Genomic DNA, 144,179 nt, shown 5'->3' with positions numbered 1-144,179 from the left:
TAGGGTTGCATGTACACTTAGGAAGTGTTAGATTGCTCAAAACCCATCATATGCCACCTTCCTTATAGTAAAATCACCATGAGGTTGTGTTGTAGTCCTTCCACATATGCCACCTTCCTTATAGTAAAATCACCATTAGTTATCATTCCGTATCCCTTTATGGTGCCGAAAGAATTGTTTCCAAACTTGACGTTGCCACCATTTGAAAGAGACCTGTATTCCCTGAGCTCTTCTTTCCTCCCTGTCATGTGACGTGAGCAGCCACTATCGATGTACCATTCTTCGTCGAACTGCTCGTCACTTATAACCTGCAAAAGTTAAGCAGATTTAGGAACCCAAAGTTTCTTGGGTCCACGTGAGCTTTTCATAGGAACAGGAATAGTAAGAGAGATGTCAACAAGATATGTTCGTTTTATAAGTGTTGTTTCATCTTTCTTTTTGATGGTAAAAACTTTTATTTTATTAGGATTAGGTGCGTTCAGTTTAGACTCTGGTTTGGATGCATTAACCTTCGGTTTGCCTTTTTGTTCAGCTGACGAATGAGATTTTTGAGAACGAACAGAATGAGCTTTAGAGCAAGATGGAGATGAATTGGAAGAATTAGAAGAATTAGATGAATGAAAAGGAGTGGGCTTAGATTGAGATGACTTCTTGGCTGGAGACTCTAGGTGACCCTTTTGCTTTTGATCATTGGTGGGACTGACCTTAGAGTTTTGATCTCTTTTGACTTCAGAACGGAACCTTTGCTTTCGGTTGGAGCAGTTCTCTGAACTGAACCTATGCTTTCGGTTGGAGTCATTCTCAGAACCGAACCTTTTCTTTCGGTTGGTATCCTCTTCTGAACCGAACCTTGGCTTTCGGTTGTTGTGGCTCTCGTGTTTTTTAACAGGATTATTCTCAACTTTTAGATTCTTGTCTTGATGTGAGAAATATGCATTCTGGGATTGCCAGAATTGTTTCCTTTCAGAGAGATTCTTCCTGTATCTCTAGTTCCTTTCATGTTTCTGATTCCTCATCTGCTTCGGTTGATGATGGATATTGGCTTTCATTTTCGGTTTCTCCTTAGCTGGTTCACTTTGAACTGTGGGAGTTTCACTTTGAACTGAGGAACTAGAAGGCATGTCTTCTTTTCCCGAACTTCCATTTTCCTGAGGAATATGTTTCGTACCACTGGTGCTTGGCTCATTGAAATTATCTGGCTTATTCAAGGGTTCTGGTATGTATCTACCTTTACTCATCCATGAGGTTCTTTCTGATAAGCCTACCGTTTCGTTTGCATTATCTATTGGAGCTGACCAGAAGTACTCATCGCAGCCATCAGCATTGTCTTCGTTTACAATAGCTGTGAGTTCAGCGGTCTGATGTTCGGTTACTCTAGTGACCTTGTACACTTGATTTGAAGTGGTCCTGACCTTTTGATATACAACCGCTTTCTCGGCTAAGATCGGGGACTTTTGTTGGGACAATCGAGCGAACTCCACTGAATTTTCAGAAATTAGATTCTTGTGGTGTTCAGGTTCGCTTTTTACAAATTCTGAGCAGTCAACCGTGTCCTCTACAGAAATTTCACTCATGTTGTCGTCCTCATTAAGCTCAGATGCATTTTCAACATCATTTTGTTTTCTGAGCTCAAGTTGGCGTTTAAAGAGTCAAATTTTTGTATGGTTTCGGTTCTCAGTTTAAGTCTATCATTTTCATCCAAAAGGTTTTTAAGCATGTCCTTGTGGTCCTTGGATTTAATGAAAGATTCTATTTTGTCCAGTCCATACATGTAGGTCGGATTAATGTCATCAGATGATATCACACTCTCGCAATTATAAGCTTCAGCATCGATTTCATCCTCCTTAAACTCAAGGAAGGGCAAAATCATGCGATGGATCTTTTGGCCTATTTCACAGTCCAAGTGAAGCTGAGTAATATTAGAATAAAGACGTTTTGCAATTAAACAAAAAACATTCCGCGGTTTTAACAACTTTAAATTGTCTCTTTGTAAATAAATGTTTTCGTCTTTTATTTTAACTAATTCAGACTCCTTCAACTCGATCCACATGCGCCGCTCCTCACTCTTCGAAGACACCCTGCTTAATTGATCAGTTAGGTTAGAATTGGTGACTCGAGTTTGAGTTAAACTACTATCTAGATGAGAAATTCTTGTATTAACATTTTTTAGTTCTTTCTCATATGAGGATTGTGGTACTTTAAATGAAACGAAAATCGATTGTACCTTCTTGATCAGTTCATCGAGCTCGTTGAACTGCACGCTGAGCGGTTTGGCCGTAAAGCACATATCCTGTTGCTCCTTCGGTTCATTGCTTCCACCATCAGTGTTGTATCCCCTCATCTGAGATACATCGGACACCATGAAGCACCTTCCTCCACTGCTCTCCTCCTTTGCCACACAAGCCTTTCGATGAGAAGGCTTCCTCACTTCATCGTCTTCAGAGTCGGTTGACCAAACTTCCACTCCACCGAACTCGTCATCAGCAACCGAACCCTGCACAATAAGAGCATTCATGGAAGGGTTAGCGGTAGATTTTTTCTTCCTCATCTCATCAAGCTTTTTCTGTAGCAAAGCTTCCTCATCCTTTTCCTCATCTTTTTCAACCATCTTTTTGAGGACACAATCCTTAGCATAGTGATTTTTCCCTCCACAGTAGTAACAGCTTACTCCAGAATCACCATCTGCTTTCGGTTCCTTCTTGGGCTCTTCAACCTTCGGTTCATTATTAACCTTTTCTGAACTATAACTCCCCTGCCAGTTTCGGTTTTTGTTGCTGGGGAATCTCTTCTTAATGAACCTCTTGGGGTTAGACACCATCATAGCATAATCCTCAGATGTGAGGTCATACTCATCCAAGTTGAGGTCTTCATCCTCCATCACAGCTTTACTTTTTGACAGGAGGGCCAGCGAACCTAGGCTTGAAACAACATTCTTTTCCTGCAGCACAATCTTCTCCTGAGACTTGAGAATACCCACCAGTTTCGCCAAAGAGTATGATTTAAACTGCTCATGGGCTTTAACTGTTGACACCACTGCTCTCCATTCTGACCTTAGACCATTTAAGAACGTAACCTTCTGCTCGATAAGCTTCCTTTCGATGTCATGTTTGATCATCCTGCTGAGAAGATGATTGAAGCGATCGAACGTCTGGGTCACAGTTTCTTCGGCTCCTTGCCTGAATTCTCCAAACTCAGATAAGAGCAAGGTTTGGATAGAATGTTCAAGATCCTCGTCTGTAGAGTACAGTTCGCGAAGTCTATCCCAAACTTCCTTTGTCGTCGTGCATGAGCTGACCAACCTGAAGGTGTCGGACTGAAGGGCGAATCTTATCAATCTTAACGCCTTGATATTACACTGGAATTTATCCTTTTCATCTTGCGCAATATCTTTGACATCCTTCAGCAGATCATTATACTCCTTTTGAGTTTTAATAATTCTTGACGTTGCAGAATGAGAAAAAGGTCCATTAATGATTGCTTCCCATATGAGGTATCCATTATCCTCAGATCCTATAACGTAGTCTTCGAAGTGATGCGCCCAGACTTCATAATCATGGGTATATAGGATTGGAATCTTCATGGTTGAACCGATGCTGTTGGAAATATTGATGGGATTTGATTGCGACTCGTCCATTATGATCGAAAAACCTGTTCAAAGATCAGACTTGTAATAAATCAGATTAGGGCAAAGCAATAAATATCAAGATACGTCAATAATGAGATGACGGCTCAATAAATATCAGTAATTGCGGAAAAACCCTAATTGAAACCTTATCACAGAAAAGAAGTGTATCGATTACACAGCCTCCTGCTCTGATACCAATTGATGAGATTAAAACTTAATCTTGAAGATCGATTAGATCTCAAACAGGTAATTAATGATTAAACAGTTAGAACACGAAAATAAAGAACAAGTCAAGAATGAATCAAACGTGTCGAATGATTATAAAATAACCCTCAGAAGAGCTCGATCAAGAACATGAACTGTAGAGGGTTGGAGGTTTACAAGAACGATAAAAGAAATCTGTAATACTATCGTAATAATCGTTATTCTCTAGATCGATACCTAATATGCATGCAAGCATATACTTATATAATAAACCTAGCAAGCTCACGGTTGGACAAGCCCAAAACCGGAGTACAAAATAAATGGACTAACAGCCGAGCCCAATGACGCAATCTTCAAACGAATCTTCAACCCAACACATACTTATACAAACTTTTCTTCAAACATTTAGAGGTCTTTCCCTTACAATTTTTACAAGACAAAGACACATAAATACTTATGAATTCACCAGCTTTTTGGCTGATACTCGCTTCCAAAATAACTTGTATTCTCAGGTCACAAATAGACAGGTACGACGACCATGTTTTGTGAAGACAGAGCAGTCGAGACTCGTCTTTTATTTTGAACAATCATTTGTTGTTTGTGATATGTAAGAGCACACTTGAAATAAAAATTTTACTATTAATGTAATGGATGATGTTGTTGCTTGTTTACTACTTTGCATTGTTGTGATACTTGACATGATGTCCTCCGCCCCAGAACGTTTCCATCGTTCTTGGTTTTGGGGTGTGACAAATTCGGACGTTACACAATATAAACAAATTATTTTAATAAAAACCTAAATGTCATTATTTGAAAAGAAATCACACACTTGAAATTAAACTAACACACAACACCAGTAGAAATTGGAACACACAATCCACTAGAAATTAGAAGACAACGAGCTTAACTTTGATGTCATTTGGGGGACTGCCTCACAATTTCCTAAAACTCAACATGCCGACAAGGTTTATTAGTTTCTTTAAGAAAGGTATCGAGAGCATTCACAAAAAAAGTATTTTCATTTTCACCTTGTTCTGCTTCACTTATCACCGTATGAACCACATTGTTAAACTGAATTGAAACTATGCTTGTATGTCACTATTTGGAGAAGACTTGATCTTTACATTGAGTTAGAGTGGCTTTTTGGTTGAATCTTTTGGTGAATCAACTCAACAAACTAGTTGCATTGACGTTAACGTTGACTATTTCCTCTATTACATTAATCGATCATCAGGCCAATATGATCTCTACATCAGTTGACCAAACACGAACCATTTTTTAGCAATGAGGTTATTGAGATGTAAAATAAGACAGTTAGGAGAATTGAATTAAGAAGATTTGAATGTGGTAAAGCATGAAGAAGGATGGCGGTATTTATAGTTGAGGATTGGAGATTAAAATTTGAAATTTCCGAAAAAAAAAACGGTTTTTGAAAATATGTTATTTTTATTTAAAATGAAATATTGATTAAATGGCAAAGGACAAGAAAAATGTAAATGCATAATTTGCTTTCTCTCTCATCGGCATAACTTCACTGAATAGGGTTGCCGAGCTGAGGTCGTCAAGGACCTGCCCATGCGTGGACTGAGTTCTGCCAAGGAGTGTCGAACCCCACTTCGTTGAGCCTTAAAAGCATAACCATGATTTACTTAACTTCTAAATGAGTCTCAGCTACAATCTGAATCTTATTAATTTTACTCTATTTGTTAACATCTCCTTAATGTTGAATCATGAAAAGTGAACCTCTAGCAATCCCAAGCAATCATGTTATGATGTCAACTGAATCCGAGATATGGTGAAGTTCTAAATATAAATAAAGTCAAAGATCAAGATGTTCGGATATCCAAAGTATGTACATGCATTAAATGCATTTTGTCTTTTCTTTGATGTTACATTTCATAGGACTTATTCGTGTGTATCTTTTAGATGTCAGTTTGTCAAACACTGATCATTATTCAGCCCTTAGAATGCTTTAGGGTTTGTATTATGTTCCTCCTTCACTATTTAAGGAGTGAATGTTTCAACAATTTTAGATGGGAACGATTCAAAGTATTAATCCACGAATAGCAATTATTGTCTTCACATCACTTTTGTCTTTCCTTCAAGTCTAAGTTCTTTCATACCATTCTTCCTGTTCTTGAAATATGTTTGCATTGATTATACTCAAGTTTACTTTATTTGTTACTTGAATACTTTGTTGAATATTTATCTTCAAGTCCTAACTAGTTTACCAAATTCGACTGGAACCTTATGTTAAGAGCAAAATTTGATCTTAAAGATTAACTCAAGGTTTGAGTTATCAAACCTTGTCCTTGCGCATTTATTATCGTACTCATAATTGGTATCAAAGCTTGAGTGGTTGTCCTTTGAATCCATGAGAACATATTTTAGTTTATTTGAGATTACCCTGGTATTTCAATCATTGCTATGTTCAGGACAAAAGTTCTTATATATACCGCTTCTGCTCTATTATCTTAACATCAATGGCTGCTCCTAATTCTCAAAAAATGTATTCAATGCAAACAGCAGATAGCGTGGGTTGCGTTTTTCGTGCCCCACTGCTAGTTGTTGAAGAGTATGGTCACTGGAAAGTCATAACGAAAATATTCTTACTTGGTACGGAAAAAGGTGAAGAAATATGGAGATCTGTGAAAGATGGTCCACATGCTCTATTCATACAAACGGTGAGAGATGCCATTGATACTCTCATGGGCCATGAGGAACAACTCATAACACCTATCATTGCTACAAACATCGAGAGAATGCATGCAGATCAAGCTGCATTTTCTGAGATGGTGTTCGATGTCACACCCCCAAACCAGAACGGCGGAAACGTTTGGGGGCGGAGGACGTCATATTCAGTATCATAATAGTTCATAGAAAGGAAAGTACACACCACCATATATATTAAAGTTTCCAAAATGTTTACATAATCGTATTCGTTACTTGTTCAAAAGATAAATACATAAACATCCTTCAAAAGAAGTAATTAACGTCAGCACGTTAATCCCTAAAAGTTGATTTTCAAATCTGCTTAGTGGTTCCCTGAGAATACAAGTTATTTCAAAGAAAAAGTGTCAACAATTAAGTTGGTGAGTTCATAAGTAGTGTTTTGAGAAAATGTACGCCATTCGAAAGTTCGTGTATGTTTTCCAGAAAACACAGTATTTCAATTGTAAAGAGTTATGATTCGTTGTGTTGAAAATGAATGTATTAGATCCAGAAAATCCCATATTTTCCTTAATAGTTGAGATATGATTTGTTGTGTTTCCCAAGAAAAACCCTTATTTTCTTATAAAAGTATGAAATGCATATGAATGTTTGTGTTATAAGTTGTAACTAATTGTACCAGGAAAATCCCTTATTTTCCTATTAGTTGTTTGGTTTGTATACAGGAAAAACCCTTATTTTCCTAACATAACTGGCAATCTCTAAGACTGAAAATTGCAAGCAACCGACGTGCTTAAAAGTTGTGGCATTGTTTTATATGATAAAGCTATACGAAGATCGCACTGGTTAGATGAAGAATAGTTTTAATAGCTACTCATTCATAAAAGCATAATACCATAATAATTGTATATCCGGTGAGTTTTATAACCATACTAAACATAATATGCCTGTAGCGACGTTCTTCAGGCGTCGTAGCGTTATAACAAACTGTCACCCCAAAGTACGGACTGTAACTAACAGTCAGGGCGCGGGATCATGACTTCTCGTATAGATCTATACACATTTGACATGTTCTCCGAACGGGAGACTCTGGTTGTAGACAGGACTTGTAGCGATACCTCCTAGCAAAAAGGCAGTGTTTGAAGATGTACTTGTCTCACAGATTCACAACTAAGTCTGTATTAAAGTAATAGTTTTGTATGCAAAGATCATCCTTTCTCACAAAGTTTTGACAATGCATAAATCATAAGTTTTTAAAATGTATTAAAATGGTTTAAAAACAAAGGATACTTTGGAATTTCTAAATACTTTGTATAAATCTAGTGCATGCAAAGTATGACAAGAGTTTTCACATAGTAGTAATAAATCACAAGTGATTCATTTGATAAAAACGAGTAAAGTGAAATTTTTGATGTAGAAGACAAGTTTGTAAACAAAACATATATATGTATAAGTTTTAAAAGATGATTTGGTATATTTCGTAATTGTTGTTCATATTCTTACGTTTTTATTAGAAACTTTGCATGAAATAACCCTTAAGTTTGATACTAAAGACCTTTTTGTACTTATCACTTTTGTAAAAATGGTAATTAAACATATTTAAATGATTGTGTTTTAACTTCCTTAATGTATAAACATTGCTCAAAAATGTTAGAAGGTGTTAATAAATCTATAAACCACTTTTGACCGTTATACCCTTTACTGTCCCTATTTTTAGAAAACTCATAGAAAAATCATCGTAAGTCAAAAACTGAATCCGTCACCTCTGAGAGTTTATAAAATGAGTCTACTTTGTTCCTAATTTTTATTATGATTTTTAGTGGTCTCAAACTAGTGTGAAAATGAACATCTTCACAGACTGGTCCAAAATCACTTCTGAAATGACAGACAGTTTTATAAAAATCGCCATAAATTGTAGAAAAATCGTATGAACGCGTGTGAGTAGTCATTAGAAAGGTATAAACTTGAGATATTTGCATGTTGTACATTTTTGAAAGATATTAAGTTTAAGATGGTCAAAACAGTCCGTGAACAGGACTCAACTTTTCTGTAGAAAGCTGTCATTTAAATTTAAGTTATGTTTAGTGTTCTAACTTGTATTCCCCCCCCCCCCTTAAAACTTGAATAAAACATGAAAATGTAGGGGTATGAACTCACCTTATGTGAATACTTGAAGAATGGAAGGTTGAAGATGAACTTTTGGTTGTTGGTTTGATGCTCCAAAACAGCCACTCTTTTGATTATGTTGCTGTCACAAAATTTCACAGCCAAAAGAGCAAGAAAAGGGTAGTTTGCTCACTGTTTTGAATCAATAATTTTGAGTATAATAACAAGTAACTTCTAGGGGTATTTGGTGGTAAAAATGTGAAGCAAAAGGAAGGTTTAGATGGGTGAAATGGTGGCTGAAACACAAAAGGGACAGCAGCCCTTTAGTTCATGGTTTTGATGGCTTTGGAAGGAAGTTCTTGTGCTTGAAAATGAGATGAAGGTTGAGAGTAATTCCCTGGAGTATTTGCTGGTCAAATGAGGGTAAAATAAAGAGGAAATTTCGTGGATATGAAGGAGGAAAGAGTAGAAGAGGATAAGGGGACAAAACCTAGACTAGCTTGTGATGGGATGTTAGTTTAAGTGATGTGATCTTGTCTAGCCACTTGCTTGGGTGGTTGCTTAGAGATAGAGTTAGTTAACTAACTAACTACTAGTTATTTAGTTATTTAGGAGTTCTAGTTAAGGAGAGGGAAGGTCTTAATCTCGAAAATTAGAAGAGGGATTAATAAGCATTCTTAGTAAAATGTCTCAAGTGATTAAGCACTTATTAGTTAAGTTGGCACTTATCTCCACCAATTCTCTTATCTTAATTGATTTAGACATCATAAAACTTACATGAAATCACTTTAATTCATGACCCATAACTAGTCATTCACTAGATAATAATACATATATACAAATACATACATGTATACTTAGTATAAAATAACAATGTAGTTTTTGTGTATTTGAACTTTAATGTTTATGTTTTATTCTTTTTATTCAAAAACACTTAAATACATTTTAATTATACCTTATAATAATTCATTTTATATTTTAATTTATTTAAATATAAAATTTATTGACCAATGTATAATTTCGTGACATTTAACCGATTAACCATATCGTTAAACACGTTTTGTCACTTTGGTTCGTATATTTGTCAAATTTAGATCCTCCACAACTATTAAGCACACGTTTTACATAGAACCTAACTTAATTATCAACTAGATATATGTTGATACAAAAATTAAGTTTGTTGCGTTCAAATGATGTTATATGCTAATTTTCACAAACCGGTGATGGTTCGTAGTCATACATCATAACGAAATTATCATTAGTTACTTGTTTTATATTTCACAAGAACTTATTTAAATAAAGAGGTTAAATTCCTTCAACCATTTTTTGATAAAATACTCATATTGCTTAATAATCAAAACATATCATCGTACGATCATTCCTATTTTTACCAATTGTTATATTCTCCCCCCGTTAAAACAATTTCGCCCCGAAATTCAACTTGTAGACGGGATATCACTAAACAATTGGGGATGTTTCTTTTTTTTTCATTTGATTCTCGCATTCCCTAGTGAAATCAGGTCCTCGCTTGGCGCTTCAACGGGCCTTCACTATGGGTATGAGACTTTGTTTCGTCCTTTTTACCTCCTGATCCATGATTTCCACCGGTTCTTCGATGAAGTTTAGACTCTCGTTGTCTTCAATTTCGTCAAGTAGAATAACAAGAGTCTCATCAGACAAGCTCTTCTTCCGATTCTGGGATGCCTTCAATTATTCATGGGTTTGAACAATCTTCTCTATAGTTTCTCGTATGATCTGGGGGTTGGTGAGAGTGTTGTTAGGAACTTGTCCCTTAGCGAGTTGTGTATTACCTACCTCAGCCCAGCACAGAGGTGATCTACACTTGCTTCTGTAGAGAGCTTCGAATGACGCGACTTTGATGTTAATGTAATAGTTGTTGTATAAGGATTAGATGAATGGTTCTTCCGTTTTGTCTGTCAGTTTGAGGGTGATATTAAGGACTTCTTTAATGACTATTGAAAACACGAGGCGAATCGCCTGTCCCTTATCCAAAATGATAGATAGTGGTATACTATGTAGTCTCGCAATCTTCTTGTGATATGCTCCTATCAGCTTTTCTATTTTTCTTTGTAGCCTTGGTTGGTAGAAAGTGGTGGGTTTGTTTGATTTGTCTATGCTCGCTCAAGTGGTAGCGTGTCCATCCGCTGTCTTGGGTAACTTGTCATGGAGTTCATGGTATGACTCATAACTGATTCATCTATCATCTCTTTGTGTTTATAAGTCATATATAATTAAGAATGAAAAGACAGTCGAATCGGTGATTCTATTCTAAGCCCACATCCAAACAAGGAAAAGGATTTAAAGCGAATTTACCAACCCTAAGTTCGTAGAATCTTAATTATATAGGGCTCCAATATACTCACTTAGTAATCATAGATTCACTAGTATGGGTCCATAGTCTCTACTTGAGTGGGGTGATTAACTTGGGTGAGATGGCATTTACAACAACCCTTTTCCACAACTACTGCACTTAGGTTGATTTTTGAACTCGGGTTGCCGTACGGATGGTATTCCCATGAGATCTTCTCAGAATATATCGAGAAGGTTACGTGCTTTTCCAACATCCATGATGTCTTTATCTTCTTGTTTCTTATCCACTACACGGGCTAGGACGGCGTGGTACCTCTTGTGTAGGTACTTCTGAGTCTTGTTGTAAAAGGTGAGTCGGGGTTTGTGTCCGGTTTGTCTCCATAGACAACGAGGGTTCTATTACTCGATGGGTTTAGGCGAACGGACTTTTCATAATATATGATATCGGTATGTTGAGGAAACTAACTAATACGTTGTTAAAATGAAAATGTCGTAAAGTTTTATTGTGACTGGTTTTAGGATGATTTGAACGAATTGCTTGATTTAGTGTTAGAGTGCACCCTATGTACACGCCTCTAGTGCTTTTGATTATTCCAATTCTACTATAAATATTTCGTTTAAGTTTTTGAGGTTTTTGGTTGAGAAATTGATTAAATCTACGACTCACAATACTCCTCTCCGCGTTGCTATTATATAGTATCCATGCATATGTGCTATCGGGAATGAACGTACCGGAATCTCAGCGGGGTCTATTACTGCTTTCCCACACTCTGTTGCTAAAACACTTCCGACGCTCCTGACATCTTTGTTTTTAGTCTCCGAGAACTCCTTTATGAAATGCCCTACTTCTCCACATCTGTAGCAAGTCCGAATCATCCCAGCTTTTGTGTTTTGGGCGGTTGAGCCGGCACCCTACAGAAATTTGTGGTATGCCCCTTTTCATTACAGTTCTTGTAGTGCATTTCCCTGCACTTTCCTTTGTGATGAAAGCTACCGTTGGTGCATTTTGGTAGGTTTCCAACATATGGTCTTGTCGGCACTGAGGTAGTAGGGATGGTGGTGGTATGGAATGTCACTATTTGTTGTCTTTTTGGTAGGTCCTTGATTTGGGGCGTTGTTGCACGAACATACTCGGGGTGTCCCTGGTTGTTATTACGATTGGAACTTTCGGCGCCGTTCCCACTTTTGTTTGTGTTGTTAGCGCCGAGGTGTGCCATGACTGCTGTCACGGCGGCTGTTACTGCAATTTGAAATGTTGTAGGGTCTATTTAGAGAACAAGTGTTGCACCAGTATGCTGATTAACTTCATGTGTCAGCATGATTCTATTTTGCGAGTGGCCTCCTCTGCTCTTAGTTTTGTGATGACTGTCCAGGTTGTAGCTTTAAGGGTTCTTTGTCCTATAACGACTATCTCCTTTTCTAAGGAGTGTAGGTGATCCATATTGTTCTTTTGATCTGCTTGTCGGTCTATGGGTGCTATGGCCCGAAGTACGGTGCAGTGAGTTTATGTCGGTTGTGGATCATCGGTTGTCTTCTCCAGTCTATATGTGTGGCTAGGTAGTTAATTGCGGGTTGCTTCCTGAAATGAGAAGTGGAGGTTCTCACACTCCTCTTGATAGGGTAAGGTTTATTGATGGTATCTCCCGAACTTCTTTCTCCATCTGGTCCCTTCTCGGAAATCTTCTTCCTTGTATTTCATCTATTGGTACTCTTCGAAATCTTCTTCTGGATCCTTCTTGATCCATCTATTGGATTCGGTAGCAGGATAGTAGGGGTCTATGTGGAGATGAAGTCTAGCTGATATGCCTATGCGAGAATAGGGGTAAGAAGCATATGAAGAATCTAAGTGTGTGGTTCTATTGTAACGCAAAATAATCCTATAGTATTTTAAATTTGTATGTTAAAGTTCTCTTTGTATGGTTTGTTGGTATGTTTTAAATTTGTTGTCCACTGCAGACACTCCTCGGCACACGTTAGTCGGCTCTCGGAAAAATATAGTTGATCAAGCTATATCCTTCCCAGTTCCGATTACATGTCCCAAGGCGTACCTACACTGCACAACTTATTTACAATACTTCTAAAATGGTCCGATGTGAAACTATTATTAGTACGAAATGAATGCATGCTTACTTTACAAAAACTAAATAAATCTAATTTCAAAAGTATGATTCTTCTCAGAGTGTTTTTGCCCATTTGAGTTTATAGTTGTATACCAAAAATGGTTTTGATATACTTAATTCACTATAAACGATGCTCTAATACCAATCTGTCACACCCCCAAACCAGAACGGCGGAAACGTTCGGGGGCGGAGGACGTCATATTCAATATCATAACAGTTCATAGAAAGGAAAGTACACACCACCATATATATTAAAGTTTCCAAAATGTTTACATAATCGTATTCGTTACTTATTCAAAAGATAAATACATAAACATCCTTCAAAAGAAGTAATTAACGTCAGCACGCTAATCCCCAAAAGTTGATTTCCAAATCTGCTTAGCGGTTCCCTGAGAATACAAGTTATTTCAAAGAAAAAGTGTCAACAATTAAGTTGGTGAGTTCATAAGTAGTGTTTTGAGAAAATGTACGCCATTCAAAAGTTCGTGTATGTTTTCCAGAAAACACAGTATTTCAATTGTAAAGAGTTATGATTCGTTGTGTTGAAAATGAATGTATTAGATCCAGAAAATCCCATATTTTCCCTAATAGTTGAGATATGATTTGTTGTGTTTTCCAAGAAAAACCCTTATTTTCTTATATAAGTATGAAATGCATATGAATGTTCGTGTTATAAGTTGTAACTAATTGTACCAGGAAAATCCCTTATTTTCCTATTAGTTGTTTGGTTTGTATACAGGAAAAACCCTTATTTTCCTAACATAACTGGCAGTCTCTAAGACCGAAAATCGCTGTGATAACTCGAAATTTCTGTTCTAAATCAAACCATTTCAATCCAATAGAAGTAGAGCAGTTATAGTGAAAATTCAGACTTATGGAATAAGTTTGGTAGTTTTAGGGTTTTACACCGAAGGAGTTATTAGGAGAGTGGATGCACTAGGATTTTGTGCAACACTGAAATTCCATTACTCTAGGTCATTAGAATCCATTCCGAGAATAGAAATATTTTCTGCCAAAAATCTCAGGACTATAAATAGAATTCTGAACCAAATTGGTTCATTATTTGATTTCCAATTAGAGAAAAGCCAAATACTCTCTCACGGATCTTCGGGTTTTCATCCCAGATTGTGAGTCTACTTTCATAGATGTGTTTTAATACTTGTTATATGCTTAATAACATTATTTACATGTCCGAAGTACAAGATCCGGGAGTTTACCGCCCAAGAACGTTCTTGGGGAGTAAACTCCAAAATCAAGCCTAAAGGCCACCTAGTCCCATTTCCGTGTTAGGCATCTAACTAAGGGCTTTATGTATGATCATTAGAGGCTAGAAGCAAATCAAAACCAAGTAGTTTGAGGAGTTTACGGCCAAGGAACCACCTCTTGGGCCGTAAACTCCAAGTAAAAGGCACAAATGAGTTCCTAGTGTACCTTTAGCCTTAGAACAAGAACCTAGAAGCCTTAAACTCATGTTTTAGACCAACAAAACAATTAGAAACCAACTTTGGAAGGGAGTTTACGGCCAAGATGCTCCTTAGGCCGTAAACTCCAAGATTAAGTGCCAAAATCCCTTCAAACTCTTCCTAAGGCTTAGTCTTCATTTTTGGCAAGTACCTTAATGTGTTTAGGACCTAGAAAACTCATGAAAAGCATAAGTGTTGAAGAGTTTTCGGCCAAGAGTATTTCTTGGGCCGTAAACTCCTTTAAAGGGGTCAAAGGACACCCTAGACACTTCCTTAGGCCAAGAGACTTTTAGGGCAAGTACCTAGATGAGTTTTGGGCTAGTCAAAATTCTTAGAACCTCATGTGTGAGGGAGTTTATGTTGGATTAATGTCTAAGTCCATAACTATATTTGGTAAGACTTGACCCGACCCGGAATGGTCCATTTGGGTTGCATACCATCATGCACTTGAATGAGAGAAATAAGACACTTATGGTTATTAATATATTATAAGTTCTAGTATATTAATAATAAGAATAATAAGATTATTTAATTAGTATTGATCAAGAATTAATCTAGGATTAATTAAGTGTTCAAAAGAAGACTAATTAAATATATGGGTTGATTGTGTAAATCATCCATACTTGTATAGTGGGCTAATGCTCCATGGATAATCAAGTTGGGCTAAAACCCATAGGATGGTCCATGGATGCTCCATGGTGTATTTGTACCCATGGATCATGGAAATGAAAGGCCATGTCAATTAGGGTTTACATGGTGTAACCCTAACTATATAAGCATCTTATTATTGAGGAAAAATCGGCCACTAGTATTATTCTAGAGAGGGCTAGCCGATTTCATGAGTTGTAAGAATTCTCTCAAGTTATTCTAAGTGTTTTGATGATTGTGATTCCATTTGAGGTGTCACACTTGGGGCACTAGGCACTCAAGCTTCATGAAGACATTCTACACCAAAGAGGTATGTATTATATCTTGCTATAGTCATTGTTTTGTATGCTAGATTAGGATAATACCTTGGAAGTTCTTATTTGCATGTATAATAGAGAAAACATAGATCCAAGGTATTTAGGGTTGCATGTACACTTAGGAGTGTTTGGATGCTCAAAACCCAACAGTTTACGGCCCAAAGAGTTCTACGGCCGTAAACTCCATCAAATGATTCCATTTAGTGCCTTAAACCTTCCTTGAGCCAAGTGTTGAAGCCTAGACTTGTTCCTAGAATTGTTGGAGACTTGAAAGAATAATAAGAACCCTCCCAAGGGAGTTTACGGCCGTAAAATCCAAGGGAAAAGGGTCTTTGGGCCGTAAACTCCCCAAAGGAGTCAATGTGGTGCCCAAACACTTGTATAGCCTTGAAACAATTCCCCTCTAAGGTTGTAGTACTTCAAAACTCCATTCCATGGCTTGGTTGAGAGTTTACGGCTAGGAGCTTACTCCCCTGGGCCGTAAACTCCAATGAATATGGTCTTTTGACCTTAAACTTCCATTAGGGGCATTGCACTCCTTTGTTGCAACCCATTTGCCTCCTAGCACTTGACCAAAAGTGCTTTCTTCGCGTCTAAATGTTTATACTTGTATAATTAGTGATTTAATCCCTAATTATTTATATACATATGTTTTCATATGTAATTAGGATCTTTGTGTGTGTCTAAGTCTTCACTTGACACCAAGCTCTTGCCCGATCCTTCCGTACGATAACAGTCCGTTCAATTCCGGTCACTTACTGCAGGTGAGTTCATACCCCTAATCAATGTTTCAAATGATTTTAAATGCTTTAATGGGGGGGGGGGGGGAATACGAGTAGAAACAAACATGTTATTAAATCATTGATATGTATTTTATAACTGTATTTGTCGTTTAACAGATTTCACATGCTACAAAATGTGATGCATAAAATGGTTTTACATCCTAAAAGCACATTGTTACCAAACGTGTTACTTTTGAAATGTTTATTCAAATGACATCAAGTCATTGTTATTTATTTTTCAAAACCCATAAGATGTCTTACAAAACCATTTTACATTCTTGAACTAAACTATGCATATATACTTATATTCTTATATATGTACTGACGTTATAGTTTGCATCTTTCCTTTAGTTTCTCACACCCTTGAGTAGTAAGAGTGTGTAAACTTGCATGATCAACTAGTTATATTACAGTAGATTATCATAGGGATAATGGGAAGATATCAAACATTACATCTATTACAAGGAGTCACACAAGAGTCAGTTCATTCATGAGTCTATACTAGTACCTTACCTGATACATGAGTACTTACAGATGTTTACTTGATACATGAATATGTTTACATATACTTACCTGTTACATGGACACACATACATGAATACCTTACAGGACCACTTTTACATAGGTGCATTATCCTATATTCACTTACCTGGATACATGTACTTAGAACTACGAAGATGATTTATTAGTACTTACTGTGTAAATTGTCTTTCCTATCTCGGGTCCAGGGGATAGCTAGACGGGACTTACCATTCCGAACCCCACTGTTTAGCACCAGTGGTCGATGACCATCTTCGGAGGTCGAAGGTTACTACTTATATTAGGAAATCGATTTCGGACTAACCCTTCCACCCACTTGCTGCTGCTACAGAGGACAATTGGACAATCTTCGGATGTTCATTAGGTTGTACATTTCGCTTAATGCGATGTCGTGTTGGTCCTAGTACCCAGTGACAACACTTACAATATTACATTTTTCCTGTTTACTTTATTTTGTGACACATTCACATAAACGATGAGTTAGACTAAGCACTTTTAGTACTAGTCAACATAAAGGAAAAACTATCATTTTGCATACAAAACATTCGGGTCTTGGTAGAAGACTACACTTCATACATACAGAACATTCGGTTCTTGGTAGAAGACTACATTTCATACATATAGAAAATAAGGGTTTTCTAGGGATTTCATACTTACCTCAACATTTTCACTTAAAGGTTTTTCATGGCATTCATAGCAGATTTTCACAAACAAGGCAATGAAACTTATATACTTATGGACTCACCAGCTTTAAAGCTGATACTCGCTTTCAAAATAACTTGTATTCTCAGGTCATCAGTAGACAGGTATGGAGGCCAGGTTTTGAGAAGACGGAGCAGACAAGTCTCGTCTTTTATTTTGATTGTATATTTTTGGTGTCTTATTACAATGAAAGAACACACATGTATAAAACTTTACTTATAATGCAATGGATGATGTTGTTGCTTGTTTATTATATTACACTGTTGTGATACTATACATGACGTCCTACACCCCTGAACGTTTCCGCCGTTCGTGGTTTTGGGGTGTGACAATCGCAAGCAACCGACGTGCTTAAAAGTTGTGGCATAGTTTTATATAATAAAGCTATACAAAGATCACACTGGTTAGATGAAGAATAGTTTTAATAGCTACTCATTCATAAAAGCGTAATACCATAATAATTATATATCCGGTGAGTTTTATAACCATACTAAACATAATATGCCTGTAGCGACGTTCTTCAAGCGTCGTAGCGTTATGACAAACTGTCACCCCAAAGGACGGACTGTAGCTAACAGTCAGGGCGCGGGATCATGACTTCTGGTATAGATCTATGCACATTTGACACGTTCTCCGAACGGGAGACTCTGGTTATAAACAGGACTTGTAGCGATACCTCCTAGCAAAAAGGCAGTGTTTGAAGATGTACTTGTCTCACGGATTCTCAACTAAGTCTATATTAAAGTAATAGTTTTGTATGCAAAGACCTTCAACCATTTTTTGATAAAATACTCATATTGCTTAATAATCAAAACATATCATCGTACGATCGTTCCTATTTTTACCAATTGTTACATTCGATGTCCCTCCTTCTCTCTTTGAGCACATTAAGTTGTGAAAATATGCTAAATACATTTGGGATACTCTACAAGATCTTTTCGGGGGATCAAAAAACATGAAAGATAAGTGTCTGACTTTGGTTTTCAATGAGTTCGATACTTCCACCACTACTCCCGGTGAATCAGTTGCCTCGGCCACTAATAGGTACTGAATCATCATCGACAACATGACTACTTATGGGATTGTCCGAACTCTGATAGGATACAATCTCAAGTTCATCAATAGTCTTGGTAAAGGATGGGGAAACATAAAATCATGTCTTGAGAGTAATGGATCTCTAAAGAAGCTAAAGTTTTACTAGTTTTTGATGAGCTGCAAGGACATGAATCAAATGTTGCACAAACGTTGAGAGAACTCTCCTGAGGTCCTCTTGCTCTTGTTAGCTCTTTCAATCCACAAGTCTCATACCCCTCCGTTTCAGACCCTTTCAAAGTTGTTATCCCATCCATTCCATCTGTTCAACCTAATCCACCAGCTTTACCTATTCTTACTAATTCCAACTATCATTTTGATGGAGACATCGATCCTGAAGTTATAGACTTTGAACTTCGATTCCAACAAGAGTTTGCTTTACTCTCAATGAAATATAAGTGTCCATGGAATCCCACTCACAAACAATATCATAAACATTTGCAAGTCCCTCACTAGAATAACACTCAACCATTTCCTAAACCGTCAGAGAACCCAACTGCTTACAAACCCAAAATGTCATCATCTAGCCATCCCTCAGAATCCCACGATAATCCGAAATTAGACAAACCCAAGATAGTTTGTCACAAATGTGGTCATCGCAATCATTTTTCCAAAGATTGTATGGATAAAGCCACATAGAAACCAAAGATCAAGGAATCTGCATACTATGCCCGCAGAGGCCAAGAAATGGCTGCAAGTGAGAAAACGTTCGTTACTACTGTGACTAGAGATGTCAAAGGGTACTAGTCTTCAGGAGACGAGGACAATATGAGCACTGGAAGAAACATCTGTCTTATAGCTAGACAACCGATCAAATATGATGAAGTCTACTGGTCATTAGGTTAAGAAGGGGATGATGAACATGTTTAGCCAAACTTTTGCTACATGGCAACGAATTATCCACCATGCAGAAGTATCGTTTAGCAGGTAAAATCTATGATTAATGATAATAACTTTGATTTATCTCTTTGTGAACCATATCTAACCCATATCCAATCAGATATGACAATCATCGATAAAGCCTATGAGTCTGCCATAGAAGTGAGTGAGAAACGGAAAGTGAACTGACTCGTCTTAGACTACGTTTCGAAGATAGGAAGCTTAAGATAGAATCAGTAGAACGAGAGCTTGTAATGTCTCAAGATGAATGTATCATTTTAAAAGACAAAGGTGAAATCACATATTCTGAAAGGAATGTTTTAATTTCTTATAACAAATGTCTGAATTCGAAAATTGATGCTTTACATCATGCCATATATATTCTTGAAGCAACTGAACGGATGAATCATAATTTTCCACATCCTTGGTCCAAAGCACCTGGTCTCGGAAGCGAGTTTCTGAAACCTATTTCTCGTCCCTAGAAGGAGTTATAAAATCTAACTTTTATAGAAGAAATTTTGAACTGCAAACATTCGGATACCCCTGTCTCACCATTTTCACCCCTTCCTAAGACCTTGGACCACTTTAAATCTCTGATTCCTGAGTTTCAACCCATAGTTGTCAAATGTACTGATTCCACGTCTCTTCTGCCACTGGTACACATCGACCTGAATCAAACCTCGAAAGCATTCCCTAGCATCACCCATACTATAGTTCATATTCTGAACATCAGTCCTCCTAACAATTGTATTGTTGAGGAAATAACTCTAGAGACAACTATACTTGACTCTGATAGATCCAATTTTGTTTGGGCATCTTTAGATAGTGACGTTGAAGAAGAAATATTAGGTGATTATTCATCCAACTCGTGTGTTTCTAAATCTCAATTGATTTAAAAAACAATCCTAGTGCCAATAAAGCCTAAGTTTAACAACCCATCAGCTGGCCAAACTTCCCAGTCATCATCTGACCCTTAGAGGAAACCTTCGTTATGTAGGAAAGATGTTGTCGATCCAAATATAGAAGAAAAAAAATGCCCTTAAAAAGGAAATTACGTCAAGACATGATTCCAGCTTCATCGAGATTTCCAAAAAGAAAGTATCTCAGACTGTTAGCCCATCCACTAGGAACCACAACATATTTATGCATGTTAAGATTCTTAAAAGGCTATCAAATGCTCCTAGTTTGGTAGCCCAAAACAAGGATGTCAGTCCTATTCCATAGAATACCGTTGATACTCATCTCACCATAATTAACTCTTGTCAAACAATTTCCTATGTATTCATTGCTAAATCTGATGGTACAATTTTCAAACCACAACAACTTTTAGAACCTAACATGGCATCAAAAGTAGCAAACAAAGAGCGAGTTGCTAAGAACAGTCTTACTAAAAAAATTTCAAATGTTTCAAAGCAAACATTTGAGTAGAAAGTCAAAAGTGTTGAAGAAGAAAATGGAACTTCAAGTGACATTATGATTCCTACAACTCCAAAAATTGTTTGTCCGAGAAAATTGTTCCTAAACAACCTGTTGTTGAATATCATTTATGGATCAATGAAAAGACCATGGATTTTTCCTTCTTTCCAAAAGTATCTCGGAACAAACCCTCCGATACATCCATTGCTTAAAAGTCACAACCCAATTCCAAAGTCCGTTCTAAAGTCCCAAAACCTAAGTCGGAGCCTAAAAACTCCAAAATTCACTAATTTTGCAGGCACTCTATACTTTGGAACAAGATACAATATGGTATATTGATAGTGCTTGTTCCATGCACATGACGGGGCAGAAAAACTTTCTTCGTGATCTCTATCTGTCTCTAAATTTTGGCTATGTGATGTATGGCAACAACTCCAATTCTCAAATCAGAGGTTATGGTATCCTTACAAATGACAATTTCTCTGTCTTAAATGTGGCATATGTAGCTAACTTGAAGCACAATCTGATTTGTGTAGCTCAATTCACTGACTCTAACCGAAGAGTTGATTTCTACAAAGAAAACGTAGCTACGTCATAACAGAAGATCGGAAAGAATGTCTAATCAAATCAAATCAAAAAAAATAATATGTATCCTCTAGACATCAACATGATCATCGGAAAGACTCAACTTTGCCTACTCTCAAAGGCCATTCCTGATGTCAGTTGGTTATGGCATCGAAGGCTTACTAATCTAAACTTCCGCTATATGAATGATCTTGTTTCTGTTGAAATGGACAGAGGTCTGCCATTCCTCAAGTTCGAAAATGATCACTTGTGTAATGCATGTGAATGTGGGAAGCAATCCAAGAAATGTCATCCTGTTATTGTAGAAAAATCAATTTTGGAACCATTAGAACTTCTGCATATTGATCTTTGTGGACCCTCCACTATAGAAAGTCTGCATCACAAAAAGTACATTCTTGTGATTGTTGATGATTTTACAAGGTTCACCTGGGTCTTCTTTCTTAGGTTAAAATCCGAGACACCTTCAGATTTTATCAACATTATCAAACGAATTAAAGTTCTCGTCAAACTACTTATAAGACGAACCCGAAGTGATAATGGCTCGGTATTCACCAATCTCACCATTGAGAAACTCCTCTTCGACAAAGGCATTGACCATTATTTCTCTGCTCCATACACTCCTCAACCTAACAGTGTTGTTGATAGAAGAAACAAAGCTCTCATTGAAGCTTCATGATCGATGCTCAACTTTGCAAATCTTCCACTTCGTCTTGAGGCTGAAGCTGTATCCACTGCCTGCTTCACTCAAAATTGAAGTATCATAAATCGACACCTCAATATGACACTGTATGAAGCCACGAATGGTCTCAAGCCGAGTATCTCATTCCTACATGTCTTTAGTTGTAGGTTCTTTATCAAAAACAACCATGATCAATTCATGAAGTTTCAAACTAAAGTCGATGAAGCAATCTTCTTGGGATACTCAGTAAAATCGAAAAGCATACCGAGTTCTGAATCATCGAACTCATGCTCCTGAAGAACGCTATCATGTCACCTTCGATGACAACTATGTTCGGAATTCAGGACCAACACACATCATGGTGTCCGATGCTCCACCTCCAAGATGTCCAAATTATCAAATTATCCTTGAAGTTGACTTTGAAATCCTGACTGGACCATCAAAAACAAATCATGATTCGGTATATCGATCAAGAGCATCCTCATCAACCGCAACTACAATTTCCCAAAATGTTTATGGTCCAACCCCCGCTTTTCCTCCATTTGATTCTAATCCGATTCAAGCTTCTCAGGATGAGGGTGTTGGGTTTTGAGAATTCTAACCCAACTAAGTTTACATGCAACCCTAAATACCTTGGATCTATATTTTCTCTATTATACATGAAAATATGAACTTTCCAAGGTATTCGTCCTAACTAGCATAATAACATTGATTCATATGAATATATCAAGTTAGAATTACAAACCTCTTTGATGTAGAATGTCTTCATGAAGCTTGATTGCCTAATGCCCCAAGTGTGACACCTCAAATGGTTCACACAACACCAAATACACATGGAATGACTTGAGAGAAAAGGAACACTTCAAGAAAATCGGCTAGCCCTTTTTCTCTCACATAGTGGCCAATTTTCTCCAAGAATAAGATCATTATATACTTAGGGTTACACCATGTAAACCCTAATTGTCACGGCCTTTCATTTCCATGATCCATGGGTACAAATACACCATGGAGCATCCATGGAGCATCTTATGGGTTTTAGCCCAACTTGACAATCCATGGAGCATTTGCCCACTATATAAGTATGGATGATTTACACAATCAACCCATATATTTAATTAGTTTTCTTTTGATCACTTAATTAATCCTAGATTAATTCTTGATCAATACTAATTAAATAATCTTATTAATATATTAGAACCTATAATATATTAACAAACCTTAAGTGTTATTTCTCTCGTTATAGTCTATCCAAATGCATGATGCCATGCAACCCAAATGGACCATGTCGGGTTGGGTCAAGTCTTACCAATTATAGTTATGGACTTAGACATTAATCCAACATTGTCCCACTTGGATAAGTCTAAAACTATTATTGCGTATGACTTTAGAAACCGATCAGCAATCGTAGCTCTCAAAAGCTTCTGTCAAACTCTGACCTTGTCGATGAACTCTGACCTTTGTTAATGACTTGTCCATTAGATAAGTGATCATATATTCCTCCATTATGGATATCGAATAGACTGAGACATGGATTATCAATCATTCTCTCTGTCTATTTGTTGTTTCCCGATTTTCGATTCATGATGACTGACTGATTAAACAAATCAAATCAGTCCTGGCTTGGCCAAGCACTCACATGTGTCATCATTAAATCATTGAGGGGCCCACAGATATCGTTTTTATGCCGAAGGTAAAAGGAATGGATACACTTCGACTCATATGGCTTGTTCTGCTAATTGTTGAATCATACACAAAGGCACATTTTATAACATCGAGTTACCGAATGCGTTTTCATGCAATCAATGTATAATCAACTCATAGTAACAACTCATATCTCTAGGTTTGAAGAATATAAGATATTATCGTCTCATGATCACTCGTGATAAAATCCATGAAGTGATTCCAATGAGCACTGGTTGAATCCAATACTTAGAACTTATGTGTCACACCCCAAAACCAAGAACGGCGGAAACGTTCTGGGGCGGAGGACGTCATGTATAATATCAACAACAATGTAAAGTAGTAAACAAGCAACAACATCATCCATTGCATTAATAAAATAATTATTATACAATTGTATTCTGTTAAATTTTGATAAACACTAAAGCATAAATCAAAATGAAAGATAAGTCTTGAATAAGCTCCATCTTCCTAACTCCCTGCATCGGTACCTGTCTATGATGACCTGAGGATACAAGAAATTTTGAAAGCGAGTATCAGCTATAAAGCTGGTGAGATCATAAGTATTAATGTGTCTTAATTTGTAAAAACTTATAATTTTTAAGACTTGACATTGCTTTGAAAGAAAGCTCGTATAAGTATGAAAATGTTTGTAGCTCAACTGTAAATGTTTGAAAATCCCTAGAAATCCCTATGATTCCTATTAGTAACAAAAGGAGTCTTCTACCAAGACTTAACTGTGCTCATTGTAGTCTTCTACCAAGACCTAATTGTGTTACTATTATTATCATTATAAGAAATTGTATCCTTTGGAAATAGGATACCTAAATATAATTTTACCTCATTGGTTATGTGAATGAGTCACAAAATATAGGTAATAATATAACTAACCTTAATCATACCCTTTGGTACTAGGGTAACTGTTAACGTTAACTTTAAGCCATCCGTAGACGTACTCTTACCTCTGTTGCTAACAGCTGGGTATAGGAATAGTTAATCCCTTAATTGTGTAACTGTAATGGTACCAACCATTTGACATCCGTGGATGTGCTTTTACCTCTGTAGCTAACAGAGATTTTAGGAATGGTCAATCCCCCAACCGTATCCTCTGGTACTAGGATAATAATCCATTCTATCTCGTCGATTATGTGATTTTATCACAAGGTAAAGGTAAGAACACGGATTTGATAACAGAGTCGATACGTATAAAATGTAATAGGACTCCTCCTGATATATCTATGCACAAGTACTCCTATAAGTATAATAATGTAATTATTATAGTAGAGTACGGTAAGGTTCTACGTGTGCTAGCTGTAATGTGTGTTCTCCCTATCTAGCAAGTATAGTAATTGTACTGTAATGCTCAACGTGTGCTAGCTGTAATGTGTGTTCTCTCTATCTAGCAAGTATAGTAATTGTACTGTAATGTTCAACGTGTGCTAGCTGTAATGTGTATTCTCTCTATCTAGCAAGTATAGTAATGTAAATGTTCTAGTATAGATGTATATGTTCTCGTCCTAGTATAGTTGTACATGTAATGTACAGTAATGTTCTAGAAAGTATTGACTCATGAATGAACTGACTCATTGTATGATATCTCGTTCTAGTAATGGTTCTAGTATCTTCCTGAACTACCCATGTGGTAGCTTACTAGTAATCTAAGTGGTACGTATGGACGTAGATGTATACCCTTGCTACCCAAGGGCATAGGATGAAACTAGAAAGACCTTTTATGACTTTATATGTACACATGATATATAACTAATATTTAAACGACCTTCGGACGAGTATCCGATATCCCACCAGACCACATCTCAAGCGCGAAAAGGAAATAGGGTGGATAGCCTTCCTAAGTCTTTTAAACATTTCTTATATAACTATACATATAGAGGCATGCAATTTATAATATAAAAGCATAAATAAATTTTGTAAGACATTTGAAATATAAGTATTATTTTTAAGAAAAGATCGACTTGATGTCAATCTATAAAACAATTTAAAGGCATAAGTATGATAAAACAGTTTTGAGTATATGGAAAACATCGTTTGAAACACAGTTGTAAATAAGTTTGAAAGGCAATGTACAGAGTAAGATGTACAGTGTAATAAGTAGTTTAAAACATATAAAATGTTTATAAAAATCATTTGACGGAAACTATTTGGTAAAACGGCTAATGAGTAGCCAAATCTTTTGAATGATGTATATTAATCACATGTGATTGATGTAATAAGTAATAATATCGTACTTACTAATCACATGTGATTGACATAATAAGTAGCATGATTCTACTTGTATCCCCCCCCCCCATAAAACATTTAAAATAGTTTAAAACATTAGTTAAGGGGTATGAACTCACCTGCAGTATGTGTCTGGAATTGAACGGGCTGTTATCGTACGGAAGGATCGGACAAGTGCTTGGTGTCAAGTGATGACTTAGACACAGACAATGATCCTAATTACATATGAAGACATATGTATATAAATAATTAGAGATTTAATCACTAACTATACAAGTATAACATTTAAGCGCGAGGACAACACTTTTGGTCAAGTGCTAGGAGGCTAATGGGTTGCAACAAAGGAGTGCAATGCCCCTAATGGAAGTTTAAGGTCAAAAGACCATATTCATTGGAGTTTATGGCCGAGGGAAATAAGCTCCTGGCCGTAAACTCTCAACCAAGTCATGAAATGGAGCTTAGAAATACTACAACCTTAGAGGGGAATTGTTTCTAGGCTTAACAAGAGTTTAAGGTACCATATTGACTCCTAAGGGGAGTTTACGGCCCAAAGACCCTTTTCCCTTGGAGTTTACGGTCGTAAACTCCCTTGGGAGGGTTCTTATTGTTCTTTCAAGTCTCCAACCATTCTAGGAACAAGTCTAGGCTTCAACACTTGGCTTAAGGAAGGTTTAAGGCACTAAATGGAACCATTTGATGGAGTTTACGGCCATAGAACTCTTTGGGCCGTAAAATCCCTCACACATGAGGTTCTAAGAATTTTAACTAGCCCAAAACTCATCTAGGTACTCGCCCTAAAAGTCTCTTGGCCTAAGGAAGTGTCTAGGGTGTCCTTTGACCCCATTAAAGGAGTTTATGGCCCAAGAAATACTCTTGGCCATAAACTCTTCAACAATTATGCTTTTCATGAGTTTTCTAGGTCCTAAACACATTAAGGTACTTGCCAAAAATGAAGACTAAGCCTTAGGAAGAGTTTGAAGGGATTTTGGCCCTAAATCTTGGAGTTTACAGCCTAAGGAGCATCTTGGCCGTAAACTCCCTTCAAAAGTTGGTTTCTAATTGTTTTGTTGGTCTAAGATATGAATTTAAGGCTTCTAGGTTCTTGTTCTAAGGCTAAAGGATCACAAGGCACTCATTTGTGCCCTTTACTTGGAGTTTACGGCCCAAGAGGTGGTTCCTTGGCCGTAAACTCCTCAAACTACTTGGTTTTGATTTGCTTCTAGCCTCTAATGATCATTCATAAAGTCCTTAGTTAGATGCCTAACACGGAAATGGGACTAGGTGGCCTTTAGGCTTGATTTTGGAGTTTACTCCCCAAGAACGTTCTTGGGCGGTAAACTCCCGGATCTTGTACTTTGGACATGTAAATAATGTTATTAAGCATATAAAAAGTATTAAAACACATCTATGAAAGTAGACTCACAATCTGGGATGAAAACCCGAAGATCCGTGAGAGAGTATTTGGCTTTTCTCTAATTGGAAATCAAATAATGAACCAATTTGGCTCAGAATTCTATTTATAGTCCTGAGATTTTTGGCAGAAAACATTTCTATTCTCGGAATGGATTCTAATGACCTAGAGTAATGGAATTACAGTGTTGTACAAAATCCTAGTGCATCCACTCTCCTAATAACTCCTTAGGTGTAAAACCCTAAAACTGCCAAACTTATTCCATAAGTCTGAATTTTCACTGCAACTGCTCTACTTCTATTGGATTGAAGTGGTTTGATTTAGAACATAAATTTCGGGTTGTCACATCATCCCCCTGTTAAAGGGAATTTCGTCCCGAAATTAGAATTTAGGCAAGGAAGTATGCACGAATGATCGAGACGTGAGGAGGAAACTTCCTAATTGATTGGTTCTAGTGCACCTAAGTGAAATCGGGCTCTCGGTTGGTATCCCAACGAACCTACACTAACTGGCGACGGCGTTGCTTCGTCCGCTTGACCTCTCGGTCGAGGGTCACTACGGTTCTGATACGAAGGCAAGGATCTCGACGAGTGGACTTGTAAGAGTCCAACCGGAAACGTATGGTTTCACGATCGAGATGCGAAGAGTAGAAAGTACGTTACTGAGTTCGCGGAGTAGGTCTAGTTTGCGCGAGGCACAGAACCGATTCTTATAAGAATCTCGGAGGTCCTGTCTAACTTGGATTTAGCTTTCCACGCTTTACGAAGCGTATTAAGCCATTCTCAGAGTGAGTTATCCTAAAGAACTTGGTCACTCACTCGGAATCTTAAAGGTTCCTTTTCTTGCATAACTTCCCAGTCAAAGGCCACCCCTTGCTGGGTCAAAGTCGTACGAGTTTCTGTAGCTTGCGAGGAGTTCTAAATGAACTAAGGCGGTAGGTCGGTAAGACCTAGAATTTGGCGAAAGCTGTCGGCTTCTCTGGTGTCGATGAATGCTCAAATGTTTTGGCAAATTGAAAGAGTACTCAAAATTTCCCACATTACTAACAGTGTGTCCTAGAAATTTGACTCTTCAATTTCCAAATCTCGTGCCTAGAGAACTTTGCTAAAAGTTCCTTTGTAGGAAATGTTTTCATGGGTTTTCTTCTTACTACGAGGGTAGATAAGTAAGTCATTTCATGGAGAAATGACGAATCGATCCAAGTAAGAAAGACGTAACCCTAGTCATTTATCTCATGAAAACCATGGGCGTATTGGTCCTATCCGAAAGGTGTCACTACGAACTCGAAGTGTCCGTATCGAGTTCAGGAGATAGTCTTTCGGACATCCTTCCCTAACACTCGAACTGGTGATATTTGTATTTCAGATCCATTCCTGGAAGTAGTTTCTTTCCTTACGTTTGCTCAACCATTTTGTCTATGCGAGGAAGAGATCACGATTTCTATAAAAATCTTGACGGAGTCCTCGATATCCGAGGCACATACGATGCGATCCATCGATCTCTGGAAGAATCTGACCGGGGTTCTCTAGGGTGAGAAGCCAAGTCTTCTAATTCTATTTTTTGTGTAGATCGTTAAGTTGTTTGTACTGTTATTGTATCTCCGTTGGTGTTTAAACTATAGGGTGATCTGTTTTCGGGAGTCGTACTGGGTTCTAAGTTTGTTCACATGACGATGTGATTACTCGTATACTTAGGCAGTTTCTTCGTCCTGAAGTCCATTTTAGAATTCATACAGGGCTTCACGATCACCATTTCGTGTATACGTGTCGTATATAATTACGATTGAAAAGGTAGTCGAATAACTGATTCTTCCTTACCCTCACATCCCAAGGAGGAAAGAGTTAAGGCGGAATCATTAATTCTAAACCTGTAGAACCTTGATTATATAACACTCTTATGTATACCTTCCTCAGTGATAGATCATCCGCATGAATTCCTGGATTGAACTTGACGTACTGTACGAGTGGTACTTCGGGGATTTCTTCGGAAAGAAAATATCTAAGAGGTACTCCTGGAATGAGTACTTCGACGTTCTGATATGATGGCTTCGCTGGAAAAGTGATCTAGAAGATAGGGATGTACGTATGAAGCTGTTTTCGCGAGGATCAAATTTAATCGAGTCGTATGATAATGTCGGGATCATATTGAAATTTAAAGACATTAGGTTTGAACATAAGACGTTTACAGACAAGAGACAACCGTGCAACTATGAACAGAGTTACAGTACTTTAGATTTACCACAAGACTATTGCTGCGAATAAGATATACTACAAAAGGCAAGTATACGCAGCACGAGAATTCCTATACAGACAGGATCTCGCAAAAGGTAAGACTCTAGTTGCACTAGTCCTAAATAGTTTATAAGTCTGTTACAACGAAACGCCTTAATTACATTAACGTGGTTCCTGAGCAGGCTCTCCTGCAGCTGTGATCCTGAGAATCTTCCCATCTGCGCCAGAATTCTGCGTTATCGGGCAATCTCTCTTGAAGTTCCCTGTCTCACCACATTGGTGGCATGACCGGCTAGTACTAGCTTTGGTGACGGGATTACGGTGCTTAGCTAGTGTTATGTGGACACGAGTGCCTTCCTCGTTACTCCACCTCAAAAATTGCTTCTTGAATCGTTCTGCGCTATAACTCGTCTTGTGCGCAGGGTTAGTGTCGATGAAAGGGACTTGAGTGACGGGTCGTTTCGGTGCTCCACAGTCACGAGCATGATGCCCTATGTTTAGGCAATTGCAACATTGCATCTCATGGAAAGCCCCATGATGATGGAAACTACACTTATCACACTTCGGGAGTTTTCCCTCATATGACCTGCGCGGTACGGGAAAGGCAGGGGTTTCCACTTGCTGTTGTTGTATAGCCAGCTTTTGGGCTCTCTTGCGTTCCTTCCAGGCTTGACGCTTTCGTTTCTTATTCTCCGCTTTCTGGCTTTGCGAGCCTGTGACTGTTACTGTTTGGTGACTTCCTGGAAGGATATCACGATTGGGAACTTCATTCCCATCAGCAGTATCGATTGTGCTGATTGCGCTACGGTGCGCAATGACCACGGTTACGGCAGCCACTACAGCAGGTGTAAATGCCGTTTGAAAGGTAGCGGCGTCCATAGTAAAAGTAGAGGGCTCGTTGCTTGGCTGGTTGTTTCCGGACGACGACATGATTCTGTAACACGAAAGAGTATAGATTTGTGAGCGATTCTGGTTGACCCTGATGTACTTAGATTGTTCATGAAAAGAGTAAGAGTATGACTCGAAAGTTTAACCTACATCCCTATGATGCAGTCCTGGTAAAGAATGAAAGTATGTTCGCTAAGGTTTGACCTACATCCCTATGATGCAGTCCTAGTACGGGATGGGAGTATGTTCGTAGAATGGTCTCAAGACGTTTGTCGTTCGAGCTGAGGTATCGTGGGTTGGTGAATAACAAGATCCAACCACTGAAAGAGATTTGGAAGTGTCTCTTGGAATAAATCACCATAGTCCAATGACTTGACTAAAGTATGATTCAGATAGACTCCAATGAAAGTAAGATAAAAGTACTTGGATGAAGAATGACACAGAAGTTAGCCGGCTGTCAATATCTTTGATATTCACGATGTAAAGATTTGGGAAGATGACCTTGTAAAGGTCTTACATCATATCCACAGAAGATAGTTCCTGACAGCATAAAGACCTAACTAAAGTACTTATGGTAAAAGATAATTTCATAGAAAATACCATATCGGGCATAGACAGAAAACACGATTTCTTTTTATAAGGGAAATGAAGTAAAGCGTCTACTACTGGCGACGGTCATCCCTCTGGTGAACTCTTAGTTCAACCAATTGACGTTCCATTGTCAAGTAGGTGTCTTTCGCACACCATCTGGCGTACTCGGAGCTCTTATGACTTCGGCTCGTGATTCAGCCAGTGCTTGCAACAGGGTTTCATGGTTTCTTTCTGATCTCTCGTGAGTATATGCTAGATGAATGGTGTGGAGGGTATGCACTCTAGCATAGGCGACTACTTCCGTAATCTGACGTAAGGCTGTCCTGCCTTGAATCTCATTTTGGGCCCTTCTGCGGACCAAGATTGGCAAGACTCTATCTGCTGAGCCCCCATTGCTCAAGTCGTAAAAGCTTCGGTCGCTATTAAATGGCATAGGCTGATCTTATGCTTGGCTCCATGTTTCCAAGCATTCCACTCACTCAGGGTCGGGCCATGAAAAGCCGGAAGAGGGTTAGGAATTGAAACGGGAGCTGCTCGGGGTAGGTTCTCAACCTCTGGTTCGGGGTTAGCATCATACGAAAGGTCTTCGTCATGGTGATCATTCAAGGGGATAGGATGATCATTCTCTGGTTCTTCTCCAAACCAACCAGCTATGACTTCATTCGGAAGATACTGGTTGTCAAGGGGATGGAGTCCAGCTATGAGTTCTATGCGAGAATTTAGGGTAAAAGGATAATTATTAGACGAACTATCTAGATAATTATTTAGAAAACCTTCATTAGTTACATCGCTATTTGTGAAGTGCATGCCAGCTATGTGTAATCTAAACAGGATAGACCTTCAAATAAGTGACCTTAACTCCTTATTCACACAGAATAGGGGCAAGGCAAAATTATCACAGATTCTGAGTCTATAACATCCTAATTACATGTAGCCTCAGTGTATCCACTTAGCAACTATTCAACTTAATAATGAAGATCCCGTTTTAATTCTCAAGTATATAGTACTTATAGTAACACCAAAATACACCTATAGTATTTTAAATTTATTGTTATGTTCTATTGTTCTCATTGTGGTAGGGTTGGTAAGATTTTAGCATTGTTGCAACCACACACTTAAACTTAGGCACATGCTAGTCAACCCTCAGATAATATAGGCGATCATGCTATATATTCCCAGTTTTGACCATATGTCTCTAAGCCCACTTGTGTTGTCCAACAATCGTAATTCTTTTGTACTGTCCTAATGACATTGATTTTAGTATGAATGCAGCACGTATACTTACATAAATATTTTACTATTTAAAGTATAAACTCTTGGTCAGAGTATTTTTAATCCCTTATGTATTTATAGTTAGTATATCTTTTATGGGTTGATATACTTAATACACTATAAACAATGCTCTGATACCAATCTGTCACACCCCAAAACCAAGAACGGCGGAAACGTTCTGGGGCGGAGGACGTCATGTATAATATCAACAACAATGTAAAGTAGTAAACAAGCAACAACATCATCCATTGCATTAATAAAATAATTATTATACAATTGTATTCTATCAAATTTTGATAAACACTAAAGCATAAATCAAAATGAAAGATAAGTCTTGAATAAGCTCCATCTTCCTTTCTCCCTGCATCGGTACCTGTCTATGATGACCTGAGGATACAAGAAATTTTGAAAGCGAGTATCAGCTATAAAGCTGGTGAGATCATAAGTATTAATGTGTCTTAATTTGTAAAAACTTATAATTTTTAAGACTTGACATTGCTTTGAAAGAAAGCTCGTATAAGTATGAAAATGTTTGTAGCTCAACTGTAAATGTTTGAAAATCTTTAGAAATCCCTATGATTCCTATTAGTAACAAAAGGAGTCTTCTACCAAGACCTAATTGTGTTACTATTATTATCATTATAAGAAATTGTATCCTTTGGAAATAGGATACCTAAATATAATTTTACCTCATTGGTTATGTGAATGAGTCACAAAATATAGGTAATAATATAACTAACCTGAATCATACCCTTTGGTACTAGGGTAGCTGTTAACGTTAACTTTAAGCCATCCGTAGACATACTCTTACCTCTGTTGCTAACAGCTGGGTAAAGGAATAGTTAATCCCTTAATTGTGTACCTGTAATGGTACCAACCGTTTGACATCCGTGGATGTGCTTTTACCTCTGTAGCTAACAGAGATTTTAGGAATGGTCAATCCCCCAACCGTATCCTCTGGTACTAGGATAATAATCCATTCTATCTCGTCGATTATGTGATTTTATCACAAGGTAAAGGTAAGAACACGGATTTGATAACAGTGTCGATACATATAAAATGTAATAGGACTCCTCCTGATATATCTATGCACAAGTACTCCTATAAGTATAATAATGTAATTATTATAGTAGAGTACGGTAAGGTTCTACGTGTGCTAGCTGTAATGTGTGTTCTCCTTATTTAGCAAGTATAGTAATTGTACTGTAATGCTCAACGTGTGCTAGCTGTAATGTGTGTTCTCTCTATCTAGCAAGTATAGTAATTGTACTGTAATGTTCAACATGTGCTAGCTGTAATGTGTGTTCTCTCTATCTAGCAAGTATAGTAATTGTACTGTAATGTTCAACTTGTGCTAGCTGTAATGTGTGTTCTCTCTATCTAGCAAGTATAGTAATGTAAACGTTCTAGTATAGATGTATATGTTCTCGTCCTAGTATAGTTGTACATGTAATGTACAGTAATGTTCTAGAAAGTATTGACTCATGAATGAACTGACTCATTGTATGATATCTCGTTCTAGTAATGGTTCTAGTATCTTCCTGAACTACCCATGTGGTAGCTTACTAGTAATCTAGGTGGTACGTATGGACGTGGATGTATACCCTTGCTACCCAAGGGCATAGGATGAAACTAGAAAGACCTTTTATGACTTTATATGTACACATGATATATAACTAATATTTAAACGACCTTCGGACGAGTATCCGATATCCCACCAGACCACATCTCAAGCGCGAAAAGGAAATAGGGTGGATAGCCTTCCTAAGTCTTTTAAACATTTCTTATATAACTATACATATAGAGGCATGCAATTTATAATATAAAAGCATAAATAAATTTTGTAAGACATTTGAAATATAAGTATTATTTTTAAGAAAAGATCGACTTGATGTCAATCTATAAAACAATTTAAAGGCATAAGTATGATAAAACAGTTTTGAGTATAAGGAAAACATCGTTTGACACACAGTTGTAAATAAGTTTGAAAGGCAATGTACAAAGTAAGATGTACAGTGTAATAAGTAGTTTAAAACAAATAAAATGTTTATAAAAATCATTTGAAGGAAACTATTTGGTAAAACGGGTAATGAGTAGCCAAATCTTTTGAATGTTGTATATTAATCACATGTGATTGATGTAATAAGTAATAATATCCTACTTACTAATAACATGTGATTGACATAATAAGTAGCATGATTCTACTTGTATCCCCCCCATAAAACATTTAAAATAGCTTAAAACATTATTTATGGGGTATGAACTCACCTGCAGTATGTGACTGGAATTGAACGGGTTGTTATCGTACGAAAGGATCGGACAAGTGCTTGGTGTCAAGTGATGACTTAGACACACACATTGATCCTAGTTACATATGAAGACATATGTATATAAATAATTAGAGATTTAATCACTAACTATACAAGTATAACATTTAAGCGCGAGGACAACACTTTTGGTCAAGTGCTAGGAGGCTAATGGGTTGCAACAAAGGAGTGCAATGCCCCTAATGGAAGTTTAAGGTCAAATGACCATATTCATTGGAGTTTACGGCCCAGGGAAGTAAGCTCCTGGCCGTAAACTCTCAACCAAGTCATGAAATGGAGCTTAGAAATACTACAACCTTAGAGGGGAATTGTTTCTAGGCTTAACAAGAGTTTAAGCTACCATATTGACTCCTAAGGGGAGTTTACAGCCCAAAGACCCTTTTCCCTTGGAGTTTACGGCTGTAAACTCCCTAGGGAGGGTTCTTATTGTTCTTTCAAGTCTCCAACCATTCTAGGAACAAGTCTAGGCTTCAACACTTGGCTTAAGGAAGGTTTAAGGCACTAAATGGAACCATTTGATGGAGTTTACGGCCATAGAACTCTTTGGGCCGTAAACTCCCTCACACATGAGGTTCTAAGAATTTTAACTAGCCTAAAACTCATCTAGGTACTTGCCCTAAAAGTCTCTTGGCCTAAGGAAGTGTCTAGGGTGTCCTTTGACCCCATTAAAGGAGTTTACGGCCCAAGAAATACTCTTGGCCATAAACTCTTCAACAATTATGCTTTTCATGAGTTTTCTAGGTCCTAAACACATTAAGGTACTTGCCAAAAAAGAAGACTAAGCCTTAGGAAGAGTTTGAAGGGATTTTGGCCCTAAATCTTGGAGTTTACGGCCTAAGGAGCATCTTGGCCGTAAACTCCCTTCCAAAGTTGGTTTCTAATTGTTTTGTTGGTCTAAGATATGAATTTAAGGCTTCTAGGTTCTTGTTCTAAGGCTAAAGGATCACTAGGCACTCATTTGTGCCCTTTACTTGGAGTTTACGGCCCAAGAGGTGGTTCCTTGGCCGTAAACTCCTCAAACTACTTGGTTTTGATTTGCTTCTAGCCTCTAATGATCATTCATAAAGTCCTTAGTTAGATGCCTAACACGGAAATGGGACTAGGTGGCCTTTAGGCTTGATTTTGGAGTTTACTCCCCAAGAACGTTCTTGGGCGGTAAACTCCCGGATCTTGTACTTTGGACATGTAAATAATGTTATTAAGCATATAACAAGTATTAAAACACATCTATGAAAGTAGACTCACAATCTGGGATGAAAACCCGAAGATCCGTGAGAGAGTATTTGGCTTTTCTCTAATTGGAAATCAAATAATGAACCAATTTGGTTCAGAATTCTATTTATAGTCCTGAGATTTTTGGCAGAAAATATTTCTATTCTCGGAATGGATTCTAATGACCTAGAGTAATGGAATTACAGTGTTGTACAAAATCCTAGTGCATCCACTCTCCTAATAACTCCTTAGGTGTAAAACCCTAAAACTGCCAAACTTATTCCATAAGTCTGAATTTTCACTGCAACTGCTCTACTTCTATTGGATTGAAGTGGTTTGATTTAGAACAGAAATTTCGGGTTGTCACATCATCCCCCTGTTAAAGGGAATTTCGTCCCGAAATTAGAATTTAGGCAAGGAAGTATGCACGAATGATCGAGACGTGAGGAGGAAACTTCCTAATTGATTGGTTCTAGTGCACCTAAGTGAAATCGGGCTCTCGGTTAGTATCCCAACGAACCTACACTAACTGGCGACGGTGTTGCTTCGTCCGCTTGACCTCTCGGTCGAGGGTCACTACGGTTCTGATACGAAGGCAAGGATCTCGACGAGTGGACTTGTAAGAGTCCAACCGGAAAGGTATGGTTTCACGATCGAGATGCGAAGAGTAGAAAGTACGTTACTGAGTTCGCGGAGTAGGTCTAGTTTGCGCGAGGCACAGAACCGATTCTTATAAGAATCTCGGAGGTCCTGTCTAACTTGGATTTAGCTTTCCACGCTTTACGAAGCGTATTAAGCCATTCTCAGAGTGAGTTATCCTAAAGAACTTGGTCACTCACTCGGAATCTTAAAGGTTCCTTTTCTTGCGTAACTTCCCAGTCAAAGGCCACCCCTTGCTGGGTCAAAGTCGTACGAGTTTCTGTAGCTTGCGAGGAGTTCTAAATGAACTAAGGCGGTAGGTCGGTAAGACCTAGAATTTGGCGAAAGCTGTCGGCTTCTCTGGTGTCGATGAATGCTCAAATGTTTTGGCAAATTGAAAGAGTACTCAAAATTTCCCACATTACTAACAGTGTGTCCTAGAAATTTGACTCTTCAATTTCCAAATCTCGTGCCTAGAGAACTTTGCTAAAAGTTCCTTTGTAGGAAATGTTTTCATGGGTTTTTTTCTTACTACGAGGGTAGATAAGTAAGTCATTTCATGGAGAAATGACGAATCGATCCAAGTAAGAAAGACGTAACCCTAGTCATTTATCTCATGAAAACCATGGGCGTATTGGTCCTATCCGAAAGGTGTCACTACGAACTCGAAGTGTCCGTATCGAGTTCAGGAGATAGTCTTTCGGACATCCTTCCCTAACACTCGAACTGGTGATATTTGTATTTCAGATCCATTCCTGGAAGTAGTTTCTTTCCTTACGTTTGCTCAACCATTTTGTCTATGCGAGGAAGAGATCACGATTTCTATAAAAATCTTGACAGAGTCCTCGATATCCGAGGCACATACGATGCGATCCATCGATCTCTGGAAGAATCTGACCGGGGTTCTCTAGGGTGAGAAGCCTAGTCTTCTAATTCTATTTTTTGTGTAGATCGTTAAGTTGTTTGTACTGTTCTTGTATCTCCGTGGGTGTTTAAACTATAGGGTGATCTGTTTTCGGGAGTCGTACTGGGTTCTAAGTTTGTTCACATGACGATGTGATTACTCGTATACTTAGGCAGTTTCTTCGTCCTGAAGTCCATTTTAGAATTCATACAGGGCTTCACGATCACCATTTCGTGTATACGAGTCGTATATAATTACGATTGAAAAGGTAGTCGAATAACTGATTCTTCCTTACCCTCACATCCCAAGGAGGAAAGAGTTAAGGCGGAATCATTAATTCAAAACCTGTAGAACCTTGATTATATAACACTCTTATGTATACCTTCCTCAGTGATAGATCATCCGCATGAATTCCTGGATTGAACTTGACGTACTGTACGAGTGGTACTTCGGGGATTTCTTCGGAAAGAAAATATCTAAGAGGTACTCCTGGAATGAGTACTTCGACGTTCTGATATGATGGCTTCGCTGGAAAAGTGATCTAGAAGATAGGGATGTACGTATGAAGCTGTTTTCGCGAGGATCAAATTTAATCGAGTCGTATGATAATGTCGGGATCATATTGAAATTTAAAGACATTAGGTTTGAACATAAGACGTTTACAGACAAGAGACAACCGTGCAACTATGAACAGAGTTACAGTACTTTAGATTTACCACAAGACTATTGCTGCGAATAAGATATACTACAAAAGGCAAGTATACGCAGCACGAGAATTCCTATACAGACAAGATCTCGCAAAAGGTAAGACTCTAGTTGCACTAGTCCTAAATAGTTTATAAGTCTGTTACAACAAAACGCCTTAATTACATTAACGTGGTTCCTGAGCAGGCTCTCCTGCAGCTGTGATCCTGAGAATCTTCCCATCTGCGCCAGAATTCTGCGTTATCGGGCAATCTCTCTTGAAGTGCCCTGTCTCACCACATTGGTGGCATGACTGGCTAGTACTAGCTTTGGTGACGGGATTACGGTGCTTAGCTAGTGTTATGTGGACACGAGTGCCTTCCTCGTTACTCCACCTCAAAAATTGCTTCTTGAATCGTTCTGCGCTATAACTCGTCTTGTGCGCAGGGTTAGTGTCGATGAAAGGGACTTGAGTGACGGGTCGTTTCGGTGCTCCACAGTCACGAGCATGATGCCCTATGTTTAGGCAATTGCAACATTGCATCTCATGGCAAGCCCCATGATGATGGAAACTACACTTATCACACTTCGGGAGTTTTCCCTCATATGACCTGCGCGGTACGGGAAAGGCAGGGGTTTCCACTTGCAGCTGTTGTATAGCCAGCTTTTGGGCTCTCTTGCATTCCTTCCGGGCTTGACGCTTTCGTTTCTTATTCTCCGCTTTCTGGCTTTGCGAGCCTGTGACTGTTACTGTTTGGTGACTTCCTGGAAGGATATCACGATTGGGAACTTCATTCCCATCAGCAGTATCGATTGTGCTGATTGCGCTATGGTGCGCAATGACCGCGGTTACGGCAGCCACTACAGCAGCTGTAAATGCCGTTTGAAAGGTAGCGGCGTCCATAGTAAAAGTAGAGGGCTCGTTGCTTGGCTGGTTGTTTCCGGACGACGACATGATTCTGTAACATGAAAGAGTAAAGATTTGTGAGCGATTCTGGTTGACCCTGATGTACTTAGATTGTTCATGAAAAGAGTAAGAGTATGACTCGAAAGTTTGACCTACATCCCTATGATGCAGTCCTGGTAAAGAATGAAAGTATGTTCGCTAAGGTTTGACCTACATCCCTATGATGCAGTCCTAGTACGGGATGGGAGTATGTTCGTAGAATGGTCTCAAGACGTTTGTCGTTCGAGCTGAGGTATCGTGGGTTGGTGAATAACAAGATCCAACCACTGAAAGAGACTTGGAAGTGTCTCTTGGAATATCCACAGAAGATAAAATTACTTGGATGAAGAATGACACAGAAGTTAGCCGGCTGTCAGTATCTTTGATATTCACGATGTAAAGATTTGGGAAAATGACCTTGTAAAGGTCTTACATCATATCCACAGAAGATAGTTCCTGACAGCATAAAGACCTAACTAAAGTACTTACGGTAAAAGATAATTTCATAGAAAATACCATATCGGGCATAGACAGAAAACACGATTTCTTTTTATAAGGGAAATGAAGTAAAGCGTCTACTACTGGCGACGGTCATCCCTCTGGTGAACTCTTAGTTCAACCAATTGACGTTCCATTGTCAAGTAGGTGTCTTTCGCACACCATCTGGCGTACTCGGAGCTCTTATGACTTCGGCTCGTGATTCAGCCAGTGCTTGCAACAGGGTTTCATGGTTTCTCTCTGATCTCTCGTGAGTATATGCTAGATGAATGGTGTGGAGGGTATGCACTCTAGCATAGGCGACTACTTCCGTAATCTGACGTAAGGCTGTCCTGCCTTGAATCTCATTTTGGGCCCTTCTGCGGACCAAGATTGGCAAGACTCTATCTGCTGAGCCCCCATTGCTCAAGTCGTAAAAGCTTCGGTCGCTATTAAATGGCATAGGCTGATCTTGTGCTTGGCTCCATGTTTCCAAGCATTCCACTCACTCAGGGTCGGGCCATGAAAAGCCGGAAGAGGGTTAGGAATTGAAACGGGAGCTGCTCGGGGTAGGTTCTCAACCTCTGGTTCGGGGTTAGCATCATACGAAAGGTCTTCGTCATGGTGATCATTCAAGGGGATAGGATGATCATTCTCTGGTTCTTCTCCAAACCAACCAGCTATGACTTCATTCGGAAGATACTGGTTGTCAAGGGGATGGAGTCCAGCTATGATTTCTATGCGAGAATTTAGGGTAAAAGGATAATTATTAGACGAACTATCTAGATAATTATTTAGAAAACCTTCATTAGTTACATCGCTATTTGTGAAGTGCATGCCAGCTATGTGTAATCTAAACAGGATAGACCTTCGAATAAGTGACCTTAACTCCTTATTCACACAGAATAGGGGCAAGGCAAAATTATCACAGTTTCTGAGTCTATAACATCCTAATTACATGTAGCCTCAGTGTATCCACTTAGCAACTATTCAACTTAATAATGAAGATCCCGTTTTAATTCTCAAGTATATAGTACTTATAGTAACACCAAAATACACCTATAGTATTTTAAATTTATTGTTATGTTCTATTGTTCTCATTGTGGTAGGGTTGGTAAGATTTTAGCATTGTTGCAACCACACACTTAAACTTAGGCACATGCTAGTCAACCCTCAGATAATATAGGCGATCATGCTATATATTCCCAGTTTTGACCATATGTCTCTAAGCCCACTTGTGTTGTCCAACAATCGTAATTCTTTTGTACTGTCCTAATGACATTGATTTTAGTATGAATGCAGCACGTATACTTACATAAATATTTTACTATTTAAAGTATAAACTCTTGGTCAGAGTATTTTTAATCCCTTATGTATTTATAGTTAGTATATCTTTTATGGGTTGATATACTTAATACACTATAAACAATGCTCTGATACCAATCTGTCACACCCCAAAACCAAGAACGGCGGAAACGTTCTGGGGCGGAGGACGTCATGTATAATATCAACAACAATGTAAAGTAGTAAACAAGCAACAACATCATCCATTGCATTAATAAAATAATTATTATACAATTGTATTCTGTCAAATTTTGATAAACACTAAAGCATAAATCAAAATGAAAGATAAGTCTTGAATAAGCTCCATCTTCCTTTCTCCCTGCATCGGTACCTGTCTATGATGACCTGAGGATACAAGAAATTTTGAAAGCGAGTATCAGCTATAAAGCTGGTGAGATCATAAGTTAATGTGTCTTAATTTGTAAAAACTTATAATTTTTAAGACTTGACATTGCTTTGAAAGAAAGCTCGTATAAGTATGAAAATGTTTGTAGCTCAACTGTAAATGTTTGAAAATCCCTAGAAATCCCTATGATTCCTATTAGTAACAAAAGGAGTCTTCTACCAAGACCGAACGGGCTGTTATCGTACGGAAGGATCAGACAAGTGCTTGGTGTCAAGTGATGACCTAGACACACACATTGTTCCTAATTACATATGAAGACATATGTATATAAATAATTAGAGATTTAATCACTAACTATACAAGTATAACATTTAAGCGCGAGGACAACACTTTTGGTCAAGTGCTAGGAGGCTAATGGGTTGCAACAAAGGAGTGCAATGCCCCTAATGGAAGTTTAAGGTCAAAAGACCATATTCATTGGAGTTTACGGCCCAGGGAAGTAAGCTCCTGGCCGTAAACTCTCAACCAAGTCATGAAATGGAGCTTAGAAATACTACAACCTTAGAGGGGAATTGTTTCTAGGCTTAACAAGAGTTTAAGCTACCATATTGACTCCTAAGGGGAGTTTACAGCCCAAAGACCCTTTTCCCTTGGAGTTTACAGCCGTAAACTCCCTTGGGAGGGTTCTTATTGTTCTTTCAAGTCTCCAACCATTCTAGGAACAAGTCTAGGCTTCAACACTTGGCTTAAGGAAGGTTTAAGGCACTAAATGGAACCATTTGATGGAGTTTACGACCCAAGAAATACTCTTGGCCATAAACTCTTCAACAATTATGCTTTTTATGAGTTTTCTAGGTCCTAAACACATTAAGGTACTTGCCAAAAATGAATACTAAGCCTTAGGAAGAGTTTGAAGGGATTTTGGCCCTAAATCTTGGAGTTTACGGCCTAAGGAGCATCTTCGCCGTAAACTCCCTTCCAAAGTTGGTTTCTAATTGTTTTTTTGGTCTAAGATATGAGTTTAAGGCTTCTAGGTTCTTGTTCTAAGGCTAAAGGATCACTAGGCACTCATTTGTGCCCTTTACTTGGAGTTTACGGCCCAAGAGGTGGTTCCTTGGCCGTAAACTCCTCAAACTACTTGGTTTTGATTTTCTTCTAGCCTCTAATGATCATTCATAAAGTCCTTAGTTAGATGCCTAACACGGAAATGGGACTAGGTGGCCTTTAGGCTTGATTTTGGAGTTTACTCCCCAAGAACGTTCTTGGGCGGTAAACTCCCGGATCTTGTACTTTGGACATGTAAATAATGTTATTAAGCATATAACAAGTATTAAAACACATCTATGAAAGTAGACTCACAATCTGGGATGAAAACCCGAAGATCCGTGAGAGAGTATTTGGCTTTTCTCTAATTGGAAATCAAATAATGAACCAATTTGGTTCAGAATTCTATTTATAGTCCTGAGATTTTTGGCAGAAAATATTTCTATTCTCGGAATGGATTCTAATGACCTAGAGTAATGGAATTACAGTGTTGTACAAAATCCTAGTGCATCCACTCTCCTAATAACTCCTTAGGTGTAAAACCCTAAAACTGCCAAACTTATTCCATAAGTCTGAATTTTCACTGCAACTGCTCTACTTCTATTGGATTGAAGTGGTTTGATTTAGAACAGAAATTTCGGGTTGTCACATTATGTGCACTCATGAGTGTTGTAGCCCTTTGTCTAACATCTTAGACCTCTACAAGCCAACCCATGACAGTCTTGATTCACATCTACTTCCATCATATGACCGACTGTGGATGGTTTGAATAACTTAGTCATCCAGAACAATGAGCTAGTTATTTTGGAAGTTAAAACATGCAAAGTGAAACACAATAATAATTGAATCCAATATAGTATCAAAACCTATGAACATAAATAAAACACATTTTATTTATCACCATATGATTACACATTATTCTTTGTATACTGTTTCAGCTATCAACTTTATTCTTGAATTAAAACACTAGTTGTCCCATGCTCCGAGCATATACACTATGTTTTCTTAAGCACTAGTCATGCCATACACCAAGTATGCATACTATGTTTGTCTATGATCTTTACTTTGTGAAATAGATCCTTTGAACATAACTCCAATGACCCTCTTTTCACAGTCCCAAATCCTTACTACAAATGCAAGAATTCCAAATTCATGCCATTTACTAAAATCTGTTAGATTGTAAACTTATATGCATGCATAGATCCTCTTGTAATGATTATGCACAAACTCACAAAGACTTGGCAACAATCATTACAGAGTATTCCAAAGGAGATTAACTCCTTGCAAACATCCTTCTTTCATTAAGTTTCCTAATCTTACATAAATTGAATAATTTCTAACTTTGAAACATTTCCACATTCAATTTTGACTATCAATTCTGAATAAGAGTTGCCTCCTTATAGATTATGTCAATATGGTCCTTCCAACAATTAACACTATACTTCCAACTGTCCCTGAGCAACCAATATTTGGTAAACCTTAGATTGTCCTCAACAATTGCTTAATCCTTTTATTCATATCCAATTCTAGAACTTTTCCCATCTTAATGCCCCTTGCATTTGGAAAGCTTTAGAAAGGATAAATATTATAGCACATGCAATCGATCTTGTACCCAAAGCAAATGGGACACGATTCATGATGTTTCACATAAAGACTAAACCAGTATTTTGCTATAATATTTTGTCACAACTGGAAATTTTGTGTCATGTAATCTATACACTCAAGTTAATGTGAATCAAAAACTTAAGAGCATGTGTGATACCTATTGTTATGACATCAAAAACTTCAATCAAATACATCATACAAATACTACAAATAGTCATCAAACAATTGGAAACCCTAGAAGTTCTTGTTTAGGTCCACCTTGGACTAGAACTCCCTTGTTGGATCCAAATGGACCAATAAGCTTCCAATTTGACTATCATGGGCTTAGAACCCTAATTGGGCTCTAATTGGACCCACATTTATTTATTTCGATATTTTGGGCCACATTGGGCCTAGAATGAAATAAACTAATAACTATGAACCATAATTAACCTAATTTATCCCTAACAAGTCATAAAAATCACCTTTATATTTTTTTTTGGACCAAAAATCACTCAACATAACCATGAAAATTGGGCTTAAGCATTTAAGGCCCAAACATTCTCCTTTCCCCCACCATTCTCGGCCCAAGCCCAAATAAAAGGGGAGGAGTTGACTTCTTGCATGACACATCATCTTTGCATGGTGTACATCTAGGTATTACCCTTCAAACATCCATGTATTCTCATTCTTCCATGCAAACATCACCTCAAGGTCTCTTCTTCTCCCTCTCTCTCATTCTCGGCCGAAACACAACACACACACACTCACAAAAATCTATTTTACTCTCTCTACATCTTGAAGAACATCTCATTCCCCCTTCTTCAAAAATTTCGTGAATCAAGAAGCTTCACAAGGAGAATCCATCATCAAAATCATCGTCTAAGGTAAGTTGATGACTAATCCATGATCTAGCTACTTCATTCCATCAAAAATCTCTTCTAAATCTATTCCAACTTGTGATCATGCACCTTAGAAGGCACCAAACTCGAGATCTACCAAAGAAAGGTGCTAGGGCCGAAAATCACTTCATTTTTCTTCCATCTCCTCTTCAAAACCGAAACCACACCCAAGGTGAGCTTCATACCCCCTATTTTCTATTTTTATGAGTTTTGTGTGGGGGGGGGGAATACAAGTGAAAGTGTAGATCTATATGTGTTTTGTATGCCTTGTATGATTTCTATGCTTATATGTGTGTTTTGTGTGTTATAATGTTGGATCTAGCCATAAAACCCCTCAAAACCGAGATACATCTTATGTTAAATGATACTAGCATCAAGTATATTTCTACATACAAAGTGTTCCAAGAAAAATAGCTAAATGGCTTAGTAACATTTTCTTTGGGCTAAAAACTCAATTTTTGGACATAAAATGCTAAAAATATAAAGTTAAAGGGCCCAAATTGAAATATTTCGAAATCTGATGGGGGAGATGAGTCAAAACAGTTTCCATAATGTATTTTCTGAAAATATACTTGTTGGAGGATTAAAAACATAAATTTTAAGCTTAATGGGCTAAAAATGACATTTTCGGCCCAATAAGGCCCATTATGCAAAATTTTCTGTTTTGGAGGGCCAAAACTATGTTTTTCTGTAAAACAGTGGACTATTAGTGTTCCAAATACTTTTCAAAGGTTTAAAATGCTTTTTTAAATTTAAAAAGGACCAAAGTTGCAAAAAATTTACAATTTGGGCCAAAATTGTCAAAACTGCGAAAAAGAGGGGTTATAACCGAGAAAACTGCATTTTCAGGGACCTAAACTGTTTTCTATGAAAAATATGCTGAAAAATATTAATTTCAACAATTTTTGGTGTTAAAATGTCAAGAAAAATGATTTAAGGACCAAACCGGAAAGTTATTTGATTAAAGGGTTGAAAAGGTAAATTTTACAAACAATGAGGGGCTGAAAACGGAAAACTTTCAAGGCTAGTTCAATACACACAATTTGATCAAATAATGGCATCGCGACTACCGACGAAATACAATACACAACAATACCAAAAAAAGTCGTTATTAAACGAATTGGTTCGGTCTCGAACCAATAAAAATCCGAAACTACTAACGCGACGATACCTCGATTCATACAAGTAACGTTCGGGAATTCAATATACATGCGAGTGTGCACAGACGTCTACGCACCATCTTTGGGCCCCAAAATTGTAAAATCTTGTTTGTTGGGCCTAGCTAGCCTAATGACCTGATCTTAAGGCCCGAAGACTTCTACCTTACGAGGTGTTGGGTCTTACCGATCTAACACAACGTAAAAGGACTTTCAATGGCTTGTATATTGTCGGTCCCCAAGGGTCCTTCGGTATTGCCAGTAAAGTCGACCTTTCATGCGAGGCGGGTCAGGGACCCCTCGTACCCTTTTTTTTTTATCCCCAACCGGTTAATGGAGTCATCGGGGCCTTCGTGTCCTCTTTCTCTTCGGATGTGGGGAAGTCAGGGCGGTTGGATAACGTGATTAGTACGGACGATGCCTACGGGATCGTTAGTATAGCAATAAACTGGTCGTTTGTGTAACGCGTGTTTGTAGCAAATAATCATGCTCAAAAATAATCCAACGTCGCCTGGGATTGATAACTTCACGCGTTGCAATGGTTTCATTTTAATTTCATGGAATTCAAAGGGTTAGGAAAACATCGGGTTTTCCTAGGGTTTTTCAATACATACGGATTCGAATTGTATACAAGTTTAATGAACAATTTTTACAAGTATAGAAATAAACAAGCATACCTATGGATCTTCACAAACGTTTTCAAAAGCTTTTCTTTTCAGAAAATATTGGATTTTCTGGTGGTTTTCAAACAATACAAACACTGTTTTTCAAATACCGCTTATGAACTCACCAACATTCCACATGTTGACGTTTTTCAAAATACTTGTATTCTCAGGGAACCAGTGAATCAAAGGAAAAATATACTCAGTGATGGCTTGCAGTTTACTTATTAACGCATCGAACAATTTATTTCTTTTTTGAATGTAATGTTTAAACAATGTGCTTCATGTAAACTTTACTGGTTGTACTATATTAATGCATGGTAACGGATGTTGTTATGTTTCATATATATTCAATGTTATGGTATTCATTGAGTCACGACAGCTCCCGAACGTTTCCGCCGTCTGGTTCGGGGGTGTGACATATTTCCATTTCAATTTGCCAAGTTCTCATAATTCAGACTATGAAAAGGGATGTCGTAATCGTAATCGAATTTTATAACACAAAAAAATGGACCCATATATTAGAAATTTATTATGTTGAGCCATTCCAGCATAACATTCATATATATACTTGACTAAATACGATTAAAACCTCAATCTAAGCTTTTAGATTTGAGATGATGTATAATTTCCTCTCCCATAACTATAGCAAAAAAACTTTTTCCTAATTGAAACCTTTTGTTTTCTATAATTAACATTGCTAACTTGCAATACTTATCATCATTATCATGCTCCCACGAACATGATGATTATTAACATAACACTTATGCTCCCATTAGCTTTGACATGTACTCAGAAATCAGCTGGACTTCTAAAAATCAATACTTTATTGACTTTCTTAACAATGTTCGGATTTCTGATACTAGATTGCTTTGATAAAACTTTATCATAATCATACACCTTATCTTAGATAGCTCACAGATGTGTCTAAACAATTTAAAGAAGTATGAAAAGGGATGTCATAATCATAGTCTCAATTGTTTAGAACTTTGCCACTTCTCACAAGTCCATGTTAGTGTGTCGGTAAACCACACACGCTCCACTAACGACTTTAAGAATGCAAATATCACAATTTCTATCTAGCTAAAATCTACTTAGTGAAAGAGTTTCCTCACCATCATTTTCATGAATCGGAGAGAAACCTTATGACACTTAGATTTAATGGTGTATGTGTTTTTATCCATGTGAATTGCCAAAACCATAGTCACACGACAAGGATAATGACAAATCCAAAATTATATGGATTGAACTCAATGTTAATTTCTTGCCATCTGGCAGTTCAAGGGCCTGCCATTGCTTCCAACTTGTTGTGCAACCAATTCAGAACTATAAGAACTCATATGTAAAGCCAAAGTTAATTGGAATGGGCAAAGAATATGTCAGCACGATAGGTTATGAACCTCAAGTCGTGTGCTAGTGAAGAACTTCAGGTTTTATTCTTGATTAGTTGTTGAGACTTTCAAGACCCTAAATACACTCACTGTCCTCTTGACATATAAGACTTTCTTGTCAGATATTCAAGAGATAGTGTGGATTCTAATCAAGACAAACACTTCACACAATTGGCCTTAGTTGGTCTTTGTTTTATCCAAAACATCACAACTTACCAATTTCAAATGTACAAGAGTAGAAAACTTTTACTCTTACATTTGACAAGTGTTTTAAACCTTCTTTAAGACATGTCACTCAATTTATAATCTTAGAGTATAACTCTAAGAATTGTTTTTGGAACGAAGTATGAATCATCTTCTTGATTTAACCACTTCAACAATTCATGACTCCTCTTCTTAGCCATAAGAATGCACTAAGATGTCCTTAGAAGACCAATAGTGATATGGTTTCTTAATCATTAAGATGATCACAAAACATGATACGGAAGTACTCTCCCATCTTTTCAGATTTGAGAAACTTTCTATCTTTCTGCCTTAGTTGATTCTTCTTATTCGCTCTGTCATACATTGAAACTTTTCCAATGTCTCAGAATTATACTTAAACTTGTAAGTATAACCATATATACTGAACTTAAGTAAATCATGATGAATAGTCTTATCGATCTTTTGTGGTGGACTTAACCAGTGCACAAGAATGTGTACTCGATCCCTTAGTCCTTTACTTGACTCACACATCCATGTGAACAAGTAGTTAGTCTTAATTTTTCCAATTCTTGAAAGTTCTCATCCATCATGCTATACAACTTGCATGATTCCAATTCTCTATCCAATTGAAACTTGGGTGACGAGAATCTTTCCTTATTTGGTAAATTTAGACATTACCACAAATGAGAGAGTCAAATTCACTTTCCAATATTGCTATCAGTGGAATCTTATAAGCAACAATTTTCCACAAACGCCACTGTAAGGATACATCAAATAAATAAAATCAAAAATTTCCTTTTATTTTAAAACATTGCGGAAAAAATTATCCTTACACTCCATATGAAAACTTGTTCTTATCTATTCCTAAGCAATATCTCATAACTCCTAAGAAGTAGCTCAAGAATCCAATCTTCAAAACATGCGATAGAAATCCACCTACGCGATCAGATTCATCATATTCTTTCTTTAAGTTCCTTCACTTTTCTTTGATTCTTAAAACATCAACATGTGACCCAATCACATCAACTATCAAGAGTCTCAGAATATAAACTTAGCAGAGTTAGATAGTGGACTTTACCTAAAGTAGAATCAAACTTATTGACTTTAACATCTTTAAATAAAATTTGGCAGCTTCGTAATCAATGTCCCTTCCTTTGGCAATAGATACCTATGGACCCTTGATAATGGTACATAGGACTATCACAGACTTAACCTCTCTCTTTACCATTTGGTCAACCGATTTGACTATGGCCGATCCCTTTCCATTGGGAAGAGAGAGCTTTACTGGATATCTAATGTCATCATTGTCAATGTCCATAAAGTTTTGGAAGTTGATCTTAGCAAATAGATAAGATCATTAAGGGTCTTGTCGTAGTCTGTTTCATATGAGTCTTAAAGGAACTCACTATGTGACTTAGAAAGTAGTTGAGCCACCAGCTTTCTCAAGACGTTGACACCCAACTCTCCCGGCTTGTCAATATGTGACTACATCTCCAAGATGTGATCACACATAGACCTTTGCTTGCCAAAAGGGCTTGAGTGACCTTAAATATTTCATGAACTTGTGGGTTAGGGAGAATAATTGGAGGAGGTGAAAGAAGTATGATTTCCATGGGACATCATCTTCATTTAGGAAAGCTTGTTTCAGGAGATTTGGGAAGATCATAAATGCCTAAACCAGACATCTTTTTGGGAGATATTCAAGATGGTTCATTTAAAGTCCCTAATATAACACCCAATACAAAATATTAAGGCTAGGACACAAAACAACACTTTTATAACTTGGAAGAGGGATGCCATAATCCAAGCTATAAAATATTTGAAGGTAAGCGAATGACGATTCACCAACTTCCACCATGAAAATGCAATATATCTTATTAGGTTTTAATTGGTTTTTGAAACTCCTAGATCTTTGAGATTCATTGAACTGTTCAATGGCATGTTTCAATCTCGAGTGTGCCCTTCAGGTTTTGTGACCGGGATGCTGAGGATCACAAAACAAGGTGTGAAGTAACCATGCAAATTACTTGGTACCCTTAAGTGTTTACCCCTCAATCGATGTGCTGGTTAACCACACACGCTCCATTGATACTATGATAAACATTAAGTTACCCTTTGCCTACCTTGTTAAATACGAGTTAGTGTGCCGGTTAACCACACACACTACACTAACCGACTTAAAGAAAGTGCAAAGTGTAATTTCATGGATTAGCACCTTATTCACTTTTTCCTAAGTAACTAATATCGGGTATTTATAAAAGGTTTAGTTACTTAGTATTTATCATTAATACTTTTAATGAATGGAGAATTATAGTCCTTGTCCTACCCGTTCAGATAACGACCCTCCACCAGTCAAGGAAGCGGTGGGTGAGATGGACACCCATTAAACTGCCATTTTATAGGCAATAACCTTATACCCCCTCATAGACTGGCTTCGTGAATGAGGCCTACTAACGGTAAGACTGACTTTACTCTTATATATATATATATATATATATATATATATATATATATATATATATATATATATATATATATATATATATATGTATGTATGTATGTATGTATATAAATATTATTAACTTATAATATTATAAAGTATAAGGGTTGAATTTTAACTTTTAAAATTCTAAGGGCTAACTTGGAATTAAAGTATTCATAAGTGAATACTTTTCAAATTCAAAAACTTGAGGGCAAGTTTTGAAACAATTCAAAACTAATTAATTCCATAACCTATGTGTTTAAAGTAGTTTTAATCCAAAAACTCTTCAAGTTCCATAACTTGAGGACAAGTTATGGAAGACTTTAAACTAATAAAAGAATGTAACTTTTCTTTATTTTATAACTTATGGAATTAATTAAGTTTACCCATTTTATTACTTAATGAAGTTACTGTTGAACCTCCATAACTTGAGGACAAGACTCTTTATTTTTTGTAACCATTGCCAACTTTTATGAGTTTTATGAAACTTAAATGTGACTTTTCATATAACTTGAGGACAAGTTACAAGAACACATTTTAGAATCAACTCTTAGATTAAAAAGGATTGAAAACACATAATCAATTAACTTATCTATTAATCTAAGAAACTCATATGAACAAAGATAATTGACATCAAACTTTTTCATGTAATTAGCATAACTTTTAAACTAATGCAAAACATGAATCTATTGACAATTATCTTTGAAATTAGATTAGGATGAACATTACCACATCAAAAAAAAGTTTATAAGGACAAAAACAACTTAGGGTAATGTTTCTTGTCTAATTCCATCCAAAACAGCAAACAACAAGCTGTCAGCACCCAAAACTCGTCGAGTTCATGCCCAAAATGATGAACTCGTCGAGTTTTTGGCATAAACTCTTAGAGTTTTATGGTCTGGACAGATTCAACTTTGAAAAAACATATTTGCATCAACTATAAGAGAAAACAAGCCTAGGCTATGATACCACTGTTGGGTTTTGAGCATTCTAACACTCCTAAGTGTTCATGCAACCCTAAATACCTTGGATCTATGTTTTCTCTATTATACATGTAAATATGAACTTTCCAAGGTATTCATCCTAACTAGCATAATAACATTGATTCATATGAATATGTCAAGTTAGAATTACATACCTCCTTGATGTAGAATGTCTTCATGAAGCTTGAATGCCTAGTGCCCCAAGTGTGACACCTCAAATGGTTCACACAGCACCTAATACACATGGAATGACTTGAGAGAAATGGAACACTTCAAGAATATCGGCTAGCCCTTTTTCTCTCACATAGTGGCCAATTTTCTCCAAGAATAAGATCATTATATAGTTAGCGTTACACCATGTAAACCCTAATTGTCATGGCCTTTCATTTCCATGATCCATGGGTACAAATACACCATGGAGAATCTTATGGGATGTAGCCCAACTTGACAATCCATGGAGCATTCACCCACTATATAAGTATGGCAACACCAACTTCTCTGACTATCTGAACGAAGACAACATAGATATCTCCGGTTCAAAAGTTCAGGGGGAGCATCATCCTGAAATTCAAATTGTTCAGGGGGAGTAAAATAACCCCATTGTTGATGATGGATCGTCTGCTACATAAGAGCTTCCAAGATTACATACCTGGACAAAGGATCGTCCTCCAAACCAGGTCATCGGAAATCTCAACGCTAGCGTTCAAACTCGTTCTTCTACTAATGTTAGATGTCATTTTATGCATATTATAGGGTAGTTTTTATCATCATTTTAGCATCATATGTTGTACATTTGCATGTAATTTATTTAAATAATGTTTAACTCATGTATTTTGTTAGAATTCCCGTACTACTCATGTTTTTTTGTCAATTTCAGATAGTTCGAGTGAAGCAGTGATTTGGGAGCATTGGATGCACGTTTGGAGCTTAAAATGGAGCTTGGGACTTATGAAGGATTATGAGGAATGTTTTGAAGATGCTTTGGTCAAGAAACATTCCATTGAATTGATCACACGAAGATAGTATGCAATCTAAAGTTAAAGGATGTTGCTGGCATCTTTGACCCCCTGTCAGTATTTTGACCATATCTCGAGAACCGTAACTTTGATTGACGCGATTCAAAATGATCTAAAAAGTAGAAGAAATTTCAAATGTCATAGGCGCAACCTGCAATCGCAGGTTCTCTCCTTACGATCGCAGGTGACCCTTTTTATGATCACAGGTGACCCTTTTTGCGATCAAAGGTTTGGTCGCAGGTTGCCTTCAAGGTTCTTTTGTGCCCAAAATTCATCCAGGAGTGAAAACTCAATACATGCGATCGCAGGTTGGCCAAAAAGTGTCAAACTAGCATACTACTTCATTAAAAAATCACCAGACGCATTTATTTCGAAACCTGCGATCGCAGGTTGTGTACATGCGATCGCAGGTGCGTCATTTTTGTTGTTGGACATATAAATTGACCTTGATAGCATTCATGTAACCTAAGTTGGCGATTCCAGAGGTGGCAGACGACGAAAATACGATTTTGGAGGTGTTTCTTCTCCGATTTCATCAATTTCTGAAGATCAGAAGACTGTGGATCATCTCCTTCAAGTTGATTAGTAAGATTAGCTGTTTGATGTCTGTTTTCAGCAGATTTTGGCCATGTCTGGCTAAACCCTAGTTTTCATTTCTGCAAAGACAAGTACTTTTCATGTGATTGATCATTAGATCTGGTTTTTGATTTGTGTTTCTTCAGTTTTGTGCTTAATGAATTTTTGATTTGAATTCTTGTTAGTCTGATCACCTAGCTAGGGTTTTATCATTCTAGTTAATCAATTAATAGAATATGTAATTGTTCTAATAAATTAGTAAAAGTAACAAGTATCAGATTGGTTCCGTTTTGGGATTTAACTTTGCTATAAACTATAAAAATCATACCTTAACGCTTCTGAGCTTGTGAGAAGTATTGGGTGTTGTTGGGAATTTTACAAAGAACTTAATGCAACTTTTCTGATCTTAATTAAGAGCTTGTTTGATTAGACAGTAAAAAGTTAGGGTTAATTGAAGAGATTGTTTTGATTAACAAATTTAGGTAAAAGAGAAATTACTAGAGCTTGTTAGTTTTTCTCTATACCAGCTTAGATAGAATGCCTCTCAAATAATCAGATCTAGGTTTATGGCATGATTAGGAAAGTCGCAGCAGAGCTGAAACCGTTTATATTATTGATTTTTGTTTAGTTTAATATCACTGCAATTTTAGTTTTTAGTTTAATTCAAATCCCCTTCTTAATAATTTCTTCTTGACTAGATTGTGCCTGATGCAAAAAGGCATTGACTTTAAGGCAGTGTCCCTGAGGATTCGACCCTGCTTCCCTGTGCTGTCATTTTAGTGCATTCCAAGCAGTGATAAATTTACTTGTTTAATACGCGCACGACATCGTGTTAACAACTAACATCCAAAACGAATGTCGTTTCTCGACATTTATCTTCATAGTTGAACAAAAATCCATCAAGGAAGCATTAGATCATGCTGACTGGATTACAACCTTGCAAGAAGAGTTCATTGAATTTGATAGAAATGAAGTGTGTACTTTCGTCCCTCCTCCTCAGGATCACCCTATTGTTGGTACGAGATGGGTTTTCTGAAACAAGCTAGACGAAGTTAGAGTTATTATCCAAAACATGGCAACGTTGGTGGCCAAAGGATTCTCTTAGATTGAAGGACTTGATTATAACGAGACATTTGCTCCTGTTTCTAATCTTGAAGCCATTAGAATCTTTCTTGCTTATGCAGCTCACAAAGGCTTTAAGGTTTACCAAATTGATGTGAAATGTTCTTTTCTTAATAGTGAACTAGATAACGAAGTGTATCTCCAACATCCCCCTGTTTTTTCCAATCTTTCTTATCCGAGCTACTGCTACAAACTCGAAAAAGTTGTTTATGGCCTCAAGAAAGCTCCTCGTGCCTGGAATGAGAATCTCACCGAGTTTCTCAAGCGTTCCTGAAACATCTCGAAAATGAAAGGATAAAAATTTCTTTTTTAATATAATCAAAACACTTAAATATCCTTTACTCAAACATTAAAAGTATTTCAAAACAAAAAAATTATCATAGTACATTCCCAAAATCACGAGTTTGCGGAAAACACATGTGTATGCGCTGCGAGCAAGCCATGCCTTTCCCTTTTTAACAAGAAGTACCTAAAACCGTAACCCACAAACTATAAGCACAAAGCTTAGTGAGTTCCCCAATTACCATATACCAAACATAACACACGAATCATACATATCAACATGCAATAGGAGGTGTTATGTTCTAACCATAGTCTTACCATTATGCCATGAGACGTACCATGGTCTTTCATTGCCAAGCCAGGGACCAAAACCCTGGGTCTTATAGACAAGTGCCAAGAGCCACCTTCTTGTCTTCCATGCAAGCATCACAAAGATAACTAGCGTGTAATCTACATCTACTTATCTACTTAAAAACCAGAGTCCAATCTCTGGTCTTGCATACAGATCTGCCAAGAGCCACCTCATGGTCTTTCATGCAAATGCCAAGGGTCACCCTTGGTCTTCCTATAATTCATACACCAAATGGGCCAGCATTGGTGCCTTCGACCATTGTATAGTGAGGACACTCACCTCGACAGTTGAACCCACGAATAAATCTCTAACTGCAGATCCACTAGAATCCCTGAGCTATCAAACAAATAACACCCAATTAATAATTGTGTTCCAAACCAAATCCAACAATCCATATATGGGGGAAAGGACTATTTTACCCCTCACCTAGCTTGGTCCAAGACTAAGGCCCAAACTCCCAATCATAAAGGCCCACAAACCAATAATCATCTAAAGCCCACTTATGCTCAAATCTTCAAAATTGGGCCCAAACCCCTACATAAGCCTTACCCTAAAGCCTATTAACTTTTCCCTATTCCAAAACACATATTATCAGATGGCTTAACAAAAACCCAACCAACCAAGCCCAAAAGATAGCCCAAACCGAAGCACAAACATACAAAGCCCAATAAACCGAGTATGTGGGGCGTACAAGCACGTACATGCAATGTACTCGCTTGTAGGCTTTTACGCCAAGCGTACCTACTTTTACGCCTAACTTACTCACCCTATTCGACCCAAACTTGATTTTTCACTTAAACCATTAAGACAAAGTTCCAAGACATAGATATGACTTCCTTGACCTGGATTATCATGTAAAGTTGCCAACTTTACGTTCATACATGGCTAATGAAGCTCTTAATATCAAAAGGGACTTAATTGATGACATAATGCATGCATGACACCAAAATTCACATAAATCTTAAACCTTTATGCTCAAGGATACCAAAAAAACATACATCTGAAAGAACAAGCCCATAAACAACCCAACTTATCCATAGACCCCAAAAGGAGACCAAAATCACAACAAACTAACCAAGAAGAGATCTTGACATATACAAGCCAAGATGAAAACTTGATACCTCATAAAGCTTCTCCATAATATGATGATTCTGGATCCAAAGGCTTTCAACCAAACAAAACAAACTCAAGCCTATCCTAATTCCTTCCCAAGGGCAAAATGTGCACCAACACCTTCAAATATGTCAAGAACACCACCATGAGGCTAAAAGGGTCAATCTAGGGTTTTTAGGGTATAGAGGTTGGCTTACAAATGAACAAAACAAACTATCATAAAGCTTATATAGGGTACATCACGAAAAATTAAGGTTTCTTACTCACCCTCATACGCCCGTCGTACTCCTCGTACGCCCAACATACGAGCTCTCGCACCTCGATCCAAACTTTGCACTATGCAAATCATACGCCCCACTATGCATGGTGTAACACCCATCAGATCAGTATACCCCGCGTAGTCCTTATGTATGCGCTACGTACCACGGTTCCTTCTCAAACCCTAAAATACTCTGAAGGTCATAACTTCTTTGATACAAATCTGATTCCGACCATCCTTATATCCATGAAAAGGTAACGAGAAACTCTACACTTTTATTAACTCATACTTTCCATATAGCTCCGTGAAAGGAAATCTTATTTCCATAAAATCCCGCTGCCATTTTACCAAAATACCCCTTGGCACCAAAACCAAATCTGAACGCCTGAATCATCTACATTTCATCACCCACACTCAAATGGGTAACGATTCAGAACTGGGTGTTACAACTCTCCACCACTTAAATTAGATTTCGTCCTCAAAATCAGTCCTTACCTTTCCCGACACGCCAAACATCCTAAGCAACATGACGATAAACCCGAGTATACCACAACCTTCGCAAGGCAACCGAAACCAACCCTAGCTGAACTCTCCAAACCGAAAGAAGAACGAATCCTTAATCCCTTGTATAAATCCACTTCTACCTTTCTGAATCCTGAAATCTCGAATTGATCTAACTTCCCAACACACTGCCCATACTTAACCACTACAATGCCAAAACTTCATTAAATTCTAGACTTAAACAAACCATCCTAACCCTTGATTATCTTGATGCATCTGACGAGAACAAACTACTAACCATCCATCAATGCGGAACACTTATACTTGACAGAAGGCTCAGATAATCATTCGAGTAAAAGATTCATGCCAATAACGGTTAGACTCAAACGAGAGTTATGCAACATGGTCAAATCAACAACTCTAAGATTGGGACCGCCCCAACTCATCTTGTGGCCCCTAGCTGCTTTCCAAAATAGTCAAGACCTCCCTGGTTCCAACTTGCATGCGAACTAACTGGACCACAAGACCCCTGCCCGATTGCTGAGTAAAAAAACACACACAGTCGCCCCACACAACACCCGAGAGAAAATCTCATATAGAAATAATTGCCCAAACCACCTCGCCACCAAATACAATGCTCAAATAAATGCTACACGACTAATTGTAGTCCTACATTATACTTGCTCTCCAGTGACCTACTACATCCTTGTTTAGTACAAGTTGTGGCCCTCCGAGGGTCTTACAAGCTAACCCACCTTGGACCAATACATCTAAAGAAACCCATGAGCAATCATGGATTTGGCACACCCTCACTGCTATATAGGGACCAGTGAAAGCTATGGGCCACCCACCTTGTTGGATATAGTGTCTAAGTCCATAACTATGTTTGGTATGTACTTGACCCGACCCGGCATGGTCCATTTGGGTTGCACTTCACCCGAACAATTTATGGATAATCTGTTGAGAATAGTACAAGTTATGATTTATTAATATATTATAAGTTCTAATATATTAATATAAGATCATATTATTTAATTAGTATTGATCTATAATTAATCTATGATTAATTTAGAGATCAAAGATATTACTAATTAAATATGGGCTTCTATATTTATATAGTGTGGGCTAAGGCTTATTTGGAATGGGCTAGGCTTGCATGGAAAAGTCCATGGATACTCCATGGAGCTTTAACCCATGGATCTCATGGAAATGAAGTGATATGGGTGTTAGGGTTTACATGGATGTAACCCTAATCCACTACACTATATAAAGAAGGATTTGGTTCTTAAAATCACACTAGTTGACACTTGTTGAGGTGAGGGCCGATTTCAAGATAGTTGTGACTATTCTCTAAAAGTTCCAAGTTTGTGGTGATTTGTGATTTCCATTTGAGGCATCCACAGTATTGGTGCTAGGCTCTAAAACTCCAAGGAATCAACTACAACTACAAGGTAAGTATTTCTACTAGCTTTATTTGATTCAAGTTCCCCATGCCATGCTAGTTAGGATATGAACCTTGGAAAAATAATTATTTGCATGTATCTTAGACAAACATAGATCCAAGGTTTATTAGGGTTGCATGTACACTTAGGAAGTGTTAGAATGCTCATAACCCATCAGTGGTATCAGAGCCTAGGCTTGTTTGTTTGATACTTGATGCAAAATAGTTGGAAAAGTCGAAAAACTTGTTGTCTGCCTGATGAACTTGCTGAGTCCATGTGTATCTTCAACCTACTCGCCGAGTAGGTTCATGCACTCGGCGAGTAGAAGCCATAGAGTGCAGATTTTCGACTTTAGTTGTTGGAAATGGACTAGAAACATTACCCTAAACTGTTTTGGTACTTGAAAACTTGTTTTAGATGGTGTAATGTCTTTGCTAATCCATTTACATCAACTTGTTATCAAAATTACAAAGTTTTATGTGTAATTTTTTATTCATGAAAGTGTTCATATTCATGTTCTTGATCTTATGATTTTTAGATGATCATAGGATTATTTGTAACCGATGTGGTAGTTAAATTCTTAATCATAATGTGTTTTAATGGAGTCCATAACTTGTCCTCAAGTTATGGAAAACCAAAAGTCACTTGAATTAAAAACCATTAAAAGAACACAAGAGTTAGAAAAATGAAGAGTCTTCATTTTTATTACTCTATTAAACTCATAAGTTACAAGAAATGAAAAGTTTTGAAAGTTTACAAAACTTGCCCTCAAGTTTTGGAACATGTAAAGTCATATTAAAAACTTTAGTTCCAACCCTTAGAATTTTAAAAGTTAAAATTCAACCCTTATACCTATAATATTATAAGTTAATTATATATATATATATATATATATATATATATATATATATATATATATATATGTATAAGATTAAAGTCGTCTTACCGCTAGTACGCGTCATTCATGAAGCCGGTCTATAAGGTGGGTATAAGGTTGTTACCTATAAAATGGCAACTTAATGGGTGTCCACTCTCACCCACCGCTTGCTTGACTGGTGGTGGGTCGTTAACCGAACGGGTAAGACAAGGACTTATAAATTCTCATTAAAAGTATGATGAATATCATAAAGTAACTAAATGTTTTATTAAATTCCCAATCTTAGTTACTTTAGGAAAAATGTGAATAAGGTACTAATCCATGAAATTACACTTTACACTTTGTCTAAGTCGTTAGTGGAGCGTGTGTGGTTAACCGGCACACTAACTTGGACTTAACAAGGTAGGTAAAGGGTGACTTAATATTTATCATTGTATCGATGGAGCGTGTGTGGTTAAACGGCACATCGATTGAGGGGTAATTTATTAAGGGTGCCAAGTAATTTGCATGGTTACTTCACACCTCGTTTTGTGATCCTCGGCATCCCAGTCACAAAACTTGGAGGGCACACTCGAGATTGAAACATGACTTTGAAAAGTTTATTGAATCTCAAAAGAATCTAGGAGTTTCTAAGAATCAAATTAAATATTTTAATATTTCGACTTTGGAGGAAATTGGTGAATCGTCATTCACCTACCTTTCAAATATGTTATTACTTAGATTACGGCATACCTCTTCTAAGTATAATATATTGTGATTGGGTCCTAGCCTTAATATTACATTTGGGTGTTTTATTAAGGACTATCTCTATATCTAAACTAATTCTTTCTTTCTTCTCTTACTAGATGTCTGCAAACAATGCTACTTCTAGCTCTAATCCTAGATGCTCCTTTTCTCTTATGAACTTGTGTAGGAAAGTCACTTTTGATGGATCCAACTTTAATGAATGGATCAGAAACATCAGAATGATTACTCGCTACGAGGACAAGGAATATGTCCTCGATAAGGAGCTTAAGGAGATTGATGAGACAGTTGCTACTCCTCAAAAGATCGCTGAGTTTAGGGCACATGAAAGGGATGCCACCAAAGTGGCATGCATCATGATGGCCACTATGACCGCGGATCTCCAAAAATCCTATGAAGATTTCTACCCCTATGAGATGCACCAAGACTTGCTGGAAAGATACCATCAAAGTGCTCGTCAAGAGAGGTATGAAATCATCTCCTCCATGATAACAACTCGCATGAAGGATGGTGAACCCATCACGGGCCATATGCAGAAAATGCAAAGATTTGTGGACCGTTTGCTGAAGCTTAATGTGAACTTCCCCGAGGAGCTAGCAATAGATATTATTTTGCACTCTTTACCTTCATGTTATGATCAATTCCGCATGACATACCACATGCACAAGGAAGAGGTCACTCTCAGCAAGCTTCAAGAACTCTTACAGACCTCGGAAAGTGGTCTGACGGGTAAGGCGATTGTTACTCCTACTCCTACCAACTCCGCCTCTGTCTTGGCAATCGGGAAAGGACGAGGGAAGAAGAGAAAGAGTTCTTCGAAGGGTACCAAGTTTAGGACCCTTAATGGCTCTTCTTCAAGTGGAACCAAGAAAGGTTTCATCACTCCTTCTTCTGACCCAAAAGAGGCTAAATGCTTTTATTGCCATGAAAAGGCACATCGGAAGCGGAACTACCCAAAGTACCAGCAAGATGTGAAGGATGGGAAAGTTAAACCCAACCATGCAGGTATTTACACTATCTTATCTAATAACTCACACCATTCTAATTCTTGGGTCCTTGATACCGGTTGTGGTATTCATATATGTTCTGATTTACAGGGACTAAGAAGAAGTGAGAATGTGGAGCAAGGAAGAATAAACTTGATCATGGGAAACAGGAAAGCTTCACTTGTCACCAAGATTGGAGTTTATACTTTATCTCTAAGTAGTGGGTTTAGTTTAGATTTGAATAAGTGTTGTTATTCGCTAGAAATGGCGAGAAATATTATTACCTTTCATGCATTGTATAAACAAGGTTTCACCTTTTCATTTGATAATGAAGTTGGTTCGATTAATGCTTTCTTTAATAATGTTTTTTATTTTAAAGCATTACCTTGTGATGGTGTGTATGAAACAGTATCTGTGGTTGATAACTTAGGAAATAATGTATTGTGTATTGATTCTGTTAATAATAATAACTTGGATAAAGCATCACTATGGCATTTTCGTCTTGGACATATAAGCAAGAAACGCATAGGCCAACTCCAAGTACCAGCAGGATGTGAAGGATGGGAAAGTTAAACCCAACCATGCAGGTATTTACACTATCATTTCTAATAACTCACCCCATTCTAATTCTTGGGTCCTTGATACCGGTTGTGGTATTCATATTTGTTGTGACTTGCAGGGACTAAGAAGAAGTGAGGATGTGGAGCAAGGAAGAATAAACTTGATCATGGGGAATAGGAAAGCTTTACCTGTTACCAAGATTGGAGTTTATACTTTATCGCTAAGTAGTGGGTTTAGTTTAGATTTGAATAAATGTTGTTATTCGCCAGGAATCGCAAGAAATATTATTTCCTTTCATGCTTTGTACAAACAAGGGTTTACCTTTTCGTTTAATAATGAATTTGGTTCTATTGATGCTTTCTTTAATAATGTTCTTTATTTTAAAGCATTACCTTGTGATGGTGTGTATGAAGTTGTGTCTGTTATAGATAACTTAGGAAATAATGTTTTGTGTATTGATTCTACTAATAATAATAACTTGGATAAAGCATCATTATGGCATTGTCGTCTTAGACATATAAGCAAGAAACGCATAGGCCAACTCCAAAAGGATGGAGTTTTGGAGTCATTTGACCTAAAGTCAGATGATAATTGCGAATCATGCTTACTTGGGAAAATGACAAAGTCACCCCTCACAGGTTCTTGTGAGAGGGGTGAAGGTTTGTTGGACCTTGTACACACGAATGTGTGTGGACCATTCAAACATGCCACAAGGGATGCTAATCTTTATTATTTGACTTTTACTGATGATTACAGTAGATATGGATATGTCTACTTGATCAAGCATAAGTCAGAGAATTTCGAAAGTTTTAAGGAATTTAAATAGGAAGTCGAGAATAAATTAGGCAGGAACATTAAGATGCTTCGATCCGATCAAGGTGGTGAGTATCTTAGTTCAGAGTACCTCGACTATCTTAGGGAATGTGGGATTGTCTCACAATTGACACCTCCCAGGACACCACAATTAAATAGTGTAGCTGAGAGGCGTAATCGAACCTTTTTGGATATGGTTTGTTCCATGATGAGTCGAGCTTCGCTACCAATCTGATTCTGGGGGTATGCCTTAAAGACTGCCACGCATATTCTTAATCTAGTCCCTACAAAAAATGTTGCCAAAACTCCTCACGAGATGTGGACTGGTAAAGTACCCAACCTAGACCACATCAAGATTTGGGGTTGCGAGGCTTTTGTGAGGCGCGAGACTCATGACAAGCTAGAACCCCGAAGCGAGAGGTGTATTTTCATCGGCTACCCACCAAGATCCTTTGGTTACCTCTTCTACAGACCTAGTGATAATGTGGTCTTTGTAGCAAGAAGAGGAGTCTTTTGAGAGAGAAAGTTTATAAGCCAAGGAGCAAGTGGGAGGCAAATTGACCTGGAAGAACTTCAAGAGTCAAGTGGTGAAGGAACTTCAAAACCTAGCCCTCAACTTGAGGAGGAAACTCCTGTTGAGACAATTGACGAGTCTGTACCTCTGAGGCGTTCCACGAGAGATAGGAATGCACCTGAGCATTACTATGGTTTCCATATTGTTGCGGAAGGTGAGACACTTATTAGTGATGAGACACTAGTTGGTCTGGATGAACCTAACAGTTACGCGGAAGCCATGGCAGGCCCCGAGTCTGCTAAATGGAAAGAGGCTATGAATAGCGAGATACAATCCATGTATGACAATCAAGTTCGGAACTTGGTTGAGAATGTACCAGGTCGTAAGACTGTAGGGTGCAAATGGATCTTCAAGAAGAAGACCGACATGGATGGTGATGTACACACATATAAGGCTCGACTGGTTGCAAAGGGTTTCTCTCAAACTCCGGAGTTGATTATGATGAAACCTTTTCACCAGTGGCCAAGATAAAGTCTATTAGGGTTCTGTTAGCCATTCTTGCATTTCATGACTATGAAATATGGCAAATGGATGTCAAAACCGCTTTCCTTAATGGAAAGTTGGCTGAAGATGTTTACATGGTTCAACCAGAGGGTTTTGTCAGTACAGAGTACCCCAATAGAGTGTGTAAACTCGAGAACTCCATTTATGGATTGAAACAGGCACCTCGCAGATGGAATCTTTGCTTTGATGAGAAAGTCAAGGAATTTGGCTTTTCAAAGAGTGAAGATGAATCTTGTGTCTATATCAAGGCTAGTGGGAGCATAGTCAGCTTTTTGGTACTGTATGTGGATGACATACTACTCATAGGAAATGACATCCCAACCCTGCATGAAGTAAAGTCCTGGATTGGGAAGTGTTTCGCTATGAAGGACCTTGGTGAAGTTGCCTATATCCTAGGGATAAGGATTTTGAGAAACAGGAGTAAAAGACTAATTGGACTTAGTCAAAGCACCTATGTGGACAAAGTGTTGAAAAGATTCAACATGCATAACTCCAAGAAAGGTGAGTTACCCATTCAGTGTAATGCCAGATTGAGTAAGACACAAAGCCCTTGTACTGAGGCTGAGATAGCAGAAATGAGTCGACTACCATATGCTTCAGCTGTAGGATCGATCATGTATGCTATGATGTGTACTCGACCTGATGTAGCCTTTGCTTTGAGCATGGTTAGAAGGTATCAGGGGAACCCTGGCAAGGAACACTGGACTGCGGTAAAGAATATCCTCAAGTACCTGCGGAGGACTAAGGACTGGGTCCTTACCCTCGGTGGGAGTGATGACTTGAGAGTTGTACGGTATAGTGATGCTAGCTTCCAGACTGATAGGGATAATTTCCGCTCTCAGTCGGGCTGGGTCTTTACCTTAAACGGAGGAGCAATCACTTGGAAGAGTTCCAAGCAGGAGACAGTGGCTGATTCCACTTGTGAATCAGAGTATATAGCAGCAAGCGAGGCAGCAAAGGAGGCTATATGGTTAAAGAACTTCATCGGAGACCTTGGAGTTGTACCAGCTATAAAAGAGCCAATGGAGATTTTCTGTGACAACAATAGTGCAGTTGCCTTAGCCAAGGAACCAAGAGATCATGGGAGATCCAGGCACATTGACAGAAAATATCACTTCATCAGACATCGAATAGAAGAAGGAATCCTCGTGGCAAAGAGGGTATCATCGGATGAGAACCCAGCAGATCCCCTCACGAAGGGACTGAGTAGGGTTAAGCATCTCCAGCATGCTCGGAGCATAGGGCTGAAGGACGATATACGTTTGAGTAGTTAGATAAATTATGAAATTTGTAAAGTGTAATTGACATTAGATGATGAATAAAAGGTGTTTTATTTATGAGTAAAGTGTTGCTATCTCTTGTCGATCGTTTACTATATTTCTTTTGCATGTTTTGACTTCCAGAATAATTATGTTTGGTATATCATATTATTCAAACCTCCACAGTCGGTCATATGTCGGAAGTAGGTATGAATCAAGACTGTCATGATTGGTTGCAGAGGTCTAAGGTGTTGGACATGGCTACAACAATCATGATTGCTCAGAAGTTCTGAGCATTGGACTCAACCCACGCTCACTGGAATCACTTCATGGAATTTTATCTCGAGTGATCGTGAGACGGTAATATCATATAAGTCTTCAAACCTAGAGATATGATTTGTTACTTATGAGTTGGTTATGCATTGATTGTACGAAAACGCATTGGTAACTCGATGTTATAAAACGTGCCTTTGTGTATAATTCAATGAGTAGTAGAACAAACATATGAGTCGAAGTTTATATGTTCCGTCTTGGATTAGAGGCTGATATCTGGGCCCCTCGATGATTTTGTTTTGACCTATGTACCGGGCCCGGTCAGAACTAAATTGATGTGTTCAGTTAAGTTCTCTGTCAAACAAATCGGAAATCGGGAAACAAATGTTGGGCAATAAGTAAGACCATGTTCCATGTATTTTTCCGGCTCATATCTAGAACAGAGGATTATATGATCACTTATCTAAAATGGCGCATTCTAGTTCAACAAAGTTTAAAGAGCTACGATTGCTGATCGGTTCCTGAAGTCATACTTGCAATTATAGTTATTAGACTTATCCAAGAGGGAGACTGTTGGATATAGTGTCTAAGTCCAAAACTATATTTGGTATGTACTTGACCCGACCCGGCATGGTCCATTTGGGTTGCACTTCACCCGAACAATTTATGGATAATCTGTTGAGAATAGTACATGTTGTGATTTATTAATATATTATAAGTTATAATATATTAATATAAGATCATATTATTTAATTAATATTGATCTATAATTAATCTAGGATTAATTTAGAGATCAAAGATATTACTAATTAAATATGGGCTTCTATATTTATATAGTGTGGGCTAAGGCTTATTTAGAATGGGCTAGGCTTGCATGGAAAAGTCCATGGATACTCCATGGAGCTTTAACCCATGGATCTCATGGAAATGAAGAGACATGGGTATTAGGGTTTACATGGATGTAACCCTAATCCACCACACTATATAAAGAAGGCTTTGGTTCTTGAAATCACACTAGTTGACACTTGTTGAGGTGAGGGCCGATTTCAAGATAGTAGTGACTATTCTCTCAAAGTTCCAAGTTTGTGGTGATTTGTGATTTCCATTTGAGGCATCCACACTATGGGTGCTATGCTCTAAAACTCCAAGGAATCAACTACAACTACAAGGTAAGTATTTCTACTAGCTTTATTTGATTCAAGTTCCCCATGCCATGCTAGTTTGGATATGAACCTTGAAAAAATAATTATTTGCATGTATCTTAGACAAACATAGATCCAAGGTTTATTAGGGTTGCATGTACACTTAGGAAGTGTTAGAATGCTCATAACCCATCACAGCTGTCTTACAATACTTATACTTTGCCAAAGCTACCGCCCATGGTCTTACCGCTCATCTATCAATCCATCCCTACACAACCAGAGTTGAACATACACTTGACCAAACACCCTAGTTGGACTCGAGTCATGTCTGGAACTCGACGCTACACACCATACTAAAAAATGAACCAAAATATATTTCAAAAATGCCACCATTCAAACTGTCATAGATATACTAAAACCCAGTATTTTTGCAGTATCCTTACTATGAATACAGTTCATGTGCTTCCAGTAGTATAGGCCAATTCTACCTTCTAAACCTACTTGTATTTTTCTCAATGGATTGCCACAAATTGGACGAAGGAAAACCCACACCTAGGATACACATACATCTTATCCTCACTCTCTCAAGAGTGTCTAATCATGCCTTAACTGGCTTGCTACAACTACACACTCACTCATGAAACTTCCAGCAACCGTGTAACTGCTTGTGTATGCTAATGATACATAACATTGGATCCCATAGACAGTTGAATACTTTATTCTACCGTAAGCCCACAACCAAACAAGGAACATGAAATAAGGCTAAAAGGGTATTTGGCCAAGCTTATGAAAAATCATAAGTACTTTTCAGCTTATAGCTTATAGCTTATAAGTTAATAAGTTAGGGACCTCTTACTTATTGATTTTGACTTATTATTGTTATGGCACCTGTATAAGCTATTTTTATCCAAACACCCTTTTAAGCTTATACAGGTGTGGAACCGATAATAAAATCAAAAGGCTCCATTTTTAAGGTTTGCCAAACACCCCCTAAATCAAACATTCCCATGCTATAAAATCCTAGTTATTTACAACTATGATGCATATACTAAGCAACAACAATAATCATGTCAGTTTCATCTAACATAAAAGAAATCCTCCTAGGCTATCAAGCGTTATACATTAGGAAATTCTATCATGCAATTCTTGAAGATCCCTAGCCTACCACTAGCATGCAGTTCTATCATAATCATCAATAACAAATAATAATGTGGGTAACTTGGGGTAAACTTGCTTGCTGCAACTGATCGTACACAACTTGTCCTTCTATTTTTTTAAATCACTTTGAAAACTCTTTTTTAGATCCTTACTTTGATTCTAGATATACACGAATGATCATCCAATTCTCTAAACCTAGGGCTCTAATACCATCTTGAAGCACCCCAAAAATCAAGGTAATTTTTTTTAAATCCAACCAAAAACCATAATTGTTTACAAAACATTGTTCTGAAAAGTAAACATCACACAACAGAGTATCCCAAAATGAAAAATCATATAACCGGAAGGATGTGTACAATCACGCCTTACCTTTTCCCCGATTATCTGAAGTACCTGAAATATAAAATGGAAAACCTTAAGCCAAAGCGTAGTAAGGTCCAATCAGTCACCAGAATGGAATAACCCTAGGTCCACAACCATTGGGATGGATTACCCCCAACCCAATCAGTCATCGGACTAGAATGCCAATATTTAACGAGCCTAATCAATCATCTGACCGATATACCCTCAGGTCCACAACCATCGGGTAGGAATACCCCCGGCATGTTGACTCATGCACATAACAGTAAATCCTCAACCAAAAACCGTACTATGTCGACATATACAACAAATAAACATATAACCAGTCTGTAGGCAATCAAGCAGATCTACAGATCACTGCCAGATAACAATATCACATATACCAGGAAACATATCTAACATCTCACTACATCATAACAACATCCTATATACACTACAAATAAAATGACGTTTTGTGGAACAAAAAAAGTGCCACTAAAAACCAAAAAAGTGCCACTAAACACCCCCTCGAGAATCAGCGACACAAAAAAAGTGCCACTAGAAGTGCTGCCACTAAAGGCTTTTAGTGGCACTTTTCGGTTGTGTCGCTGCAGCCCTTTTGGGTTTTAGTGGCACTTTTTTTATGCCACTATATTACTGTTGGCTTTTGTGGCACTATTCTTTATGCCACTAGATATTTGTTTAAATAAAAACAGCTTTCATGTTTTTAGTGACACTTTTTTTACCACAAAACATTTATATATAAAATATAGGTCCGGTTTTTTTAATAAATTTAGTGGAAAATAAAATAATAAAAATTAAATTAAGATAATAAGAACAAAACACAAAAGCATAATTAAATTAAAATTTAATTTGTCGTACAACAATATTCTTAACATTTAAAAGAAAATATTCCAAAATGTTTAATAAGTCTAAACATTAAACTATCAAACTAGATATTAGTTCGGAAAGAAACATGAAAGTTGACTTGTAGATAAACTTTGCATACTTGCTTCTCTTTTTTATCCAACTTACGAATGAGTCCCTACAATATAAACCATAATAAATCACATAAAAATATGTTAGAATATCACCAATAATCACAACACATAAATAAATCATGGACCACGTGGTTATACTAGCTCAAAGTACTTACCATTGTTATGATGACTTTCAAATGAGGATCTTTGATTTCCTAGAGGAGAGTGATTAGGAACCACAGAAAAGCTATTAGGAACCTGAATAAAATATTGAATAATATTTACATTAACACTTAGAGTAATAATATAGAATCAATAATTTATATATAATTACCTGTAAGTTCAAATTGTTAAGCATTCCTAATACGTTTGCATTTGGAATATGATCCTTGACGAGATTGATGAGAACGCTTAATGCATTTTGAGTGCAACTCAACCCATCCTTTAGTTGTTGAATAGTTTCTGGATCAGTAGAAGATGAAGCACCATTGTCTTTTACAGCCGGCATCCTACCTACACATCGAATGTACCCATGTTTCTCTGGACCCTTAACTCTCGGATAGTCATCATTTAAATAATCATCTTCATTATGTTGTGTGTTTCTCGGGTTACTTGAAACATCTTGTAGGGAAGACTACAAAATGAAACATATTACAATACAAATTATTATCACTATACTACAAAATAAAACATGCTATAATACCAGTTACTGTTACTGTTCAAACTTATTATTAGTGATAAAACACATTACCATATGTTGGGCAACATTGTCATTAACAATACTTCCATCTTTACGAGTACGAGTTATACAATATATTTCTCCTCGTGATGGGTATGCACCATCATTTTTCATTGGCTAAAACAAGAATTAAGTGTATTTAATAACTGGTAAAGAAACAAACTTTCCATATATGATGTAATAGACAGAATAATACCTCTTCTTGAGCAAGTCGGGCAAATGATTTTGTTCCCGTAACATGAGGCTCTTGCATCTTTGCGTGACTAGCTCTTTTTACATCACATGTCGTCTTTGTAATTACAAATATTGAGAAATTAGAATTAAACAGTTGTTTTTATACTTTGAGCAATAAATATAAGTTAAGAAAAAATGCTACCTGATACTTTGGAGTGAACCAACGAGTCACCAATTCTTTAAATTGATCTTTGTTCACTCGACTATCATTATCTGTTTGTCGTGCCACAATTTCGTCAATCATAAGGCTTGGTTCATATGCACGTGCTTTTAGTAAACCTTTCCAATGCCTCCATTTTTTCCCCATGCTAAAAAATATCTATTTTTTTATAGAAGTAGTTTCGGTAGGATGAATAACAAATTTTGACTGCAAATTAAACTTAAATATATTAACAAATACACATGAATGAGTCTTGGGGAGTTAATGATACTTAAATAGGGTCCAAACCTAAAAATTTAAGGTTTGGCCTTCGGCCACGTATGCCCAATGTACTAGGAAAAAGGTGTGTTCCTCAATATTCAATCATGGGACTATTTTTGCAACAATTTTCATACAAGGGGGGTTAAAGATGTAAATTACCTGAATTAAGATGTAACAATGAATTAGAAATGCCACAATTCATACTATTACAATCATTATGGAGAGACTAGTCCCTTGGGGTTCGTAACCTACTTGTTATGTGTATGGGTCATGTTCTTCCAGTAGTATGGGCCCATACTACCTTCCATACCTACCCATGTTCATATCAAAAGGGTCGTCACGAACCATCTGATCGCAAGACCCAACATCTAGGATACGCATCAATCCAATACATTCTCTCAATAGTGGCTAAACCTTCTCACACTGGCCTGCTATAAACCACACTTACTCATGGAACTTCTACTAACTCTGTAGTGACTCGTGCATGGTAATCATATATAACATTGGATTTCGTAGACATTCATTTACTTGATTTTATCCTAAGCCCAAAACCAAACAAGGAACATGAAATAAGGCAAAATTAAACATTCCCCAGCTATAAAATCATACTTGTGTACCATTATGGTGCATACACTGAGCAATTACAGTAATGGTGTTGATTCCATCTAGCATACAAATCTCCTAGGCTATTAGGCATCACAGTTCAGGAAATTATATCATGTAATTCCTGAAGATCCCTTGCCTACAACTAGCAAGCAATTTTATCTTAGTCATCATAAGCAAATAATAGTGTGGGTATCTTGGGTATACTTTCTTGCTTTGGTTGATCGTACACATCTCGTCCTTCCTTGGTTACTTTTGAAAATAATTTCGAAAACAGTTTTGGAAACTTTTATAGGTCCTTAGTTTAAGTCTTGACTCACACAAATGCTTATCCAATTCTCTCAAACGAGAGCTCTGATAGCAACTTCTAACATCCCACAAAACAATGTAACATTTTTCACTTTTGAAACCAATCTAAAACCATAAGTGTTTACAAAACATAGTTTCCAGAAGTCAAAAACATGAATCAGAGTATCCCAAAATCATAATCTCATAAAAATATAGGATGATATGCATGATCCAGCCTTCATCTTGCCCATATCCTTTGAAGTACCTGACACCATAAATTCAAACTGTAAGCCAAATCTTAGTGAGTTCCCCCATAGTACCATACACTGCCAAACATATAACATCCGACATATATGAGCCTTCAGCCTAACTCCACCCCCATCGTAGTGCCTACAGCCTATCTGGACCGCTCTCCAGGCCTTTGGCTTGACTGGACCGCTTGGTAGAACCTACAACCTATCTAGACCCCCCAGGTATCTTGGCCTTCCGCACAAAGCATGACCGCCTCAACCCAAAAAAACACAACATGTCGACATATAAAATAAGAATCATTAACCATCAAGTACAGGTAATCATATCAATCTACTAGTATAACATATAACCAGCGAATATAGGTAATGATATAGATCTACCAGTCAAACATATATCCAACATAACAACATCCCCTATACTAGGATACATAACCTAGTGGACCAGAATTGGTGCCTTCGACCCACAAGTACGGTGAGGAAAACTCACCTCAATGTCATGAAGGTAGCTAAACACATCACTGCTCTGAAATTAGCTCTACCAATCACCTAAACATTAAAATGGGACTAAACCTTAATTCCCTACCCAAAATACCCTATATGACCTAAAGTCGAACTTGGTAAAATGCAAAGTCAACAATAAAAGTTCAATTCGTCAATATTTCCCCACATAGATAGAGTACGCCCTGTGTACTACAACTCTACGCCCTGTGTAGAGGGTTTCTTGACATTTATAAGAAAAAAGGAGGTACACGTTGCTTACCCACCTGCATGCCCCGCGCACGCGCGCTGAATCCAAATCCTTTTATTAAGTCCTTTATATATAAATCCATCTCATCAAACTTCAAATATAGACAAAAGGGGATGTCTCCAAGATCTCATTTTTATGACTCCATAAGATCGATACTACAGAAAACTACACCTCAAGGGTCTGGAGAAGTTCATACTCTACTAGGCCAAGACTATGGGACCAAAAATGTACATAAACCCTAGAACTAGCATGATATTAGCAAATAAATCATCAAGTTCCAAGATTTATACCTTCTCGGATGCTTGAGGGTGAGATACTTATGGATCTAAGCTGCCTTGATCTTCTAATCTGATCCACCACCTCCTTCTTCTTTCAGAAGCAAAAAAGAACACACATTTTCAAACTTAAAACAGCACATACACACTAAAGAACTATGGGTGTTAGGATTGCTAATAGCCTAAACATGCGCAACATAGAATAACAATGAGGTTCTATTTTCTAAAACCAAATGGTGATAGAAGGGACTACCCAATGACTTATATGCTAGCATCTAGTTTATATTTTACCAATGTAGGATTGAGTTTTCACTGTAACAATCCTCCCCTCAACGACTGTTCATCAAATCCATTCCTTTTTTCTACAATCGATACTCTCGGGACACGCTCACCTGACCTAGGCCACCAGGAAGACTTTTGATACAGGGCTTCAGGATTAACTTAGTTGGACCGGTGGTTACTAAGGATTGCGCCACTTACACCAATAATGTCATCCAAGCTACGAACGTAGTTTTGATACCATTTGTTAGGATCACTACTAGCCCAAAAATGCACAAATTATATGAACGAGGAGGTTCCATTTTCTAAAACAAATTGGTGATAGAAGGGATTACCCATTGCCTTATATACTAGCATCTAGTTTATCTTTTTACCGATGTGGGATTAGGTTCACACTCTAACAATAAGTAATCCAATTACGCAAGTATTGGTAATTAAGTCATATTTAAGCATCTAATACATTCTCAATAGTTTTCTATATATATATATATATATATATATATATATATATATATATATATATATAATTGAAAATGTTTGTATTTGCAAAGTTTTTATACAAATCTAATTTGTCAGACCTACTTAACGTAGTTCCTTCATTAGCTAAAGTGTGAATGTCAAGCTGGTGCTATAGGGCCTTATTGATATAAGTAGATGTATTTGATTCAAATTTAGTATTTGGATATTGGAACAACACAAGCAACATATATTGTAATGAGTTGATATATTGGATATGATTCTTTCATTAAATAATTGTTATGTTCTATATTATCATGTTTAAATCCTTGAATAATTAGGTTATTCTAAATGTTCGTAGTCGTTCATAGTTGTGGGGGCATCTATGAGGTAAGACTAATATGAGTGGATTGGTTGATTCACTTGGATATGAGAATAGTAAGAGATGCTACCAACTTCATAGATACTTCATTAAGAGAATAAGTATTAGACCTGACCCGCATCAAAATCACTTTACGGATCGTAGTCATGAGTGACGTTTTGATCAAGGTTGTATCTTTCTATTCTTCGACTTGAGATGCATATTTGGGGGAAGTTTGGAAGGAGAAAATATAAAAGGGAAGACGGATTATGTGACACCATGTTGAATCTATATGACCAAGAATCATTATTAAATGATGTTGCTAATAACACATGATCCTATAAGGCCACACCTTTATCAAGTTGGCACATTTTGTATATTTATTATTAATATCATTATTAATTAATAATATCAATTCTTGTATTTAATTAGGGAATAATTATTGTTTTGTAAAAATAATAATTAAAAGAGAGTACAACTAGTTATTATATCATATGGTATGATTTAATAAGTTGTGTACAAAGTTATGGACTAGTTGGATCCTTTTATCTTTTACCTAAAAACAAAGTTTATATTTTATACTTTGAGTTTATAAAATTTAAACAATTCTTCTACTTTACTAGATAGACAATTTTTGCCTTCTTTAAAGGCATGGCCTAAATTATTATTATAAGGAGAGAGGTTGTTTGTCAATTTTCTTCTTATGTCTCACATGCTTCTAAAAGGTTACCAATACTTTATGTTATTATGATATAAAGTTATGTCTTGCATGGGAGTATAAAAACAAGATTTTTGCATGGGTTTTAACTAGTTTTTCTAGTCTTTCTCTACTATGGATGAAAATTCTCCTCTTCCTACACCTTTCTTGCTTTAGAAGCCAGTTTGGTGAATTAGAAGCTCCCTTGAGTTGTCTCCTTTAGTGATTATTTGAGTTAAGTACTTAAAGACTTAAGACACTCAAGAATACAAGAAACAACTAGCATTCCAAGTGCCTTAATCTTGATGGTGGATACTTGTAGAAAAAATCATAGTCTTTGATTTTTCTATCTTCATCAACATCCTAAAACCAAGTGAGTTCAAAGGTTTCAAAGGTTGTCATTCTAAAACACTTTTTGGATATTTAATATCATTTTAACATCTATAAATGGATCCTAGATAGTTTGGTTTTGTTATAAACTTAAAAATAAATTTGTTATTTTTAACGCTTCAATTAATCGGGTTTTATGAAAATCACACTAACATTTTGTATCAAAAGTCATCGCACCGATGCGTTGAAGCGAGAAGTGATGATGGAGATGGGTGGTTGCTGGAGACACCACCACCAATGAACTTCCAATGTCTTTCCTTTTCCAATGATGTTGGAGTTAGAGAAGGTGATAGAAACACTTGGTTTTGAGGTAATAAATTTAAAAAGAAATACAAAAGAGATATATATATATATATATATATATATATATATATATATATATATATATATATATATATATATATATATATATATATATATATATCATAAAATTAATTATAAAAGAAATTATTATGGACAAAATACTATTTTTCCGGTCAAACAGAGACTAAAGCACAACAAATTTGGTATTTAAGGACCCGACATATGAAAAACCGAACTTAGGGACTACACGCTCAATAGCGTGTACAATACCACAACAATCATTTATATAATTTACTCTAAAAATAAAAATAAACTTAATTAATGGATATTAGGAAAAATGCAACTAACAATGGATACATAGCTCAATCAGAATACATCAAGCATAATTAGAAGGTATGTGTGGCACCTTTGGTCTCTTTTCAGAACCCAAAACAATTAATAGTTGCATGTTACCCACATTAATTCGTTAATCTCTTGAAAAGTATTCTCGGGTCTTATTCAACATTTATAATTTTTATTTTGTCATTTATTGAACTTTTAATTTTGAGCTATATAAAACAACGTGTAGGATGTCTGTTCATTACCGGTCGGTCAAACCAAAACATATTCTTGTTTAATCGTAAAATTAGCTTAACATTTTTGTAAGTGGAAACATAAAACAAAACAAGAATTCAATTTTCACTACTTTAATTATTCCAAAATTTAGTGTTGTTTATTTATTTGGTTACATTCAGTTAAGCTTCAAAATCGAACATCGTTGTTTTGTATGAAACACTAAACTTTTCGTTTATAGATGACTATTGTATTTTGCCTAACTTGTTGGAAATTCTTGCTTAAATTTTATAGCAACCATTAAAGACCTTAATGCCTAACTATATCGTGGTCTTCAATGTCTGCTTAGAAATTTTAACTCGTAAAATTTAATTTGATGCTTTGATTGATTTGATTATTGTTGGGTAGATATCAACAAACTTTTAAGCTTAGTTACAGTGCTGATATCTCCAACAAACCGACGCAATAATAAAAGGATTAAAGCTTGTATAGAATATGAAAAGAGTCAATTAAGCGCACACAATATATATATATATATATATATATATATATATATATATATATATATATATATATATATATATATATATATATATATATATATATATATATATATATATATATATATTCGTGATTCCATTTATTCATTTGTGAAGAAATGATAATTTTTACGCACAAACAACATGAATATGTTTTTTCTCTTCAATTGAATTTAAATGCGTAAAAATTTATCATTTCTCCACAAATGAATACATGGAATCGCTAATGAATATACTTTGTTCTCGCGTTGTCAACCTTTTTAGTATTCTCATTTGATCCTACTCCTCTCTCTCTCTCTCTCTCTCTCTCTCTCTGTATATATATATATATATATATATATATATATATATATATATATATATATATTCATTCGTGATTCCATGTATTTATTTGTGAAGAAATGATAATTTTTACGCACAAACAACATGAATATGTTTTTTCTCTTCAATTGAAATTAAATGCGTAAAAATTTATCATTTTTTTTCCACAAATAAATACATGGAATCGCTAATGAATATATTTTGTTCTCGCGTTGTCAACCTTTTTAGTGTTCTCATTTGATCCTACTCCTCTCTCTCTCTCTTTCTCTCTCTCTCTCTCTCTCTCTCTCTCTCTCTATATATATATATATATATATATATATATATATATATATATATATATATATATATATATATATCACTGTTGTAAAACTCTCGACTAAGTCCTGATTAATATCCGATTAATCCCTAGACGCTACTTAACCGATTAGAGGACGTCTAGCGATTAATCTCTACATACATAATAAGTGAAACATTATAAAACGATGAAATTTTTATATTTTTAAGAAGTTTTATTTCAATGGAAACAATCTGAGGCATGATTAGTGTTGTATTAATCATATTAACCTATTTTGTTATCATATTAATGGTATTTACGAACTTTGATACGATGTTAGTCATATTTAATTTTTTAAAATTCAAAAAATTAGCAATTTATGGTCCCCGATAAATCTCCGTCTAGCCGACTAATCTTTTGATCCTAGTCCACCGACTAGCTAACGTCGAGCGTTATATATATATATATATATATATATATATATATATATATATATATATATATATATATATATATATATATATATTATATTCTAACTAATTATTATGTGGATGTAAGAATGATTGTGCGTCAATCATTTTAGTTATTTTAAGAAAAATATTTATCCATATTATTAAATTAAAAAATAGAATAATACTATTTAATTAAAACAAGGGTAAAAACATATATTTTCATTACTTTCAAATTAGGAAACAAAAAATTAAAAAGGGATTTGTCTGATTTTAAGAGAATTTTGATTATCTGAATTTTGAATTTTAATTTTTTTATTAGATCAATTTTAATTTTGTCAGAATGTTATTCCTAGAGAATGATGTTCTATGATATTCTTTTGTTAGAATGTCATTTTATTAGAATAGTAACAAAGAATAATAAAATTCATAAACCAGAATCTTCTAATATATTCATATACATCCGAACTTTAAAAAAATCATAAATATTCTTACAGACTAATACATTTTAATATAATTGTACATATTCTAACATAATGTTATCAAAATGAATAAATTTTTCAAGAATAGCATTCTCAAATATACAATTATTGAACAAATACACTTAATCTTCCTCAAAGGTCCAAATAATCGTCTTGTCTACACTTAATCTTCTTCAATGTAACTTGTTATCGAACTCAATTCCAAGTTTTTCTCTTGAATGATCAATCATTGATTCATTCTTCAAGCCATTCTGAAAGAATAATTATTTACCAAATGAAAAAAAAAAAAAACGAAAGTCCTTTGTACAAATCTGCATACTTGTGAATTGCACCAAAACTCATAACCAAGAATTATATAAAATACTCAAATCACATAGGAAATATGACATTCCATTCCGACATAATTGGAATTAACGATTCCATTCCGACATAATTGAAATTCAAGATTCAATTCTATCAGAATGACTTTACATTAGAATGTACTTGGAGATAAGAAACACATGTAAGAGAAAAAAAAAAACCTAATTTTTTTTGTTTTGGTTGAGACGATAGAAGGAACACAAGGAGATGCTTTAATAAATATATTCAAAATTTCATTTATATAACCACTGTATAGAACTAATGCAAAAAATTATCAATACCAAATTCAATAAATTCGAAACTAAGGAATTCTAATGCTGCAATAACTTTTTTCCACAAAACTAACTTGGTTATATTATTATTGTAATTTTGTAAAAGCTATTCACATAAGAAAGAGTAAAATATAGTTTTTTGTTTTCTTTCTTTAGTACTTGAGAGAATGAAAGAAATTCTTGGTAACAACATTTATATTTTCCAATAATGGCACATATTTGTCAAAGAATTTGTATTGTCAAGAATATATAGAAAAAACAAAACAGGTAAAATTTGAATACATGAAAAGACTATGTTAAAACAGACAATATGGATTTAATATAAAGAAAATTCATAAAAGCAATTAATAAAGACAATAAAATAAATCCTTTGTTTTGATGTTTGGATTAAGGTCTCAAAGATACGAAAGAATCAAGCATCAGTGTGTGACAACTAGCAAATATAGGGTCGAATTGTATCAATAATTTCTCTATGTAACCTAGTTGCAATAGAATATTGTAATTCAAAAATGGAAATGTTATATGGGTTCATATATATGCATATTCATTGTAACATCCCAATTTTCGAGTCCAAAAAAACTCATTTTTAATTATGTAATTAATAAAATTGTTTACTGATAACATTGTCAATATCATATCCATCCATAAACCAACACAAACATGTCTCAAAAACAAACATCGAACAGTAATAAAAATCAGAGTACGATCCCAGAACACTCAATGCGGAAATCATGTGTGTATGATGTGTTGCTACGCCACCGACTCCTTCCCCTTGGATGAAGAGTTACCTGAAACCAAAACTGAAACTGTAAGTACAAAGCTTGGTGAGTTCCTCCATCATACAACATACCATACAATCACATAGCATACATAATGCAGGGCAATTCTGGGGTGCCCGACCTACCCATGTCAAGCCATTCTGGGGTGCTGACTGCCCATATCAAGCCATTCTGGGGTGCTGACTACCAGTGTCAGGCTATTATGGGGTGCCATCCTACCCTCTGATCTATCTCACCCGGTCATAGGGACTATTTCACCCCCAACTACTATCACATAATAACATATCATAAACATGCTGTCAGACATATCTGGGGTGTCTGACCTACCCTTCGGTCCTAACAACCGATCGAGGGACTATTCCCCTCCTACTACCACTATCACATAACACATAATATACTGGCACATAGAGCACATCAGCTAATAGCAAACCAGACAATTATCACAAAGATAATCATCTCAACTATAATCAACTACCAGTGGGTCGGCCTTGGTGCCTTAGACCCACTTTTATTGAAAGGTAACTCACCTTGTAAACTATGTGTCAAACCTCGCGGAGGAAATCTCTAACAGTTGCTCCGATGACTCCTGGCTATCAGAGACACATAACACTCAATCAGTGTCTATAACATTACTCAGGGTAAAATGACTGTTTTACCCTTCGGTCCAATTGGGACATACTTAAGTCCTGATTCTAGCTTATCAAGCCCAGCTCTCTTATGGCCCATTAAGGATTCCCTAAGGGCCCACCCATTTTCCAATTTCCAATTTAGACCTTATTTCCCCAAATGGGCCCAAAATTCCCAAGTCCAATATAATAATTCTCAAGGTCCCAATCTTGGCCCAAAAAGGCCTAATACTCAAGTTCCTTATTACTAAGTCCAAAATGATACATCACAGTTGGCCATGGGGCCAAAAAGTCTAGGCCCATCCTCTTAGGGTTCAAAAGCCTAATTTTACCAATTTGCATGCATAGGCGAGGTGTACTTGGCATGTACGCCCAACGTATGCTGGCCTTGAACAAGACAGGGGTTCTACCCAGTACGCGCGGTGTACCAAGGAGTACGCCCAACGTACTGGCCAACTTCTTTGTGACTTTATTCATGACTTAATCTGTTAAGTCTTTACGTCCAAAATGCAAATCCAGGTCCTTTTAGACCTCCTAAACCATAAAGTCATGAACTTTATGTGCTTGCATGCAAGGTTGGTGCCAAAACATGATTTTAGTCCTTTTAACAAACTTAAGACCCACAAACACTTGCATGGTTGTGGCTTAAACAACAAAGTTCAATTTTTATGACTCATAGTGCCTCTAAGAGCCCAAAAGGACAACTATTATGGTCTGAAATCATTAAGATGCAAGAAGCCTCAACAATGGAGTCTAAAAGTAACTTTAAACACCCCTATAACAAAACTAAGAACATAATGGCCAATGTTGGAACTTGATACCTCAAATAAGTCAGAAATGGTGCTAATCTTTTGGATCTACAAGATCTTGGTGGATCCTTGCTCCTTCTTCAAGTTCATTCTTCTTCTAAAGCACCAAAACTACACCAAAAACTCTCGAATAGCTCCCAAATCACAAGAACACACAAAAGTTGGCTAGGGTTTTTCGTGGAGGCTGTATGAGGGTGAAGGGAGGCTGAAAAACAGGGGTAATGTTCTTTATATAGAGAGTACAACCAAAATTTTAGGGTGTAAAGAGTTGCACACGTCGTTGGGCGTCTGTGTGTGGCCTCCGCGCTTCCTTTGCACGAGTACGTTGGGCGTACATGGCAATATACGCCCCACATACGCAGCTTCCTCAGCCCACTAGCAAGGCCCAAAGGTCAAAGCCCAAACCAAACCACACCACACTTCAATTAGGATGAATAATAATAATACCTGGAAAATCCCGGATGTTACAAATTTCCCCCACTTGAATTAGACTTCGTCCTCGAAGTCCGTTGCCGCTGCTGAAAATAACTCGGGATAGTGCTCTCTCATCTCATCCTCCGGCTCCCAAGTCCATTTCGAGCCCCTGCGGTGCTGCCACTGCACCTTCACCTGCTCTAGTTCCTTGTTCCTCAGCGTCGTCGTCTACCTATCTAGAATGGCTATGGGTCGCTCGATGTAGTTCAGGCTATCATCCACCTAAATATCCTCTAGATGTACTACTGCAGAGTTGCCTACCAAGCATTTCCGCAGGTGGGAGATGTGAAAGGTGCTATGAATATGACTAAGCTCGGGCAGGAGATCCAGCCTGTATGCCACCTTGCCCACCCGAGCCGCAACCCTGAAAGGACCAATGTACCTGGGGCCCAACTTGCCCCGCATCCTGAATCGAATGACGCCTTTCTAATGCGACACTTTCAGGAGTACCATATCCCCGACCTGGAACTCCAAGTCCGATCGACGCGTGTCAGCATAACTTTTCTGCCGACTATGAGCAGTCTGAAGCCTACTCTGAACCCACTGATCCCCTCTATAGTCTTGAGTACCACTTCGGTACTCCCCATAACTCTCTGACCAACCTCACCCCAACATATCGGGGTCTTGCACTTCCTCCCATACAACATCTCGAAAGGAGGACAGTCAATACTCGCATGATTGTGGTTATTATAGGAGAACTCGTCCAACGGAAGGTAAGTATCCCAACTACCTACAAAGTCTAAAACACATGCCCGCATATGTCTTCCAAAGTCTGGATGGTCCGCTCGCTCTGACCATCTGTCTGCTGGTGAAGAGCAGTGCTAAAGTGTAGACGAGTGCCCAAATCGTCGTGAAACTTCTTCCAGAACTAGGTAGTAAACCGCATGTCTCGATCCGAAATCACTGAGACTGGCACTCTGTGCTGAGCTACTACCTCTCGAATGTAGATATCGGCCAACTTCTCGGCCTAGATGCTCTCCTGGATCGGTATAGTCCTGGGAAGCTCTATGATGAAATCCATAGTAATATCTTCCCATTTCCACATGGGAATGTCCAACAACTGCATCTTGCCATGAGGCTTCTGGTGCTCGACCTTGACCTTTCAGCAGGTAAAGCACCTCTCGACATACCAAGCTACGTCCCGGTTCATGCATGGCCACCAATAGTCGGGTCGAAGATCTCTGTACATCTTTGTCGCCCCAGGATGGATAGAAAACCTGGATTTATGTGCCTCCTCCATCAGTAACTGGCACACACATCCATGATATGGGACCGTCACCCTACGGTGAAGAGTCAAAAATCCACGACTGTCATAGTCGAAAGAGGAAACCTGCCCTACAATACGCTCGCTCTTCCGATTTTACTCCTTTATGGCCTCCTGCTGGCCTCCCGAATCTGCTCCAACAACGGAGTCATAACTGTCATCGTCATAAAGATATCCCTGATCGGTGCTGACTTGCGGCTAAGCGTGTCAGCCACGATATTGGCCTTCCCCAGGTGGTAGAGGATCTCACAATCATAATCCTTTACCACATCAAGCCACCGACGTTGCCTCGTATTCAGATTTGGCTGATCCATGAGATACCTCAGGCTCTTGTGGTCCGTGTAAATGGTACAACGAACCCCATAGAGGTAATGATGCCAAATCTTGAGGGAAAAAACAACAGTCCCCAGCTCCAAATCATGTGTTGGAAAGTTCGCCTCGTGAGGCTTCAACTACCTTGAAGCGTAACCGACAACATGCCCTCTCTGCATCAATACTGCGCCCAAACCCGAGATGGGCGCATCGCAATATACTACAAAATCATCCATGCCCTCTGGCAGGGCTAAGATCGGCGCCTCGCATAATCTCTGTCTCAACGTCTCAAATGCGGCCTGCTGCTCAGGCCCCCAACGAAAGACCATGGATTTCCTCGTCAGTCGGGTCAGGGGCACGACTATCTTGGAGAAGTCCTAAATGAATCTCCGATAATAGCCTACTAGTCCCAAAAAGCTCTGAATCTCAGATGGAGACCTCGGAACCTCCCACCACATCACAGCCTCTACCTTGGCCGGGTCAACCAAAATCCCGTTATGGTTGATAAGGTGCCCAAGAAACTGCACCAAAAGGCATCACCACGAACTCATAGTGACCATATCGCATCTGAAAAGCAGTCTTCTGCACATCCTCCTCTCTAACCCTCGTCTGATGATAACCCAAACGCAAATCAATCTTGGAGAACCAAGATGCTCCCTGAAGCTGGTCAAAGAGATCATCAATCCTCGAGAGTGGGTAACGGTTCTTCACCGTTACCTTATTCAGCTCCTGATAATCTATACACATCCGATGCGACCCGTCCTTCTTTTTCACAAATAAAATCAGGGCTCCAAAGGGTGAACTGCTTGGTCTAATGAACCCTTTGTCTAACAGCTCCTGTAGTTGTGTAGACAACTCCTGCATCTTAGGAGGAGCCAACCGATACGTTGCCTTGGCTATCGGTACCACACCAGGGACTAGGTCGACCCTGAACTCTACCTGCCTCTCTGGAGGTATTCCAGGCAACTCCTCTAGAAATACATCCACAAACTGTCGTACCACTGACACATCACTCACTGTCGCCTTACCCGCCTCCCGGGTATCCAATACATAGGCGACATACCCTATGCATCCATGCTGGAGGTAGCGCCTAGCTCTCGCTGCTGAACATAAAGCCGGTCCCTGTTGTGGCCTCTCGCCCTGAATTACCAGCTCTCCCTCACTTGGGGTCCTGATCTGCACCAACTATTGCATGCATTTGATCACCGCCCCATTGGAGCTCAACCAATCGATCCCTATGATAACCTTTTTCCCCCGCAATGGTATGGGAACAAAATACACCAGGTAGTGCTCTTCGTACAATCTCATAACACAATCTTTGAAAACTTCTGACACCAGCACTGATCGGTCGTCCGCAATCTCAACCTCTAGAGGGCAATCTACCATGCTCGAAGACTCAGGAAACCTCTTGTTGAGCGCAAGAGAGACAAATGATCAGGTAGCATCCGAATCAAACAACACCTGAACTGGAATACTGTTCACATGGAACGCTCCTAAATAGAGCACATATATATAACATATCAAAATCATAGCGACATATCATCAAAGATTAGAGACAAGAAATCATACCCGTCACCACATCAGGTGTAGCGCGTGCCTCTTTGTCTATCAGCTGAAATGCTCGGCTCCGCACCATTGGAGCCTCTGCCTTGACCTTCCAGCCATCTGCAACTCGTGCACTCGCTGGAGCCAGCGCCACCACTAGCGCTGCTGCTGCTGCTGTCAATCTTGGGCAGTTGGCCTTTTTATAGCCCCTCTAATTGCAATGGAAGAAAATCAGGTCTGATGTCTGAACTGTGGGGGCAGGGGTAATACAATCCCTACCAAAGTGCCCTGTCTTGCCGCACTTGTAGCAGCCTGACGATCCTGCTTGCAAGCTCCCTCGTGTGGCCTGCTGCATTTCATGCAGTGACTCTGGCCCGGCTGGCCCATCAACCTAATGTCAGATCCCTTGGGTTTCTTCCCCGAAACCCCTGTAACCTGCTGAGTCTCTACTTTACTCTTCTTATGGCACTCCAAATCAATCTCCTTCTCCCGCGCCCTGGCAATCATAGACTCCAGGGTCGGGCAAGCTGAATAGCTGACATGCTCCCGGATATCATCCCTCAACATATCATGGTAGCGGGTCTTCTGCATCTCCTCATCCCTCGCATACTGAGGTACCAACAAGGCCCTCTCCTTGAACTTGGCAGTGATCTCTGTCACTGTCTTGGTCGTCTGTCTCATGTCTAGAAACTCCCTGGCTAGCTGCTAAAGCTCCATAGCTGGCGCAAACTTAGCTCTGAACCTGGTCACAAAGTATGACCAAGTCATAGCCTCAATGGCTGGGGCTCCTAGTGAGTCACCGACTGACTCCCACCAATCCCTAGCTCTGTCCCTCAAACATCCCGCAGTAAAGCGGACCATGGACCCCTCCGGGTAGAAGCTCATCAACCGTGCAGACTCAATGTCTGAGATCCATCTCCTGGAAGCAATGGGGCCCTTCACCCCATGAAAGTTTGGCGCACCACTCCCTCGGAAGTCCTTCAAGGACAGTGTACGCGTACTCGACTGGCTAGACACCAAATCACTCCTGAATATCTGGTGGCGATCCTCCATCAGCTCTATAGTCCCCTCCTTGATCAACCAAGAAAATCACCGGGGTTGCCTTAAGGATACCTCTCGTGATCTCAGACGTGATGAACTCACGTAGCTCGTTGTCAAACTACTCGGATCCTGCACCCGAGCCTGACCCAGATCCTGCTCCATGTCGCATAATCGCCATACTAAAAACAAACACAATGATGTCAGGGTCATACATACTCTCGAGAGATCTCACACACTCTCCAATTTTCCTAGTTCTATCTCAGCCTTACTTGATTCGAGTACGGATCCTTTGCTTCCAGTAGTGCGAGCCCATACTACCTTCCACATCTATCCGTACTTTCCTCAAGAACTTCCTTAACTTCACCAAGTCGCTTTCTACTAATACAACTTCCCAACGAATCTCATCCTAGGCTTTCCTAGGACATCCTCCGACCTACTCTCCCGCATCAGCTGCACTAGGAGTCTCTACCACCTCTCTCTAACTAGCTTGCGAGTACTGCTACATATTCACCTACTAGTTACTTAAAGCTAGCCAGAACCCTTATAGCACAAAGCAAGCAGCATTCGGGCATCGAGTGACCAAATCAAGCATAACCTAATTAGGCTTTCATACTGTTGACTAACAACCCTAGCATACAGCTCAATAAGCTCATACAACAGGCATATAAGGCATCCTTCCTAGATCCTTAATTCTATTCTAGCATGCAGTTATTAGAATCATATAACAGGCATACAAGGCATATTCCTAGATCCTTAGCCCTAATCTAGCATGCAGTTCTCATAATCATATCATACAACATAACGTAACAAGTATGGATATCTTGGGGAAAGCTTACTTGAGCTCGGCGGGTCGCACGCATCACACACCTCGTTCTTTCTCAAAATTCTTTAACTTAGATTTTAGAAAGCTATTTTCTTGTAAAAATCATTCAAGCCCTCGATTTGAGTGCAGACACCCCCGAAGATGTGTCCAAATCCCTCAAACCAAGGCTCTGATACCAACTTGTAACATCCCAATTTTCGAGTTCAAAAAAATTTCATTTTTAATTAGGTAATTAATAAAATCGTTTACTGAAAACATTTTCGATATCATATCCATCCATAAACCAACATAAACATGTCTCAAAAACAAACATCGAGCATTAATAAAAATCAGAGTACAATCCCAGAACACTCAATGCGGAAATCATGTGTGTGTGATGCGCTGATACGCCGCCGACTCCATCCCCTTGGATGAAGAGGTACCTGAAACCAAAACAGAAACTGTAAACATAAAGCTTAGTGAGTTCCCCCAGTATACCACATACCATACAATCACATAGCATACATACTGTCGGGCAATTCTGGGGTGCTCGACCTACTAATGTCAAGCCATTCTGGGTGTTGACTGCTCGTGTCAAGCCATTCTAGGGTGGTGACTACCCGTGTCAGGCCATTACGCGGTGCCTGACTAGCCTCCGGTCTACCTCACCCGGTCACGGGGACTATTTCACCTCTACTACTATCACATAATAACATATCATAAACATGATGTCAGACATATCTGGGGTGTCCGACCTCCCCTTTGGTCCTAACAACCGATCGACGGACTATTCCCCTCCTACTATCACTATTACATAGCACATAATATACTGGCACATATAACACATCAGTTAATAGAAAACCAAACAATTATCACAAAGATAATCATCTCAACTGTAATCAACTACCAGTGGGTCGGCCTTGGTGCCTTAGACCCACTTTTACTGGAAGGTAGCTCACCTTGTAAACTATGTGTCAAACCTCGCGGAGGAAATCTCTAACAGTTGCTCCGATGACTCCCGGCTATCAGAGACACATAACACTCAATTAGTGTCTATAACACTACTCAGGGTAAAACAACCGTTTTACCCTTCGGTCCAATTGGGACATATTTAAGTCTCGATTCTAGCTTATCAAGACCATCTCTCTTATGGCCCATTAAGGATTCCCTAAGGGCCTACTCATTGTCTAATTTCCGATTTAGACCTTATTTCCCCAAATGGGCCCAAAATTCCCAAGTCCAATATAACAATCCTCAAGGCCCCAATCTTTGCCCAAAAAGGCCGAATACTCAAGTTCCTTATTCCTATGTCCAAAATGATACTTCACAGTGGGCCATTGGGCCCAAAAGTCCAGGTTCATCCTTTTAGGGCCCAAAATCCCAATTTACCCAATCTGCATGCATACGCGTGACACACCCAACATGTACGCCCAGCGTACACTGGCCTTGACCAAGACAGCGGTTCGACCTAGTACGTGCGACGTACTAAGGAGTATGCCCAGCGTACTTGCCAGCTTATTTGGGACTTTATTCATGACTTAACCTATTAAGTCTTTACCCCCAAAATGCAGATCCGGGTCCTTTTAGACCTCCTAAACCATAAAGTCATGAACTCTATGTGCTTGCCTGCAAGGTTGGGGTCAAAACATGATTTTGGTCCTTTTAACAATCTTAAGACCCACAAACACTTACATGGTAGTGGCTTAACCACCAAGGTTCGACTTTTATGACTCTTAGTGCCTCTAAAAGCCCAAAAGGACAACTATTATGGTCTGAATTCATTAAGATGCAAGAAGCCTCAACAATGGAGTCCAAAAGTAACTCTAAACACCCCTATAACAAATCTAAGAACATAATGGCCAAGGTTGGAACTTGATACCTCAAATAAGTCAGAAATGGTGCTAATTTTGTGGATCTACAAGCTCTTGGTGGATCCTTGCTCCTTCTTCAAGTTCCTTCCTCTTCTAAAGTACCAAAACTACACCAAAAACTCTCAAATAGCTCCTAAATCACAAGAACACACAAAAGCGGGCTAGGGTTTTTCATGGAGGTTGTATGAGGGTGAAGGGAGATTGAAGAACAGGGGTAATTTTCTTTATATAGGGAGTAAACCCTAAATTTTAGGGTTTAAAGAGCTGCATACGTACGTTGGGCGAAATCCTGGTATGTTGGGCATACGTGCTTGGCCTCTGCGCTTCCTTTCCATGAGTACGTTGGACGTACACGACAATGTACGTCCCGCGTACGCAGCTTCCTCAGCCCACTAGCAAGGCCCAAAGGTCAAAGCCCAAACCAAACCACACCACACTTCAATTAGGATTAATAATAATAATACCTGGAAAATTCCAGATGCTACATTCATAATAGACATTTAAAAGTCCAAAATAGATCAAATAGCTAAACAAAAATCGAATATGGACCTTTGCCTTTGGGATTTTGGCCAAGAAAGCCTCTTGACCGAAAACCCATCTTGATGGGCCATATTAAACCCGAGTACCCAAACCCTCAAAACCGAAAACCTTGTGTAAATGGAGGGTGTTTTCGGCCACCCTAAAAACCGAAAACCCTTCTCAATTCATGAAATTTGGTTTGGGGTGTAAGACAAAAAGGATTGCCTTTAGTTATGACACCTCAACACTTTACATTCCATTACACACCAAACATCCAAACCATGCAAGCTATTACACATCATACCCCATGCATGACCTTCAATAACCACCAAACAAACCCATGTCTCCTCTCCTCCATATAACCTACCACCAAGAGTGGGTTTATCCCACTCTTGCCACTCAATTTATACTACAAACTTTCCATTCTCTCTAGAGCTAGATCATTTTCTCTCAATAATCATCATTTCAAGGTCGGTCCTTGAGTTTTTGGTAAGTTCCTTCATGAATCCTAAGTGTATTTATATATTTGTTGTCAAGTTTTTCATGTTTACACACATTTTTCGTGTGTTAGATCCCTAGAACACCAACCTTTCCAATAAGCTGCTCAAGTTCATCACCACCATCCTAGGCTTGAAATCTTCTACACCATCCTTCCTACTACCCACGAAAATAACCAAGGTGAGCTTCATACCCCTATATTTTCGAGTTTTACATTCTTTTAGGGGGGAATACAAGTCAAAATACCACACACCAAATATACATAACCACATACTGGGCCCCGCTCGCTGCATCGGGCCCGCCCAACATCAAGCCCTGCCGAGCATCGAGCCTCGCTCGGTATACAAATCTGTCTTTCTTAGGCCCCGCCTATCTATGGGCCTTGCCCGCTATACACATACATGCAATCAAATAACATACTAGCGCATAACGAAAACATACTCTATTGTACTCCTGTACTAAGGCCTCACGTATCCTAGGCCCCTCCTCTGGTCTGCTACTTATGAGTTATGGAACCCCATTCACACTCCTGTTGTTGGTGAGATCCAGGCCCCCGCCTACACTCACTTCTCTCCTATTGTCACACCCCCGAACCAGACAGTGGAAACGTCCGAGGGCTCGCGTGACTTTAATTGAATATCATCATAATGAATATACAAGAATCATAACATAAACGTCACCATGCATCAATATATTACAACTGGAATTGCTCACATCAAGTACTTTGTTTTAACATTACACATTCATAGCATAAATTGTTTGAGTACATTTAACAACATAACATCTAACATTACTTCATATTACTCTTCCGCTTACCTGCTACCTGAGAATACAAGTTATTTTGGAAAAACGTCAACATATGAAATGTTGGTGAGTTCATAAGCAATGTTGTGATAAAATGATTTGTATAGTTTGTAAAGCCTAGAAAATCCGATATTTTTTGAAAAAACTTTTGTTTATCAAAGTGTGAAGATCCATAAGTTGATGCATGAGTGATTTCAAAAACATATATATGAAGGGTATTTTGTATTATGGTTATAAAATTTCGACCGAGTAGTATTGAATCCCCCGGAAAACCCAATGTTTTCCGATGTTGAAATGTATTCGTAATTACTGATTTTTGTATAATCTTAACGAATGAATATTGATTAATCCACATTATATATCGTCCTAATTTCGACTACTTTGAAATCCCGTAAGCCCTAGCGAGGGAGAGAATGGGAGCATTATGTCCCACAACTATCATAAGTACCTTAGGCTGTCGTGGATGCGAAAGACACGATGGTCCAACTCGCATTTGATTACGGTGACCTTACTAGCTTTTCTAACGGGACACTTTGGCCCACTAGCACATAAAAGCTATTGAAAGTCCTTTTATAATACATTGGGTCATTGAAGGCCCAATAATATATAAGCGTTAACCCTTTGGGCCCAAAGATCATGTTGGCGGGCTTGCAAGGCCCAACAAGCATGATTTTCTTGACACTTTTGTATCATAAACTTGTTGAAAATAACACTTTTAGTCCTTTATATAAAAAAAATTTCATTTTTAGTCCTTAAAACATTTTCTTGACACTTTTGTATCATAAACTTGTTGAAAAGACAGTTTTAACCCAAAATTTATTTTGTTAACAACTTTAGCCCTTCCAGAATGGAGTTTCTCGGTTAGAACCCCATATTTTGCAACTTTTACAATTTTGGCCCAAAATAGAAAAAGTTAACATTTTTTATCCTTTTTGGAATTGAAAAGCATTTTTGACCTTTGAAATAATTTTATTGCACTTCTTATCCCCTGTTTTGCAGAATGTTTCATTTCCGCCCCTTTAAATTTCATTTTTTCGCAATTATGGGCTTATTGGGCTGAAAAGCCCAAATTTAGCCCATTAAGCTAAATTGTTTCATTTCAAGTCCTTTGGAAATTCTAATATTTAGAAAAATGGTTATAGAAACTGTTTTGACCCTTTTGACCCTCAAGAAACCATGACTTGACAGTTTTTAACCCAAGTTTTATATTTTTGACAATTTAAGCCCTAAAATGGGTTTTATGTTAGAATAAGTTCCTCATAACCTTATAAGCTATTTTTCTTGACTTGTTTCGTGTAAAATAACTTAGATTATGTTTGTTTCCTTTCTCATGTCATAGATCTCGAGTTAACACTCCTTTTGGTTACATATTTATCATAGAAACACATAAAATCACACACATACTTGCATAAAATCACACATAGCATACATATACACATAGATCTACACGTTTTCTTGTATTCTCCCCCCACAAAAAATATGAAAACTGAATAGAGAGGGGTATGAAGCTCACCTTGAGTTGTAGTTTCGGTTTGGAAGAGAGAAAAGAAGAAAATTTCGATCCTAGCAAGTCCTCTTGGTAGATCTCGAGTTTAGTGGCTTCTAAGGTGCAAGATCACAAGTTGGAATAGATTTAGAAGAGATTTTTTGATGAAATGAAGTAGCTATATCATAGTTTTAACATCAATTTACCTAAGATGATGTGTTTGTGGGAAAAATCTCCATGAAAGCTTCCTAATTCTCGAAAACTTGGTGAAGAGTAGAGAGTGTTTCCATAAGAGAGTTTGAGTGACTTCGTGTGTGTGTTTGTGGTGTGTTAGGCCGAGAGAGGAAAGAGAGGAAGAGAGAGAGGAAGAGAGAGATCTTGGATGGGATAGTTTCATGGAAATATGGGAGAATGCATGTAAAACCATTAGGTAAAAATGAGGTGGCACACTAAAAGTCAACACCTCCTTTGTGGGCTTGGGCCAAGAATGGAGAGGGAAAAGAGAAGTGATTGGGCCTTGCATGCTTAAGCCCATATCATGACTTATTAGATGATTTTTGGTCCAAATTAAATCAAGGTATAATTTTTATGATTCATTAGTGTAACATCCGAAATTTCAGGTATTATATTTATTCATTTTATTTTGAGTTTTGTGGAAGAACTCGGCGAGTTGATGCGTAGACTCGCCGATTAGAGACTGTTAGGTCCAGTTTAGTGTTGCGTCTTTGGGCTCGTTAGCTAGTCCAGTTTTGTCTCCGATATGGGCCTGTACATCCGTGAGTTATTTGTAGGGTTATTATATATAGATGCTTGCATGCATTCTTGATCAAGAGATTAGAGAAGATTTGATAGATTTTGAATTGCGTTTACGTTCTTATCTTTTGTAACCCTAGAATCATGTACAGCGGAAGTTCTTCATCGAGCTCTGCTGAGGATTGGTTTTAATCATTCGACTCATTCAGATCCATACTTGTGTTTTTATCTCACTGTTTTTACTTTATTTGTTTGCCTGTTATAAAGATCTAATCGATCAAAGAGTTTTATAAACTCATCAACTGGTATCAGAGCAGGAGGCTGTGTAATTCATACACATCTCTTCTGTGAAAGAAGTGATTAGGGTTATTCCGCATTAAGTGATATTTATTGAGCCGTCACTCCATAATTGACGTATCTCATTATTTATTCGTTTGCCCTAATACTGCATATTACAAGTCTGATCTTTCAAACAGGTTAAACAATCAAGCATGGACGATTCTCAATCTAATCCTATCAACATCTCAAACAGTATTGGATCAACGACGAAGATTCCTATTCTATACACCCAGGATTACGAAGTTTGGGCTCATCATTTTGAAGACTATGTCATCGGATCTGAAGATAATGGGCATCTTATTTGGGAAGCCATTGTGTCTGGACCATTTCCTCACTCAGGAATATCCAAGATCATTATAACTCATAAATAATATAATGATCTGTTAAAAGATGTAAAAGACGTTGCTCAAGACGAAAAGGAGAAGTTTCAGTGCAACATCAAAGCATTAAGACTGATTCGATTCTCTCTTCAATCTGACACGTTTAGGTTGGTGAGTTCCTGCAGTACCGCTAAAGAAATCTGGGATAGGTTGCGAGAGCTGTATTCCATAGATGAAGATTTAGAGCACTCTATTCAGACTTTGCTTTTGTCTGAGTTTGGAGAATTTAAACAAAATTCTGATGAGACCGTCACTCAGACGTTTGATCGCTTCAATCATCTTTCTTAGCAAGATGATCAAACATGATATCGAAAGGAAGCTGATTGAACAGAAGGTCACCTTTTTGAATGGCTTAAGATCTGAATGGAGAGCTGTTGTGTCTACAGTTAAAGCTAATGAGCAGTTCAAGTCATATTCATTGGCTAAACTGGTGGGGATTCTGAAATCCCAAGAAAAGATTGTGATGCAAGAGAAGAATGTGGTCTCAAGTTTGGGGTCCTTGGCCCTCCTGTCCAAAAGCAAGAATATACTAGAAGATGAAGATCTAAACCTGGAGGACTACGATCTTACCTCAGAAGATTATGCTATGATGGTGTCCAATCCAAAAAGGTTCATCAAGAAGAGGTTTCCTACCAATAAAAACCGAAATTGGCAGGGAAGCTACAGTTCAGAAAAGGTAAGGGAGGAGCCGAAGACTGAGGAACCAAAGAAAGAGGTGAAGGCTGAAGGAGATTCTGGTGTCAACGACTACTACTGTGGAGGAAAGAACCGTTATGCCAAAGATTGTGTTCTGAAGAAAATGGCAGAGAAGGATGAGGAGAAAGATGAAGAGTCTGTCTTGATGAAAAAGCTGGAAGAGATCAAGAGGAAGAAAGCTGCTACTAACCCTTCTATGAATGCTCTTATTGTACAGGGTTCGGCAGAGGATGACGAGTTCGGTGGCGTGCAGGTGTGGTCAACCGACTCAGAAGATGATGAGGTGAGAAAGCCTTCGCATGGAAAGGCGTATGTGGCAAGAGGTGGTGAAAGCGGCGGAAAGTGTTTGATGGTGACTGACGTATCTCACATGAGGGGATACAATATAGATGGTGGAAATGAGGACACCAAGGAGTGAGAGGACTTATGCTTCACATCAAAACCTCTCAGTGTGCAGATCAATGAACTTGACGAATTGATCAAGAAGGTACAATCTATTTTTATCTCGTTCAAAGTTCCACAGAAATCATACGAAAAGGAATTAAATAACTTAAATTCAAGAATCTCAAATCTGGATAGTTGTTTAACTCAAACACGGGTCACCAATTCTAACCTAACTGACCAAATAAGCAGGGTGTCATCCAAGAGTGAGGAGCGAAGGATGTGGATTGAGCAGAAGGAGTCAGAATTGATTGAGTCTAAGGATGAAAATATTTATTTACAAAGAGACAATTTAAAACTTTTAAAACAAAGAAATGTTTTTTGTTTGATTGCTAAAAGACATTATGCTAACATTACTCAACTGCATCTGAATTGTGAAATAGGGCAGAAAATACATCGCATGATTTTACCCTTCCTTGAGTTTAAGGAGGATGAAATCGATGCTGAGGCATACAACTATGAAAGTGTTGTATTGTCTGATGATGTGAATCCCACTTACATGTATGGTCTGGACAAAATAGAATCTTTTATAAAGTCCAAAGACCATAAGGACATGCTGAAAAATCTTTTGGATGAAAACGATAAACTGAATCTAAGGACCGAAACCATACAAAAATTCGACTCATTGAATGCTAATTTAAGTTCAAAAAATAAGGTTGATGTTGAAAACGCATCTGAACTTAATGATGACAATGATATGAGTGAAATTTATGTAGAGGATGTAGTCGACTGTTTTGAGTTTGTCAAGAGCGAACCCGAAAACCACAAAAATCTGATTTCTGAAAACTCTGTGGATTTCGCTCGTTTGTCCCAAAATAAGTCCCCGATTCTTGAAGAAAAGGCTGTTGTTGCTAAAGATAGTGACGATGAAGATAAAGAGACCATTGCCAATCTTTCGAAAAAGAAAGGCCGAGACAAGGACGCTGACATTAGCGCTCGGGTTGCTAGAGCGGCTGAAGAAGCTAAACAAAAAAAGAAAGAAGCTCATGACCTTCTCGAGAACAGGAAAACTCTTTTTCCTCCTTGGACTCTTGAGAAGTTGCTGAAAGAAGCCATCGAAACTCCAAGCATCTTGTGGCTAGAACCAGTGATCTCACTTGATCGTGATAATTCTGTCGATTCTCAGTTCGACATGCCACTGACCCAAAAGGCGTTCGTCTTTCATGCCTTTGACAACATTGCTGAGTTCCCTCATCCTCATTCAAAGGTTGACAGGGATTTGGTAGAATTCTATCTGAGGGTCGCTCAACCATAGTATCAAACATGGAGCGCTCAGAAGATAGTCAATGTTCGGGTCCTCAAGCCGTATCTGGAAGGAAACTTCACCAACGTTCGATTTAAGGTGCTGAGAGGATCTGCCAAGACCGAACATGCCATCTCGCTTGCTGATCTTCCCAACTTGAATCCACACGACTAGATTATTTTGCACAACATCCTTCTTACAAATGAATCAGAATATGGTCCGATCATAGACCACTTCAAGAGGATGCTTGTTTGTTACATCCTGGAAGTCACCAAGATGGATCAGGACATAGCGAGTGTCTTCAAGAAAAAGCCTACTATTTCTCCTGTTGGCTCAGCAAGTGATCTCAACATGATGCAGATGGGGAAGATAGACCCGAAGAGAAATTCAGTTATGTTTACCAGAAACGAAGGCAAAAAATGCATGTTCGCTTTGGCAGACAAACATCTTTATACCACTGCATGTCTGGAACACATCTTAGGGATCATTCATTGGTGCAAGCAGAATTCAGCGGATGACAAGAAGTACTTTGATGATATGGTTCAATGGTACATTCGCTTCAGACAGACAATTCTCGCACTTATCTCTCGTCTGTTTGATACCACCAAGAAGGTTCCAGCAGCTGGACCCAGCAAGAAGAAGTGATAGTCTCGCTCCAAATTGACGCAAAGGGGGAGATTGTTAGGTCCATTTTAGTGTTGCGTCTTTGGGCTCGTTAGCTAGTCCAGTTTTGTCTCCGGTATGGGCCTGTCCATCCGCGAGTTATTTGTAGGGTTATTATATATAGATGCTTTCATGCATTCTTGATCAAGAGATTAGAGAAGATGTGATAGATTTTGAATTGCATTTACGTTCTTATCTTTTGTAACCGTAGAATCCTCTACAGCGGAAGTTCTTCATCGAGCTCTGCTGAGGATTGGTTTTAATCATTCGACTCATTCAATCCATACTTGTGTTTTTATCTCACTATTTTTACTTTATTTGTTTGCCTGTTATAAATATCTAATCGATCAAAGAGTTTTATAAACTCATCAGAGACGCGATTTCTCACCCGGATTAATGACCGGACTCGACGAGTCGCATTGGTGGACTCGGCGAGTCTGCGCTGTTTAATGAAACCCAAATTTCTCGGGTTTGGGGCCTATTTAAAGCGCCTTATGGCTGTCATTTGTGCTGACCAGTCCCCAGAGCGAAACCCTAGTGAGCTTGAGCGTTTGGAGTGAGAGAGGGAGCCATTGTTGACCTTAGAGGTGTTGTCTAGCAAGGGAGAGGAAGCTATAGCCAAGGGGAAGCAAGAGGATCAACTTCCTGAAGATCTGAGGTCCAGAACATCACGTTTGAGGTACTATTTTCGAAAACCTTTTCTGTTTAGGTGATGCTCATGTTGATTTATGGCTTATTAAGCCCTTTTGTGGCTAGATCTAGTCCTCCCTTGGTCCCTTAAGCGAGTTAGGTTCTGGATTTGGACCCTTGGAGGTCCAGAGTGTCCCATTGTCCAAGCTTTTTATGAATCCATGGAGGTTTTGGTTTGGGATCTTTGTTCTTGAGGTTAAAACACCATTTATGAGTCATTAGGTGGGATATGAGCACCAAGACATGAACTTTATGTGATAAATAAGCTTGGAAGGATTGGATCTATGAGTTAGTGGAAAAGATCTGACCTCAGAAGGTCGTTTGGGTTGTGCATGGGATGCACTCGCCGAGTCCATTGGCAGACTCGACGAGTTGGTGCGGGTTGTTCAGTGATTTCGAACCAGGGGTTGAGTAACCGAGTCGGGTGAGTGACTCGATGAGTCGGAAGGGCCTCAGAGGAATTGGGTCACCGTAGAGACTTGGCGAGTCCACGCCAGACTCGGCGAGTTGGGTTGACCGTTGACCATTGATCAGGGTTGACCGATGTTGACTTGATAGAGTTAGTCAACCCTAGTTTGGAAAGTGTTAATTAGGGATGAATTTGTGATATAGGAGGACTATAGCTCGGTTGATCGAGCACTAGTGATTTCAGGGATTTACGAGTTACCGAGATACGCGAGGTGAGTCTTCTAACTATACTTTACCTTGAGTAGGTAATCAGAGTTATGTGACAGAGTATTTGTATGCTATATGTAGGTTATGTGTTGTACTGCATTATTTCTATGTGATTTATGCCGTGCATGTTTATAGAGTTGGAACCGGAAGGTTCACAGAGTTAGAACCAGAGGGTTCACAGAGTAGGGTCCACGGACCCACAGAGTTATAGCCTTGAGTGGCTAATATGTGCTATGTGTGGTATTTTGGGGAACTCACTAAGCTTTGTGCTTACAGTGTTTGGTGTTATTTGTTTCAGGTACTAGTGAGGATCGCGGGAAGGCGCCGGCCTGATCAGTACACACATGGGATTTTTATGTTATGAGATCTTGGGATTTTTATATGTTATGGATTTGAGTTTCAAACAATGATGTTTTATGAATACTAAATGAATTATGTTTTTATAAAATTCGAAAAATTGTTTCGAAACTTACGGTGTTACAAGTTAGTATCAGAGCCTTGGTTTGAGGGATTCGAGTACACCTTCGGGCGTATTTGAACTCAAACTGAGGATTTGAGAAGATATTTTCAAAAAGAGTAAGAGATTTTTGGAAAATGCAGAGAATAGTCGTGTGTACGATCAGTCAGCGCCCGAATGTTGATTTCCCAAGATACCTTTATGTTATATGTTTATGATATTGATATGATGTATTCTCATGCTAGTGTGGGCTAGGTACTCCTATTAGGACTAAAGTGGCCTGATTTGTGATGTCTTAGCCTAGGGAGAGGTGAGCTGCTATGAGATGCTTGAGAGTGAGTAGGTAGCAGCGAGGAGCTTATGAGAGATCTGTTAGAGAAAGGATTTTGCATAATAGAGTACTTGGGACTTGGGATCCTAGGAGGAGGACTTGGGTTGTATACTGACGCGGTGTGGAATGTAGTATTGGGCCCGTTCTACTGGAAATGCCGGGACAGTATACAGTTCGAGTAAGAATCTTCAGGGTGCCGGGAAATAAGGAGGGATGAGTTATCGAGTGCAAGTATGCTCGAGAGAGTTTCTAATATATCGTATGTTGTTTTTCAGAGGTAGATCATGGTGAGGACACATCTTATGCCAGAGAGCAGCGGGGCTAGTGATGATGAGATCCGCCGGATCATCCATGAGGAGGTGGCTGCGGCCATCAGGGCAGAGATACCAGAGATGTTCGGGTCTATTAAGACCACGTTGATTGAGACTTTTGACGAGCGTTATGCCGCTCTTTCTGAGGCTGCTGTTGCAGCGGCCACCGCAGCCATTGTTGCTGCTAGGCCGCAAGGGGGTGACTCGTTGCTGTTCAGGGAGTTTAGCAACACAAAGCCACCAAAGTTTGACGGGACGCAGGACCCGATTGCAGCGATGAGATGGGTATCTGACATTGAGGGTTGCTTCTATACATGCTCGTGCCCGGAGCACTTGAGGGTTCGGTTTGCGCTGAACCAGCTTCGCCTGGGGGCGAAGGACTGGTGGAAGTTCACGACAGCACACTATTCTCTAGCAGAGCTTGCTGCGGTGACCTGGGAGAGGTTCACCACCATGTTTCGTGATGAATACGTTCCTCTGGCAGAACGGGATCGGTTGGCACAGGAGTTTTTGACCCTCAAGCAGGTATAGAGTCTGTTACGGTTATCACCAGGATGTTTCATGAGAGGGCGATGTTCTGCCCTGAGCACGTTTCTACTGAGCAGGCAAATGCTCAGAAGAGGGAGATCGAGCTAGAGACTCAGGCTACGGAGGAGGCGGAGTCTCAGGGGAGGGATCGGCGACCGGCACAGTCCCAGCCGGCAGCCAAGCGGGCCAAGCCCGCTGATCCCAAATAAGGGAGCCAGAAGGGCCGCACTTGTGGAAAGTGCAGCAAGGGTCATGATGGAGTTTGTAGAGATGGATCTTGCTACAAGTGTGGCAAGGAGGGGCATATGGCCAAGGACTGCCCCTAGGGGTTTGTAGTGTGTTTTCACTACAACCAGATCGGACACCGGAAGGCAGAGTGTGCACAGTTGCGGGGATCATTTCAGGGAGCACCTCAGGGATCTGCCCCTGCCGCCATCAGAGCTACCGAGAGTCGGCCAGTGAAGGCCGAGGTGTCGAGGGCACGAGGGAGAGCCTTTCAGTTGATCGCGAAGGAGGTCCGTGCAGCGCCCAATATAGTGGCTGGTATGTATTCTTTTGTGTATTTATTTTGATGTTGAGATATTATGCTTATATTATGTTATGCGTAGGTACTTTTCTTGTGAATTCTGTACCTGCCTTGGTGTTATTTGACTCGGGTGCGAGTCGGTGTTTTGTATCTTTGGCTTTTAGTCAGCATATCAGTATTAGTCGTCAGGCGTTGAGTCGGCCTCTGAGAGTTTCCATAGCTGACGAGAGGGTGATATATGCCACGGAGGTGATCCGTGGGTGTGTATTCGAGATTTTCGGTGTTGAGTTTCCGATTGATTTGGTTCCTTTTGCGATGGGTGACGCTGTGTCATTGTGGGCATGGACTGCTTGAGCAGATTCGATGCGGTTATCGACTGCGAGCGGCAGCTGGTGACGATACGAGACCCTAGTGGGGGAGTTCTTATGGTGTACGGCGAGGGTACACGTTCTGGGTTAGCGTTTTGTTCGGCCGCTACGGTGAGGCAGTGTCTGCAGCAGGGCTGTAAGGGCTTTGTGGCATATGTGATGGATATGCGGGTTGATTCAGAGAGGCCGAGGTCAGTTGAGGAGGTTTCGATAATGCGTGAGTTCCCGGATGTATTTTCAGAGGAGTTGCTAGGTGTGCCTCCCGTGAGGCAAGTGGAGTTCAGTATCGATTTGGTTCCGGGGGCCGCGCCTATCGCCAAGGTGCCTTATCGCCTTGCACCTCCAGAGATGCAAGAGTTATCCTTGCAGCTTCAGGAGCTGCTGGGAAAGGGATTTATTCGGCCGAGTAGCTCGCCGTGGGGAGCGCCTATCCTTTTTGTCAAGAAGAAGGATTGTTCACACCGGATTTGCATTGATTACCGGGAGTTGAACAAGCTGACTGTCAAAAACCGTTACCCGTTGCCGAGAATCGACGATTTGTTCGACTAGTTACAGGGAGCATCTTGGTTCTCCAAGATCGATTTGAGGTCTGGATATCATCAGGTGAGGGTGCGAGATGAGGACATCCAGAAGACAGCGTTCAGGACGCGTTATGGGCATTACGAGTTTGTGGTGATGCCTTTCGGGCTCACCAATGCCCCAGCAGTGTTCATGGATCTCATGAACCGAGTGTGCAGGCCGATGTTGGATCGGTCGGTGATTGTATTCATCGACGACATTTTGGTATATTCGAGATCTAGAGAGCAGCATGAGGAGCATTTGAGGGAGATCCTCGGAGTTCTGAGATCGGAGAGGCTTTATGCCAAATTCTCCAAGTATGATTTCTGGTTGCGAGAGGTCTAGTTCCTAGGGCATCTCGTTAACCAGAAAGGGATATTGGTCAACCCGGCCAAAGTTGAGGCAGTGATGAGTTGGGAGGTGCCAAGGTCACCCTCCGAGATCAGGAGTTTCTTAGGGTTGGCAGGTTATTATCGGAGATTTATTAGGGATTTCTCTAAGATCGCAGTGCCACTCACCAGGTTGACCCGGAAGGGTGTCGCTTTCTCATGGGACCCCGAGCAGCAGGCCTCCATTGAGACGCTTCGGCAAAGGTTATGTGAAGCCCCGGTGTTAGCCCTTCTGGAGGGGATGGAGAACTTTGTGGTATACTGTGATGCATCGATCTTGGGGTTGGAAGCGGTGTTGATGTAGAGAGGGCATGTGATAGCATACGCATCGAGGCAGCTGAAGCGTCATGAGACGAGGTATCCCACCCATGATCTAGAGTTGGGGGCAGTGGTGTTCACCCTCAAAATTTGGCGTCACTATCTGTATGGGGTTCAGTGTACGTTATACACGGACCATAAGAGCCTGAAGTATTTGATGGATCAGCCTAACCTAAATATGCGGCAGAGGAGGTGGTTGGATGTGGTCAAGGATTATGATTGTGAGATCATGTACCATCCGGGCAAGGCTAATGTGGTAACCGACGCCCTGAGTCACAGGGCAGAGAGCACCCCATTGCGAGATGTATGTTTGCGATTGACCGTGATAGCTCCGGTGTTGGACACCATTCGTGAAGCACAGGCTGAGGCCGTGAGATCGGATAACCAGAAGAGAGGGCGAGTTGTTGGGTTGGTATCGGAGTTCGTTACCGATGGTCGGGGGCTTATGACATTTCAGGGGCGTATATGGGTACCGTTTCTGGGAGGGACGCGTACCATTTTGATGGAAGAGGCTCATTGGTCAAAATTCTCGATCCATCCTGGGGCCATAAGATGTATTTAAACCTGAGGAGAGAGTATTGGTGGCCCTGTATGAAGAGGGATGTTGCGTGGTTTGTTGAGAGGTGCTTAACCTGCCATAGGGTTAAGGCCGAGCACCAGAGACTGCATGGTAAGTTGCAGCCGTTGGAGGTTCCCGAGTGGAAGTCGGAACAGATTACCATGGATTTTATCACCAAATTGCCAAGGACTGCTAGAAGAGTCGATGCAATTTGGGTGATTATGGACAAGTTGACAAAAAGCGCTCACTTCCTTGCTATCAGTGAGAGTTCTTCCGCAGAGAAATTAGCAGAGATGTACGTGAGGGAAGTGGTATCATGACATGGAGTGCCGATCTCGATTGTTTCAGACCGAGATGTACGTTTCACTTCCATATTTTGGAAGAAGTTTCACGAGGAGTTGGGTACTAGACTGCATTTTAGTACCGCATATCACCCCCATACTGACGGACAGAGTGAGCGAACAATTCAGACGCTCGAGGACATGCTCCGGGCATGTGTGTTGGACTTCAGGGGGAGTTGGGACACGTATTTTCCCTTGGCAGAGTATTCCTACAACAACAGCCATCATTCGAGCATTGGTATACCACCCTTTGAGCTGTTGTATGGGAGGAGGTGTCGGACTCCTATTTGTTGGGGAGAGGTGGGGCAACGAGTGATGGGTAGCATAGAGATTGTGCTTCAGACGACAGAGCAGATACAGCGGGTCAGGCAGAGATTGTTGACCGCTCAGAGCCGCCAGAAGATTTATGCGGATTGACGTCGATCCGAGCTCGAGTTCCAGGTCGGTGATTATGTTCTCCTGAAGGTATCTCCTTGGAAAGGAGTGATCCGATTCAGGAAGAGGGGCAAGCTAGGGCCCCAGTATATTGGGCCGTTCAGAGTGATCGCGAGGGTGGGCAGGGTAGCGTATCGTTTGGAGCTACCTGCGGAATTGGAGCGGATTCATAATACCTTCCACGTATCTCAGTTGAGGAAGTGTATAGCCGACGAGTCAGCGGTAGTTCCGTTAGAGGACATTCAGGTGGATGCAAGCCTGAACTACGTGGAGAGACCAGTTGCGATTGCGGATCGGAAGATCAAGGTTCTGAGGAACAAGGAGGTGCCTCTGGTACAGGTTCAGTGGCAACATCGGAAGGGATCCGAGTTGACCTAGGAGCCAGAGCGCGAGATGCGGGAGTAGCATCCGGAGCTATATCAGGAATGAGACTTCGAGGGCGAAGTCAGATTCAAGTGGGGGAGAATTGTAACATCCGGAATTTCATGTATCATATTTATTCATTTTATTTTGAGTTTTGTGGAAGAACTCGGCGAGTTGATGCGTAGACTCACCGAGTAGAGATGCGATTTCTCACCCGGATTAATGACCGGACTCGACGAGTCGCATTGGTGGACTCGGCGAGTCTGCGCTATTTAATGAAACCCTAATTTCTCGGGTTTGGGGCCTATTTAAAGGGCCTTATGGCCGTCATTTGTGCTCACCAGTCCCCATAGTGAAAACCTAGTGAGCTTGAGCGTTTGGAGTGAGAGAGGGAGCCATTGTTGACCTTGGAGGTGTTGTCTAGCAAGGGGAAGGAAGCTATAGCCAAGGGGAAGCAAGAGGATCAACTTCCTGAAGATCTGAGGTCCAGAACATCACGTTTGAGGTACTATTTTCGAACCCCTTTTTTGTTGAGGTGATGTTCATGTTGATTTAGGGCTTATTGAGCCCTTTTGTGGCTAGATCTAGTGCTCCCTTGGTCCCTTAATCGAGTTAGGTTCTGGATCTGGACCCTTAGGGGTCCAGAGTGTCCCTTTTTCCAAGCTTTTTATGAATCCATTGAGGTTTTGGTTTGGGATCTTTGTGCTTGAGGTTAAAACACCATTTATGAGTCATTAGGTGTGATATGAGCACCAAGACATGAACTTTACGTGATAAATAAGCTTGGAAGGACTGGATCTATTATTTAGTGGAACAGATCTGACCTCAGAAGGTCGTTTGGGGTTGTGCATGGGATGCACTCGCCGAGTCCATTGGCAGACTTGACGAGTTGGTGCGGGTTGTTCAGTGATTTCGAACCAGGGGTTGAGTAACCGAGTCGGGTGAGTGACTCGGTGAGTCGGTAGGGACTCAGAGGAATTGGGTCCCCGTAGAGACTTGGCGAGTCCATGCCAGACTCGGCGAGTTGGGTTGACCATTGACGATTGACCAGGGTTGACCGATGTTAACTTGATAGAGTTAGTCAACCCTAGTTTGGAAAGTGTTAATTAGGGATGTATTTGTGATATAGGAGGACTATAGCTCGGGTGATCGAGCACTAGTGATTTCAGGGATTTACGAGTTACCGAGATACGCGAGGTGAGTCTTCTAACTATACTTTACCTTGAGTAGGTAATCAGAGTTATGTGACAGAGTATTTGTATGCTATATGTATGTTATGTGTTGTACTGCATTATTTCTATGTGATTTATGCCGTGCATGTTTATAGAGTTGGAACCGGAAGGTTCACAAAGTTAGAACCAGAGGGTTCATAGAGTAGGGTCCACGGACCCACAGATTTATAGCCTTGAGTGGCTAATATGTGCTATGTGTGGTATTTTTGGGGAACTCACTAAGCTTTGTGCTTACAGTGTTGGGTGTTATTTGTTTCAGGTACTAGTGAGGATCGCGGGAAGGCGCCGGCCTGATCAGTACACACACGGGATTTTTATGTTGTAAGATCTTCGTATTTTTATATGTTATGGATTTGAGTTTCAAACAATGATGTTTTATGAATACTAAATGAATTATGCATTTATAAAATTCGAAAAATTGTTTCGAAACTTACAGTGTTACAATTAGGGCTAAATTAAATTGGTTATGACCCATTAAGGCCCATTAAAGTTAACCTAGTATATTTTTGGCTCATATGGCCCAAAAGTATTAATTTTCACGTATATGGGTCCAAATAGGGCCCATTTGAGAGTTCTAGGTTCAAGATAGACAAATTGGAAATTTATTAGTCCATCAGGCCCAATAAGGAATTCCTAGTCCAAAATGGACTTAAATCGGGATTTCAAAGGTTTCCAACTCTTTGCTGACCATTTGTAGTGTTTGATGAAGTTTTGCTATTATAGAATAAGCATCATGCATGTTTTCATGTTATTGATTCATAGTCTCTATGAGTGTTGTAGTCACAAGGCACCAAAATTTCTAGTTGTGACGTCATCCCCCCGTTAGATGGAATTTCGTCCCGAAATTCTTTTGAAAGTTAGATTTGAGGATGCAAGAATAGATGAGGGTACTTCTGCTTCATTTGATCTTCGCGTTCCCATGTGAATTCTGGTCCGCATCTCGCGTTCCATCGAACTTTCACAATTGGAAAGCGGCTCTGCTCGGTACGCTTTACCTCTTGCTCCATGATTTCAACTGGCTCCTCGATGAACAGAAGGTTCTCATTGATTTCAATCTCCTATAAAGGAATGACGAGAGTCTCGTCGAATAAGCACTTTTTCAAGTTGGAAACGTGCAACACAGGGTGTACACTACTGAGTTCAGCGGGTAGTTGCAGTCTATAAGCCACTGGGCCGATTCGGGCAAGAATCTCGAAGGGTCCAATGTATCGAGGGTTTAGTTTGCCCCGCTTCCCAAAATGAAACACTCCTTTCCAAGGAGATACTTTTAGTAACACCCTATCTCCAACTTCGAATTCCAAGGGCTTTCTTCTTTTATCGGCATAGCTCTTTTGTCTGTCTCGGGACGATTGCAGTCGTGCTCTAATCTGGATTATCTTATCGGTCGTCTCGCGTATGATTTCCGGTCCCGTTAAGGCGTTGTTTGGAGTCTGCCCTCCTGCTAGTTGGGTGTCTCCTACCTCAGCCCATCACAACGGTGATCTACATTTACGCCCGTATAATGCTTCGAAAGGAACAACTTTGATACTCGAGTGACAACTGTTGTTGTATGAGAACTCGATCAAAGGAAAGTGGGTATCTTACAATTTTCCAAAGTCTATTACGCATGCGTGATGCATATCTTCTAGCGTTTGGATGGTTCGCTCGCTTTGGCCATCCGTTTATGGGTGGTAGGCAGTGCTCATGTCGAGTTGTGTTTCCATACCTTTCTAAAGCGATTGCCAAAAGCGTGATGTAAACCTACTATCTCTATCTGAGAAGATAGATACAGGTACTCTATGGAGTTTCACGATTTCCTTGATGTAGATTCTTGTCAGGCGCTCCATCTTGTATGATTCTTTTATTGGTAGGAAACGGGCGGATTTCGTTAGTCTATCAACTATTACCCAGATCGTGTCCAAAACCTTCCGTCGACTTGGGTAGTTTGGTCACAAAATCCATAATAATCCTTTCCCATTTCCACTCGGGAATTACTGGCTGCTATAGTAATCCAGAGGGTTTCTGATATTCCACCTTCATATCAGGCCACCAATAATGTTGCTTAACATCCAAGTACATTTTGTCCGAACCTGGATGGATGGAGTATCGCGTCTTGTGGGCTTCGTTCATGACTACCTCTCTGAATCCCCCAAGTTTAGGGACCCATATGCGGTTCATGAAGTAATATGTTCCATCTTCCTTCACCTCCAAGTTCTTCTCCATTCCACGCAGCGCTTCACTTGTTTTGTTTTCCGCCTTCATGGCATCTGACTAGGCTGTCCTGATTTGCGAGGTCAGTTGGGATTGGATGGTTATTGAGAGAGTTTTACACGATGATTTGAGTATTCTTTTCGACTCAAGGCATCGGCTACCACGTTAGCCTTGCATGGTTGGTACTTGATTTCGCATTCGTAGTCGTTTAGCAGTTCAACCCATCTTCGTTGCCTCATATTTAGCTCTTTTTGATTTAAGATGTGTTGTAGAATCTTGTGGTTAGTGAAGATAGTGCACTTGGTACTGTAAAGGTAATGTCTCCAAATCTTCAGGGCGCAGACCGCTGCTCCCAGCTCCAGATCGTGGGTCTTGTAATTCACTTCGTGAGTCTTTAGTTGCCGGGATGCGTAAGCTATCACCTTTCCACGCTACATGAGTACACAGCCTAAACCCTGATTTGACGCATCGCAGTAGACTATAAAGTCTTCCGTTCCTTCAGGTAGCGATAGCACTGGTGCACTGCATAGTGCTTGCTTCAAAGATCGAAATGTGGCTTCCTGGTTGTCTGTCCATATGAAGGGTGCACTCTTTTGTGTGAGCATGGTAAGCGGTTTGGCCGTCTTAGAGAAGTTTTGGATGAATCTCCTATAATAGCCTGCGAGACCCAGAAGTTGGCAAATTTTTGTGGGTGTTTTTGGGATTGCCCATCCTTTGATAGCTTGGATTTTAGAAGGATCCACATGAATTCCTTCCTGACTAACAACATGTCCCAAAAATTTCACGCTTCGGAGCCAAAAATCGCACTTGGAGAGTTTTGCGTATAGCTTTTCGGTTCGCAAGGTTTCCAGGATTTGTCGAAGATGTTGGTCGTGTTCCTCTTCGCTTCTGGAATATACAAGGATATCATCGATGAAAAATTCATAATGTCCGTAATGAGCTCGCAAGGCGGTTTTTGGAATATCCTCCTCCCGGACCTTGAATTGGTGGTATCCAGATCGCAAATCTATCTTTGAGAAGTGACTAGCTCCTTGGAGCTGGTCGAATTAGTCATCAATTCGTGGAAGTGGATATCGGTTTTTGACAATGAGCTTGTAAGTTCTCTGTAGTCGATACACATCCTGGATGTACCGTCTTTCTTCTTGACAAAGAGAACTGGAGCTCGCCAAGGTGAGAAACTGGGTCGGATGAATCCTTTATCCAAAAGCTCACTAAGTTGAGTGGACAACTCTTGCATCTCTGCAGGAGCCAATCTGTAGGGTGATTTGGCGATGGGGGTAGCTCCTGGTACAAGGTCAATTCGAAACTCGACTTGTCTTTCTGGGGGTATTCCCAGAAGATCACCAGGAAAGACATCTGGGAACTCACAAGCTACTGGAATGTCTTGAATGTTGACGTGTTTCTTGGATTTGTCTACTATGTGAGCCAGGAACATCAAGTCCTTCTTTCGTAGGTAATTCTGTGCTTTAATGCACGAGATAAGACGAAGGTTCGTGCTGGGTTTATCTCTGTAAATAACTAGGGTTTCATGATTTGGGAGATGAAGGCGAACGGCTTTCTCGTGACTTATAATTTCAGCATGATGGGGGCTTAACCAATCCATGCCGATAATCACATCAAAACTCCTAATGGAAACAGGCATTAAGTTGATTTGAAAGATGTGATGATTTAAGGCTAGGGTACATCCGATATAGATTTCCCCAGTGGATTCTGTCTTCCCATTAGCCATTTCGACCAGGAAGGTTTCATTAAGCTTCTGGGCTTGTTGATTTAACAAGTGTTTGAATTTATTGGTCACAAAACTTCGTTCTGCTCCGGTATCAAATAGGATGCATGCATAAGTGTGGTTTAGGAGAAACGTACCAGTAACAATAGTGGGAACCTGAACCGCTTCTCCATGATCCATAGCTAGCACCCTTCCCGTTCCTGTGTTCCCAAGGTTGTTGGCGTTGGGGCAGTTCCGACGGATATGCCCTGTCCTTACACATTCGTAACACGTGGGGCTTGATCCTGTGTTATTGCTGCTATTGTTGATGTTGTTGCGGTTGCTGTTGCTGTTGTTGTTGTTGTTTCCTTGTGGTTGACTTTGGGGAGGATAGGTCCTGCAATACTTTGTCGTGTGACCCTTCCGATTGCAACTGGTGCAATGCATTTCCCTGCATTCGCCATTATGGTGGTAGTTACACTTGTTGCACTTTGGGAGATTCCCAGAATACTGTTTGGGAGTGCTTGGATTAGCTGAGGCTGGAGCATGAAGGGTGAATGGTACTTCAGTGGTTGCAGCATTGACCGTCACTGTTTGTTGTTTCTTCGCTGATTACGAGCCGTGTCGCCCTTTTCACTTGTTATTCTTTCCTTTCTTGATGTCATTGTCTTTCTTGCCTTCAATTTCTGTTGGCTTCTCTCCCTTTTTGTTGTTGTGGTCGTATAGTTTCTTGGCCAATCTCTTGGCACTGTCGAACGTTTCAGGTTTTGCAGTGATCACATTCCCTTGAATTGGGGAGGTCAATCCCCAGATGAATCGTTCAATTTTCTTTCCTTTAGACGTAATCATGCCAGGTCACAATAATGACATCTCGCTAAACTTTGATATTTATGCATCTATATCAGAGTTTCGGATGGTGAGATCCCACAGCTCTTGCTCCATCTTCTGGATTTCTCCACGAGGGCAATACTCAGCCATCAGCATTTCCTTCAGCTCCGTCCATCGCATAGAGTTGGCTACAGGGAGAGTCATGGCCTCTATATGTCCATTCCACCAGGTGAGAGCCTGGTCGACAAAGGTGCACGCGACAAACTTCACTTTGACTTCATCGATGCATTCACATATTTCGAACACTCATTCCACCTTCTCAATCCACCTTTTCAGGGCTATCACACCACCCGTGCCATTAAAGGTTTGCGGCTTGGCATTGGTGAAATCCTTGTAGGAGCATGTTTTGGTTGGTCCTTGATTGATCCCGTTGTTCGAACTTGTTGCCCCTTGTCCGTTGACTCCTCCATTGTTCCCTTGGTGAATCTATGCCATTGCTGTGGTGACCGTAGCAGACACAACTGCTTGGAATGCAGCTGAGTCAACTTTTAGAGGGGTTGGTCCAGCATTACCGCGAGTTGGTTGTCGAGGCATCTTTCTTTCATGGAACGGAAAGATGTTGAGTGCCTATGGTTTTGTGAGATTGTGATCCTATAAACTAGCTGTGTGACGCGAACTTAAGAAATTCCACAATTTAGCATACAATCATGGATATATAACACATAGCAGATTACAACATCATAGTGGAACACATAAAACTTTTCATTAATATTATCCGCATTTTTTTTACATGAAAATTTTGTTCAAAAGAGCATACATAAAGGGTGCAAATACGACAGCATAACGACTCTATGAGTAGTGTAATCACTTAAATATAGAGTCGGGGTACATAGCATAGATCCTAGTAACATAATACTAAAGACAGGTACGACTAGTCCTAGTCATGGTGGGATGCGCCAGGGGGTGGTATTGAGGAAGTGGATGCTTCCTGAAGATGAGCCACCTGTCGTTCCGCATCTCAGAGTCGAGCCTCCCACCTTGCCTGCCTCATGTGGAACTCTTGGATAACCTCTCGCGTTTCTTGCTCTGCAGGCTCGACCCTAGTCCGCATCTGGTGCATCTGATCGGCGGTGCTCTGAGCTAAGTGGTCAGTGTTCCGCAATCGTCTCACCATGACCGGAAGAGCACGATCGGCCGGTCCTCCATCCCTCAGGTCATAGAACTCGCGTGACATGCCGAACGGGGGTCGATGTCCCTGCTGCCTGCTCCACCTCTAAAGGTCGATACCCCAGGGGGGTGTTGGACCAGTGGGGCCTACCCGATAAGCGGGAACCCTAACCGGATAAGGGGGTTGATGACTTCAGACTCTGTGTCCGAATCACCATCTTCGTCTTTGCTGGGTTCCTCCTCGAGACCTCCTTCGGCTTCCTCCTCCTCTTGGTCCACCACTGGCTCGGCAGGTCCGCCTTCGGCTTCCACCTCAGGTTCCCCTTCGGATTCCTCCTCGGGGTCTTCCTCGGGTTCCTATTCAGATTCCTCATGGGGTTCCTCATCAGGTTCCTCCTCGGATTCTTCCAGCCATCCGTCATTCCCCTGATTAGGGAAATAAGGATCTCCGGGGCGATGGAAACCAACCATGCTGTCTGTGAGTCTGTATAAACATGCTAATATCATTCCTAAGACATATAGATTGAGTTGTTGTCCTCTTTTTGGTGATAAAGGGGTAGTTTTTAAGTTTTCCTACCATCGCGATTTCCTCGGGACACGTGATAGTAGTACCTTGGAGGAAATGTAGTTGATCAGGCTACATCCTCTCCCTAATACAACCATGAACAGTCCCGGCTTACCCGAGATGACAGTATTATCTTTTTTTGTTTGGTATTATATTTTGTTTCCTAATTCACACAGGCAAAGATGTTTTATAGTTGTGTTCTTGTTTGTTTTGTTTTGTTCAGAGTTGGGTTAGTCCCTTTTTGGTTTATAGTTGCATATCAATGTGTGGTTAGATATGCTAGTTCACTATAAACAATGCTCTGATACCAACCTGTCACACCCCCAAACCAGACGGCGGAAACATCCGAGGGCTCACGTGACTTTAATTGAATATCATCACAATGAATATACATGAATCATAACATAAACATCACCAAGCATCAATATATTACAACTGGAATAGTTCACATCAAGTACATTGGTTTAACATTACACATTCATAGCATAGACTGTTTGAGTAAATTTAACAACATAACATATAACATTACTTCATATTGCTCTTCCGCTTACCTGTTATCTGAGAATACAAGTTATTTTGGAAAAACATCAACATATGAAATGTTGGTGAGTTCATAAGCAATGTTGTGGTAAAAGGATTTGTATAGTTTGTAAAACCCAGAAAATCCGCTATTTTCTGAAAAGACTTTTGTTTATCAAAGTGTGAAGATCCACAAGTTGATGCATGAGTGATTTCAAAAACATATATATGAAGGGTATTTTGTATTATAGTTATAAAATTTCGAGCGAGTAGTATTGAATCCCCCGGAAAACCCGATGTTTTTCGATGTTGAAATGTATTCATAATTACTGATTTTTGTATTGTCTTAACGGATGAATATTGATTAATCCACATTGTATATCGTCCTAATTTCGTTTACTTTGAAATCCCGTAAGCCTTAGCGAACGAAGAGAAGGGGAGAATTATGTTCCACTACAATCGTAAGTACCTTAGGCTGTCGTGGATTCGAAAGACACGATGGTCCAACTCGCATTTGATTACTATGACCTTACTACCTTTTCTAACGGGACACTTTGGCCCACTAGCACATAAAAGCTATTGAAAGTCCTTTTATAAAATATTGGGTCATTGAAGGCCCAATAATATATAAGCGTTGTCCTTTTGGGCCCAAAGATCATGTTGGCGGGCTTGCAAGGCCCAACAAGCATGATTTGAAACTCACAAGCCCAAAGTTTGAAGATTTACTCATTTTAGTCATCACGTATCTATTGGAGTGTTTTGATTTAACAATTGTTGTTTTGTATTGATTCGAGACCGAATCCATTCCTTTATAACGATATTTGGTGTTGCATGTGTATTCGTTTTCCGTTTTGTCGGTAGTCGTGGATCTTGTATTTTTTCTTAACGAATTAATTTGTTTAAAAGTAGGATTTGACATTTCACTACCTTTCTTTTATAAAAATAACACTTTTAGTCCTTTATATAAAAAAATTTCATTTTTAGTCCTTAAAACATTTTCTTGACACTTTTGTAACATAAACTTGTTGAAAAGATAGTTTTAACCCAAAATTTATTTTGTTAACTGCTTTAGCCTTCCAGAATGGAGTTTCTCGGTTAGAACCCCATATTTCGCAACTTTTACAATTTTGGCCCAAAATAGAAAAAGTTAACATTTTTTATCCTTTTTGGAATTGAAAAGCATTTTTGACCTTTGAAATAATTTTATTGCACTTATTATCCCCTGTTTTGCAGAATGTTTCATTTCAGCCCCTTTAAATTTCATTTTTTCGCAATTATGGGCTTATTGGGCCGAAAAGCCCAAATTTAGCCCATTAAGCTAAATTTTTGCATTTCAAGTCCTTTGAAAATTCTAATATTCAGAAAAATGATTATAGAAACTGTTTTGACCCTGTTGATCCTCAAGAAACCATGACTTGACATTTTTTAACCCAAGTTTTGTATTTTTGACTATTTAAGCCCTAAAATGGGTTTTATGTTAGAATAAGTTCCTCATAACCTTATAAGCTATTTTTCTTGACTTGTTTAGTGTAAAATAACTTATATTATGTTTGTTTCCTTTCTCATGTCATAGATCACGAGTTAACACCCCTTTTGGTTACATATTTATCAAAAAAACACATAAAATCACACACATACATGCATAAAATCACACATAGCATACATATACACATAGATCTACACATTTTCTTGTATTCTACCCCATAAAAATATGAAAACCGAAAAGAGAGGGGTATGAAGCTCACCTTGAGTTGTAGTTTCGGTTTCGAAGAGAGAAAAGAAGAAAATTTCGATCCTAGCAAGTCCTCTTGGTAGATCTCGAGTTTAGTGGCTTCTAAGGTGCAAGATCACAAGTTGAAATAGATTTAGAAGAGTTTTTTTTATGAAATGAAGTAGCTAGATCATAGTTTTAACATCAATTTACCTAAGATGATGTGTTTGTGGGAAAAATCTCCATGAAAGCTTCCTAATTCTCGAAGACATGGTGACGAGTCGAGAGTGTTTCCATAAGAGAGTTTGAGTGACTTTGTGTGTGTGTGTGTTTGTGGTGTGTTAGGCCGAGAGAGGAAAGAGAGAGGAAGAGAGAGATCTTGGATGGGATAGTTTCATGGAAATATGGGAGAATGCATGGAAAACCATTAAGTAAAAATGAGGTGGCACACTAAAAGTCAACTCCTCCTTCTTTGTGGGCTTGGGCCAAGAATGGAGAGGGAAAAAAGAAGATGATTGGGCTTGCATGCTTAAGCCCATATCATGACTTGTTAGATGATTTTGGGTCCAAATTAAATCAAGGTATAATTTTTATGATTCATTAGGGCTAAATTCAATTGGTTGTGACCCATTAAGGCCCATTAAAGTTAAGCTAGTATATTTTGGGGTCATAAGGCCCAAAAGTATTAAGTTTCATGTATATGGATCCAAATAGGGCCCATTTGAGAGTTCTAGGTTCAACATAGACAAATTGGAAATTTATTAGTCCATCAAGCCCAATAAGGAAATCCTAGTCCAAAATGGACTTAAATTGGGATTTCAAAGGTTTTCAATTCTTTGTTGACCATTTGTAGTGCTAGAATGAAGTATTTGATGAAGTTTTGTTGTTATAGAATAAGAATCATGTATGTTTTCATGTTATTGATTCATAGTTGTTATAAGTGTTGTAGTTACAAGGCACCAAAATTTCTAGTTGTGACACCTATCACGGGCCTCGCCCCTACTCTGCTAATATTGAGATATGGAACCCCATCTATACTCAACTAGTGATGAGATACGATACATTGCCCACACTCATCTCCTTACCAGGCACGTACACGAATCACAGACACTTCTAGAATACAACATTCCTCGAGTCTCGTCTGGCGTCGAATCATAACCCGGAACTTATACAATAAGTGCCTAGGGCTAACCCCTGCATTTCCTACGATACATAAACATAATGGGCGGCATTGTGGCCATAGACCCATGCACACAGTGAGGAGACTCACCTCGCATTGCTAAAGACTAGATGAACACTTCTGACTGCTAACCGACAACTCCTAAACTGCTGATCCTTCGGCTCCCCGAACTATTAATACCAAAAATAACACTTAGACCACAATACCCTCAAAAGTCAAACCAGGTCAAACTTGGTCAAAGTCAATGCTCCGAGTTGACCCACCAACTCGCCGAGTCCCACAATCCACACGAAACTTTGGACTTCGGTCCTTCTCATCGAGTCTTCCTTGAGCTCGTCGAGTTCACCTTCAAACACGTCGGGACCGTTATTCAACTTACTCACTGAGTTCACCTTTGAACTCGTCGAATCCATCTTCATAAGTTAGGGATTTTCCATTGGACTCAACGATTTCATTCCTTGAACTCGTCGAGTACGATGATCTTCAAGTCCATAATGAACCAAACTAGATGAGTTCTCTACCAACTCAACACAAACCCTCTATCAGAAGGGTTTTGGGCAAGAAAACGACCAGACTCACCGAGTCCTAAGAGCAACTCGTCGATTCCTCCTGAGTCCAATTCTATTCAGACGATTTCAGTCGAACACAAAGCATCCAGGACCCAGATCTAACCTTCTAGTGTCGAAATAACACGCAAAGCCTCTGCCTTTACATCCATGCATGGCCCTTTTTGCTCAAAAAGCCATAACAACCTCTTTAACCTTGCACCTTTATGCCTTGGCCACCCTAAATACATCTAGATCTAAAAGGATCTTGCTTGGGGACGTCCAAATCCCAAAAGCAACCATTCTTGGACCAAAATCTTCAAAAAAAAAGGGAATAGAGTAGATCTAATGAACTAATGATCAAGTTAGAGACTTGATTACCAGAAAATGATGAGATTGAGAAGCTAGTTCTGGATCCAAAAGCCTTTCATTGTGTGACAACCCAAAATTTCCGTTAGTTTTAACATTGTAATTAAGCACGTCGAAAATTAGCCAAACGTATCCCGAAAATATTTTTGACCGGATTTAAACCCGTTGGAATATTTTAAATAATATGAGTGAAGCGAACCAAAAATAAGGAGGTAAAAATCTAAAATTTTCCGTATTTAGCGGATGTCGCGAAAAACCCTGTTTGCAGTTGGTGTTGGGTGGACCCCCACCCAGGCTGTAAACTCAACCCTATATAAGGGTTGAGTGGGTTTCATCCCAACCTTTTTCACACCTTAGACACCTTCTCTCTCTACTTTCTCTCTCTACAAATCGGGTTTGGTCAAAAATCGCCTCTTTCAAACCCCAAACTAGTAAGTGATCTACCATAACTTGTTGTTTAGCTCATTTAACATGCAAACTCGTGTTTAAGACATCCAAAAGTGGCAAAATCATGTGTTTACGGCACAAGAAGACTCTTGGACCGTAAACACCCATAAGTGGGGTTTTGAAGCCCCAAAACCCTTCTAAATCACTCCTAGGGCTTAGATATGACTTGTGGACTTGCACATATGAGCTTAGAACACCAAAATCTTAACATATGGGGAGTAAACATGAGTTAACGGCCCAAGAAAATTCTTGGACCGTAGACCCATCTTCAAGGACCATTAATATCTTTTTGAGTGTTAAATTACCCCTCAAACATCTCCAAAAGCTTCCATGAGTGCCTAGAGCCTTGTATTCCTTCATGTGATGCAACAAAACATGCCTAAATGAGCAACACTTGAGTTTACAGTTTGGGAAGGTCTCCCAAAACCATAAACACCTTTCCAAGGTGTTCAAGTGCCTTTAACACCTTCCTATGCTCATATAAGTGACTAGAACCTTGCCTACATAGCCTATAACCATCAAAGCACAAAAGGAATGGACTAACATGAGTTTACGACCGTAAACTCATGTGTTTACGGCCGTAAACTCCCCAAGGAGTGGTCCAAGGACCGCAAAATCCCTATTGTGTCCATTTTGAGCCCTAATCACTTCCTTAGCCCTTGATTCGACTCTAGCATGATTCTATGAGTGAGATAAGACCTTTAAACATCCCGTGACACCACTACCATGAGTTTATGGCCATAAACTCATGGGGGAAATGGTCTTGAAACCGTAAACACCCATAAGGGCCATCATTTGAAGAGTAAACTCCAAGGTGAGTCCATACACACCTTATATGCAACCCTTGGTACTCCTAGCGCTTGTAGCAAAGTGTTTTTATGTAGTAGGACATCCTTACTTGCTTAATTAGTTATTAATTGACTAATTAGATACTTGAATGGACGATTACATGTTAAATAGGATTCACGTGTATGGTCAAGTCCTCACTTGACACTTAGCATCCTATACCGCCCATTCATCCGAATCGCCCACGACAGGTGAGTTCATACCCCTGAATCAACCTTTTAAATGATTTTAACTGCTTTTATAGGGGGGGATACAAGTTGAATTGTACAATTATTAGATAAATCACATGTGATTAATAACTGTATAGCAAAATAGATTTCTCATATTAAACTGTTTATCCAGTCGTGATTTCTTATCAAAGGTTTTCTTCACTTAAACCGTTTTATACAAACCATTTTTCAAAGTTGTTTATGAATGTTTTTTCAAAGGATTTCCAAAGGTTTTCAAAGCTTGTTTTACATAACGACATCAAGTCGTAAATTCTTATTTTTAAAGGTTTTCCAAAGGTTTTACCAAAGTTTTCTGCTATGCTTCTATGCTTCTACTTCGTTAAATGCATGCCTGTACTTGTATAGTTATATAAATAATATTTAAAGGACTTAGGAAGGCTGGTTCACCCTATTTCCTTTTCCTCGTTCGGATGTGGTCTGGTGGGTATCGGATATCCGTCCGAAGATCGAAACATTAGGTATATATCATGTATACATGTATACACATAAAGGTTTATATCGACCAATTCATTTCCCTTGGGTAGCAAGGGCATCCTTCCATTCATTATTCATAGATCAGAGACACTAGTAACTATTATAGGAATAGTTAGGAGATTCGAATCACTCTTTCTAGTTCAGAGAGTTCCAAAGGAGTCAGTTCATTCGTAAGTCTATATCGTTATTCCAGTACTTACAATAGAATTCAAAATACGAGATGCATCTTCAAGACACGGATCTCCCTGTCGTCAAGTTGGTAACCAGAGTCTCATGGACGGAGAACGGGCATTATGTGTATAGATCTATACGGTACTGACACTCCCACACCCTGACTACTAGCTATAGTCCCCGGCCTATGAAGCCAAGGGGTGATAAATGTCACATTCTTTCCGACGCTTGCAGGGCGTCAAGTACTCTATTGTCTATCAGTATGGTTATGAATATCTCGATGTTTACCTTATACTTCATGGCCATAAGGTAACGAGAATTAACATTGTACTTTTGAAACCACCCACTTAGGATTTCCACATGTTTTAGACCATGCTAGCTGTATCGTTCATTTGATACTGTCTGGGGTCTGTGCCTCTTTGTTTTAGACCTTGCTAGCTGTACCATTCATTTGATACTGTCTGAGGTCTGTGTTTCTTTGTTTTAGACCTTGCTAGCCATATTGATCATTTGATAATGTCTGGGGTCTGTGTTTCCTTGTATCAGACTAAGCCAGGCGTATCATTCATTTGATACTCTCCTGGAGTCTATGATTTCTTTTGCCTTAGTCAGCAGTATTCCTGCCGAGGCATATATCATTTTTCCCCTAGTATTCTTATTAATGATATTTTCATATTTTCTTTTAAGTCAATACCATATTTTGGTAATGATAGTATTTTGGGGAAAATTTCTCCTTAAAACATAACTCTGTCGGGTCTTGGTAGAAGACTGCTTTTATTTAGAAAACATAGGATTTTCTGGAAAGGACGCTAATACGTCGTAGATTCTAAACTACAATCTTTCACAAAGTTATTTTGAATAAAAATGCTTACTTACTCAAATGACACTAAATACTTATGGACTCACCCGCGTTATAAAATGCTGATACTCGCTTTCAAAATAACTTGTATTCTCAGGTCAGCGATAGACAGGTACATCCCAGGAGCTTTTGAGAAGACAACCTAGTACCGAGCTGCATCTATGTTATGTTCTGTAATTACTTTGATATTACTATAACATGTAACCGATGAAAAATTATTACTATTAATGCAATGGTTGTTGTACTTTGATTACTATATTACATATGTTGTGATACTTCACATGATGTCATTCACCCCAGAACGTTTCTGTCGTTCCGGTCTTGGGGTGTGACACTTTGAGCCTTTAAGTTTCCTCTTCTTCTTCTTGACTTCAAGAACACACAACACGCTCAAAATGGCTCACAAGCATTAGGGTTTCGAGATCTAGGGTTCTTGTCTTGGAGGCTGGAGGAGAGATCAAGAGGATGGGAATAAGATCCTTAAATAGGGTACCAAGTCCCGAATTTAGGGTTTTCCAAACCCAGACCAACTCGTCGAGTCGGTCCCTCAACTCGTCGAGTCGGTCACTTAACCCGCGGCCCACAACGCGCTCCTACTCGTCAATTCATCCCATCAACTCGACGAGTGGCCTCCTAATTTTAAGGTTTTTCTGACCTTTCTGGGTCTTCTAAATTCAGGGTGTTACACGAGAGGCCCAGGCAGTGTCCATGAGACCAGAGAACCATAAGAGAGAGCGGGTGATCGGGTAGATTTTTGAGTGACAGATAGTCGGGGGCTTATGACCTTCCGTGGACGGATTTAGGTGCCATATACAGGTGGATCTCGACGTATTTTGATGGAGGAGGCCCGTAGGTCGAGATTCCTGATCTACCTGGGAGCCACCAAGATGTATTTGGATTTGAAGAGGGATTATTGGTGGCCCTACATGAAGAGATATGTGGCATTGGCAGTAGAAAGATGCTTGACCTGTCGTCAGGTCAAGGCGGAGCACCAGCGTCCACATGGTCTGTTGCAGCCTCTAGATATTCCCTAGTGGAAGTGGGAACAAATTTCCAAGGATCTTATCACCAAATTACCGAGGATTGCACGAGGTGTCGATGATATGGGTGATTGTAGAGCGGTTGATGAAGAGCACTCACTTTCAAGCTATCAGTGAGAGCTCTTCTGCAAAGAAATTGACTGAGACCTATGTGCGGGAGGTGGTGGCACACCATGGAGTGCCAACATCGATAGTGTCAGATCATGATGTGCGTTTTATTTCCAGGTTTTGGAAGAAATTTCTTGAGGAGTTGGGTACCCGGTTGCACTTCAGTACCGCATATCACCAACAGATATATGAGCAAAGTGAGCGGACGATTCAAACACTCGAGGACATGCTACGTGCATGTGTTATGGGCATCGATGGAAGTTAGGACACTTATGTTCCCTTAGCTAACTTCTCATACAACAACAACCACCATTCCACTATAGGTATGCCTCCCTTTGAGCTCTTATATGGAAGGAGGTGTCAGAATCTCATCTGTTGGGGAGAGGTAGCGCAGAGAGTGATGGGGGAACTGAGATAGTGCTCAAGACGACAGAGCACATCTAGTAGGTCAGACAGAGGTTCCTGATAGCCCAGAGTCGTCAGAAGAATTACGCCGATCGGCGCCATTCAGAGCTAGAGTTTCAGGAAGCATATTTTGTCCTCCAGAAGGTAACCCCATGGACACAGGTGATTCGATTAAGGAAACAGAGCAAGTTGGGCACTAGATGCATTGGTCCTTTCCGAGTGATCGCCCAAGTAGGTAAGGTAGCTTATCAGTTGGAGCTACCTACAGAGTTAAGTTAGATTCATAACACCTTACACGTGTCCCAGCTAAGGAAGTGTGTGGCCAATGAGACGATAGTGGTTCCTTTAGAGGACATTCAGGTAGATGCGAGCCTAAACTACATTGAGAGGCCGATAGCGTTATTAGATAGGAAGGCAAAGGACTTAAGGAATAAAGAGATGCCCTTGGTTCAAGTTTAGTGGCAACATTGGAAGGGATCCAAGTGTACTTCGGAGTTGGAGTCCAAGATGCGGGAGTTGTACCCAGAGTTGTTTCCAGAGGAAGAATTCGAGGGAAAAGTCTAATTCTAGTGGGGGAGAATTATAACACCCCAAACACCAGGTATAATATTTAATTATTTACATTCCTAATGTCATAGTAACTCGACGAGTTGGATGCCCCAACTCGCCGAGTAGAGGAGTTAATGACTGCGTGATTTCTAGAGTCTACTCGATGAGTTGGAGGACCCCAACTCGATTGTCACCCTAATACCCTGTGAGAAACCCTAATCGTGTGTTTTGCTTTTGTGTGAGATAGAAGCAAACTTTGGGTGTTCTAGTGCATATTGGAAGAGGATTAAAGAGCATCAAGCCTTGGAACGAGAAGAGTCTTTTGGATCAAGTGTTTTTCTGTGCTAGCTTTAGTTTGGAGGTAAAATGGTACCACCTTGACCACTTATTTTGATAGATCTCCTTCTAGGGAGTTTAGGGCTTTCTACCCTTAGCTTGTGGTTCTTGAGTTGTTGGAGCTTGTCATGGAGTTGAGACTCCAGATCTGGAAAAAAGGAGGTCCCATAAGCCCAAAGATCCAAGCTTTATCAAGCTTTGGGCAAGTCTCCATGCATGAAACCCTTTATAGAGCTTATTTTTTCATTTTGAGCCCTAGACGCCATGCGTGAACATAAAACTTGCAGCTTTACATGATAAGTGAGCCTTAGAAGGTTAGATCCAGAGTATGAGACATCATTTCCACCTAAAAAATGTCTGAATGAGAAAATGGACTGAAGGAACTCGACTAGTCGATGAGCTAACACGATGAGTCAGTTAGGGTTTTCCCCGATGAGTCTGGACACTTTTTAACTCGCCGAGTTGATGAGACAACTCGACGAGTTGAGTTGGATTTCCCCGATACTTCTGAGAAAACGAAGGAACTCGACGAGTCGCATAGAGGCACTCGACAAGTTTAGTCAACATGGACTATTGACTTGAGCATTAAATTTCGTTGACTTTTAGGGTTTGGTAAACTATGGACTTTAGAGACTATGGAGGGGTAAAATGGTCTTTTAACCCTCTTTGAGATTTAGGGGAGTATTTAGCTAAGCATATCGGAGTGGTTATTACAAATTGCTTATTAGAGATAATTACATTATGTAGGCGGAGTTTAGACTGTTCGTGGGGTGCTAGATCTACTTGCTTACTTCTGAGGTAAGTCTTCTCACTATACGTAACTGAGTGGTAATACAGTGTGACCGGAGGTTTTTATATGCTTATGTTGATTTATGTGATATTATGCATTTGTCTTGTGATTTATGTTATATATTATTTTGTGTTTTATTGGTTAGGACCGGAGGGTCCAACCCGAGTTGTGGACCGGAGGGTCCTCACTGATACACATGGACCGGAGGGTCTTTATAAAGATATAGCCATGAGAGGCTAATTATATTCATGTGGTATTTTCGGGAACTCACTAAGCTCTGTGCTTACCGTGTTATGTGATATGTGTTTCAGGTACTTCTCAGGATAACGGGAAGGCACCGACTTGATTGCACACACGAGATGGAATTTATGTTTTAAAGGATCCTGGATTTTGAAAAGTGATAATTTGAAATTATGTGATTTTGAAATGAAAATTTTAGTTGAAAATTTATGGTGTTATAACATCGAAACCTACATTGCCTAATTTAGCGACTTGGTGATCCTATGTCCTGGAATGATCACATCGGAAAACAATAATGTAGAACATTTCATTTGGGGAGTATCTCCCCAGATTCCAGGGAATGTGATTGCTGCAAATCCAACAACGTTTGACAGTGCCAAGCGCGTTGCGCAAAAGCTCATTAACCATGGAGTACAGAAGGGTGTACTGAATCCCAACACCGAACAGAAGGAAATGATAACAAGAGGAAGTTTGGAAACAAAAAGAAGGGCCAACCAACTCAGGAAACCTCTAAGAAGCAACAACTTGTGGCAGTTCACGCCGCTAGCACCCCTGCTGAACCAGCACCCACGAAGCAGTAAGTCGGCAATCCCCCAAAGTGCAACAAGTGCCCCTTTCATCACCACGGAGCCTTCCAAGAGATGTAATGTACAACCTACAACAAGAAAGGGCACTGACTGATAATGTAAGGCACCCGCACAACAGGCCACCCAACACACTAATGCTGGGGTGAGCCAAAAAATGTATTTATAGGGTGCACACTAACTTTGAATAACCACTCCTTTCAAATTGACTTAATGCTGGTTACCATAAGGAGTTTTGATGTGATCATCGGTTTTTACTGGCTGAGCCCTAACTGTGTTGACATTATGTGGTATGAGAAGGTCGTTCGCCTTCACCTTTGTCACACCCCCAATCCAGAACGGAGGAAACGTTCGGAGGGGGGGGGGGGGGGAGGACGTCATGAGTATCATACCAATGCACAATAGTAAATCAAGCAACAACATCATCCATTGCATTAATAATATAATTAATACAAGTGCGTTCTGAATGTATTTGTAAGACACCAAATATATATATATTTATATATATATATATATATATATATATATATATATATATATATATATATATATTTATCAAAATAAAAGATGGGTCTTGAACACGCTCCGTCTTCTCAAAACCTGGTCTAGTGTACCTGTCTACTGGTGACCTGAGAATACAAGTTATTTTGAATGAGTAGATCAACATTAAAGTTGGTGAGTTCATAAGTATTTTAGTGTCAATTGTTTGTATAAGTTTGAAGAAAATGTTTGTAAGTGTTTGATGTAAAGTTTGTAAATGTTTGATGTAGAGTTTGTAAATGTTTGATGTAAAGTTTCTATACTTCCAAGAATATCCTATATTTTCTACTAAAATGGAGAGTAGTCTTCTACCAAGACCCGACTATTCTGTATGTTTATTCTTTTGTAAAAGTGAGTGTTTTCATAAAATATATGACTATTATTACCAGAAAATAGTTTACATTACCTTTTATGTGAGAAGATTACTGTATTATTGTAATGGGAAAATGATAGTGTACAGTAATGTTGTAATAAGTAACTACAGAAACACTAACTATCTTAAAACCAATTTGTTTAGTTAAGGTTAAAATGTGATATGGTTATAACCATACTGATTGACAAGTGTTTAACACGATGACATGCTGGCGTCAAAACTGATGTGACATTTGTCACCCCTTGGCCTTGCCAGCAAAACTGTAGCGAACAGTCGGGATGCGGGCTTGTCAGTCCCGTATAGATCTGTACACACACTCTCCGATCTCCCTCCAGGAGACTCTGGTTACAAAACACGACCTAAAAAGTATATTGCTAAGTCGTGACGTAGTTTCATAGTAATGTTATCTTTTTCTTGTAAAAGGATGTATGTTCCTCTGTTTCTTGTTATTGTATGTTCCTTTCTGTTCATGTTATCGTATGATTCTTTTTGTTCATGTTATTGTATGTTTCTTTCTGTTATTGTTATCATAAGTTTGAACTGACTCATGTATGAACTGACTCTTGTATGTTTCATTGTTCTATGTATAGTAAGTATTATATCCTAAACTATACCTATTATAGTTTACTAGTAAGCTCTGTAATTGAATGATTGTTCATGTTTGTACACCTTTGCTACCCAACTGTATTGAACTAATTGTAAGTATTTTTATATCTACATACATATACATAATATATAATTAAGAATTAAACAACACTCGGACAAATAACCGATACCCTAAGTCCACAACTAAACAAGGAACATGAAATAAAGTGAGTTATCAGTCCTAGGCCCTTTCAACCTTATTTATATAAGTATATCTAAGTAGACATGATTTTGACAATATACAAGTTTAAAAGAGTTTTGTAAAACGATAAAGAGTTTTATTATATAAAAGAGTTTTAACCATTTGAATGGTAATTGATGACTTGATGTCAATTTATAAAATGATTTGAAATAGCTTGTTTGATAACATAATTTGAAGTATAAGAAATCTCTTGTTTTGATAGTTATAAATCACATGTGATTGATTATACAAATATATGTTTTTCTTCTTGTATTCCCCCCCCCCCACCCCCCCATAAAAGCATTTAAGATAAGTAAGGGGTATGAACTTACCTATAGTGAGTGACTCGAATGGAAGATAGATATAGGATGCTTGAGATCACTAAAGGAGTCCTGAAGCGCAAATCGATCCTATTAGACATATAATCACATATATCGGCACAAAATTAGTATATAACAACTAATCATGTATTGGAAACACCCCTAGGGACTAGGAATCACTCACAAGGGTGTGTATCAATCACACATGATTGACTTAACTGAGTTCACGGCCACACCATGTGTGTTCACGGCCAAAGGAAGAGTTTACCGCCACAGATGATTAAGTGTTTACAGCCAAGGCATGAACTAAGGAGGGTTTACAGCCCTAACGAGATCACTTGAAGGGTTCACGGCCATATGAAGGGTTTACGGCTGTGAACTCTTTAAGATGATGCTTATATGATGCTGAAAAGGTGTTTGTTTCATGGGGACCCAAGAGCTCCTAATAGATAATAAGAATATGGAAAGGATACTTACTAATTGGAAGTCTTGAAAGTGTTTACGGCCCCCAAGAACAAGTGTGTGTTCTTGGTGAAAAGATGAAGATTTGAAGATCTTGAAGTAAAAGTGATGAATTCAAGGATGTGATTCATAGGTTTCATATGTTCAAGAAGATTATCTTCTAAAAATGGATGAATTACTTAGGTTTCTGAAGATAAAGGATGGATTCTCTTGATGATACTTGATAAAGTTTAAGTGTTCTTGATGAAGGAAGTGAGAAATGAGGAACAAATGAAGGAAATATATACTTATGATGAGGGGTTCACAGCCACCAAGAGTTTACAGCCGTAAACTCTAGTTTGGGCCATGAACACCTTTGATAAATGTTCTTGGCTCAATTAGAAAGTCATAGATTCGTTAGTCACACATCCTAGCATCAAGTTCTAAGTGTGCGAGGCTTAAAAACTCACAGAATAACCCTTAGTACGGCTAATAGGTAACAAATAGAAGTCTAACTTTGATTAAATGGAATGACTTTACAAGATAGAAATTTTGGGTTGTCACAACCTTCCAAACAACGGAACCTTGGTCATATATGGTGACAATACCGGTACAAACCTTCGCATCATCTCATGTATCAAGGCACATAAGTGTTAACACAAGAAGAACCACGCCTTTCTAGTCCATGTGGTCAACAAAATGAAATGAGAAACGAACATTAAAAACATCTCGGAGGTATAAGACTTCCCCGACATATTTCCCAAAGACCTCTCGGGAGTGTACCCCAAGCGACAAGTCGAGTTTTGAATCGATTTGATACCTGGAGTCATTCCAATTGCCAAGTCGCCATACAAATTAGCTCATGTAGAGATGCAACAACTCTCCATTCAATTGAGTGATTTATTGGACAAGGGATTCATAAGGCTAAGCTTCTCACCCTGGGGAGCTCCAGTCTTATTTGTAAAGAAGAAGGATGGGTCGTTTCAAATGTGTATCGATTAGTGAGAATTTAAAAAGCTCATCGTCAAAAACCGATGCCCTCTTCTCCGGATCGACGACCTATTCGTCCAGTTGCAAGGGGCAAGCTACTTTTCAAAGATAGAGCTAAGATCCGGGTACCACCAACTACGGGCCGAGAGGAAGATATCCCCAAGATCGCCTTCCGAACTCGCTATGGTCACTATGAATTCGTAGTGATACCCTTCGGTCTAACAAATGCGCCCGCGACATTCATGGACCTGATGAACCGAGTATGCCGACCCTACCTTGACAACTTCGTGATAGTTTTTATCGACGATATACTAGTCTATTCATGAAGTAAAGAAGAACACCTTCAACATCTGCGGCGATTTCTGGAGACATTAAGGGCGGAGAAGCTGTATGGGAAATTATCCAAATGCGAGTTCTGGATTCGATGGGTGGAATTCTTAGGTCATGTGGTTAGTAAAGAAGGGATACATGTGGACCCTTCAAAAATCAACGCAATCAAAGGCTGGGAAACCCCGAGAACTCCAATGGAGATCAGGAAATTCTTAGGCCTCGCTGGTTACTACCAGAGGTTCATATAGAACTTTTCCAAGATCACCAAGACCCTTACCGCCTTAACTCAAAAAGGTGTACCCTTCATTTTGGATAAGAAACAAGAGGCTTCTTTCTAAACCTTGAAACAAGCTCTATGCAGCCCCCGATCATGTCTCTCCTAGAATGGATAGAAGACTTCATAGTTTATTGTGACACATCCAATCAGGTATTAGGCTGTGTACTCATGTAGCAAAGAAAATTCATAGCCTATGCGTCAAGACAACTAAAGAACCATGAGGTGAACTACACCACTCATGACTTGAGGTGGGAGCAGTCATGTTTGCACTAAAAATCTGGAGGCACTACCTCAACGGTACTAGGTGCACCATCTTCACAAATCACAAAACCCTCCAGCACATTCTAAACCATAAAGAGCTCAACATGAGGCAACAGTGATGCGTAGAGCTACTGAGCGACTACGAGTGTGAGATCTGATACAATCCGGGCAAAGCCAATATGGTAGCCGATGCCTGAGCTGGAAAGAATACTCGGGACGTCAAGTAAGAACACTAACAATGATAATCCATTATCACTTGTCTTTGCAAATCAAGGAGGCTCAACTGGAAGCCTTGAAACCAGAAAATGTCAAAAACGAAGCCTTGCGAGGGATGAACAAGAACCTTACAGTCATAGACGATGGAGCCTACTACCTCATGGGCCGAATCTGGACACCGAAGTTTGGTGGGTACGGAGACATGGTCATGAATGAAGCCCACAAGACAAAGTACTCTGTCCATCCAGGTATGGACAACATTACCTGGATCTCAAGAAACATTGTTGGTGATCGAACATGAAAGACGAAATCGTTACTTACGTGGGCAAGTGCCTGACTTGCGCTAAAGTTAAAGTAGAGTACTAGAAAACCTCGAGACTACTACAACAATCATACATACTCGAGTGGAAGTGGGAACAAATAACTATGGATTTCATAACCAAGTTGCCCAAGACAGCGGACGAATTTGACACTATTTGGGTAATCGTTGACCGGTTGACTAAATCCGCCCACTTCCTGCCAATAAAGGAACCTGATAAAATGGAGAAGCTAATTAGGACTTATATAAAAGAGATCATGAGATTGCACGGCATTCTAATATCTATTATCTCTGACAAAGATAGTAGATTTACCTCACGGTTTTGGCAGTCACTTCAGAGGTCATTGGGAAGGTGTGAGATACCCACTTGCCACTGATTGAATTCTCATACAACAATAGTTATCACACAAGCATCAAGGTCACTCCCTTTGAGGCCCTATATGGACGTAAATACAGATCACCTCTCTCTTGGGCTGAGGTGGGAGATACACAACTAGCAAAAGGGAAAGTACCGAACAACGCTCTCATCGGGCCCAAGATCATCAGAGACACAACCGAGAAGATCGTTCAAATTAGGGAATGATTAAAGGCGTCCAAAGACTAGCAAAAGAGCTACGCAAATAAAAGACGAAAGCCCTTAGAATTTCAAGACGGCGACCGCATGCTTCTAAAGGTCTCTCCTTGGAATGGGATGATCCTCTTTGGGAAGCATGGAAAATTGAACCCGAGATACATCGGACCCTTTGAGATCCTTCCCAGGATTGGTCCGGTGGTAAATCATGTCTTTCATGTTTCCAATTCAACCTGAGATACATCGGACCCTTTGAGATCCTTGTATACCATGTCTTTCATGTTTCCAATTTGAAGAAATGCCTATCTGACGAAATTCTCATTGTCTCGCTTGATGAGATCGAAATAAACAAGAACTTCCATTTCGTTGAGGAACCCATAGAAATAACGGACAGGGAAGTGCAACGAATGAACTAGAGTCGCATTCCCATTGTGAAGGTTACATGGAGTGCCAAACGAGGACTTGAGTTCACCTGGGAACGTGAGGACCAGATGATGCAGAAGTATCCAAATCTCTTTTCGAGAGATCTTGAGGGCCCGCTCTAAAACTAATTTCAGGACGACATACCCTATAACGGAGGGATGATGTTGTTAGATTAGGTGTTTAAGCCCATAACTATTTTTGGTATGTACTTGATTTGCTTATGAGCATGGTCCTTTTGGGTTGCCTTCATTCATTCAACTTGATAGGATGACAAGAGGAAAGAGAGTATAAATTATTATATGAATAATAAATTGGTACTCGAAAATGGTTTTATTAATATATTACAAGATTAATATATTATTTGGAAATCATATTATTTAATTAGTATTGATCAGAAAATAATTTGGAATTACCTTAGTGGTCAAAAGAGACTGATTAAATAATTAGGGGACTGTTATGCAAATCATTGATAGTTGCATAAATGGGTTGATGGACTCCATAGAGTGGAGTGGATGAAATCCTATAAGGAAGCCCTATATATTTCGTCCATGGGCTCTAAGGAAAGAGTTTCTGGGTGTTTTTGACTCCATTAGAGGTGCAACACTTGGGGCACTAGGCTTTCAGAAGTCAAGATCAAGAAGGATTAAAGTTGTTATTACTCCATAACAAGAGAGGTAAAGATTCTAACCCTAATCATATGTGAATTTTGAAATATGTATGCTAGTTATAGGGTTATTGCTTTGCTATTCATAGTTGTATGTTCAAATTAGAAAAAACCTAGATCCATAGCAATTAGGGTTGCATGTACACCATATGAATGATGTAATGCCCAAACCCTAAAAGTGGTATCAAAGCCTAGGTTGTTTTTCTATTGAATAGATACAAAAGTGAACTGCCAAAGATCAAGAAATCAAACCTTTTGTTGTCTGATAGGGTTTACTCGACGAGTCCATGTATGGACTCAACGAGTTACATGAAGTCAATGCGTTCCATAGTGGACTTGACGAGTCCGGAGATCTGATGCCATGATTTTCGATTTTTTGGCCAGTTTTTTGTTAGGATAATTACCAAAACTCGCTTTTCTTGCTAAAAATCGATTTTTATGATTGGTATGAGATATCCTTATCAAAATTTGTGGATTTGGTTAAATATGGATAATATAGAATTATTTTGATTCAAATATTTAACCTAGTAATTTTGAAAAAGTTTTAAATCACACCCTTTAGGTTTTATAGTTTGAATTTGAAATTAAAAGTTTTAGTTTTTCGAATTTTAAATAGTTAAGCCCTAATATTTTGGAAAGTTTTAAAATTTGTCCTCAGGTTTTGGAATTTAAAATTTAATTAAAAGGTCTTACTTTTGAAATATTAAATTTTAAAACCCTAGTGCTTTGAAAAGTTCAAATTACACCCTTATGGATTTTATTAAATTAGTTAAGTGTTTAACTAAAAGAGAGAACTAATAAATCCATAATAATAATGTTTAAGTCTAATGAAATTAAAGTCTAATTTATTAATAGATTAAACCACCTAGTATTTTAAATGTATAAAATACACCCTTATACTATATAAAACTAAAAGTCTAATATATTATATATGTATAAGTAATGAGTCAGTCTTATCGTTAGTAGGCCTCATTCACGAAGCTTGTCTATAAGGGGTGTTTATGGAAGTGGCATGTAAAATGACAGCCATTGGATATCCACTCTTACCCACGGCACCCTTGACTAGTGGTGGGTCGTTAGCCGAATGGGTAGGATAGGACACAACCTTCCATTATAAGTATAATGAAGTAAGAAGTAGCTAAACACCTTTTTATTAAATTCCCAAATCATAGTTACTTTAGGAAAAATGTGAATTTGGTGCTAATCCATGAAATTGCACATTGCACCTTGTTGGTTGTTAGTGGAGCGTTTGTGGTTAACTAGCACACTAATATGGGACTAATGAAGGATGGCAATGGGTAGCTCATAGATTATCATAGATGGAACATGTGTGGTTAACCAACACATTGATTAGGTGATAAACGTTTTCGAGAGTACCAAAATAATTTGCATGGTTATTCACACCTTGTTTGTGATCCTCAGTATCCCAGTCACAAACTGGAAGGGCATAATCAAGATTAAACATGCCATTGAAAAGTTCAATGAATCTCAAAAGATCTAGGAATTTCAATTCATTTAAAACCTAATGCTCATTTTTGTTTTTCATGGTGGAAATTGGTAAATCATCATTTACCTACCTTCAAATATTTCGTAATTTGATTACGACATCCCTCTTCTGAATTGTAGAATATTGTGTTGGGTCCTAGCCTTGACATTTGATTTGGGGTGTTATATTAAGGAATTAAATCAACTAACTTGAATTTCTCCCTTTTGTAGATGTCAAATTCTAACAACTATGGTCTTCTTGAATCCTTTGGAAAAAGTTTTCCACATGAAGATGATGTTCCACGATTAGATCATGGAAATGGAAATCATTCTTCACTTTCTCCACCTTCGCCAATAACTCTCCCTGACCCACATGTTCAAAGACTTGAAAAGTTAAAGGTCACTCAAGCCCTATTGGCAAACAAACATGAAGATGGAAGGTATGTCTGTGCACACGTCTTGGAGATGAAGTCACATATTGACAAACTAGGAATGTTGGGTGTCAATGTCTCGAGGAAGCTGGCTGTTCACTTGGTTCTTCAGTCACTTACTGAATCATATAGTGAGCTCATTAGAGATTACTATATGATGGACCACAACATGACCCTCATTGATCTCACCTATTTGCTTATTGCCGTTGAATCAACAATTATTTGGCGCACTAGTAAAGCAACTTTGACTGGTAGATCAACCTCCCAAACTTCCATAGACATTGATAATGGCAACATTGGAAGTCCAGAAAAGTTTTCTCTTCCCAATTGAAATGGATCAGCCAAGGTCAAACCATTTGACCGGATGGTAAAGAGAAAGGCTGAATCTGAGATTGTCCCATGTGTTGTTCCAAAAGAGTCTGTTTGTTTCTACTACCAAGAGAAGGGACATTTGTCACAACTGGAAACTTTGCGTCATGTAATCTATACACTCAAGTTAATGTGAATCAAAAACTTAAGAGCATGTTTGATACCTATTATTATGACATCAAAAACTTCAATCAAATACATCATACAAGTACTACAAATAGTCATCAAACAATTGGAAACCCTAGAAGTTCTTATTTAGGTTCACCTTGGACTAGAACTTCCTTATTGGATCCAAATGGACCAATAAGCTTCCAATTTGACTATCATGGGCTTAGAACCCTAATTGGGCTCTAATTGGTCCCACACTAATTTATTTCAACATTTTGGGCCATGTTGGGCCTAGAATGAAATGAATTAAAAGCTTTGATTCATGAATAACCTAAACTAGACCAACAAAAATGTAAAAATCATACTATCTTCTTTTATGTTAAAACTCACCCAAACTAACTCTAATATTGGGCTTAGGAGCAAAAAGCCCAAATTTTCCTTTTCCTTCAAGATTCTCGGCCCAAGGCCCAAGTCCAAGAAGAAATGGAAGAGTTGACTTTCAAGTGACACCTCACTATTACCTCACGGTTATCCATGCATTATATCTCATTCTTCTAAGCAAACATCACCTCAAAGTCTCTTCTTCTCCCTCTCTCTCTTGCTCCTCGGCCATATGCAAACACATACACATTCAAAAAAATCTCTCAAACTCCCTAAAGAACACTCCTCCCTCTCCACTCAAGAATCTCGAAATTTAGGAAGCTTTCAAGAGGATTTTTCAAGTTAATCATCATCTTAGGTAAGTTTTTACTTATATTCATGATCTAGCTACTTCATTCCATCAAAAACCTCTTCTAAATCTATTCCAACTTGTGATCATGCACCTTAGAAGTCACCAAACCCGAGATCTACCAAGGAAAAGTGTTAGAGCCGAAAATCACCTCATTTTTCTTCCATCTTCTCTTCAAAACCGAAACCACACCCAAGGTGAGCTTCATACCCCCTATTTTCTGTTTTTATGAGTTTTGTGGGGGGGGGGGGGGGAATACAAGTGAAAGTGTAGATCTATATGTGTTTTGTATGCCTTGTATAATTTCCATGCTTATATGTGTGTTTTTGTGTGTTATAATGTTGGATCTAGCCATAAAACCCCTCAAAACCGAGATATACTTTATGTTAAATGATTCTAGCATCAAGTATATTTCTACATACAATGTGTTCCAAGAAAACTAGCTAAATGGCTTAGTAACATTTTCTTTGGGCTAAAAACTCAATTTTTGGACATAAAATGCTAAAAATATAAAGTTAAGGGGCCCAAATTGAAATATTTCGAAATCTGATGGGGGAGATGAGTCAAAACAGTTTCCGTAATGTATTTTCTGAAAATATACTTGTTGGAGGATTAAAAACATAAATTTCAAGCTTAATGGGCTAAAAATGATATTTTCGGCCCAATAGGGCCCATTATGCGAAATTTTCTGTTTTGGAGGGCCAAAACTGTGCTTTTCTGTAAAACAGTGGACTATTTGTGTTCCAAGTCTTTTTCAAAGGTTTAAAATGCTTTTTAAATTTAAAAAGGATTAAAGTTGCAAAAATTTTACAATTTGGGCCAAAATTGTCAAAATTGTGAAAAAGAGGGGTTATAACCGAGAAAACAGCATTTTCAGGGACATAAACTGTTTTCAATGAAAACTATGCTGAAAAATATTAATTTCAATAACTTTTGGTGTTAAAATGTCAAGAAAAATGATGTGAGGACCAAACCGGAAAGTTATTTAATTAAAGGGGTGAAAAAGTAAATTTTACAAACAATGAGGGGCTGAAAACAGAAAACTTTCAATGCTAATTCAATACACGCAATTTGATCAAATAATGGCACCGCGACTATCGACGAAATACAATACACAACAATACCAAAAGTCGTTGTTAAACGAATTGGTTCGGTCTCGAACCAATAAAAATCCGAAACTACTAACACGACGATACTACGATTCATACAAGTAACGTTTGGGAATTCAATATACATGCGAGTGTGCACAGACGTCTACGCACCATCTTTGGGCCCCAAAAGTGTAAAATCTTGTTTGTTGGGCCTAGCTAGCCCAATGACCTGATCTTAAGGCCCGAAGACCTCTACCTTACGAAGTGTTGGGTTTTACCGATCTAACACAACGTAAAAGGACTTTCAATGGCTTGTATACTATTGGTCCCCAAGGGTCCTTTGGTATTGCTAGTAAAGTCGATATTTCATGCGACGCGGTGTGGGACCCCTCCTACATTTTTTTTATCCCCAACCGGTTAATGGAGTCATTGGGGTCTTCGTGTCCTCTTTCTCTTCGGATGTGGGATTACACGTAGTCAGAGCGGTTGGATAACGTGATTAGTACGGACGACGCCTACGGGATCGTTAGTATAGCTATAAACTGATCGTTTGTGTAACGCGTGTTTGTAGTAATTAAGCATGCTCAAAAATAATCCAACGTCGTCTGGGATTGATACTACACGCGTTGCAATGGTTTCAATGTAAATTCATGGAATTCAAAGAATTAGGAAAACATCGGGTTTTCCTAGGGTTTTTCAATACATACGGATTCGAAATGCATACAATTTTAATGAACAATTTTTACAAGTATAGAAACAAACAAGCATACCTATGGATCTTCACAAACATTTTCAAAAGCATTTCTTTTCAGAAAATATCGGATTTTCTGGTGGTTTTCAAACGATACGAAACATTGTTTTTCAAATACCGCTTATGAACTCACCAACATTTCACATGTTGACGTTTTTTTTAAAATACTTGTATTCTCAGGGAACCAGTGAATTCAAAGAAAATGTACCCAATGATGGCTTGCAGTTTACTTATTAACGAACTGAACAATTTATTTTTGGGAATGTAATGTTTAAACAATGTACTTCATGTAAACTTTATTGGTTGTATTATATTAATGTATGGTGACGAATGTTGTTACGTTTCATATATATTCAATGTTATGGTATTCAATTGAGTCACGACAACTCCCGAACGTTTCCGCCGCCTGGTTCGGGGGTGTGACAGGTTGGTATCAGAGCTTTGTTTATAGTGAACTAGCATGTCGAGCCACACATTGATATGCAACTATAAACCAAAAGAGGGACTAACATAACTCTGAACAAAACAAGTAAATAAAACACACTTGCTTGCATTAGGAATAAGGACCTAACGCCGAATCAAACACAATAATGCTGGTATCTCGGTTAATTCGGGACTGTTCTTAGTGATACCAAGGAGTGAATGTAGCCTGATCAACTACATTCCCTCCAAAGTAAAACTAACACACGTCTTGATGAGATCGGGATAGCTAGGGAACCTAAAACTATACCCTTTATCACCAAAAAGAGAACGTTTGCTTAGTCTGTACAATAGTCATAGCATCCTAGGAATAATGTTAGCATATTTACATACTCGCGCAGACAGCATGGCTGGTTTTCATCACCCTGGAGACCCCTATTTCCTTAATCAGGGAAACAACGGGTGGCTAGAGGAGGAGGAGCCTGAGGAAGAGCCTGAAGAGGAACCTGAGGAAGACCCCGAAGAGGAATCTGACGGGGAACCGGAGGCAGAAGTCGAGGGCGAGCCTGCCGAACCCGAAGAAGACGAAGAGCATTTCGAAGAGGAGCTCGATGACAGCGAAGGGGGTGATTCGGACGCAGAGTCCGAGGTCATCAACCCCCCTTACCTGATCAGGGTGCCTGCTTATCGTGTGGGCCCCACTGGACCTACCCCTCCTTGGGGCCTTGATCTTTGGAGATGGAGCAGACATCAAGGACAGCGACCCCCGTTTGGCATGTCACGTGAGTTCTTTGACCTGAAGGACGGAGGACCGGCTGACCGAGCCCTACCGGTCATGGTGAGACGATTACGGGACACCGGCGACCTTGCTCAGGGCACTGCCGATCAAGTACGCCAGTTGTGGACTAGGGTCGAGCGTGCGGAACAGGAGACGCGTGACGTCCTTCGGGAGTTTCACATGAGTTAGGTAAGGTGGGAGTCTCGACTTCAGGACGCAGAACGCTTGGTGGCTCGTCTTCAGGGAGCATCCACATCTTCGGCACCACCTCCAGACGCAGCTCATCGCGGTTAGGGATAGACTTATCATAATAGGTCATTAGGAACTATGTTGTGTACTCCGGCCCTATGTTTAAGTGACTACACTACTCATAGAGTCGTTATGCTATCGAATTGGTGTCACTTATGTATGCTCTTACGAGCAAATTTTCTTGTATTAAATGCGGATAATATTAATGAACCTCTGTGTGTTTTGCTATGATATTACAAGTTGTTATGTGTTGAGATGTTATGATTGTATGCCCGATGGTAGTAATGTCTAGGTTCGTACCATACACCCAGTTAGTAGGATCACAACCTCACAGAAACCACATACACTCAACATCTTTCCGTTTCATGACAGAAAGATGCCTCGCCGAGCTACTCGCAGAAATCCCGAACCAACCCCGCCCGAAGTTGACACCACTGCTTTCCAGGCAGCCGTGTCTGCTGCGGTCATAGCAGCTATGGCACAACTTCACCAAGGGAACAACGGAGGAGGCAACGGGCAAGGGTCCGGAAGTTCGAACAACGGGACGAATCAAGGACCCACTAAAACGTGCACCTACAAGGACTTCACAAACGCTAAACCACGAACTTTCAATGGCACTGGAGGGGTGATCACTCTGAAGCGATGGATCGAGAAGGTAGAGTCGGTATTCGAGATATGCGATTGCCCCGAGCAGATGAAGGTGAAGTTCGCGGCCTGCACTTTTGTGGACCAAGCACTCACTTGGTGGAACGGACACGTAGAAGCTATGACGCTCCCTGTCGCCAACTCTATCCCATGGGCAGAAATGAAAGAAATGTTAATGGCTGAGTACTGCCCCCGAGGCGAAATACAGAAGATGGAGCAAGAGCTATGGAATCTCACTGTGCAGAATGCGAACATCGATGCCTACATATCGAGATTTAGCGAACTATCTCTGCTGTGCCCGGGGATGATCGCATCCGAAGGAAAGAAGATTAAGCGATTCATCTGGGGACTGACACCTCCCATTCAAGGGAATGTGATAGCTGCGAACCCTGAAACGTTTGACAGTGCGAAGAGATTGGCGAAGAGGTTGTATGATCATAACTACAAAAAAGGGCGAGAAGCCAGTGGAGGCTGAGAAGAAAAAGGAGGGTGATGGCAAGAAAGGGAGGAACAACAAGAGAAAGGGGCATCAGGGCCCCGAGACCTCTAAAAAGCAGCAGACAGTGGCAGTTAACGCTGTCACCGCACCGGTTCATGCCACACCACATGCTCCAGCCTCAGCTGCATCGAATGCTACAAGACCCTATTCCGGTAATCTTCCCAAATGCAATAAGTGCGGTTTCCACCATCACGACGAATGCAGGGAATTCCATTGCACCAGTTGCAACCGAAGAGGACACACTGCAAGGTTCTGCAGGGCTTACCCTCCTCAGAATCAAAGTCAGGGAAACAACTACAACAACAACAACAAAAACAACCACCGCAATAACAACAACACCAATGCCGGCAGCAACAATGCAGGGCCTAGCCACACCTGCTTCGGGTGTGGAAGGACGGGGCATTTCCGCCGAGATTGCCCTAACAACAACTCAGGAAACAGAGGAGCAGGAAGAATGCTGACTATGGGTCAGGGTGAGGCAGTTCAGGACCCCGCAGTTGTGATCAGTACGTTTCTCCTAAACCACACTTATGCATGCATCTTATTTGACACCGGAGCGGAGCGAAGTTTCGTAAGCGAGAAGTTTAAACATTTATTAAAAACAACAACGCCAGAAGCTAAATGAAACCTATACGGTAGAAATGGCCAATGGGAAAACCGAATCCACTGGGGAGATCTACATCGGATGTACCCTAACCCTTAACCAACACGTATTTCGAATAGACCTAATGCCAGTGTCAATTAGGAGTTTCGATGTGATTATCGGCATGGATTGGTTAAGCCCCCACCATGCTGAGATTATGTTCCATGAGAAGGCCGTTCGCCTTCGTCTCCCAAATCACGAAACCCTAGTAATTTACGGAGACAAACCCAGTACGAATCTTCGTCTCATCTCGTGCATCAAGGCACAAAAACATCTGCGAAAGAACAATTTTGGCGTTCTTGGCTCACATCGTGGACAAGACCAAAGAAGAAACTAACATTCAAGATATTCCGGTAGCGTGTGAATTTCCGGACGTGTTTCCTGAAGATCTTCCAGGAGTACCCCCAGAGAGACAGGTTGAGTTCCGAATCGACCTCGTTCCAGGAGCAACTCCTCTCGCTAAATCACCATATCGGTTGGCTCCTGCTGAAATGCAGGAATTGTCCAGCCAACTCAGTGAGCTTCTGGACAAGGGATTTATCCGACCTAGCTACTCGCCATGGGGAGCTCCGCTGCTCTTTGTCAAAAAGAAGGATGGATCTTTCAGAATGTGCATCGATTATAGAGAGTTAAATAAGCTCACTGTTAAAAACCGCTACCCACTCCCACGAGTCGATGATCTATTAGACCAGCTCCAAGGAGCTAGTTATTTTTCTAAAATATATCTACGGTCCGGATACCACCAACTCAAAGTCCGAGAAGAGGATATTCCTAAAACCACTTTCTGAACCCGCTACGGACATTATGAATTCGTCGTAATGCCCTTCGGTCTAACAAATGCACCTGCCGCATTTATGGACCTAATGAATCGAATCTGTCGACCGTTCCTTGACAACTTCGTCATTGTGTTTATCGATGACATCCTCGTCTATTCTCGAAGCAAAGAGGAGCATGGCCAACATCTCCGACAAGTCCTAGAAACTCTGCGGTCAGAAAAACTATACGCCAAACTCCCCAAGTGTGAGTTCTGGCTCCGGAGTGTGAATTTCCTAGGCCACGTAGTTAGCCAAGACGGAATTCATGTGGATCCCTCTAAGGTCAAAGCTGTGGAGGGATGGGCAACTCCGACCACGCCCACAGAAATTTGTCAATTTTTAGGCCTAACAGGCTACTATAGGAGATTCATCCAAAACTTCTCTAAGATTGCCATGCCGCTTACGCAAAAGGGCGTGCCATTCAAATGGACGGACCGACAAGAGATTGCGTTTCGAACCTTGAAGCAAGCTCTCTGTAGCGCTCCTGTACTATCTCTACCTGAAGGAACGGAAGATTTTGTGGTCTACTGTGACGCGTCGATTCAAGGCTTAGGTTGCGTTCTCATGCAACGTGGAAGAGTGATAGCATATGCGTCCCGCCAACTAAAGACGCACGAAGTAAATTACACGACCCATGACCTAGAACTAGGAGCCGTGGTCTTCGCTCTGAAAATTTGGAGGCACTACCTGTACGGTACAAAGTGCACCATCTTCACGAACCACAAGAGCCTCCAGCACATCTTGAATCAGAAGGAACTGAACATGAGACAACGAAGATGGGTGGAATTGCTAAACGACTACGAATGTGAGATCAAGTACCATCCAGGCAAGGCCAACGTGGTAGCTGATGCATTAAGTCGGAAGGAGTACTCTAATCGCCGTACGAAAACACACTCGATAACCATTCAATCTCATATGGCCACTCAAATTGCATCAGTCCAATCGGAGGCTATGAAAACGGAAAATAGAGCTAGCGAGGCATTGCGCGGGATGGAAAAGAACCTAGAAGTAAGAGAGAATGGGGTATACTACTTCATGAACCGTATTTGGGTCCCAAAAAATCGGAGGATTTAGGGAGGCCGTTATGAAGGAAGCCCACAAAACACGATACTCCATTCATCCCAGTTCGGACAAGATGTATTTGGACAATAAACAACACTATTGGTGGCCTAACATGAAGGCGGAAATCGCGACCTATGTTAGTAAGTGCCTTACATGCGCCAAAGTAAAGGTGGAATACCAGAAACCTTCAGGATTGTTACAGCAACCGGCAATCCCTGAGTGGAAATGGGAGGGGATTTCTATGGATTTCGTGACCAAGCTACCCAAGACGTCGGACGGACTGGACACCATATGGGTAATAATCGACCGACTGACGAAATCTGCCCATTTCCTGCCAATTAAAGAATCCTACAAGATGGAGACACTGACGCGGTTGTACTTACGAGAAATCATAAGACTCCATGGAGTGCCAAAATCTATTATCTCGGATAGGGACAGTAGGTTCACATCGCGCTTTTGGCAATCACTCCACAAGGCAATGGGAACTCATCTCAACATGAGCACCGCGTATCACCCACAAACGGACGGCCAAAGCGAACGAACCATTCAAACGCTTGAAGACATGCTTCGTGCATGTGTGATAGACTTTAGGAAGTCTTAGGATACCCACCTACCGTTGATCGAGTTCTCATATAACAATAGTTACCATTCGAGCATCAAGGTGGCTCCTTTCGAAGCACTGTACGGGCGTAAATGTAGATCACCGTTATGTTGGGCTGAAATAGGTGATACCCAACTAGCAAGAACACATATGTCGGACAAGGCACTAACGGGACCGGAGATCATTCGCGAAACCACAGAAAAGATCGTTCAAATCAGAGCTCGATTACAAGCATCGCGTGACTGACAAAAGAGCTACGCCGACAAACGGCGAAAGCCCTTAGAATTCCAGGTCGGTGATCGAGTACTGTTGAAAGTCTCACCCTGGAAAGGGGTTATACGTTTTGGAAAACGGGGAAAGCTGAACCCACGATACATTGGACCTTTCGAAATCGTCGCCCGAATAGGTCCGGTAGCCTACAGACTGCAACTACCCGCGGAGCTAAACGGGGTACACCCCGTGTTTCATGTGTCTAACCTGAAGAAGTGCCTATCAGATGAAACCCTTGTCATTCCTCTTGACGAAATCGAAATCAATGAGAATCTCCTGTTTGTCGAAGAACCAATCAAAATCATGGACAGGGAGGTGAAGCGTACTAAGCAGAGTCGCATCCCGATCGTGAAAGTACGGTGGAACGCAAAGCGTGGGCCAGAATTCATGTGACAACCCGAAATTTTCCATTCAAATCAAACCATTTCAATCCAATAGAAGTAGAGCAGTTACAGTAAGAATTCAAACTTTTGGAGTAAGTTTGGCAGTTTTAGGGTTTTACACCTAAGGAGTTATTAGGAGAGTGGGTGCATTAGGATTTTGTGCAACACTGTAATTCCATTACTCTAGGTAATTATAATCCACTCCGAGAATAGAAATATTTTCTGCCAAAAATCTCTGGACTATAAATAGAATTCTGAACCAAATTGGTTCATTATTTGATTTCCATTTAGAGAAAAGCCAGATACTCTCTCACGGATCTTCGGGTTTTCATCCGAGATTGTGAGTCTACTTCCCTAAATGTGTTTTAATACTTGTTATAGGCTTTATAACATTGTTTACATGTCAAAAACACAAGATCCGGGAGTTTACCGCCCAAGAACGTTCTTGGGGAGTAAACTCCAAAATCAAGCCTAAAGGCCACATAGTCCCATTTCCGTGTTAGGTAACTAACTAAGGACCTAGTGTATGATCATTGGAGGCTAGAAACAAATGAAAAGCAAGTAGTTTGAGGAGTTTACGGCCAAGGAACAACCTCTTGGGCCGTAAACTCCAAGTGAAGGGCACAAATGAGTGCCTTGTGATCCCTAGCCTTAGAACAAACACCTAGAAGCTTTACACTCATGATTTATGCCATCAAAACCCTTAGAAATCATTTCTATAAGGGAGTTTACGGCCAAGAAACTCCTTGGGCCGTAAACTCCAAGTTTTAGGTTCCAAAATGCCTTTAAACTCTTCCTAAGGCTTAGTATTCATTTTTGGCATGTACCTTAATGTGTTTAGGACCTAGAAAACACATAAAAAGCATAAGTGTTTGAGAGTTTACGGCCAAGAGTATTTCTTGGGCCGTAAACTCCTTAAATGGGGTCAAAGGACACCCTAAACACTTCCATAGGCCAAGAAACTTTTAGGGCAAGTACTTAGAGGAGATATGGACTAGTTAAAATTCTTAGGACCTCATGTGTGAGGAAGTTTACAGCCCAAAGAATTCTATGGCCGTAAACTCCATCAAATGGTCCCATTTAGTGCCTTAAACCTCCGTTAATCCAAGTATTGAAGCCTAGACTTGTTCCTAGAATTGTTAGACACTTGAAAGGACAATAAGAACCCTCCCAAGGGAGTTTACGGCCGTAAACTCCAAGGGAAAAGGGTCTTTGGGCCGTAAACTCCCCTTAGGAGTCAATATGGTGCCTTAAACTCTTGCCTAGCCTTGAAACAATTCCCCTCTAAAGTTGTAGCACTTCTAAACTCCATTTCATGGCTTGTTTGAGAGTTTACGGCCAGGAGCCTACTCCTCTCGGCCGTAAACTCTAATGATTATGGTCTTTTGACCTTAAACTTCCATTAGGGGCATTGCACTCCTTTATTGTAACCCATTTGCCTCCTAGCACTTGACCAAAAGTGTTGTCCTCGCACTTAAATGTTATTACTTGTATAATTAGTGTTATAATCACTAATTATTTATATACATATGTCTTCATATGTAATTAGGATCATTGTGTGTGTCTAAGTCATCACTTGACACCAAGCACTTGTCCGATCCTTCCGTACGATAACAGCCCGTTCATTTCCAGTCACATACTGCAGGTGAGTTCATACCCCTTAAACTAATGTTTTAAACTATTTCAAATGTTTTATGGGGGGGGGGGGGATACAAGCAGAATCATGCTACTTATTATGTCAATCACATGTGATTAGTAAGTTGGATTATATTACTTATTACATCAATCACATGTGATTAATATACAGCATTCAAAAGATTTGGCTACTCATTAGCCGTTTTACCAAATAGTTTTCCTCCAAAAGATTTTTATAAACATTTTATATGTTTTCAACTACTTATTACACTGTACTTCTTACTCTGTCATCATATTTCAAACTCATTTACAACTGTGTTTTCAAACAAGTGTTCTTTGTACTTATACTGTTTTATCAAACAAATGTTCTTTATACTCAAAACTGTTTTATTATACTTATGCCTTCAAAGTGTTTTATAGATTGACATCAAGTTGATCTTCTCTTAAAATAATATTTCTGTTTCAAATGTTTTACAAAACTTACTTATGCTTTTATTTTATTATAAATTGCATGCCTCTATAGGTATAGTTATATAAGAAATGTTTAAAAGACTTAGGAAGACTATCCACCCTATTTCCTTTTCGCGCCTTGAGATGTGGTCTGGTGGGACATTGGGTATTCGTCCGAAGGTCGTTTAAAGATTTGTTATATATCATGTATACATATATAGTCATAAAAGGTCCTTCCAATTCATCCTATGCCCTGGGGTAGCAAGGGTATACATCCACGTCCATACGTGCAACTTAGATTACTAGTAAGCTACCATATGGGTAGTTCAGGAAGATACTAGAACCATTACTAGAACGCGATATCATACAATGAGTCAGTTCATTCATGAGTCAATACATTCTAGAACATATACATCTATACTAGGACGAGAACATATACATTTATACTAGAAACATTACTTGAACGCTTACATTACTATACTTGCTAGACAGAAAGAACACACATTACAGCTAGCACACGTTGAACATTACAGTACAATTACTATACTTGCTAGATAGGGAGAACACACATTCTAGCTAGCACACGTAGAACCTTACCGTACTCTACTATAATATTTACATTATTATACTTATAGGAGTACTTGTGCATAGATATATCAGTAGGAGTCCTATTACATTTTATATGTATCGACTCTGTTATCAAATCCGTGTTCTTATCTTTACCTTGTGATAAAATCACATAATCGACGAGATAGAATGGATTATTATCCTAGTACCAAAGGATACGTATTGAGGGATTGACCATTCCTAGAATCTCTGTTAGCTACAGAGGTAAAAGTACATCCACGGATGTCAAACGGTTGGTACCATTACAGGTACGCAATTAAGGGATTGACTATTCCTATACCCAGCTGTTAGCAACAGAGGTAAGAGTACATCTACGGATGGCTTAAAGTTATCAATGATAGTTACCCTAGTACCAAAGGGTAATATTCAGAACAGTCAGGTCTTGGTAGAAGACTACATTCAGAACAGTTAGGTCTTGGTAGAAGACTTCGCACATAACAGTTAAGTCTTGGTAGAAGACTCCTTTTTGTTACTAATAGGAATCATAGGGATTTCTAGGGATTTTCAAACATTTACAGTTGAGCTACAACCATTTTCATACTTATACTAGCTTTCTTTCAAAGTAATGTCATGTCTTAGAAATTATAAGTTTTCACAAATTAAGACACATTAATACTTATGATCTCACCAGCTTTATAGTTGATACTCGCTTTCAAAATTACTTGTATCCTCAGGTCATCATAGACAGGTAACGATGCAAGGAGAAAGGAAGATGAAGCTTATTCAAGACTTATCTTTCATTTTGATTTATGCTCTAGTGTTTATCAAAATTTGACAGAATACAATTGTATAATAATTATTTTATTAATGCAATGGATGATGTTGTTGCTTGTTTACTACTTTACATTGTTGTTGATATTAAACATGACGTCCTCCGCCCCAGAACGTTTCCGCCGTTCCTGGTTTTGGGGTGTGACAGATTGGTATCAGAGCATTGTTTATAGTGAATTAAGTATATCAACCCATAAAAGATATACTAACTATAAATACATAAGGGATTAAAAATACTCTGACCAAGAGTTTATACTTTAAATAGTAAAATATTTAAGTAAGTATACGTGCTGCATTCATACTAAAATCAATGTCATTAGGACAGTACAAAAGAATTACGATTGTTGGGCAACACAAGTGGGTTAGAGACATATGGTCAAAACTGGGAAGATATAGCCTGATCAACTATATTATCCGAGGATTGACTAACATGTGCCTAAGTTTAAGTGTGTGGTTGCAACAATGCTAAAATCTTACCAACCCTACCACAATGAGAACAATAGAACATAACAATAAATTTAAAATACTATAGGTGTATTTGGTGTTACTATAAGTACTTTATACTTGAGAATTAAAATGGGATCTTCATTACTAGATTGAATAGTTGCTAAGTGGATACACTGAGGCTACATGTAATTAGGATGTTATAGACTCAGAATCTGTGATAATTTTGCCTTACCCCTATTCTGTGTGAATAAGGAGTTAAGGTCACTTATTCGAAGGTCTATCCTGTTTAGATTACACATAGCTAGTATGCACTTCACAAATAGCGATGTAACTAATGAAGGTTTTCTAAATAATTATTTAGATAGTTCGTCTAATGATTATCTTCTTACCCTACATTCTCGCATAGAAATCATAACTGGACTCCATCCCCTTGACAACCAGTGTCTTCCGAATGAAGTCATAGCTGGTTGGTTTGGAGAAGAACCAGAGAATGATCATCCTATCCCCTTGGATGATCACCGTGATGAAGACTTTTCTTATGATGCTAACCCCGAGCCAGAGGTTGAGAACCTACCTCGAGTAACTCCCGTTTCAATTCCTAACCCTCTTCCGGCTTTTCATGGCCTGACCATGAGTGAGTGGAACGCTTAGAAACAAGGAGCCAATAACGAGATCAGTTTATGCTATTTGACGGCGACCGAAGCTTCTATGACTTGAGCAATGAGGGCTTAGCAGATATAGTCTTGCCAATCTTGGTCCGCAGAGAGGCCAGAAATGAGATTCACGGCAGGACGGCCCTACATCAAATTTCAGAAGAAGTCGCCTATGCTAGGATGCATACCCTCCACAACATTCATCTAGAGGATGCTCACGAGAGATCAGAGAGAAACCATGAAACCCTGTTGCAAACACTGGTTGAATCACGAGCCGAAGTCAAAGAGCTCCAAGTACGACAGATGGTGTGCGAAAGACACCTACTTGACATGGAACGTCAATTGGTTGAACTGAGAGTTCACCAAAGGGATGACCGTCGCCGTAGTAGACGCTTTACTTTATTTTCCCTTATAAAAGGAAATCATGTTTTTCTGTCTATGCCCGATGTGGCATTTTCTATGAAATTATCTTGTTCCGTAAGTACTTTAGTTAGGTCTTTATG

Source organism: Lactuca serriola, chromosome 3 (genome assembly GCF_051521515.1).
Source record: "Lactuca serriola cultivar US96UC23 chromosome 3, Lser_US96UC23_V15, whole genome shotgun sequence".
In the NCBI taxonomy this organism is placed as follows: Eukaryota; Viridiplantae; Streptophyta; class Magnoliopsida; order Asterales; family Asteraceae; genus Lactuca; species Lactuca serriola.
Note: the sequence above shows the minus strand (reverse complement) of the source record.